Consider the following 130,450-nt stretch of genomic DNA (forward strand, 5'->3'; position numbering starts at 1 on the left):
TGTCCCTGGATTTCTGGTGCTGAGCCCCGGAGGTCCCTCTGTGCATTCACAGATTGACGGCCCAGCCGCGAGGATGCCCCCCTCAGCGTTCACAGTGGCCTTCAGGATCATCTTCAGTGGCATCTCCGGTCCCAGGGGTGCATTTCTCAAATTCACTTGCGCAATGCACCCCTGGGACCGGAGATGCAGCTGAAGATGATCCTGAAGGCCACCGTGAACGCTGAGGGACCATCGAGCAACACCAGGGGACCAGGTAAGTGTGAAAAAAAAAAGACAAAAATCCCAAAAAAAATCCCATATCCAAAATGCTCATGCTCCCGAGTATTTCGAATAAGAGATACTAAACCTGTACTACAATATATTCTGACATAATATACTGTACATGACATTTAGTTGAGAATCCAATGACACAATGGCTGCAGAATCCCAGGTTGCCTGAATGTCCTGTGATATCACAAGGCTAGGTGTCAAAGAATGTCCTGTACCTCATGCCATGTGTACAGTAACTGAATCACGTATACCATATACCAGTGATGAGGTCACTATAAAGACATTAACTTTCTTTATTACACCTTCAGAAGATGACCATAGTTCATAACACCTCTTGTTTGTTTTAAAACAAAGGTGCAATATTCACCTTAATATTTAGCATTTATACTTATTTCTTGGCTGAGACATGCACAGAACACGATTCTTGAATAACAAGTATGACAAGCTTCAATAAAGGAACATATGTTCTTAATAAAAATGATCTTGATTTAAATTAGCAGCAATTAAATCAACTGCAATCAGTAAGTCAGAGGGAATGCAGCACATATCTTATTTTTCTTCTGTGTCAAAAAATGAGTGCCCGGAGGTTCAGGAAATAAACAGTAGTCACCATTTACATTATGCCGGTGGAGTGACTTATGCAAATACAATTCTAATGACACAACAGAAGGATCTCTGTGTGCTCCTGTAAAGTCCTTTTTTTTTGCAAATGAGAACAACAATCATTGTTTACAGTATCAGAACAGTAAAACACCTAGTTTGTAACACACAACGTGAGTCTACCTGTAACTCCACGCATGTAATAATATCACTTAATGCTGTTTTTTTTTATTACTCACTAATGTTTCTTCGGATAGATATTATGTAACCAGTTAGCCGACAAGCAAACAAAGCAATATCCTTAAAGCTGTACTACCATCTAGGAAAAATGATTAATTGAGTGCTGAGGACGCTTTGTTTCCAAGGTTCCGCTGTTACTCTTTGGGGTATATTTATTAAATCTTCTAAGAATTAAAAATAGTCATGTACTGTAGCCCATAGCAACCCGTCAGATTATGTCAATCATTCTCTTAGGTGCAATACAGAAAAAATAGACAGAGGTCCAGATGCACTAAGCTTCAAAAGTGATAAAATGGAGAGTGATAAACAGCCAGCCAATCAGCTTCTACCTGACATTTTTCAAACACAGTCTGTGACATGGTAGGTAGGAGCTGATTGGCTGGCTATTTATCACTCTCCATTTTAATACTTTGAAGCTTAGTGTCTGGTTGGTTGCTATAAGCAACATCACTTTTTTTTATTTTTAGAAGCTTTAATAAATGAACCCCATTATAGTTAAGGCTGAAAACCAGAGGGGATTTAAAATATGCTCAGTCATTGAAAAACAGTGTAAACAGAGACAGCATAGCTAGCAACCCACTTATCGGAAGTTATATCAGTGTGTGAGGAGGTGTAAAAGAGGAACCCCACCTACCCTATTATCAGGGCCGGTAGTTGGGAGCAGGGACCCCCCACAATGTAGGTGAGTGGCTGTCACTCCTCTCCCCCCCGAGCAACTCGGCAGCCCCTGCAGATGGACAGCTGGCGCAGGCTGACCCCAGCATCTCCCCCAGCTGAGCATCTCATTCCCCTGCTTTGTGCCAGGACATTGGCATCAGTCCGACTCGTACAGAATGCAGCACCCAAGCTTCCGCTGTACAGGTTATACACACAGCAACACAACACATCAGTGGTAAGACGTGTAAACTGCCATTTCACTGGATGAGGGCCGCCGCCGCATTGCCCCACCCCCGCCGCGGCGCATCGCACCAGGCAATACCCCCCACCACCCCTGTGGAGTGACCGCGGCCTCACTGCATCACACCCCCCCCCCTGTGCAGCCGCCGCATCGCAAAGTCCCCCCCATGGGGTGGGTAAGCACCAGGGCCCCCCCCCCCCCCCCCCCTGCCTAGGGCGCTCTGGTAGCTTGCACCGGCCCTGTCAAGTAAATTTGCCAGATGTGGGGACTACTACCCTTAAATATTCTTCTGCACTCTCTGCATCTACTCTTTATCTAAGTTTGTTAGATATGCATGACTTTGAATTAGGCACCAACCATCTTCTCCATTTGGATTATACTGTATGTGTGCCAAATAAAAAACTGCAGTAAGCTATGGCATTATGTTTCCTTCCCTTAAAACCTTTCAGGCTCAACAGCTAGTAAACCACTTTAAAATAAGAACATTAACATCGTTCAACATTCAATGCAGACCATTTTTGCTGTGCACGCGTCAGCTCCCCAGAATGGGTATGCTCTCTTAAATTAAAGTGTCACTTAAAATGTCACTCCCGCACAGCCTTTCACTGCATCTTTACACTTGTGGCAGGGGTGAAATTGCGCGCCTCATTGTGAAAAGGGTCAAAATTTGGTATTGCCTCTAGCTATGGTTTATGTACTTTAAGTTGGGTACTTACATTAATACAATATTTTCAGAGTCTTTAATGTAACTTTTCGGTTGATTTAGTTATTTATTGATTTATTTATTTTTCTATCTGTTGGAAACAATTTAAGAAAGCTTAATTGTAATGTTATTTCAAGATCAAATCAATATTATTTTGATCTGCTGTCGCAGGGTCCCTAAAAGGTGCAGGAACCCTGGGCAGTGCTTATTCTGCCTATTCGGTATTCCAGCACTGCCCTTAAGGGTGTGGAGTCGGTACACCGAACCATTGACTGCAACTTTTCTATTATACTACTGTCCAACTCTGACTCTTTCATTATATTATAAATAACTTGAACATAAAAGTGCACAATGGAATGTAAAGTTGTTGCAAAGGTTCAAAGTTGTTTTTAAGGCACCATGAATAGTTCTTTATCAGTTTACAATGGCTGTATAGCATATACATGAGGAAGTCTCAGCTTGTTTATTTGCTGGTTTTACTTTTTTCAGCATGTAAACAAAAGACCAACTAGGTATTGATGACAGAAATATGTCAGCATGTCTCTGTTACCTGACAGCAATGCAGCGGCTTTACAGCAAATCGATGACTATTCAGTTACATTGGGGCAAATTTATTAAGCCTGGTGAAGAGATAAAGTAGGTGATAACCCACCAGCCAATCAACTCCTAACTGTAATTTTTCAAACATAGCCGATTGGCTGGTGCATTTTCACCTTCTACTTTACCTCTTCACCAAGCTTAGTACATCTGCCCCAATGTAATATAAATGCTAAGCCTTTAGTACTACTGTACTGTGTGAACTGTTTATAACTCCTGTTGCTTTTTCTAGCACTATTAAGGATCGAAACCTTGGACTAATTAGGAGTTTTGGTTGTCAGCTTGTCACCATTGTGGTGAGAGCCTGAGAGGAAAACACAGGGAACAAAAGCCAGACAAAGCAATAGTGTTAGGGGAAGTGAAGAAATGGTAGAAAACTAATAAGTTCCCAAACAGAGAAGTAATGAATAATAGATAATATACTGCCTTCAGTCACACAGGGCTGGTGATTAGACACCTCCCGCTGTCATTTGTTATCACAGCCGACACCCTAGAGCGAGAGGCAGGTGAGGCAGGAACTCTGGAGCAGCCAGGTTACCTATAGTAATCCCCGCAGCCAGCAGCGGGCCCCGCCCACTGCACGCAGCACACAGATAAGAGCTCGCACAGCACAGGGCTCCGGGCAAGAGAGACAGAGCGGGAGTCGCCTTATCATTATCACACACATGCAGCAGCCTGGGAGGAGGTGACAGTACAGCTACACTCTGCCGCCACAGCTGCCAGCAGCCACACACTCGGACACAGTCAGTCACCGCATCTGTAAGGCATCGGCAGGCACACACGGGGCACCAATTATGTACGCCAATGGGAAGGTGGCACTGGTCACCGGAGCTGCACAAGGCATTGGAAGAGCCATGGTGGAGGAACTTCTGCAGAAAGGAGCTGCGGTAAGTTTGAGAATTCCTGCATGTGACATGGTTCTGCTTATGCTAGAAGTAAACGCATACATATATGCATACACACAAAGATATATACATACACAAACTCACAAATAGGGGGATATGTACTAAGCATTTACAGAGAGATGAAGTGTTGAGAGATAAAGTACCGGCCAGTCAGCTCCTAACTGTTATGTTACAGGCAGTGCTTGTATAGTAGCGGCATCAGAGCCGGCCTTAGACATAGGCAAACTAGGCAATTGCCTAGGGCATTTGGAATGCCGGGGGCATCAGCAGCTTCTGCTGATTAAAATGATATGCAGCATGCCTATATTCTGTGTGTGAGTGAGGCTGTATCTGCATATGAAATATTGTATTCATGGAAATCACTGTAACATAGCATTCCGTATGCAGGTACAGCCACAGTCGCACACAGAATATAGGCATGCTGCATATCATTTTAATCATCGGAAGCTCCTTGTGTGTGCTGGTCATAACAATGCAAAGAAAACGAATTTTCAGCAAAAAATACACCCAACCTTAGCAGAACTGTCAAGGAGCTGCATGGCCTAGTGAGGCAAGATGTATGAGGAAACATCTGTATCCAAGCAGAGGCAGAGGTCACAGTGTTAGCGGCTGTGCGAGTGCTGTCTGCGGGTGGGTTGGTTGTGCAATAGTGTTCGGCATATGTGTGTCATGTATAAATGCATTAATAATGTACGACATATGTGTAACAGGCATTATGTGTGTCATGTGTATAAGGGCATTAATAATGTGCGACATATGTGTAACAGGCATTATGTGTGTCATGTGTATAAGGGCATTAGTAATGTGCAACATGTGTAATGTGCATTATGTGTCATGTGTATGAAGGGCATTAATAAAGGTTGGCATAATGTGTAAGGGGTATTATGGTTATAAGGACATTAATAATGTGTGTCATGTGTAAGGGGCATTACTGTGTAGTATTTTAGGGGTGCCGAGAGAAAGGGGTAGGGGGTACAAATTACCCAGGCCAAAGTCTGATGGAAGGGCCCAGTGGGGTCCCCGGGCCCCCTCCCCTTAAGTGACAGCAGCAGCTGCAGCTCTTCTCCTCTGCCCAGCACACACTGATTTTTCTCAGGATTTTTTTCAAAGGGTATAATGTGAATAATGTGAGGAGTAATGTATATAAGGTAAAGTGGTACTACTGTGTGATGTAACGTGAATAAAGGACACCATCACATGATATAATGTGAATAAAGTTGCACTGTGTGGCATAATTTTAATTGGGGGTACTATTGGGTGGCCATGCCCCTTCCCAGCAAGAACACACCCCTGCTTGCGCTGAGCACCGAATGTGTGCACTGTTTCTATTTAAAATAATGCGGGTAGGACCACCAAAATGATGACTGCTATGATGAGGGTTGATGGTACTGGGAAAGGGGAGCAGGGTCAGAGGTGGAACTAGTGGCGGTGCTAGGGGGCACCAGCCAAAATCTTGCCTAGGGCGTCATTTAGGCTAGGGCCGGCTCTGAACGGCATGCTTTTATCTGTCCCATATAGAGACCTTACTGTACCTCTAATCTCCATATACTGGGAACTGTCATTACTACAGTGATGAGTGACACCAGAATCCGTAATCCCATAACAAATGTTTTCTAACTCTTTGTTTGATCACATAAATCTGCTTCTCTGTATTAAAGCATATACAGTAATACACAACATTGGGATGCAATACTGCCAAAATAATATATCTTAAAAGGAAAGAATCGTTATGCTATAAAAGAGCTATGGTATATTTCCTTTTGTGAATGTAAAGTACTGACTATGCCCCAGAGTGAGACCTTCTGTCAGCTGTCTGTGGAATGCAGGATGTTGTTGCCCCAGGTGAACACTTGACAGAAGGGCCAGGCTTCGAGTATCTATGCTACTGTGGTTTCTCAGTCACCATGGAATAAACTACTCTTAGGGCATTGATTAACTGGTGGGCCTAGTGCTGTCTGTGGCCCTCCGAGTCTTAATTTACTGTATGACTCTACCCATTTAATAGAGTTAATGTAGGTGTTAAACAATTTTAACATATTTCGAAGAGCAATAAAAGACATTTTGTACTATTAAATCAGAACGATTCTATGAAAGTATCATAACCTACATGGATAACCCTTTGATTAAGTAAAAAACAATCAATACAATTTGATAAAGACTGTAAACTATGCTGCAGATGTGATAAAGTGGAGTGTGATAAAGTACAAATCAACCAGTTCTAACTGCCACTTTTCAAACACAGCCTGTAACATAGTAACTAGGAATTTTTTTGTATACCCACTGGCGAGTTAACACAAGAAAATATATTCACACTTACACAGTAAATACTAATATAATTCATATGTTGATATTTCTTCTAATCTAAAAGAAACTCAAACCCAAATAGACCATAATGCAGCAGCATCTGAATTATGGATACATTTATTGTTAATCCATTCACTCACATTTGAGTAGATTAAATGCGCATATCAAGAATAGACTTTTTCTATCTTCCAGCAAGGTCTCCCCCAAATCATTTCCCAGGGACTCGATTAAAAAGCATATTTATTAACAGTTTCTTTTATAGCGCATATATATTCCGCAGCGCTTTACAGAGCATAGTTGAACACTCACATCACTCCCTGCCCCAGTGGAATTTACAATCTATATTCCCTACCACATGTACACGCGCACAGACATTCTAGGGTTAATTTTTGTTTGGAGCCAATTAGCCTACCTGTATATTTTTGGATTGTGGGAGGAAACCCACGCAAACACGGGGAGAATATACAAACTCCGCACAGTTAGAGCCATGGTGGGTATTGAACCCATGACCTCAGTGCTGTGAGGCAGTAATGCTAACCAATACACCATCCGTACTGCCATATGGTGCAATATTGCTTCTTAAAAGGAATAACCTTTATTAAACACACTCACATGAGATCAGTAAAAACAACCATATAAAAGTAAACAAATTGTGCCTTGTCATATATAGTTTCATTTATGTGGTAGTGTACAATTACTGTATGCTTCAGTCATCCAGGTGTTTTATGATTGGCAGCCATTAGCAGTGGTGTTGCATGTCACTTACCATAAATAATTTGATTTGGTCCCAGACCAAAAATCATCATTGTCTCGTCCGACCCGCTCACGATGTGCACTATGAGCGGGTCCCGATCCGATGGTGACCCACACCCGGGTGTATGGTCGTTTCCAGATCCTACCTGCTGCAGGTAGGATCTGAATAACGACCGACCCGAGGGGTCAGATCGGGATCGGATCAGAACAGGACAGAACAGGTCCCAATCACCACACAATCTACATCCAATCGGTCGGAATTGGATCTAGATCGATGGGATCGGACCCTTGTCGTCCTGGTGTGTTCCCAGCATAAGGACACCGTTTGGGAAGCATCTTTTGGGTCTACCCTGGTAAACCTCCTGTGCTTCTGCAAGAGGTTCATCTCTGGAAGCCTAGCATTGCCAGTAATGAGTCACCGTCATATGCCTGTACACTGTGTGCAGCAATACAGACTGAAGCTTGCCATGCTGGGACTAGAGCTCTCCAAGGGTTCATCCATTGGTAGGATCAGCCAAACAGTAATGGTGAAATGGCCATTCAGCATATAGAAAGCTTAATATGTGACTTGAAGAAAATAAACGTTATCTGTGTAGTACATAGAGATCTCAACTCTCCTTACCTATTGTGTTATGAGCTCCTCCGTGCAGTAATGTATGTAGTAACATCTGTGATGCTGCTCGCAACCCCTAATGCTTAGGTTCCCAAACTCTGTTCTCTGGACCCCAAACAGTTCATGTTTTCCAAGTTTCCGTACAGAGAATCACAAGTAAATTCACTATGCACCTGTTAGGTGACTTGGAAAATGTGACCTGTTTGGGGTTCTGAAGACCCAGTTTAAGAAACCCTGCCTTATAGCGTTGAATGATCCTATGATCATAGTACATAGTACTAGAGGTATTGCTTAGAAACCTCCTTTCTGTGTCTTTTGTGTGCTTCATCATGTCCACTCGGACATGCTTGCTCCTGTTTCCCTACATCTCCTACATCGTCATCTTACTTTTCTGTGGCATGTTCTGTATATGCTCCCCTACACCTGTGACCATCTCCATGCCTGCCTGGATGATCCAAACTGTAATCAGACACATACCAACAATACGTTGCCCATACTATTTGAAAAGAAGAGCAAGACCTACTGTACATGTAGCTTACCCGAAGACTTGGGGATACCATCAGTGGCGGCTCTTACCTTCTTTGGGAAGGGGGCTGCCTCTGGCCGCAGTCGCCATGGGGCACCGTGATACAGGCACCCCCTGTCGCCGCCGCCTCTCTCATCCCGGTCCCCGGCGCCAGTCCTACGATGACAGGCGCCGGGACTGTGCAGTACAAACATATGTACTGCGCATGCGGCCAGCTTCTATGGGCTGCTTCGGCAACAGCCCATAGACGTAATCTTGGTCCCGGCGCCTGTACAATATAAATAACAGGCACCAAGGCCAGCGCATGCGCAGTACCGATATATGTACTGTGAATGCGCAATTGCCAATTTTGCACGGCATCCCGCAGCAAGGCGTCCTGGAGGGAGGGAACACCTTCCAATGGGACTGCCTTGGTGACTGGCAGGTTAGACTTCCAATAGAAAGTTACTGCCAATCACAGTAAAGCCAGTGCAGTCTCACAGACTGCATCTGGCTTCACAACAGTGGTGGATTTTACCTGGGGGGCTGCAGCCCATAGGTAAAAACCGCCACTGGATACCATGATGGCACAAGAGCTGTCATGAGAAGCCACCCAAAGGATACAAGCAAAGGAAGGTTGCTCAATTTACTTGAAAAAAGTTAGACATGCACAAGATTGACATAGAAAATGGTTGACAAAAACAAAAAGGGTTGACATGGAAATAGTCGACACATGAACAGGTCAACATGTATTTTTTATTCTTTTGTGTCAGTTTGTACATTTCATCACGTGGACTCCAAATTAGTATACCGCTTTGCTCACCATACTTTGGGCAAGGTGCCATTCCCAATCATGTCCAATGTAGATGTTTCGACCTGCTGCCAGAAATTATTGTGAGAATCTGATATTGAAGAGGAAATACACAAACATTTAAAGAAATGGGACAAAATACAAACAAAAATAATATCAATGTAAAGGTGGCCATACAATACTGCGATGTATCGCAGCAGTGTATGGGCCATCCGACTCCTCCCCCTGAGCCAGACAGGAGGATTGCATGCAATACATCAGTCCTTTCACATGCGATAGTATGAAACACTAGAAACTATTTTTTATTGTTGCTTTCTCAGGGGTGGAACGCAAACACGTCAAATGCTTAAGATCAACATTTTCAACAGTCTCTATTTTGTTGTGACTGTCCTGATTCTTGGGCTGAGAAAAGGAGCATGAAATATAAGAACGCGGGAGTGGTTAATTGGATGTGAGTGTGTTGAGAGATACTGGCGTGGTTCAGGCTGAACAACGAATGTTGTGGAAGTAGGGATTAATACCACTGTCTGTCAGATATATTGTATGGTATTTCTATGGGTTTGACTGCAGGAAAGAACTAGAAGGTTCATCATTTTTTAGGTCATATGCCTTTTTATCAAAAATAGATTACATTTATTTTGTAGAGTATATAGTCCAGCAGCCACTTGACCAGTACAGTACGCAATCCGTCGGTAGACCCCTTCTACTTAAATGTATCGCCCATACACACTAAAAAAAATAAGTCTAGTGTGTACTATACTCTCAATATAGTTAATGGTACATGGTCCTTTGCATTGTTAACAAACCCTCCCCCCATCGGTTGAACATACAGGTCGTTTTTGCCTATACACTTTCAGCGGACGCGGGTGACGTCACTGAGTGATATCCGTAACCAATATCGTTCAGTGTATACATACCATCTAGTTTGAGCAGCAGCACTGGTGCCCCTAGTTGTCTAATGTGTGTGGGGTTATGTATTCTTGCCACCAAACAGATGCATCATAATTACCCTTTAGTAATCTTATTAACCTTTTATATCATGCGACAGGGGTTCCATAGCGCTTTACAAAATACACGTAATAAGCAGAAACCGTGCAAACATTGTAGAACATGGGATTCAAGCAAAGGAAAAAATATTCAGTAATGTAAATTGGGCTATAAAGTTGATTCAGTTTAGAAACTTAAATCCCCTTCACTGTGGCTACTAGAAGAATGGTAGGGGAAGAGGATAATTAGGCATACCGTACTTTACATTGTAATTTTACTTTGATCTTCGCATAAGCCTTACCATGTTTGGCAAATGTCCAGTTCATTTGCACGAAGAGTTTATGCACCATTCCTTACCTCTTTCATCTTTAAAGTTAAAAAGATTGTTCCCTGGTAATTGTCCCAGACTTTTTTATCTGTTTCCCAGTGATTATTTCCATGAATATCACAGACCATTTTCCTTTTCTTTTTTTTTTTTTTTTTTTTTAAGAAAAGGTCTCCTGGCTACTACCTTATTTTTGGAGATTGCTTAATCAGTTTACATGTTTAGCCTCCTAGAACCACCCATTTTGAAGCAGTCTCCACACTGTATTCACTATACGGACCCTCTGGCCATTGTGTTGTCTGACATGCAGCTAAACATTTCCTACATTCAAATAAGCCAAAGTACTGTAGATTTAACAGTCTGAAGAATGGTTTATTTATGGTGGTTAAACTGAGTCAACAGTCAAGAAAATATGCAATTACAATCTGAATAAATTACACAGGATAAGCAAATTATACAACAAGCAGGATGTATAAGGAACGTACAGGCAAACAAACACGAATGAGCACATGAGAGGATCAAGCTGCAGCAGTTTACAGATGAATGCTAATGTTTTGCTGCACAAATATAAATGCCAAGTTCCGAAGATGCTTGCACTGTAATTTTGCAATAACAGAAGTCTAAACTGGCCAGCAGTGATGTCACAAGGAGTAGAAACACATGCAGACTGCTTTTTTTATCAGGTTTTTTTTTGTTAAAATTAGCTTCCGTTCCTTATACCCAGAATGCACTTGTGTTGCTGCCCTATGGGGCAAATTTACTAACAATTGTCTGAGGGTATTATGGATGACCACTACATGGAGGTCTCCCCCCCCCCCCAACCAAGACATGATGCCGAAGACATGACACTCCTCATCTGGAATTCTCAGAAAATAACAGGGCCATTTTGGATACTAGTCTGAAAAACAACTTGGTCTCACCCTACTTGGAGAACTTGGACCCGATCTTGCAGATCTTCCATTCCTCATTTGGAAGGTAAAGATGTACTACTTGTTGTAGGATTTGGCCAGCAGTACTCACCGCTGCACCTTGTTGCTCTATCCTATCAGAGGTTATGGTCCCCATGGAGAAGTCTCGGCTAAATTACTGCGGGATTCTTGTACCATGCCACACAGGGTGATCAAGGTTCCCGCGACAGTCCCATCTGCTGTGGATGCTGGGTACCGCCATGATGGATCAGGTCACTGACCACCAGCAATGAGAGTCAAGTTTTTATGCAGGGGATTTCCTCTACAAATCCCAGTGCAGCACAAGATATAAAGGTTGCCGCAGAGGCTCCAACTGAACTCTACCTGCCACGTCTCTAGGCTGGGGATCAGACTCTCTGGGGAAATTTAATGGGATGAGCGATTCAGAATGTGAGAGATTTGGTAAGAAATCTCCAGGTTTTTTTAAGTGGCAATCATTTACACTGCAGAACCAATTTAATTCTGAAGTGTAAATGATTGCCGCTTTAAAAAAACTGGAGATTTACCAAATCTCTCACTTTCTGATTCTCTCGTCCTATTAAATTTCACCCTTGTTCTCTGCCCTATTCTCTGGTGTTCCTCTGATTCCTGCTTATTCTTAGTAGCCACCTGTGTTCCAGTCTCCAGTTCTCTGTACCTTTGGAACTATTACACCCAGCCAGCGTAAACTTTCCAATCAGTGCTTTCATGCTTCGCCATCTCAACAGCACTGCAGGTTTCAGTGTAACTAAGGGTTCAGACTATAACACCTGAAGTATTACTAGTTCCAGCTTTGTCAGTACCATCAGCTGGTTCCAGTCTTGCACCTGAAGCATTACCAGATCAATCCTGGAATTCATACCAATTGCCCTTTCCAATTCAGTATCCGTAATCAATTTCAGTCTGGTCCTACTGCCCCCAGTCTTCTCCTAGAATTAACCTATTTCTGAGTAAGAGCTATATCCGGCCACCTCGTTTTCTACACTCCAGCACTCCCAACAAGTATGCATCCAACACCCATTTAGGTATTTCCAAATCCAGAACCCTGACAGTGACATACTTTGACCTCTCAACAAGTGGGATCCTGATCTAGGCAAATAAAGCATCTGTGCTATAGAGCATCTCTCAGAATGTGGTTGTGCTAGAGCATCAGCTCAGACAGTAATATGAACATTGCAGTGCAGATTTGTATTGAGACGCCCCATGGCACATTTGCAAATCTTAGTAGCTGCTTACAAAGACACAGTACGACCCACATGTCAGTCAGCCGTATGGTCATGCAGCTTGGCTACAGGAAGTAAGCTAGGTCCATTGCAGCTACTTACAAAATTGCAGCCGTAGACTGACATATGCCCCTTTTTTGGTGTCTCTCCCTGTAACTGCCCCAAATGGTCCCTGAATAACTTTGTAAATGAATCCCCCCTGTGATCGTCATTGCAAGACTGTTGTAGCACATACGCAGTGCGACTTGGTTGCATGTAGTCTGACACTCCCCTGCACAAAAATCAGGTTTGCATCCATCTCTAAATCAAGCAATAGACAGATTTGCTTTATCTTTTAAGCGGGATATTAAATGTGAGATTCCGACTGTAGGGACGTTACAACAGTCGGAATCACGAGATGTTTTCGGTCAGCTCGCCTACAACTCGACAGACAGAATTTAGTGTTCTGTCTGTCAAGTGGTGAAAAGTGGGCATGTATGTGAGAACGGACGCGGATTGTCGAGAAATGGCCGTGAACTCAACAATCTGTGTCCGTTTCCGATAAAGATCACACTTGTTTTAAAGTTGAATCTGTGTTGTCGAACTCCGCCTTCAATGCTGTCAAAAGGCAACATTGAATATCCCCCTAAATCGGAGTCTCCTTGATAAATTAGAAATACAATTCTTAAAACCCAGAAGCTAGATTCCTCCTCCATAAATAAATCACAATAATTGTGTGGATGTTACTCCTCATTCACACTGGTTAGCTCTGGTAAAATATTGCAATTCTTGTAATGTTTTTTGAGAAAATAAATTTCTGCATATTTGTATCAATTTTTTTTTCTGATAAAAGATCTGTGTAAAAAATTGTAGTCACATAATATGAATATTTACAGCATCGCTCAGGCGTCCTGCTTGCAGCACCAGTTATTTTATTAGAAATATGTGTACTCATGTGTTATAATACATTCCTGAGTCAATATTTATAAGGGAATGCAGGTGTTAGTGGAGGGTTTCCAAGCGCGAAGCCCCCACCCTCCATCCCTTCTCATCATACAATGCCAAACAGACAGATCAGAAATAAACAGTCTGTGTCCATGCAACAAAATAGAACAAAACATATTAGGGCCTCAAGTTGTGCTTGGTACAAATCCTGTTTGATTATGAGGTTTATCTTTGCTCCAAAGAAGTATACATATAAAATAGGAGTAGATAGATAGATAGATAGATAGATAGATAGATAGCTAGATAGATATTTATATTATTATTTTTTTTGATTAACAAAATGCTAAATGAGTGACCAGAATATAAATGTAAATCAAATCAATATTTTTTTGTGATCACCCTTTGCCTTCAATTTAGCATCAGTTCTTCTAGGTACACTTGCACAAGGTCAGGGATTTTGGAACAGTCAAACTATAACAGATATCACTCTTCTTGGAAGGCTGACCACAAGTTTTTAGAGTCAGCAGGAATTTGTGTCCATTCTGTAGAGCATTTATGAGATCAGGCAGTGACATTGGACAAGAAGGCCTGGCTCAAAATCAGGGGTGGATTTAGGGATTCAAGCCGCCTCTATGCACAACTTATTTGCCCCCCCCTTATTAGGCGTGAGGGGGGATGGGGGTAGATAGAGGGAAAGAGAGGAGACAAGAGAAGAGAGAGGTAGGGCAGGTGGAGAAAGCACAGAAGAGAGGAGAGAAATAGAGAAGAGGGCTGGGGAGACAGAAAGGTGAAAGAGTGTGCAGGTGTTTGGAAAACATATTACATATGTTCACCACTACCCCCCCCCCCCCTTCCCCCTTCAGTACAGGCTGCACTGTTCCTCCCCACTCTTCCCCTTCTGTATTGGTGATACTACATGTACCTGAAAGCCATGGCAGCACAGGGTCGCCCGCTCCTTCACTGGCTCCGGAAGCTCAGCTTTTCTCCCTCTCAGCAGTGCTGGCGGGGGAGTACAGTGCTGAAGTGATGACGCTGGAGTACAATGGGACGGTAGCTCCCTCTCACCAGCGCCGGCGGGGGGGGCGTGACTTCAGCTGGAGGAGGGAGAGCGAGACTGAGGAGGTGCCGCTGGGCACTGCCCTGCAGCAGGGTGAGCATGGGACTGGGGCAGTGCTGGAGGGGAGGGGGGGTTGCGGGAGACTCAATATACTGCCCCCGTCTGCTGGGGGTCTTTCTCTCACCAGCCCCAGTGAGTGGAGCATAGGCTGGTGAGAGGGACTGCATCTGCGGTGCTGAAGGAGGGAGCCCGAGACTGCACTGCCGCAGCACTAAATTGAAGAAAAAATAAAAAAACTTTAAAGGGTAAAGGTGAGGGAATACCAGCTGCCGCCCATAACAGGTGCCGCCCCTAGGCCTGTAACTCAAGGGCCTAGTGACAAATCCGGCCCTGCTCACAATCGCTGTTCCAGTTCATCCCAAAGGTGCTCAATGGGGGTTTAGGTCACTGGGGCACAGTCATATTGGAATAGAAAAGGGCCTTTCCCAAACTGTTGCCATAAAGTTGGTAGCATAGCATTGTTTAAAATGCCTTTTGTATGCTGAAGCATTAAGATTTCCCATCACTGGAGATAAGGGGACTAGCACAAACCCTGAAAAACAGCCCCATACCATTATATCTCCACCACCAAACTTTGCAGTTGGCATAATTCAGTCATCCAAGTAACATTCACTCAGCATCTGCCAAACTTAGACTCGCCCATCTGACTGCCAAACCGAGAAGTGTACTTTGTCACTCCACTTATCAACAGTCTAATGACCATGTGCTTTACACCACTCCATCTGCTGCTTAGCTTTGAATTTGATGTGCGGCTTGCGTGCAGCTGCTCCGCTGTGGAAACCCATACCATTAGGCTTCCGTTACAGTTTTGATGCTTACATTAATACCAGTGGAATTTCTGAACCCTTTAGCTATGGAATCAGCTTAGTGTTGATTTTATTTACAAACCATGCGCTTAAGCAGTCGTTCACCCCACTCAAGGATTTTACATGGTTTCCGCTTCGTGGCTGAGTTGGTGTTATTAAATGCTTCCACTGGCAATAACATCCTCTACAGTTGACCATGGAATATCCAGCAGGGATGGAATTTCACAATATATCTTATTGCAAAGGTGGCATCCTATCACATTACCATGCTTAAAGTCATTGAGCTCTTTAGAACGACACATGTTGTGTCACAAATGTCTGCAAATGGAGACTGTATGGCTAGGTGTTGATTTTATACACCTGTGGCAATGGTTGTGATTGAAACACCAGAATTCAATAATTAAAATGTGTGGCCAAATACTTTTATCCATATTGTGTGTGTGTGTATATATTTTTTAATTTAGTTTCTTATATAGCGCAGCATATTCCGTTTCGCTTACATACAGGTTGAGTATCCGTTATTTATTTACAGTTCCTTATATAGCGCAGCAGATTCCGTTGCGCTTTACAATTGTAGACCGTGATCAAACAAACTGGGTAACAACAGACAGACTTGGAGGTATATAAATAAATAAAGGTATATAAATAAATACATTTGTGTCCATTAGTCCCCGAAACACTGCCATCTGCTAGCAGAGTGAAACTTAATCTCTTTATCACACATGCACAAACATAGAAGGTAGTAGACTAGCTTTCAAAGCTTTTGCTTCGAGCAGGCTTACTAATAATGTTAAAATAGAGAACAGGGGGAGCGCTCCATAGTGTATAAACAGTATATAATAAAAACCTGCATAATGTACATGGGTATAGCCAATCTGTGCTCGTACCAGAATTAAAAACACTATGGGCTGGATACCACAAGATTCAATGTTGTAAAGCCAGGCAATCTCCCACCACCATCCGGGGCACTGTTGAGTATCACGAACCCCCGACACTTACAGTCAGTGGAAATAGCACCCAAGAACAGATGCAGGTGGGGAAGCCAAGCACAGCAGGAGCAGATGCCACCAAGCCCTGGCGCAGCAGGAGCAGGCATTGTCCTCTAAGGAAGCTTAATACAAAATGCATTAGGGCGGATGTTGGCGACATCTGCCCTGGCTTCCCCCAGGACACACTGTCCACCCCCCCCCCCTGCCAGCTCTACTGGTCATGCACGCGAGATCTCCAGCACAGCCCAGAGCAAGCAGTAGGTACAGCATTGACCCTGCTGTTGAGAGAGGGCTTTGCCACCCTACATTCGTCCTGCGCATCGGCCTGCTATCATTTAGATAGCAATGCTGATATGGACAGGGGCACATAGAGCCCCTGTTATTTAGCGCTCACCGGCTCCTTCATACATGGGGGAGAAGCTGATACCCCTTCTCCCCCATAACGCACCTTCATACATTTGCCCAAATGTACCAAGCCAAACGTAATTTGTTGCAAGTGAGCAAACTTTCTATAAACCGCAGCTGTAGTTATTTATGCTGGTCTGTGTAGGATGTTATTGCTAACAACTTTATGATATTGAGAGAGAAACAGAGGAAAGAATATTTTTGTTGGGGCACTCTTATATTAACACTTTGCTGTATTAGCATTTGTGTGTTATAGGGTTGTATAAGTCCTGGAATCTAACTCATGATTATTATGCTAGTTTCAGTGCAATTGGGATGGATGATTCCCCTAGTAATTTTTAATAAAACTTAACTTTTATTGACTCCTAGTAAAATAAGTTTGTATAAACTCACACATATAAAGACACACACAGAACAAGACACTTAACAAACTTATTTTACTATGAGCCAATAAAAGAGTGCCCCAACAAAAAGAGTTTTTCCTCTTTCTCTCTCATTGATAGCTTAATCTCAAGGGAGCACCTCCACACTGATCATTTTTATGATATCTCTATCACGTTATTATAATACATGTGGATCCTAAGAAACACATTACTGACTCTCTTGCTTTCCAAAAATCCCCTTTCCCAACAAAATAAACTTTATGATCTTGCCTCTGACAATATGATGCTGTTAAATAAAGATCAAAACATTTAAATTATGCTGGCCATACACTAGACCAACTGTCCTCTAACCATCCAACTAGTTGGTTGAACTAAAAATCTGGTACTGTATGGAAGAAAATGACAATAATTTGCTCACAAACCCAGGATGGCCAAAGACATTCAGTCAAATTGTTTAAATCAAACAGATTCAACTACAGAACCTTGTATGACCGACCGTTTTTGTCCCTTTCCAAATTTTGGGAGCCCTGTTTTGAGACGGCTGTCTCAGGCAAAATGTTTTTATTGGCAGGAAAGTAAAGGAATTTAAATTTAGTTTTCAAGATGCAAAAGTCTTTTATAGTACATTCAAATCAGAAACAAATGTTTATAGCAGTTTGTATTAGGAATGAGAAGGGAACGATTCCAGTCGTTGCTTCACACAGCAGGAAAACGCTTGGCTCAGCAATGACAAATCTTCTAAAATAATAGACCATTCTGCCTGCTTCCAAATAGAAGAAAAACAAAATTTTAGGCTGGTCAAATAAAATATCTATCTCTTATCTATCTTTCCCCGGAAACCCACTGACTCCACTTAAAATTGTTGAATCCGTCTTTTCCAATGCACAGACCGATTTTTCAGGGTGTTTTTGCTGACTTCTAGCCATCTGCAGAGACCCATGCATGGCTTATTCAGTGCTAAACTCTTTTGCTTCCTCTGGGACAGTAAATCATGTTTGCCTAGCTCTAATCCGCATAAATGTATATGGTATTTTAGTGTCTTCAAGAGAAATCCTGACTGAAGAGGATTGGAAATGTGGAGGACAGAATTTAACCATTGTTGAGGACAGATGTACCGAATTATGTTTTTGACTTTTTTTTTTTTTCTTCTACAGCTGGCAATGGTGGACCAAAATTGCATAGCGGGTGAGCAGTGCAAAGCCTCTCTTGATGAGCAATTTGGAAGTCACAGGACCTTGTTTATCCAATGTGATGTCACAGACCAAGAACAACTGAAAGGTACAAATGCGTCTGGGGAGGGAGGATGGCACAGACATCAGTTGTGTCATTTTGATGTTTTATAAACAGCATTTCAAACTGGAAATGTAATAGTGACCAAAAAGGGTTCATTTACAAAGTGTCAGTGTTTCTGATTGTGTCCAATATTTAAAAGGGCAGTGCCACGTCTTTACTGCCTCCATGCTTGGTAAATATGTTATGTCCAATGCAATCAGATAGGGTAAGGAGTGTTAAATCAAACAAATCAAAGTCTGGAGTGAAGAATACCAAGGGTGTGGCTATCATAGGTAGAAGAGTCTGTAAGATGAGAGGCAGAGAGCGGAGATTACAGAGCTCATGGAGGCAGAAAGAACATTTAAATAGAATAGTGAGTTCTCCGTGAGAACACGGGCCCTGACCCCAGTGACCCGGGGCAATAGTGACGTGTGGGGCCACGCATCACTATGTGACCTAGTGAGATCGCTTAGAAAATGCCCGGGGATTGCGCTACGTGTGTAGGCCCCATAAGACATACAGTGGCCATGCATGTTTATAGTTATATTACCATTAAAAATCTTTACGCTGTATTTTAACTGTGTTGGTATCCTGGTGCCAGCGTTCTGGTGTTGATCTACTGCATATTGATATTATGACTATCAATATGCTGACTGCATACACCTGCATTGTGTGACCATGTGCCTGGTAGTGTCAGAACACTGTGGCTCTTTGAGAGATCAATCTAAATGAAAGATTATTTTGGTACAAGCAGAATGTTACATAGTAGTTTAGTCTGAAAAAAGACTTCTGTCCATCAAGTTCAACTTTTGGTTAGAGGGAAAGTTCTGTTTGTTATATCCCTACATACAGTATGATATAATGATATAAGAGTGCATTCAGTAGAGCACAAATGCATTTCCTACTAGAGATGAAGTGCTCAACAGATTTTTCTCATCTGATAAAAACTAAAAATAGTAATATATCCCAAACTGTCAAGAACTTTTTATTTTTTTTTAATGTTTTACTCAAAATGTACTTGGGGTATGATTTATTTTATTAGTAAAACACTCCTATGTGCATAACAGGCAATATTCTTCATGCAGGCATAACAAAACAGATTTGCTTTGGCCATCATTGCCATCGATGGCAAAAGTGCAACTGGCCATCGATAGTGTAGAAATATTCAATGGATGACCATTGATGTTTTTACATATAAGTGGTCATCCATTTTTTTTTTTTATTGATTGGTCTGTGGGCTAATCAAAATGCGGGGGTGGGGCTTCACGGGTGCCGGGGGTGGAGCTATGCTCCGTGTGCCGGCACCTTAAGGAAAAAGCAAAAACGAAACTATTCATTTAAGCTTGACATCGATTGTGGAAAACCATCTGGTTCTCCCCATCAATGGCAAAACTATTCGACATCGGCCATAAACCATTGATTTCTAATCATTGATGGTCGATGGCCATCCCTACTTTGGCATCACTTGTATCTAAACACCATACTTTCTGGTGCAAATTTGCATCCCATAGCCGCACTTTGCTTCTAACCCCAAATGAGACACTGACTGACAAGATGCACACACTTCAAGCATTAAAGGGGGAAATATACTAAATTTACTAACATAGGATGTTGCTACGGGCAACCAATCGGCTACTGTCTACTATCTTATAGAAGGTGCTAAATAAATAAGATTCTGATTGGTTGCCCATAGCAATATACCATGTGAAATAGAAGTCCCATCTTAGTAAATCAGGGTTGCCGACCCTCCCGGAATTTCCGGGAGTCTCCCGAAAATCGGGTACCCCCTCCCGGCCCCCGGAAGGGTGGGCAACCCTCCCGGATTCAGGGGGGACCCCCGGATCGCGGCATTAAAATGCCGCAATCCTCGGGTCTCAGAGGAGGGGGCGGAGCTAAAACGGCAAAATCGCGTCATTTTAGCCCTGCACGGAGATCCGTGAATTCGCTGCTTTAACAACATGGGGGCGGGGCTCAGTGATGTCACTCGTAAGCCCCGCCCCTTGAGCGGCTGCTGAAACTCTCCTCTCCGGGCTTCTCCCGGAGAGGAGAATCTTAAAGTCGGCAACCCTGTAGTAAATTTAAGTAAAGTAAAGTTACAGTAGATGTATATTTGCATGTCATTTACACCATTCCAAAAATTATATGTAAGCCACCTGCCAATCAAAGGGGAACATTTTTTTTTTTCTTTTGAATTTAGATGCATTTCAAAAGACAGTGCGACATTTCGGAAGGTTGGACATACTAGTGAACAATGCTGGAGTAAATAATGAAAAAGACTGGGAGAAAACTATTGAAGTGAACTTGGTAAGTTTTTAGACTTCTGGTGCATTTATTAGACATTGTAGATGTTTTGTGTATTTTTAATATTGAATCCCGCCTGGCGATATGCTGTCGAGCAAAACGAAAATGGGTCAGGGTCACGGCTGTCGGGACGGATTGAATACCCCCTTTAGTATGCTGGACACTGCAAAATGTATGCATAGGCCCCCAACTAGTCCCTTTATTGTGCAAGCTGCTAATCCAAGGCCAGCACTATTTTTTTTCTTTGTTTCTCAGTCCTTAATTAATACGTTAAATATTTATCATCAAACACAAAATGACTTAAGTGTGATGTAACAGTGCAAAATATACTGTAAATATTACAAGCACATTGAGTATACACTTCTACAAGAATATAATTTATCTTAATCAAGTGTACATGTATTTTTGTATATTAATGCTTTCAAACTCATACATTCATACATACATACATACATACATACATACATACATACATCAGGGTTGCCTACTTTTGAAAAATCCTTTCAGGGAGAAAATTAAAAGCCAGGGGGAGGGCCTTGCTTCGCCAGTTTGTCAGCAATTATGAGCAGTTTATAGAAATATGTTGTCCTGCTTTGTGCATTTATAACCATTATCATACAGTTATATATATTCTTTTGCACTTTAAGCAAGTTTTATGATAATTGTTATAAATGCACGAAGCAGGACAACATATTTCCCGCTTGGCGTGCTAAAAACTGCTATCATTATTGAGGTACATGTAACATTTAACAGATTACACAAAAGCCAACTCCTACACTGACAAACAATCTACGGGTTAGGAATGCCCAGTGGATGGGAAGCCTGGCTGAATGATGACCAGGGCAGCGCTCGGAAGGTGAGGTGACTCACTGCCTCAGGTCGGTCTCTGCTGGGGGAGATCGTTCCTAAAATGTGCAGCTGACAGTCTAAATTTGTATACAGTGAACGAGAAGGGGCAGTGCTCGGAAGGTGAGGTGGTGACTGCCTGAGGGGCTGTGAATTTAAGGTCCCCGGGTAGCGTGGGCTTAGTGCTGGAGGTGTGCGGGCTCTGCTGGTTGTGTGCAGCTGTAAAGAAAAAGAGTGCACTGCCATACTTACACACGCACACTGCTCCGAAGTGGACTCCCGCAGCTCAGCTTCACTTCCGCGATGGCTACTGCGCATGCGCTAGATAACGGCGATGACGGTGGCGTCATCAATAATATCTGTGCAGTAGCCATTGCGGAGACACGAAGCAGAGCTGCGGGAGAAAGGGACCCTCTTCCGGGAGTCCATGAGATATCCCAGAATTCCGGGAGTCTCACGGACATTCCAGGAGAGTCGGCAACCCTGACACATACATACACGGAGCAGATGTATTAAGCCTTAACAAGAGATAAATGCAAGGGTGATAAAGAGAGATAAACATCCAGCCAATCACATCAGTGGCGTAACTATAGCACCGCAGCCCCCGTGACCGCGCGGGGGGAGGGGGGGGGGCGGCGCTATGCATGTGCGGGCGCCGGGGGCTGCAGTGCTATAGTTACACCCCGCCGCACCAACCCCCGCAAACCCCCCCATCACCAGTCTTTACCTGTGTTCAGTACGCGCTGGTCCCGGCTCCCTTCTTCTGCTATGAGGACCACCACAAAATGTCCGCCTCCATTTAGCAGACAGTTCTCTGAAACTGTCTGCTGTATGGGGGCGGACATTTTGTGGTGGTCCTCATAGCAGAAGAAGGGAACCGGGACCAGCACGTACTGAACCTAGGTAAGACTGGGGGGGTTTGCGGGGGTTGGTGCGGGGGGCGGGTGAGTGGCTGGGCGCCCTCCCTTTAACGGTGGGGGGGCACCCAAAATGTAGTTACGCCACTGAATCACATCCTAACTGCTATGTTACAGGCAGTGAGGGGTATTCAATGCTGCAGCGAGCGGCCGGCGAGGGGGTTAAACAGCGAGGATTGCTGAAAACCAGCGATCCTCGCTGTTTAACCCCCGCGCCGGCCGCTCGCTCTATTCAACGTTCTGGGGAAATCCTCGCCGTCACAGGACGGCGAGAATTCCCCAAAACAGCGAGACCCGCGGCTGCTGCAGAAAACTCGCAGTTTTTAGCCGCGGGTCTCGCTGCTTCTGGAGCCGCATCCGCTAATTCTCCCTCGCTCCAAAAACGGAGTGAGGGGGAATTGGCGGATGCGGAGGCTGTGTTGAATGCTGTCAGGGTGAGTGGTGACAGCGAGCAGGAAGACCTGCTCGCTGTCACCACTCGCAAACCGCATTGAATATCTGCCTGTGTTTGAAAAAAGTCAGTAAGAAGCTGAATGCTTCTAATCTCCATCTGACTTGTAGCCAGAGTTTGCGTAGTATTTATGCTGAATAAAGTGTAGTGATCACCAGGGCAGTAGCAAAGGGTTTTTGTGACCACTGCCAAGGAAGGTGGCACAGCTCATGTCCTAGCAGCTGTTTCTTCCTCTGAGTCCTGATATAATGCTGGTGGTTGTGCACTCAACAAAGAACCATGCACCTTTATAGTGAAAGTTATCATGTCCTAACTTTCTTACCTCTTTTAAAGCACAAAGCAAAATCCTAGTGTGAGTGAGCCATAACAATGTCCTCCAGTAAATCTGTATGGGGCCATGCTGCAGGGGTTGTTAGGGACCCAAGGGATCATGAATTGACCTTTTGGGTGCAGTATACAATCGCTCAGAAGGGCTAAAATGAACAATATTGCAAATTTTATCACCCAGGGCCAGATTCTCTGAGCTTCAAAAGTGATCAAATGGAGAGTGATAAACAGCCAGCCAATCAGCTCCTGTCTGACATTTTTCAAACAGTCTGACATGGAGGATAGGAGCTGATTGGCTGGCTGTTTATCACTCTCCATCTGCCATGTCAGACTGTTTTAAAATTGTCAGGCAGGAGCTGATTGGCTGGCTGTTTATCACTCTCCATTTGATCACTTTTAAAGCTTAGAGAATCTGGCCCATAGTGCTTAAGAGACTCTGGTGTCTATGTTGACTGTAGATCACAAAATAGATACAGTGGACAGAGATAAAGTACAACCATTCAGCCCCAACTGTCATTTATTAACCCTCTAATGTGCCAGTTAGGAGGTAATTACTTCCACTTTATCTCTCCAATGTTTAGTACATATACCCCTTTATTTGAGTGAGATCTGGGGATCATTGGAGTACTGAACGCTTTGTCATGTGTGGAACCAATTTGCGATAATGTGGGCTTTATGATATAAGGTGATCGGTACTAAGCCTTGAAGAGAGATGCAGTGGTTAGAGATAAAGGGTGTAAATTAATAGGTTGAGAGATTCAGAAAGTGAGAGATTTGGTAAGAAATCTCCAGTTTGTTTTTTTAAAGCAGCAATCATTTACACTGCATAATACAACTGGTTTTGCAGTGTAAATGATTGCCACTTGAAAAAAACCCTGGAGATTTTTTACCAAATCTCTCATCCTATTACATTTCCCCCAATTACCAACCAAACCGCTCCTACCTGTCATGTTAAGGGCTGTATTTGAAACATGGCAGGTGCTGATTGGTTGGTTATGGTACTAGAAGAAGCTATTAGAGGATAAGGTAGGCTGCCACTATATAATGTTCACTTGGCATAAATGTGTTGCACAGTTCCAACATTATTACACAAGCAGCAGCCTGAACTGATAACACAAGGTAGGATGGATCCATGTTTATATGTGCCAAATTCTGACCCACCCCAGCCTCCTGTTCTTACTGGGCTAACTGTAATAACCTTTAAAGGTGATAAAATGGAGATTGATAAACCACTAGCCAATCAGCTCCTAACTGCCATGTCACAGGCTATGGGCCAGATGCACTAAGCTTCAAAAGTGATAATGGAGAGTGATAAACCGCTAACCAATCAGCTCCTGTCTGACATTTTTCAAACAGTCTGTGACATGGCAGGTAGGATTTGATTGGCTGGCTGTTTATCACTCTCCATTTTATCACTTGAAGCTTATTGCATCTGGCCCTGTGTTTGCAAAATGATAGGTAAGAGCTGAATGTTGTGGTTTATCACTCTCCATTTTATCACTTTTCAAGGCTTAGTCCATCTCACCCACTAACAGAAGTGGAACCCGGTGTTCTCCTCTCATGTTGTAGCTCTTCCACTTTATGACTGCAAGATACAACATGCGATGCACTCAGATGCTTTTATGCACACAGTAACATTATCACATAATTATTGGAGTATATACTGCACCTTTTGGAAATCTTGAACCAGTCTTGCTATTATCCCCTGACCTTTCTCATTCACCTGGGTTTTTTAACCACAGACTTTCCACTCAATTGCTGTTTTTTTTGTTTTACAAAGGACTCCATGTAAACTTGTCAATGGACATCAGACTTTTCTAACATACTCAGACATGTCATATCTGCCAAAGCTTTAGCTTTGCGTTTACAGTTTGTAAGCCAATATCCATCAAGCCTTTTATCAGTCCACAATTACTATAAATGTTCCAGTCTCTAAAAATAAACAGAATACATTCCTGTCTGACCAGGATCCTCGCGTGTGAACAGCAATAGTAAATCAAAGTTGTAGCTACTATTAACCCAAGGTATCACTGTTTGTTTTAATGTAAGACACTACAAATTGCACTGTGCATGTCAATAAGTGAAGATTAGAGCAGTGTATAAATACTCAAATCTGTGTTGTACAGAGCGTTAGAATGATTATTAGAAAATAATTAGTTTAATGATACATTAATTATACAGGCACTACATGGATAATTACTGTAATCAACTATGTAATTCAATTCTTTTAAATCTGTTTATTTACTAACCTTCAGCAATAATGTAATGGTGGGCATACATCAACCCGATTTGGACCGATTTCGGCCGATTGCGATCAATCGGTCCGATAAATCGGTTCTTCATGACATGGGGTCGGGTCCGATGCGCGGTCCCGTGCGTATCGGACCCGGACCCAGGGGTCGGACCGGCGGAACATCCGATGTAGGTCAGTCGGGGCGGTGAGGAGCAGTGGGAGCGGGCGGCTGGGGAGGAAGAAGCAGTGGGGCAGCAGCGCGTTACCAGATTGGGGCGGGCGGCGGTGACCATCAGTGACAGTGTCACTCTCCACTGTCCAGCGCTAGCAGGCGGGCAGCCGCGGCTATTACATCTTTAAAATAACGTGTCAAATGACTGCCCGGCTAATGATTGGCTGAGATAGAGCACTCTCAGCCAATCAAAAGCCGGGCAGTCATTTGACACGTTATTTTAAAGATGTAATAGGCGCGGCTGCCCGCTAGCGCTGGACAGTGGAGAGTGACACTGTCACTGATGGTCACCGCCGCCCGCCCCAATCTGGTAACGCGCTGCTGCCCCACTGCTTCTTCCGCCCCCACTGCTCCTCACCGCCCTGCAGCTCCCTGATATTTTTTTTACATGTGATAAATCGCATGCGATTTATCACATGAAAAATGGCACATCAAAGTCCTCATTGTAGGTGAGCCTCCCGGGGAGCTGCCGGGCGACTCGGAGGAGAATAGGGTCCGACTTGTCCTTAGGACAAGTCGGCTCTATGTATGGGGGCCTTAAGGCAGGCAGGGCCGCTGACAGGAGGTGCTGTGGGTACAGCTGTCTTGCACTGGATTTTGAGCCAATCGGAGCTCGTGTACCTTGAATCAAAGCGGCTGCTGGTACACAAGTTCTGATTGGCTCACCAGCCGGTGCTGCATTTTAATTGGTCACCGGCGTCCTGCATTGGAGAAGTCTGCTGGAGTCGGGCAGTAAGTGAAAGGTGGAGGGGGGATATGGGGGGGGCCTGGACTAGAAATCAGTCCTGGGCCCCAAAATTCCTAGTAGCAGGTGATTGTAGAAGGAAAAGAGGCCGATTGCCCTGCCTCCAGTTATCCTGGAGCCTCTAAGCACTTTCAAGGTAGACCACAGAACTGACGTTACTAACTGACTGTAAATTGTTAATAGAGCCATCGCATTCACTTATAAAACTATCTGTCTCTGCCCTGTTTCCTTTATTCACATATTGGTTAAAGAAACTTTCCTCCGCTGACCTCTTCTTTGCTTGAGTTTTTTTCTTCATGTTTTCCAAGTAAAAGATTTCAAAATACAGACTACGTAATATCCAGAGAAATAGACCATTATTTATTGCTTTTAGTGTAGCTTTTAATGGGCCCAGATGTTTTAAGTTGTGTTATCTTTATCCTTTCAACATGTAGCAAATATATAAATGTTACAGCTGTTATTTGCTATTAACTGCTGTGGCTAGAACGCAGCAATGTGAGGAAGCGCAGAATCTGTTTTCAGCGCATGCTGGTATAATTAATAATCTTAGTACATTTTTGGTTTGTAAATTGCCTGGCAGTGGAACCCCCTTGAGCAATAATTAAACCAATCCCAATTTTATTCGGCCAGTCCCATACGTTCCTACATATTGTCAGCATGGATCAGGACATATTAAGGGGATCTGCCCACATTCTCCAGAGGAATGTGGGCCATACATCTGAGCCAAAATTCCTCTCTGCCAATCTGATCAGCCGAACAGTGATCCACTGGGGAAGCTGCAAAAAGCAGGTTATAAAATCCCAGGTTCGGCAATCTGGAACATTTGTTGGCCGTAATCCGCGAACCGAGGATTTGTGACATGTTGAATCTCCCTATTTCCTAGACCCAGTCATCGGCAAAACAGAATTGCCTTGATACAGATGTAAGGGTCCTATTAATTAAAGTGATATTTGATACCGACATATATTGCAATGTCACTATTATAAGGACGGTGTAATGGTCCGCATCACTGCCTCACAGCGCTGAGGTCATGGGTTCAATACCCTCCATGGCCCTAACTGTGTGGCAATTGTATATTCTCCCCATGTTTGCGTGGGTTTACTCCGGTTTCCTCCCACAAGCCAAAAATATACTGGTAGGCTAATTGGCTCCCAACAAAATTAACCCTAGAATGTCCATGTGTTAGTGTACATGTGGTAGGTAATATAGATTGTAAGCTCCACTGGGGCAGGGACTGATGTGAATATTCTCTGTAAAGCGCTGCGGTATGTGTATGCGCTATATAAGAAACTGTTAATAAATCTACCTTTCTGTAATAATTATTATACCTTGTGTTGGTATAAGTTTTACATTTTAGTAGTATTAGAACAGTTTAAAGCAAAGCGTGATAATAAAGAGCAAACATGATGCAGAGATGGACATAAACCGATCTTTCTCAGTTGATTGATTAAAGCCCAACTGATCACGCATCTAAAGGTGGCCATACACCTACAGATTTATCTTCCGATCTGGCTGGTTGGAACAAAAATCTGGTAATATCTGAATGACCATTTGTTAGTTTTCCGGCATTTCCAAGCAAATGGTCAACTGTCATTTTCTCACATCCATAACAATGTGTTGCGATGGTCTTTATGTCGGTGTTGTGAAAATGCTCGCAAGTGATTGACAATCAGGGACCATTTGGGAAGGGTTACCTAGAGTGAGTTGAAAAGGGCATTCGTGTTGCAGCACTTTGCGCAGTGTGTCTGAGCCTACGACTGCAATCCCATATGTCAGGGGTGGGGAACCTTTTTTGTGCCAAGGGCCGTTTGTATGGGGGGAAAAATCCTTCGGGGGCCATATGTAAAAATTTATTTTACAAATTGTCCTGCTGCACCCGTCCCATGCTCCGGCGGCTGCCGCTGAATAGGACTGACAGTCTCTGGCTGCTATTGTTTAAGAGGAATGTCGCAAGAACCACCGACCTCTTGCAAGAATTCCCCTGTACTTGACTCCCGGCAAAGCCGCCGGGTGGGTGGGAGGGCCATTCAGACCGGCTACGCAGTACATATGGCTCTGGCATCTTATGTCCTGTAGCCATTCTGCTATGATAAGGCTTCTCAGTAACTGACTGATCTGCAACTGACATTGCGACTTTGTACACAACAGCTTGGACTCGCAAAACTGCCAGTGGGAGTCTACATTTAAATCCATGCTGCTGCAGCATTTGTATATTTTCAGTCATTGTGACACATTAGCAGATGTGCAGGCAGTAGCATGCAACTCTGAATCAAGAGCTTACAAAACTCTTGTATAACACTCTTACTTGTAGTCATGTGATTGTAGTCATGTGATCCTGGCCCTCTTAGCTTTTTTAATGTTTGTTAATAACTAACTATGTTACAATATTTGTTTCCATTTTCAAAGCACTGCTGAAAAGGTGGGGCATTATAAATAACGTGTTAATTATAGTCCTTTTTACAAAAAAAGAAATCAAGATCATTCAAAAATCACACTTTGGGCCTTATTCTGGTTCACTCTCAGAGGCCAATTCCTTCTCAAATGGACAAAGCCATATGCACTGCAGGTGGGGTAGATGTTACTTGTGCAGAGATAATTAGATTTGGGTGGGGTTTTACTTCAAAGTGAGATCTATATTGCAGTGTAAAAATAAAGAAGTCAGTATTTTCCCTGCACAGAAACAAAATAAGTCACCCAAATCTAATTCTCTCTGCACGTTACATCTGCTCCCCTGTAGTGCACATGGTTTTGTCCATTTGAGAAGAAATTTGCCTCTGAGAGTTAACCAGAATAAGGCCCTTTGTGTGGCCAGCCTCTGTAAAAACTCGTGTTCTGTCATGAGTGTAATATAAATGAACATTGAAAAAAATGAAATCCAAAAAGCATTTTGTTATTCCATGGTCGTCATTGAGTAGCTGAAATACATTATCAACAAAGGGACCACACCAAAACACGTTTTGTTCAGACATGCAAGGAATTACCAATTCTGGGCAAACGTTGACAGGTTCTGACAGACGTTAATGATTTGCAATAACAAGTGTTATGATTTTACACTTTTCTTTTTGGAAAAAAATATATTGCATGTGATCAAATGCCCTTTTTTCTGAAGAGATTGCATTTGATCTTTGGTCAGCTATTGTATAATGAAGTGTATGGTTGCATTTGACACATTGGGGGAAATTTGCTATGGACAACCAATAAGATATTATCTATTATCTTCTAGAAGGTGCTTCTAGAAGATAATAGGTTCTTCTTCTAGAATATTTTTTTGATTGGTTGCCCATAGCAACATCCCAGGTGAAATAGAACTCCCATCTTTCACCCATTGACCTTTACAGAAGTACATTATGAATAAACCCTAAATCAGCATTTTAATACAGAGGGGGATCTTATGCAGTAGTATTCTGCACCCCTTTACTCCAGGTGACTTGGCTATCAGTCATGCGGTCTTCCTGGTAGTTTCTCCAGCAACCTGGTAACCTGTAAGAGTCTGTTCTGGATGCAGTGTGTGAAGCAACACTCCCCACTTGGGGAGTCCATGTGCACCATTATGGCCACCGTTAAAATCATTAAGCATCATTATACAGTGCAGTACGTTACAGTTGGGAATAACTCTGCAATGACAAAAATGGGTATTAACAAACTGAAACCTAGATAAGTACTGTAGCTTAAATCTGTAGGAAAATGCTATATAACAAAGAACAGATAATAAATTATAAATGTTTCTGTATTTTTTTATTTATTTTATTCTATACCACATTATTAAATTATCTAATATATCTATTCCATTGCTTTATTGGGCCTAATTGCAGGATAATTTATTTCCCAAAATGGGAAAAAACATATGCACTGCAGGTGGGGCAGATGTAACGTAACATGTGCAGAGAGAGTTAGATTTGGTTGAGTTATTTTGGTTCTTTTCAGGGTAAATACTGGCTGATTTTTTTTTTTATTATTTTTTTTTACACTGCAAATTAGATTCTAGTTTGAGCACCCCCCCCCCCCCCAATCTAACTCTCTCTGCACCTGTAGCATTTCCCCCGCCTGCAGTGCACGTGATTTTGGCCTCTTTTAGTTCAGATTTGTCCTGGGATCAAGTCTGAATAAGGCCCATACTGTAATTCTGGTCATGAGCAGTAAGATTGGAGTATCAGAAGGCTGTACTCAGTGGCGTAACAGAAAATTTTGCTCCCCCCTGCCGGGACAATATCGCCGCCCTCCCCTTGTTAAAAGACAAGATCCCCCGGGGAGCTGGCAGGGGGGTCCGTGCAGTGCGGGGGTACCTGTGTTCAGGGAGGCGCTGGAAGCGCTGATTATGATGTTGCCGGGTCCCTGCACTCCTGCAGTGAAGTGGATATACTGCGCTACCGCCGTGCGGCCGCACAGCGGTAGCGCAGTATATCCACTTCACTGCAGGAGTGCAGGGACCCCGGCAACATCATAATCAGCGCCGCAGGGACCTCCAGGCTCTCCCTGACCACAGGTACCCCTGCGCCACACTGACCCCCCTGCCAGCTCCCCGCTGCACCCACAAGCAGTGGGGAGCTGGCGAAGAAACAACAACGCCCGCAGACCCCGGCGCCTCCCCGCCACTGCGGGGGCTGCGGCCCTATAGCTACGCCACTGGCTGTACTCTATTCAATCTGTGGATGTTGTTTCCTGAAATCTAGAGGGTATTCTATCTGAAAGGTAATCTGTTGTAGATGTGATAGATGTTATTTTTTCTGTTTCAGATTTCAGTTATTAGAGGAACATATATCGGCTTAGAACTCATGAGCAAAAAGAATGGAGGTCAAGGAGGTGTCATAATTAACATAGCATCGTTGGCAGGTAAGATATTGCTTTTTTAGGAGAAATCAGCATTTATATTTTTCTTCAGTTCTTGGATGGCATCTCTGAAGCTAAAGGTGCCCATACACTGAGGCGATTTGGTCCGATTTTGGGCTATTGCGACCAATCGGACCAAATCGCCTTTCCCTGACATGAAGTCGGGTCCGGCCACCTGTTCTGAGGCGGGTGGGAAGCATGGACGCATGCGATCCACCTTCCCAGCGGCTTGCAGGGGTATCGGGTGTCCGAACACTGCTGCGAGATGTCGCTGGCAGTGTATGGGCACCTTAAGTCAAGTTGTTTTACACTGAGCATTTGTTTATTTTCAGTATGCTGTCTTGCAGGTAAAGGGCAATAGTCATGTATCTTCTCTTTACATAAGGGGCATCGTAAAAAAAAAAATCTACACATGCCCCCTTTAAGTGGGACAGCCCCAATTTGAGGTTTGTCCTTTTTCTCAATCTGTACAGTTTTATCCTGATCTGGGGTGTAGTTCATGAAAAATCTGGGATGTAGTCATGGTACAAGGTCCTGCTTCCTTTATTTGTACCCATGCTGCAGCTTCTGATTCTCCAGCCTGAGGCAGTATGTTTAGAGGAATGAAGCGGACATGCTGTTTTTCAAGTATAACACTAAATGAAAACTAAAAACATCTGGTTTTAGTTAAAGTTTAACAAGAGAAAATAATAAATACCGTCCGGATCTGCCAGGGTCCCCACAAGCTGCACTCCACTCTCCTGTATAGCTTATTCAAATTTATACTCAAACGGTATTGAATATTCTTTCCAATGAGCTTCCATGGTTCTGGCCAGGTTATTGTACACACCTGTGAGAATGCCTCCTTGTTTATAAATCAGTATTAACTAGAAATGTGCAGGTTTGGATTTATCCGGATCATCTTATTGGCTATCCAAAACATGTGACAGTTGATAGCCAATAATGGGGTCCAGATAAATCCAAGTAAATCCAAACCTGCACATCTATAGTATTAACAAGTTGGCAATAAAAGAAGTTAGCAATATGAGATTGCAAAAGTTTCATTGTTTTATTTGGAGAGCAGAATTAGCTTTTAGTAAATGGCTGTTTAAGCCACTGACTAGGATGTATTAGGTACAGTAGCTGCTTTTGTGGGTCATTGGGTTGATCCAATGTAGGTCGACACCCGTAGGTCAACAGGCCATAGGTCAGAAACAATAAAAGGTTGACATGGCTTAGGTCGACATGGTGAAAATATTTTTTTTGTGTGTGTCTAAGTTTACAGCGTCTGCTCGTCATGTTTTGGGTACGGTTCCTCGCTATGCTAAGCACACTAGCTTATTATGCCTCCAAGTGGATGATTTAGTATGACAGACCGCATTTTTTTTAGGAAAAAATCCTTTTAAAATACATGTTGACATTTTTCATGTCAACATTTGGCATGTTGACGTTAAGTCCCTGTCGACATATATTTCATGTTGACCTAAGCCATCTCAACCTAAGGGTGGACCGAATATAGATCGACCCAACTACCATATCCCGGTTTATGGCATAATAATCATTATAGGCTTCCACTTATATGTACACCAATATTTTTTTTTGTTGAACAACCTTTCAGGTCATCATAGGTTCTCTACCCAGGCAGAAACAGGCTGAGCATTCATAACCTTGTTAATAAGTAGAACTGCTTCACTATATTTTCAGTCTGTGCAACTGATGTAGTTCCAACTAAACGGAATGGAGCATAAAAATAATTAATGCCTCAGTCAAATGGATCCAATGTCTATTTTTAAACATTTTATCAAAGATTTATAATGTGTCCCTAGGATTCTGTTTATGGTTTTGTTGAAAGGCATTAAAATGAAGATAGGCATGGGTCTGTTCATCTGCTGGGTGTCTACTTTTTAATAGTGACTGCCACTTCACACGCTCGTGTAAATAATGACACTTTAAAAACACAGCATTCATTAAACATTCACTCACACTTGAAAGTCACCCATTACTTACAAAAGCCTATTCTTCTCTCACTTGCCTGTGCATAATGCAAGCAGTGGCCCAGGTGCTGAGCTTGATATAATTGACGCTTTAAAAAATTGGGCATCTAAGCCTATATCCTGTGATGGGGATGCAGTTAGGATGTCGGGGTTCAGTATACCGACGCCGCCATCCCAACTGCTGCCAGAAGGTCGGTGCCGTAACATTGGATCAGAATGACAATGCTGGAACTTGGGTTAGGCTGTAGGGAGGGTTGGGTTAAGGTGGCATAGTGGGAGGGTTAGGGTGAGGCTGCTGGGGAGGGAGGGTTAGGCTGCTAGAATGTAGGGTTAGAGGGGCAGGGGAAAGGTAAGTATACTTGCCTGACCCGTCAGGGTTCCCTCCATTGTGATGCAGGTGTCGGTCCTCATAAGATCCAAGTGAATAAGCATATACATGTAAATGTGTGTCTAGACAGAGCATGATAGCTACCTTAAGTCATAATCATCATTTTGGTTTTTATTTATTTTTTGTAAATTTTTTGTAAGATTTTGCCCCTGAACCAATATTTCTAGCACTCTCCGCCTAGGCGATTAAATGTAAAAAAAAAATTAGGCTAAACCTCCACAACCCAAAAAGCCATTAATATTACTAGACTATGACCAGTTGGCTTGGCACTGCAAAATTGATGTAGGTCTCCTAACCTAGGAGAAAAGCGCCATCATAGCCAGTTTTTACTCACGGACCCCCCCGCCGAGGGGCGGATCGCGAGGGATTGGGGTTAATGCGGGAGGGTTGCCCCCCTTTCCGGGAGGGGGACCCGATTTCCGGGACCCTCCCCAGCCATTCCGGGAGGGTAGGCAACCCTGCAATATCTAAGTGACAAATCATCTGATAAGATGCGTACACACTGGAGGTTATTCTGCTTTCATCACTCCCTGCGCATTCGCACAGTGGATTTGCACATTTGCAGACGCTTGGTGTGAGCGGGCATGGCGAACTTCGCTGTCCTGTTTGCACCTGGGAATGCTCAGCGTTTAATAGGCTTTCCCATGTTAATGTGCCCATGTCGCAGGTACGGGGGGCGGGAAGCTGACGTAATTTTGACAAATTCACTTGGCACTCAAAGGGTTAATAAAATCTGTGTAACTAACTTGCTTTTGCCAAATTCAATAAAATAAAAGAACTAATCAATTCATAAAAATAAATTTCACAAGATTACAAGAGATAAGCTTTTACCGATGTACCGCTGTATGTTTTACTGTTGATTGGAAACAATAATTAAGGTCAGTGGTTCCCAAACTATGGGCCTTATTTTGGTTCATTCTTTCTGACAAAATCCTTCTTAGATGGGCAAAACCATGTGCACTGCAGGTGGGGCAGGTGTTACTTGTGCAGAGAGAATTAGATTTGGGTGGGGTTTAACTTCAAAGTGAGATCTATATTGCAGTGTAAAAATAAAGCAGTCAGTATTTTCCCTGCACAGAAACAAAATTACTCACCCAAATCTAATTCTCTCTGCACATGTTACATCTGCCCCCCCTGCAGTGCACATGGTTTTGTCCATCTAAGAAGGATTTTGACAGAAAGAATGAACCAAAATAAGGCCCTATGTGCTGTGACACCCTGGGGTGCCTCAGGGCACATGGTAGGGGGCACTTGGATTGGTGGTCCATGACCAAATCAAATTATTTATGGGGTAATAGGTAAAGTCAGTGCTTGTGTCTGCTAGTCATTAAATATGTTGACAAATGCACGTGTCCTGTCCCTCATCAAATAATTGAACCTAAAACACAACATATAAACACAATTTACTTAATCATTTTTTTTTTCTAAATTTCTCAATAAGAAAATTTTAGCCCTGGAAACAATTCTAATACTTTTAGAGCGCTGTGATTAAAACTAAGTTTGGGACCCGCTGCTATATGTTCACAGTACCACTGCTTTGAAAATGATTTTGAAAACAGGATTCTTTATTGAATTACTGATCTACTGCATAGTCCACACCTATCCTCAGTTAAACTTTGAACTAGGAGCTGCACTAGTAGTTCAATGCACTAATATATTGTTTACAGCTTTGGGACCTTTCCAACTGCTAAACTCTGGATGTTCTTGGATTACTCTGTTGTTCAGATTTCAAAGGTCACTCTAAGTCAAATAACATGACAGTGAGTTAATAGTCATCCTAATAACTTGATTAATTGATGTTATCAACTAGAGTTGGCGCAATTTAAATAATATAGTTAACTGATGTCCACTAAGTCATATAGATATGTTTGCATATAAAATGCATATTTAATAATGACACCATTTTACCTGCGTATAAATATGATTTATTGGGACACTTATACATAACACAAATTGGGTGGACATTGTGCAATATGAACTCATTCATGTGAGTTATTGGCTGAAGTCATATTACAATGTTGTATAAAATTCTCACCTCTAAGATTTTACACCACATTTTATATTAAAATACATCTGTTGCATTTACAAAGTCTAAAGTTATCACGAAGGTCACCCATAGTCTATCAAGTGATGGCCATTGTGTACATTAAACTTCATTATCATCTATTTTATTTAATTAATGGAATTTGTCAGGTTTTAGAATTTTGTGTAACAATAAGCATTAGGAAAGCTTTTGTACAAAACATGTTTACTAGCTCACACAATTCAGGTCTAATTCAGGACAAGAGGTCCTTTTGTAGCTGGAAGCTGTTTTAGCGGCCGAACACGCTGTTTCCCCTCGCTCCAAAAACCTAGCAAGGGGGGAATGGCGTGTGCAGGGGGGTCAGTTGAATACTGATCCTGCGAGCCAGTGGCGTAACTATTAATTATGCGCCCCCCCATAGGGTTACCAAACCCCCCAGTAGTGTTAACAAACACTCCCCCCCCCCCCCCCCCCCCCCCCCGTGCGGCCGGTACCTCCTGACGCATCTGTCTTGCGGGTCCCGGCTCCTGCTGCTTGTAAAAAAAAAAGTGACATTCGGAAAATGGCTGCCCCCATACTGCAGACCGTTTTTAAGGTTGCTAGAGGAGGCCGCCATAGCCTTCTCTAGCATCCTCAAAAACTGTCTTTCGTATGGGGGCAGCCATTTTCCGAATGTCACTTTTTTTTTTTTCACTTTTTTCTGCAGACAGTTCTGTTCCTATTTGCTCCACACGGATTAGAATTTTGAACTGTGATTCTCTACTCCTCACTGTCACATATTCATTTAACCAGCGGACAGTAGACATGTAAAATCGCTTGGTTGGACTGGATAAACTATATTGGACAGTCGTTTTAAATTGGACCAAGGTATCAGTCAAACATTTGCCCGTGCCATAGTTGATTGGTTGAAGAAATTGATCGATACTTTGCATTCTTAAGCCCCACACAGGCACATTTTGATACAAAAAGTATCCCACTTGTGAGGGGAAAGTCATTCCGGCCCTCCCTCTTTTGGAAGATATCACGCTCCATTGCTTGCGTTTTCTTCGATACCCCTTTGAGGGGAATATTAGGAGTTTTGGAGTACTGAAGAAATTTCACGCCGGTACAAGCGTTATAATTATAAATATTGTTAAACCCCTGATGAAGTCTTTGTAAAGACGAAACGCGTTGGGTTGTTGACTATTCGTTTCCAAAAGAAATACCATCTCCAGATGTGATACTATATTTTTTAATAAAAAACACACTGGTTTTACAATTACTATTTGTATTGCATTACATTTAACTGCTATTGTTGGAAGTCTGAGCTGGTGGCTCAAGCGCTCTCTAATTCTTGCTTTCTCTATTTCTAATACTGCCTCCCACTAACAGGGGGGGTTTTAGAGTAGCTGCTCACACCACGAGGGCGCACTTGGGGTCATTCTTTTGATATATATATATATATATATATATATATATATATATATATATATATATATATATATATATATATATATATATATATATATATATATATATATATATTCCCCCCCAATTCTTTAGCTATGTGAAAGTTTAAAGCTCATTTCATTAAGCATATTGAAATGTGGAGTAAAACGTAGTAATAAAAATATCCAAATGTATAAACAGCTGCCTTGGGATATTTATTTCCCTATTATCTGTTGTGGCCACCCCACCACGCATCATCAGTGATGGAATGCAGAACATATCTGAGGTAAAGCATTTGAAGAATTTCTAGTATGAAAGATTCTGAAAAGCTGTTTCCATCTTCTGCATAAGAACAGCTGGTTTGTGGAGCTCTCACTGTAATTATACACTGTAATTTATTGTTCAGTGTCACGTAAGACATAAAGGGCAGATGTACTAATCCTTGGAGAGTGATGAAGTGGAGAGAGATGCCAACAATACACTCTTACTGTACCTGTCATTTTTCAAGCACAGCCTGTAAAATGACAGGAGTTGATTGGCTTTATCTCTCGCCACTTTATCACTATCCAAGGCTTGGTAGTACAACTTCCCCATATTTATTTTCAATACCTAAATAAAACTGCTTAAAAATATAATCAATAAAAAAGTTTAACTGTTTTTAAATATTAGAATATATCTGCAAGCTATATATATATATTTTTTTGTATTGTGTCGTGCTTTAGACGACATGGATATCGGTAACGACTCGCGGGAGTTCTCATTGTTAACAATATAGTGGGTACACACAAAAGGCAGCCTACACTCGCTGTCTAGCGAACAGGTAAGTGCTGCCGGCTGCGGCAGCCCTTGTCTGCTCAGTTGTCGGTCCCAGGCGAGTGGCAGCGGCGGGAGCAGGGTAGCTGGCTGCAGGGAGGGAGACAGTCTTCAGTCTCCGTCTCCTGTCTCTGTGTCCCCTGGAGCCGGTCGCTTTCGCCCTCACCGCTTTCAGCTTCAAAAAAGGAGGACAACTTCCACCTAGAGGTTGCTGGGTTACCCGGCGTAGCCAGCCGGGCCAGAGGCTGCAGCTGGCAGAATTAGAGCTGGGGCGCTGGGCTGGACCTGGCTCAGGTGATTGGACAGCGACCATCAAATGATTTCTCTACACTTCAGCAATAAAAAAATTAGTCAAAACTGACTTTTATTTCTGCTGATGGGGCAGGCACTAACACTATGTGATGTCAACCGCCCACCCCAAGCAGGGAACGCTGGGCAGCCGCTCAGCAGCCATCACCTGCCCACTCTCACCCTCCCCTACACTTGTGAGCATGTCGGTGAGGGTGATACTCGCCAAAGACAAATACGTGCATGCGAAGACCCCCCTACCACTTCTGATCAAACCAGAATTAGGTCCATAGTGTGTATCCAGCTTTAGATGGCAAAACCGAGAAGGAATTGGATGCATAACACCTGTTTCTGCTTGATTTGATTTGCAAAAGGTTGGAATTATTTCATGTGTGCTAATTATGTACAACAGTGTATGAAAATTTTGTGAGGACACAACTTAACAGTGATGAGAGAAAATTGTTCCCATATAAAGTGATAAAATGGAGAGTGATAAACAACCAACCAATCAGCTCCTACCTGACATGTCACAGGCTGTGTTTGAAAATTGTCAGGCCTGGCTGTTTATCACTTTCCATTTTATTACTTTTGAAGCTTAGTTCATCTGGCCATATTTAATTGTTTATTTATTAACAGTTTCTTATATATGTAGTGCACACATATTCCGCAGTGCTTTACAGAGAATATTTGAACATTCACATCAGTCCCTGCCCCAGTGGAGCTTACAATCTATATTCCCTACCACATGTACACACAGACATTCTAGGGTTAATTTTTTGGGAACCAATTAACCTACCAGTATAGTTTTGGATTGTGGGAGGAAACTGGAATACCCAGAGGAAACCCACACAAGTACAGGGAGAATATACAAACTCCACACAGTCAGGCTGGTTTCACACACTCCGGCTCCTGCCGGACGGTGAAATCCCGCACGGCCAGGGAGCCGTGCCGCACACATTAGTTGTGAATGGACACTATTGTGTCCATTCACACGGGACGGTCACGGCCCGGCCGCACGGCTGCAGCCGGATCCCACCACTGGAAGGGACGGCTGCCGGGCAGTGGCCATCCCCTCCATGATAAACTAGTGTGTGCTGCACGGCTCCCTGGCCGTACGGGTTTTAGCCGTCCGGCAGGAGCCGGAGTGTGTGAAACCAGCCTCAGGGCCATGGTGGGAATTGAACCCATGACCTTAGTGCTGTGAGGCAGTAATGCTAACCATTACACCTTCCGTATTGGCCATATAATTTTATACTTATCTGAGCTCATTGGGACTTCTTTATAGAGCTTAAATATATAGTAGGGTCTGCATTGGCTTTTATGTTATTTGTGTTTGACATATACATACTGTACATATCTGTTACCTTGTAGTTTTTTCTTCATAAAAATATCATACAGAAATGCTATGTTTATAAATAAATAATGGCTTGTGCTTAATATACACCAATATCAACACAACACACCCAATGTCGCTGGTTAATGTGTTTTCTATTACTGAAACAAATAGTAACTTCCCTTTGATTCAATATTATTGTAATGCAATGTGATATAAGTCATTATGCAGCTTGTGAAAAGCCACAGTTTTCAAACCTGGAATATGTCGCTAATGTGTCTTATCAGCTGGAAACAACACTTCCTACACCAAGCCCTCAGTGCGAGTTTAGACCGCAGTAGCCTTCCTTCCTCCAAATGTTATACAGTAGTCTGGAAATGCACCCATTGCTAGACTGTATTATAAAGATACTATTACCCCAAATTTGCAAATAAAAGTTGAATATATTTTTCCAAAGATTTTAGGGGCCAATTCGGAGAGGCCCGATTCTTCGTCCCTGTCACCGATGATCGGGGTTTGCTCATGTGCGAATAGCACATGTGCAAACCCTGGTATCGTAACGGCTTTGTCGAGCTTTTCACATTCGCCGACCCATTCCCTGCATAGTGGGCAGGTATGGGGTAGTTACAGGGGTACGCCCTGCAGTTCATAGGCATGTCCACAAAAACGGTGAATGCGCCCCTACAAATGCAGACGAGTCGATGCCTGCTTGGGGTGGTCGGCTGACATAACATGACGTTAGCGCCCCCCCCCCCCAGAATTCGGAGGGCCGCATTCAAATTAGATGTAAATCCTGGCTTTCTTTTCATTACTAATGGAGGAAAAATCATTTGAGGGGGAGTTTACACATCCACTCGCATGCAATAAAGAAAAACATTCTGGAAATGTTTTTCTGGAAATGTTTTTCTATATTGTATGTGCATGATGTCTCAAGAAATAAAAATAAAATGATGTACTCTGGTGTGGGCTGCAGGCATTCAAGGTTATCTTAAGAGATAAGGCTATACCAGTAATCCAGTTCTATCACTGTGACCAAAAAGCAAATCTTGGTAAAATGTTATTGATTGAAATTATATTTATTATCTTTATCAAAGGGCTCACACCTGCCGCCTACCAACCGGTATACTCTGCTTCAAAGCATGGGGTAATTGGATTCACAAGATCAATAGCTGTGAGTATAATGTGGTAATAAATTATCATTTGTAACAGTGTGATCACACCTCAATTGTTTTTATGCACTAGCTTTCTTTTTTATTTAGCTCTGGTCTCTGTTCTCTATTCCGGTGTTTGTTATCCTGGCACCCTGCATTATTATTTATCTAAATGTTGTATTTTGTCCCAGCTCACCGGCAGTTGGGTGGTGCAGTACAAAGGTGTTTTTAGAAAGGGCGGTTTGGGGTGGGCTACTAGCACTGCAGAGGTGATATGTGACACAGGCATACCCCACTTTCACAGGAAATTTGACATTTCAGATGTTGAAAGGTTTGCAGTTATTTTTTTCAGTGGCAAAACCAGGATTATTTTGGAATAACTGGGACCCATGGGACCCATATATTGTATCTGTAGTATGAGTATGATTCATGTTTGCTGCTTACTAATGAGGAAAGTGTTCTAACTCTGTCATTGACTCAAATAGTTTTCAGAATTTAGCAAATAATAATCTCTCGTGTTATCTTTTTTTGATATGGGTTATGTAGTAATTGTCATTCAGCGAGCAAACAGAGGGAACAATTTGTGGGAACAATTTGTTCTGTATTTGATTGCTTTGTGCCAAATAAAATGGAACTCTAAAGCACAAGTAAAGATTACATATTTTAAAACCAGAGAGGAGTCATTAGCCCTGGAAACAAGGCTCGGTTCAGAGGAAAGATCTATTCCTTACAAATTACTATAGTCACATCCTGACTGAAAGACAATAACAACCTAAGCACTGTTTATCATAAATCCTTGTTATAAAAGCCATGTGTGAGATTTTGTGCTTTCTCCCATTTCCTATAATAGTAGAGATAGCAATATTCTTAACACTATTCTTTAAGTTTGGTGCATCGCACATTTGGATATAGAATAGTGGTTCCCAACCTGGGGTACTCTGCAGACCAGTTGGGGGTACTTGAAAATAATATTGATAATGGCGGAAGAAGAAGTTTCCAGGATAAGTCTCCCATTGCCATGGAGACAAATCACGTTGCATCACTTCCAGTTCTGTCTGCATCGTCATTAGCGTCTTCTCATGTTTTTGACCGATCAGCAATCCACTGGGAGCTACCTGCGCTGCCACAGGTGGAGGAAGCAGTAGCATTAATCTTACAGGCATTAGCAGGAACCCCGGAGACAGTACATAACCAGCAGCCAGACACAGAGGGACTCCTTTCCTGACCACACACTACTCCTCAGCTACTCCTTAATATAAGGACACACATACCGCTCACTTCCACTCTACTTGTAAGTACTGTGGATAGTTCAAATTGAGAGGAGGGGGTACTTATAAATGACAAGCTTCATCAAGGGGTACGGGAGGGAAAAAAGGTTGGGAACCACTGATATAGAATTTTAAATTGTATTGCTATAAATCAAGATTAATTGTATGTATTACAGCTGCTGAATTTATTATTTTTGCCATACTTTGCTGTGTTAATCCTATTCCCTGCTATTGAAACCACTCATTGCCCCAGCTCTGCTATGCATATGTCAAGCTGGCACAGCCATGGCTGATGGGGCGTGCCACAAGTCAGAGGGTCATTGCCTTGCTGCACTCCGTATGCCGGTGGGCAGGTGAACAGTGAGCTGTGCTGATCACGCAGCAATGTGTGACCGGAATATCCTAACAGGCCAGTGCCGGAACTTGTAAGTGGTTGGCCCAGGTGCAAAAAATATAATTTGGACCCCCCCCCCTCTTTAGTCCAACCCAAGTTCACAGTACTCCACACAGCAGTGGGTAGTTCCTCCTATGCCATCAGCCATTCAGGCATGTGACGGTAGTACCAGATGGCCAGTCCGACACTGCAGCTAATTGTCTGTCACACCTTTGCCTGTCTCTGTAATACAGTCATATATCAGTAGCCTATACGTAATTACCTTAGAAGTTGCAGAATAGGCAGAACATTTCATATGTTATTGAAGTCCATAGATTACATCACTGTGCATACAGAGTATACATTACAGCAGCATGGCCTCTGTTTTAGTAACATGATGCATCCAATGTAGTTTATTTCCCATAAAAATGTTTTCATGTTTCCAATGCTACAAATAAGAAAAGTACAATGCTATGTGTGCATGAGCGCTGGAGAAAGCCTTTGTGTCAGAAATGACATTGTTGATGTCCCGTATCACAATCCAAATAGAACTTTTTGTCCCTGGCAAGGTCCCTAAGGTTTCATTTTGACTAAGTGCACGTGCATTGTTAGCACAACTATTGTTTTAGTTGTTCAATGTACAGTAGTTCACAAATATCTTTTTATGTTTCATGCTGTTTAAAGAAACATGAACCCTTTGCGTGCCAACATTGCTGTAAAAAATCCTCCAAATATCCGCTAAAAATACCAGCATTGCCCACGGCGACTGTTCCTTTTAGTATAAATAAATACAAATGCAGCCAAGTCAATTCATTGACGTTTTATTAAATATTGCACCCAACAAAAGAACAGTCGCTGTCCGTTTTAACTATTGTCTTGAGGCTTTCTCACAGCAAAGTTGGCACTCAAAGGGTAATTAAAAAATGTTTACTTGGCAATTTTCACTCCTATTTTGACAAATTCACTTGGTACTCAAAGGGTTAAACATCAGCAGGAACTTTTTTTTTTCTCATTTTGGGGCAGATGTATGAAGCCTTAACAAGAGATAAATGCAAGTGTGATAAGGAGAGATAAACATCCAGCCAATCACCTGCTAACTGCCATGTCACAGGCTGTGTTTGAAAAAAGTCAGCTAGGAGCTGATTGGCTGGACATTTATCTCTCTTTATCACCCTTGCATTTATCTCTTGTTAAGGCTTAATACATCTGCCCCTTTCATTGGCATCAGAAAATACCACTATATTACCACTATATATGACTGCTAACCTGGATACCATCTTCAGCTGAGTGATCTACTGTACATTATCCTGCTACCAATTGCACAGCTACATTTGTGCTTCTTCTTTAAATCTGTTCTACAGAGTTACGTATTCTGAATAAAAGATGGACATTGCTCTTTCTCAGTAGATGTTGTTGTACTATGTTTTTCCAGCAGGCATTTTCTATAGCTGTGAAAAGATGATAAATAAACCGGGATGCAGTTAAAATCCCTGCGGTCGGGATCCCGGCGTTCAGAACCTCGACGCCGGAATCCCGACCGCCGAAATAACGACACTTTCTCCCTCCGGGGGTGTCCACGACACCCCCGGAGGGAGAATAAATTAGCGTGCCGAGCGTAGCGAGACACCGGGCCCGCTGCGTGGCGAGCGCAGCGAGCCCGCAGGGGGGGGGGGGGGCGATCCACGTCCCCCCCCCCCTTGTCGGGATTTCGGCGGTCGGGATTTTAAATGCTGGGATCCCGACCGCCGGGATTTCATACTGAATCCAATAAACCTACAGTGCAATGTTGCCAGTAAGGTTTAGGTATTCTAGTTGTGGAAATTGACAGCCAGGAGTATTTCAGATGTAATAAGAGTGGTGCCCATCTCTAACAGATATAATAAGTACAGGAGTCAAAAGGAGCCGACTCTTCTCACTGGGAAGGAGCCAGCAATGCAGGCATAAGCCTCCGGTGCAGTCCAGCATTTCAGAGAATGCTGGACACGTACTCAGTGATATAACAGGGGGCTTCCTACCATGCCTTCACCACCTCTGTGAATTCAGCAGGCCACACCTGATAATAAGCAGCCCTATTAGGTATTGAAACATCACTGCTTGTACTTTCCCTTCTCCAAACAAGTTCCCTGGACACAACAAACATTGGGAGGTGTGTGGAAATGTTTTATTATATGCAATATTCAATGCACTTGAATGAGGAGGAGTGGCCATGCTGGGAGACTAGATGGTTGGAGGAGTCTTTATACTTGACCTAGCAGGAGGGGTTACAGATGGCATCTATGGGCCAGAAGGACAGAGCAGTGAGGAACTGGGTAGTAGGAGAATGGAGGGTGGAGATGGGGGGGGGGGGGGGGGGGCAACTAGAATTTGTAAGGAATCGGCAACACAAACAGGAAACAAAAAGCCTTGCTAAGGGAAAGGGAGGCAATAAATTGAAATGCTTACTGGCAAATGCAAGAAGCCTGGCAGGTAAGATGGGTGAGCTTGAAACTTTGACCTCGAGGGACCACTACTACCTAATTGGTATAACAGAGGCTTGGTGCAGTAAGACACACGACTGGGTTTTAAACATGGAGGGATATAATCTTTTCAGAAACGATAGGGAATATAGGAGAATGTGCCTTTATGTAAAATCAAATCTAAAACCATGTTTAAAGGAAATAGCTTCAGGGATAGTTGAGGACATGTGGGCAAAGGTAATTGGAAATAGCAAAAAATCAAACAAATTGCTAACAAGTGAATGCTACAAACCACCTGACATAAAAGAAAGGGATAAATAAGGCACTATTTTTTAGCAAATCCATAAATCAGCAGATACTATTTTGGGGGGATTTTAACTATCCAGACACTGACTGAACTAATGAGACTAGCACTTCAGCTAGAAGTAGAGGATTTGTAAACTTACTGAAGGACCAGTATATTGCACAATCAGTATCAAACTCCAAAGTAATAGAACATCTGAGACTACAACATGGTTTCACTGGAAATTAGCTTCTGTAAACAACAATATAAAGGACTGTCTAAAATACTTAATTTTAGGAGGGATGATTTTGAATGGTTTAGGCCAGGGACTCTTTAAAAGTAATGAAGTGGGATTCTCCTTATAAGAAACGCAGATTCTCCTTATAAGAAACGCAGAGGAAATGTGGGAAACTTTCAAAAAGTTGCTGGATACACCAATAAATACATTTATTCCAAAGGAAAATAAGAGTAATATCAACATAACAAACCCTTTATGGTTGAACAAAATAGTTAGGGAAGCAAACCCTAAGAGGAGAGAATTTAAAATAAACAAGGATAATGGGGATGAGGAGGTGTTGTCTAAGTACAAAAAGTTAAATAGAGTTTGTACAGTAAAATGGAAATGAAAACAGCTAAATGGGAAAATGAAAAGCTGCAGATGGAGCAGCTCATTCTGTCAGCATCCACCAACCTAAGGAAGGGGTTGCACAAGACCCCTGAAGCGAAGAAGGGCAAGGAATCCGCTCCTTACCACCATGCTGATAGGGACAAGAGGCTTTGCAAAGTCAAAACGAATAAATCACCTGGGCCAGATGCGATTCATCCAAGGGTTCTAATGGAACGGATGGAGGAGTTAGCAAATCCTCTGTATAACCTGTTTTGATAAATCATTATTTTCATCTGGTATGGTGCACAAGGACTTGAGAATAGCAGAAATAGTACCAATATTCAAAAAAGGAAAAAAATGACCCAACAAATTCTATACCTGTGAGCTTAATATCAATTGTGGGGAAATTATTTGAGGGAATTTAAAGGTATGGTATCCTAAATTATTTAGAGGGGCACAATATAATCCATAGAAACCAGCATGGGTTTGTAAAAAATCATTCAAATAGTTTTTACGAGGAAGTCAGCAAGAACCTAGATATGGGCATACTGCAGATGTGGTCTACCTGGACTTTGCAAAAGCCTTTTGATACTGTGCCCCATACAGTAAGATGCTGATCAACAAAATGGAGAATTTGGCTCTACGGGTAAAAATGTGTAGCTGGGTAAAACTGGCTGCAGGATAGAGAACAGAGTGGAGGTAAATGGTGCATGGCATGCCACAGGGATTGGTGCTGGGACCCCTTCTTTTTTAACATATTCATTAATAATTATAGAGGAGGGAATACTAAGTAAAGTACCCATGTTTGCAGATGACACAAAACTGTGCAGAGTGATTAGAACAGATAAGAATTTCTCCAAGCTTTAGAGGGATTACATAAACTAGATGAGGGGGCAGAAAAATGTTAAATGAGGTTCACTGTTGATATGTAAAGTTATGCATCTTGGGAGATCTAACCAGTGTGCTAGCTACAATCTAAATGGGGTAGAATTGGGTAAATCAGATTTGGAAAAGGAGTCCAAATTGACAACAAACTGGGGTACAGTGCTCAGTGTCATGTAGCAGCCAATAAGGCCAACAAGATATTGGCCTGTATAAAAAGGGGCAAAAAAGCTCGTCCAAAATAATTATGCCACTGTACAAGGCACTGGTTAGACCTCATCTTCAAATTTAAAATGCAATTCTGGGCTTCTCGCTAAAAGGACATTCTACAACTTGAAAAAGTCCGGAGAAGGGCAACCAAGCTAGTAAAAGGGATGGAGTCATTAAGCTATGAGGACAGATTAGCCGAATTAGGAATGTTTACGCTGGAAGAGACGTTTACGTGGAGAGATGCTTAACATGTACAAATATATCCGGACACTATAAGAAAACTGTCAAACACCCTATTTACTTTAAGGTTGGAAAACAGGACATGTGGACATGAGCTCAGGCTGGAGGAGACCAGAATCCGTACCCTTCAAAGGAAAGGCTTTTTTATGGTCAGGGCAGTAAAAGTATGGAACTCTCTGTTCTAGAAGAAGTGGTGTTGGCAGACACAATAAATACATTTAAATCAAAGTTGGACAGCATTTATTGGATAAAAACAAACAGGGGTACAACCGATTAACATAATTTAGGCCAAAGTGGAATTAAAAAATTCAAAAGGGGATTTAACCTCTAGATAACACCATCTAACGGGGTCTACATAAGTACTATGTTATTATGTTCGTACAACAGGGGACTACTTTACGAATACATAAAGTATTCAAGATTCATTTTTCATTTTTATTCACTTTATATTTTGTTAATTGGCATTTCCTCTTGTGTTTTCCGGTGTTTCTGCAGGCTTTGGCATCTATTGGAAATTATGGGGTGAGGATAAATACAGTGTGTCCGGCATTTGTAGACACACCACTTCTGGAATCCATTGACAAAGAAGAAAATATGGGAGTGTATTATAAGTACAAGGATAACATTAAGGATATGATGAAGTCATTTGGAGTACTAGAGTAAGTATGGACATTTCAAAGCCATGTTCCTGTTTGTGTCCCAACTTCATAAAACCACTTCTTTATTAGATAACATGTTTCGTTCAAGAAGGACATTGGGGCAGATGTATTAAGCCTGGAGAAGAGATAAAGTGGAGATAACTTGGAAGAGATAACGCACCAGCCAATCAGCTGTGTTTGAAATATGACAGTTGGGATCTGATTGGCTGGTGCATTATCTCCTTCCACTTTATCTCCAGTTTATCTCTTCATGAGGCTTAATGCATCTGCCCCATTGTAACTTATTATACTATAAATTGCCATATTATTTCTTACAAAGCCAAAATAAAACTACTACTACTACCCAATCCTGAGAAAGGAATTTTATTTTCATTGTCTGTTTCTCTGGGGGATATTTTCAAAGCTTGGCAAGAGGAAAGTAGCCAATTCGCTTCTAACTAATTTTACCGGAAATGTTTTAAAAATGACAGTTAGGAGCTGACTGGTTTATGCTTTATATCTCTCCAAGCCTTGATAAATATCCCCCAAAGTTAGCAATTCTTAATTATCTATACAGGTATTATAACATGTCTGTAAAAAGACATTACATAGTACATAAAGCTGATCTATAGGGGGATAATTTACTAAGATGGGAGTTCTATTTTACATGGGATGTTGCTATGGGCAACTAATCAAAATTTACTTCTTATTTATCACCTTCTAAAATATAATAGTATCTGTTTGCATGGCCATAGCAATATCCCATCTGAAATAGAACTCCCATTTTAGTAAATTTCCCACATAGGGGTCGATTCTATTAGGTGCGGATGATTCGCACTCTTGAATCATCAAGGCGGAATGAATTAGCTTAAAAGTACTTGCACCTCCATAAGGGTGCAAGCAATTTTAAGCAAATTCGGGCTAGCGACGGGTGCAAGATCGGCTTAATTCGGGTGCCATTTTCAGAGCTTAAACGGCACCCAAACGGCACCCCGCACCCTTCAGCGCTAATAGGATCGACCCCACAGAGTCTATTTACTGCACTAGAAAGTTAATATTTGATTCTTTTGCTGTTAGTCTTGCAGGGTTTCGGATGTGTAAACAAATAGCATATTACACAAAGTACCTATGATTATTGGGGCATTGTGCTGCGATTTAGGTCTGCAGAAGATGTGAACCCTCCAAAATAAACTCATTTAACTGTTGTTTAAGTACTAGAAGGAGTGCAGCATATTAACTAATCGCAGCACTGCAGCTCTCCATGTATTGAGATAAAGGTCTCTCTAGAAAGCAAAGGATTTATATTTCATAACCATTCTAGCTTTGTTATTTATAGTAACCACTTTAGTCATAGCAGTAAGGTACTGTATATTAATCATTGTTTATTGTATACTTACTGTAGCACGTTTACTACTTTAATAGTGTAACTCGTTACATTATTTGGCACATGGAACAATTGGCGTTTCCTCCCATGGGCCTCTTTTAGATTTGATTGGTAGGGGTTGTAAACTTGCAAGTGATTTCATTTTAGAACCCAGACAATTATTGTGGTTTTACTGCGCATATAAAGTGCACATTTAAATGTATCGTTATATAAAAAGTAAAATGCTACTATAAATAAATAAATGCTAGAAATGCCTTTTTTGTTAATGTTTGCTTTAAGATTTTGATGTGGAACTAGCAAGATGTGGAACATTAAGGAATGCCATGTAGGGTTTGGACATGACGGCTTTAGCTAGCCTTATCTCAGCCTTCCTTGAATTATATACACTGGAGGGAATACTATCTTTAATTCTTGACCTTTCATGCTTCTTGGGTATCCTGTAGGATAAAAATAATGCCTTTTACTCACTTCTTGTACAGCCCATTAGGAAGATTTGTCTATAGCTAAAAAGCACTGTCTGCTCATTAACTAAACTGCACATTGAAATGTGTTCTAAGCTTTACATTTCTACCCCATCGGCAAGTGCGTACACACTTTCAATGGGAGGGGGTGGGGGCAGCGGGAGCTGTACTGCAGCTGCAGCATGGCCCTCCATATTGAATTCCTCCCTCGTCTGTACATGCAGGACAAGGTAGGATGTTGTCATCGATGAGCAGGCATTGTTAACAATATTGCGTGTACACACTAGACGGGTAGGAAAGGGCACTTCTGAGCTATATCTTTTACTTTCTTGTCTAGTGTCTATGGGGCTTAAGATGTATCTTGCTGTGATGATATTCTGTTTTAATGAAAACATAACCTAGGACCTACCGTAATTACGAAATGTATGCAAACCCGATATTTACCTACATCCTAGATGTTTTTGGATCTTTACATGTACAGGAGTCACACAGTTCATGTGCAGATATCGGATGTGATGCCGCTCACAGTGCACCAAACACTGCAACATTAATGACCCGTGAATTTTTCCGATGACCAATGATCCAATGCTGCATCTTTGGACGCAGCAGCAGATCAGTGAAGAAGATGCACAAGATGCCTGCTGCAATTTTAGTGTATTATCACACGGCTGCTGCGTCTGTCTGTGAATCAGGCCCATAGTGGCACCATAGTATACAGTAATATGCACCGAATATTTATTATTGACCGCAAACCATGTCCCGGTGGAGCTTACAGCTGAAATTCCTTGCCAATCAAACTATGGTCACCGTAGTTAGCATCCATTTTTGGCCGGTGGCAGGAAATCTGAGCCACCCAAACACAGGTAGAATACGCAGACTCATAGAAATCTAGAATTTGACAGCAGATAGGAACCACTTGGCCCATCTAGTCTGCCCCTTTTTCAAATATGTTACCTCAAACCATATTCGATCCTTATTTTTTTTGTAAGGATATCAATATGCCTGTCCCAAGCATGTTTAAATTGTACTACTGTATTTGCCTCTACCACCTCTGATGGGAGGCTATGCCACTTATCGACTACTCTTTCTGTGAAGTAATTTCTCCTCAAATTTCCCCTGAATCTTCCTCCCTCTAGTCTTCCTCCCTCTAAACTCCACACAGGTAGGGCCTTTGTTGAAATTCAACTCATTACCACTGGCCTCTGCAGCAGCATTGTTTACCTCTGTGAAACCAAACAATAGCAACTAAATAACATACTAGCTACTATATATATATATATATATATGATCATTTTGAGGAACTAACATGTTCTATGAGCTTGATCAAACAAGTGATGATTGTGTTGCTTGATCCTTTTTATTTTTGAATTTGAATATCTGCAATATGTACTGTGAAACCTTTCAGCTCCGGCTTTCCTGTGAAATATTATTTGTCTTTGCTCCATATATAATGATAGCACATGAGATGCATGGAGTGCCACATTTTATTAACGCTAGGCATTCTTGTTTTATGACAGCCCGTCGCTAATTGCCGAAGGCATGGTAAGACTCATAGAAGATGACACCGCTAATGGGGCAGTAATGAAAATCACAACCTCCAGGGGAATTCACTTTGAAGAATTCTCAGCACAGCAGAAGACGAAAGTGTGAAACTTTAATGAAATAACGAAATCAAATTGTCTTTTGTAAACCTGTAGCTAATATATATGTTGCTCGTATATATGGAAAAGAAAAATGTTAAAAAAATTCAATATGCACAAATTTAGAGTGAATGCAGGTATTAAGCCTCAATGGCATATGCATTTCCTTGAGAACTCTTGACACAAGTGTCTGTTTAAAGTGAATATACATGAAGTATAGGCTGTTCATTTGCCTTCCAATGTTTTCCCTGAACTGTGTAGTTTCCAAATGTAACACAGGGACTGCTCTAATAGAACGTGGTAGTGACCTTAAAGATGTGAGAATAACGTATCGTCCATATAATATCCAGACACTGAAAAGGCCTTCACAGTACTGGAAAGCACCGGACTATGCTCAGCACACTGAATAAATCTCAATAGAAACTAAGAAACCCCTGAAATACTTTCAATATTGCTGACATAGAAAACATAAGCAGTTAGATAACTGTTTGTAATTCATTCCTACCACAACAGGAATGGAGTTGTGGCCTCGCTTCTATATTTGTGCATACCTTGTATGTTTCATGACATAGTGACAGAATGTATATGTATTTTTTACTATAGTTCTGTATCAAGTTTGCAAACTCCATGATTGCATGTACTGTTGATCTGTGTGTGAATTTGTATGACCCGGGTATCTTAGTGATACATCATTCCTCTGCTGAAGTTTCCCCAGGAGTATATTATTAGCACCAAATATCAGCAATGAATACCTCTCTGTTCTCGGAACAAAATGACATTCCACAGAACTTTGTGAGTGACACAGGAGAGAATAAAACTATCAATCATACCAAATATAATATTAAATGCATTGGATGGAACATAGAAATTAATGAAATTGTGTGTATTGGAAACATTTGCTATTCACATGTCGAAAATCCATCAGTGTTATGTGGTATTGTGTTCTCCATGTTTGTCCTAATGGAATTGTATACAGACGTGGTGAGACACACCCCTCACCCCTATACCGGAGGTCTCAACCAAGAACACATCCTTCCATATTGCCAGTGATTGTTAGTGTCAAAAACAGGTTTACTGATTCCTTGTACAGTGTGCATGGCGATACCATTTTATGAAATCATTGCTTTGTGTGAAGTATATATTAGGGATCTGATGTCCGCACTGACATCATTATCTCAGATGGGCTATAAGCGCTGGATTAGTGCCTTTACCAATTAACAGCATACTATTGTAGATACTGTTTATAATGTATTATTATGTACAAAAATAATGCATGCCTAGTTCATTACACATGTATATCTTACATATTGGATTTCAGCCGTTATCCTATAGGTTAGGCAAATAGGATTTACATATACTGTGAATACGGATGACTGAAAAACATGTATGCATATCAAAGGGGGGCAAAAATTAAGATATATAGGTTATGTAAACTAGCTGGCTTTATCATGTACTATAGTACATGTATGTGGCAATAATTTGCATTCCATTAATGATTTGCAGCTATATTCATTGTTGAATATTGTAACAAATGTACATAATTAAATTATATTCTTTGACTACAAGCATGGAGTCACACAGGTGCCTTCCATGATCGAGCTTCCAAAGCACTAGTGCCTAATTTGTACAGCATTTTCACTGGCATCTTGAAAAATGCAGCATTAATACGTGCTTGGAACGTTTGGGGCAAGATTCATTCAATTAAGCAGGAAGTTCTGTCAAATCCTTGCACCTAGCGGGTAAATGTAGATGTATTTTTAGAGTGCGAAGCCTCATGGCTAAATGATCACACCGATATGTCACAGAATCTGCTCAAGCAGAATGTAATTCAGTTGGAGAGTATTCTGATTAAATCTATAGACACTTGTCCATAAGCATACTCTCAGTGATTGAGAAACCACTTGGGCAATTAAAGCTTCCGAGTGGTCTGCCGTACATTTTACTTGTAAGATTTCATTTGGAGCAATTAGACATTGCACTCTTAATGTGAAGAAAACAAAAACCGTCATGGGGCACCACCGAAAGGGATACATACGTTGTGATATATGTGATTTTTTTTTTTTTTATGTATTTGATTAATAAATCTTCTAAACTATGTTTTTGTTGTTGTGTATAACTGTGTGCTCTTGTCTGCAAACATCTGAAGTTAGATATCCCTTACCAAAATCTGTTCAAAATATAAAACTGGCAAATAATCTAATATTAGTCTGACGCCAGAATTCTGTCATACATCTAAAAGACCCAACTGACTGCTACCTAATTGTAAGTATTTGGGGGCGGGTTAAGCCAGTAGGGTGTTAGGTACTAAGGAAGAGGGTTTAAAAGTGGGGATTAGGCACTAATGGGGAGGGTTATGGGGGACAGGGAGAAGGTAATACTTAACCAGACACCGTCTGGTCATACGTATGTATTCCATTGTTACATATTCATGCCCCTGACTACATTATCCAAGTTGTTGGGAAATATTGTATTTTGCTGAGATAAAATTAATCCATAGGCAAAATTCTCCATGAATTCAATGGTGTAATAAGAATTTAAAGCAAATGTATTATCTAAAAAGGTTAGTTGCAGACATTGTTAAACTGTGTTCCTGTCAGGGCTCAGGTATCTGGTGTCCCCGGCTGTGGCATCAGTGAGCCAGTGGAAGGGTCAGGGGGGCTTGAGGTATGGACAGTTCATAGAAGTGAGGACACACTAGGTGGGGGAGTTGACAAGACTCTGAACAGAGGCATGGACTCTAACCCCACTGATGGTTTTCACCAGGGACCCCCGCAAGGAGGTTTGGATTTTGCTGCATTCGGTGGACAGGTCACAGCCCTTTGACAGAGTACCCACACCTAACTGGCCAATCATTGAGGAATGGTTAGTGATGGATAGTGCTGGTGAACTTGAGACTGTCAGCCTGGGAGCCGTGGACTGAGTGTTCTTTGGGAACTGTCGATGGTGTTGGCTTGGGAGTTGTGGACTGTGTCAGCCTAGGAGCTGGAGAGATGTCGACGGCCTGGGAGCCGAGATGGACATTGATGGCATGGGAGCAGAGCAGATAACAGCCTGGGAGCCGTGGACAAACTGTGTAGACTTTGAGAGTCGACGCCAATGGTGGTCTCTGCCAGTGGAACCTGGATAAGCTCAGACTTCTTCACCTGGAAGCTATGGATGTTAATAACTGGAAGGGTAACCTGGCAGATGAATGGTTAACCAGAGAGCTCTTGTATAATCAGCAGCAGCAGATCACAGGTAACTATGGGCCAGGAAACTGGAGCCTAGAACGCTGGCTGCTGAGGAGTACTCAGGGATCAGACAAGTTGTTCAAGCCAAGGAAGAAGTGTTAGAGGCCTGACCTATATCCCCCCTGCCTGTCTGTGATTGGCTGCAGCATCAAATATCCCCAGGAAGTACCTGTACACACCTTGATCACATGATCAAGTGCACAGGTCAGAGTAACAGGGAATCATTGGAGGAATCTGAGATGTGACTGCAAGTGTCATGGTGGTGCCCATGCAGTGTGGGAACGGCTTGGGATCAGTGTGGGACACCGACTAGGCCCCAGAGAATAGTCATGCACATGACCAGCAAAGTGGACGGCTTTCCTGCTATGGAAAGTTGTCCACCCTGGTGAAAATCGCTCAGAAGTGCGAAAAACGCTCCGTGTGTATGCACAGAGCATTTTTCAGCCCAGCGAATTTCCCCATCATCGTTATCAATACACACTGGCCAAAAACACCCAGTGTGTATGGATCTTTAGTCTTTCTATTAGCCTGAGAAGTGAAATCCAACAAATCATATACAACCAAAAACTATTTTATGGTCCTTTTCTGCTCAGTGGTCCAGTTCCCTTCCATCTCCAAAGAAAATGTAACCTTGGGAGTCATTCAGACCGGAACACAGCCCTACAATTTCACAATGCATCGATGACCAAGCACATGCACAGTGCCAAACATTGAAAAAATCAGCCTGTTTCAGTCCCACAGGCAGAATATGTTCTGGGTTATGCACAGACTGGGAAAATCATTTCATGGTGATTGAGTTGCGAATGGATTTGCAGCTAATCACCAATGGGGACAATTGCAATTTTTGCCAGCCTTTTGCAGACTTGCACTGCGCAGTTTTTCACTCTGGTGGGATGGTGGTTTTCTGCTCAATTTCCTGACTGCATTCAGGTCTGAGTAACCCTAGGTCTTATGCAGCCTAAGAAACTGACAATGCAGGAAAGATGATGAAATCAAACCAAACACTGGAATTACTCATTGATTTACTGCAGCTACAGTAAAGCAAATACACTTTATTACCTGTTTAAGCATATTCACATAAAGTACAATTTTGAAAAGTGTCTTACAGTAAGTAATTTGTTAAGTTCAGTGACACTTTTAAAGCAGAGAGAAATAGGGTGAAATGTAATAGGGAAAGAAAATCAGAAAGTGAGAGATTTGGTAAGAAATCTCCAGTTATACACGGCAATCATTTAAAATCAAACTGGTTTTGCAGTGTAAATGATTGCGCTTTAAAAAAAACGGAAACATTTCTTACCAAATCACTTTCTGGTTTTCTCACCCTATTACATTTCACCCAGTGAAGCCGGGGACACCTATTCATTTTCAGACCAATTTATTTTAATTCTATGATTACTGCAATGTGTTTACAATTACAACCTAGAATTATTTGTTACTACCAAGCATATTTAAACTTTGCACAGACACAAGAATACTGTAGCATGCCCGCTAGCTTAAACATGTAATAATGTACATACAGTCATCACAAACCACATCACAATTATACAGTATGCCTTTTGACCAACAATTTAGGAACACATGTAGAGCGTAGGTAAACGGGACAGATCCCCACAACTACTTATTGGTGAGACCACACATACAGGTAGTAGGTCGCCCCTTAGATGCCTAGGCAAAAAATAGAATTGTGAGGTCAGGATGTGTGTAAAGTGATGTGCCGCCAGTATTCTCTACAGATTTTCTGCGGACTCTGAGTCATCCAGAAATGCTGCAGTGGACTGAAGATGAGGGGAATCTGGTGTACTGTGGTCAGAATTAAAGCATGGTTATCACTTCTGCTGTTGATGCCCTGTGCGAAGCATGCACAGGGCAGCAGACCACCAGTTAATGATTTTGTGAAAGTACTACACATAAGTTAATTCAGCTGTCTAATCACCTGTACTATTCTTTCCAAAACTCTCTCATTGACAAGACCGGCACTGTGATATCCTGCAATGCAACCATAGTCGTATTTTGATAACGGCTAATACGATTACAAAGTATCCCTAGATTATACTCAAATTGTAGCTAAAGGATATGGTCAATTCTCTTGAAGTAGACTGAAACATTTTGCTACTAATTTGTTACAAGAGTCTTCCGTGCATTAGAGGATTTTCTCTCTCAAATTATACTATCCTAGCTTTAGGTATTGAGTTGAATTGTTAAAAGCTCAAACCATATGAAAAAGCAGGAGCAAAAAAAACACCTTGTGTTAAATATATATATTTTTTTCTCTGTATTACCACCCCAGATCTCCCACATTATTTTAAAATTATATATTTAAAGTTACATTTTAAAGTTAACACATTTTCAAAGAGTGCCCCAGAAAAAGAGTCTACTTTTCTCCTTCATACTTCATGGCAGCCATTACATTGGGTTATCCCTCTCTCCTCTCCAATTAGACAGGTAGTTTTTTCCCCCAGGATCCAGACCCTCCTCTTACTTCTCTATATAACCTGGCACCGCTCTATTAACCATAGTCTTTTTCCTGTCTCCTTCTGTCTGTGACAGGTAGTTAGTTAGTTGTTATCTCTTTTTAAACAAGAGCCCGGTAGGCTAGTTACGCTGCCGGGGGACCTGGGTGGTCAGGCTGGCGGTGCCTTAAAGCCTATGTGTGTCCAGGGCCGGTGGCAAGGACTTGGGAGCCGGCAGCCCACGGCGATTCTCCCCCCCCCTCCCTCTATGGTCTCGGCTGGGTGAGTGGCGTTGTGAGGTGTTTGTTACCTGAGCGTCATGCTGCTACAGGCTTCCCGGCGGCTCCGGTGCTCGGCTCGCGGCGTGTACGCTGGCGTCACTTCCGGCGGATGCACGCGGCGTGCGGGTCACGGCCTCGTGCGTTCCAAATAGCCGGAAGTACGCGCTGGTCAGCGGGACTTTCGGCAGGGGGGAGGAGACGCCTGGCTGCTCGTGCAGCAACCATTTAAAGCGCCTGGTCGGTGTTACAGGTGCTGGGTTGCTTTCCTGTCAGCTTGCAGGAATTGAACATGGAGGATGCCTCTCCAAAAACGGTTACACCGCTGCCCAGGTAAGTCCTCTTTTTTGAGGACAGTTTATATTATTTTTTAGTCAGATAGTTAGTATACTTTTTTTCTCTTTATAGTGTGCCTCCAGTGCCCAGGAAAAAAGTGGCTAAAACGAAGAATACTAAAGTCTGTCCAGGCTGTGATAGAGCCTTTGTTGGAGAGACAGTACTTTGCTTAGACTGTTTGACAAAGAAAGATGTTGGAATGAATATATCAGCGCAGTTAGCAGAAATGAGAGACTGGATGAAAAAGAATTTTATTTCTAGAGATGAATATACTGGGAATAAGAGATCCAGGTCACAGACTAGCCTTGATAAAGATGATGGGGATGAGTCTGTGCATGATTATATGGATAAGGAGGTGTCTGGCGGATCGTCAGCAGAGTCAGGCGAAGTGCTGGAGGATGAACGCCTGTTTAATGTGGAACTAGTGGAGACAGTTCTAAAAAACCTTTATAGAACACTCAATTATAAGCAACCCGTGAAATCTGAATTTGATGCGTTATTTGAAGATCGTTCAAAAAAGGGAAGGTCTTTTCCGGTGCATAAAGTGGTGAAAGACATTCTAACTAAAGAATGGCTTGGTGTGGATAAGAGAGTAGGCTCAATAAAGAGAATTCAGAAAATGTTTCCTATTGAAGACGAAGAATTTATTAAATGGTGTAACATTCCTAAGGTTGATGCGGCAGTGTCGGAAGTGACGACCCGTACTACTATTCCACTTGAGGATGGAGCATCACTTAAGGACGCAATGGACAAAAGGATGGAAAGTGCACTGAAGAGATTGCATATTTCCTCCTCAGTCTCGCTAAAATTGGGAGTAGCCATGGCCTCGCTCTCCCGTGCACTCAGGATCTGGTGTTCGGCCTTACAAGAAGATCTACAAGAAAAAGTCTCCCGTGATCAAATCAGCAAGAGTCTAACCCAGATTCAGCTTGCGGTGGACTATATGTGTGAAGCCTCTTTAGATGGTTTAGATTTTGCGGCAAAATCTCTATCTTCAGGGGTGGTGGCTCGTAGGGCCTTATGGCTTAAATCATGGGCAGCAGATTCCCATTCAAAAAACAAGCTGGCAACGTTGCCTTATGAAGGTGCCTTCCTTTTCGGCAGTCGTTTGGATTAGATGATTCAAAGAATGTCAGGCGGTAAATCGGTAAGATTACCACAAGATAGAAGAGGGAGGTTCTCCTCATTTTCTACAAGACAAGCTTATAGACAAGCCAGGTCATATAGACCGTGTAGGTCGGTCCGGGACAGATACGCTCAAGGGACATCCAGAGCATTTTTTCGACAATACATTAAGAAAAAAGGTGAAAATTCTGGAGCCGCACAGAAACAGTGACGGTGGTCCCGTGGTGGAGCAAGTCCCGGTAGCGGGAAGGCTATTGAGATTTGCTCACATCTGGGAACAAACCATCCGAGACAGATGGGTTCTAGAGGTGGTCGAGACGGGCTATCATCTAGAATTCATGTCAAAGCCAAGAGTAGCAAAATTTTGTGTTTCAGAGCTCCCAGTTTCAAAATTGGAAAGGGAAGCTCTAACTTTAAGTTTAAAGGGGCTCATCACATCAGGAGCAGTGGTGAAAGTCCCAGACGGAGAGAGAGGGTCCGTTTTTTATTCCCGTCTCTTCATCGTCAGCAAAAGTTCTGGGGGTTACAGAACTATATTAGATTTAAGAAAGTTAAATTTGCGCATAAAAAAGAGAAAATTTCATATGGAGACCACAAAGTCTATTCTGATGGGAGTAAGAAAGAACGATTATATGGTCTCCATCGACTTAAGAGACGCCTACTTCCATATTCCCATTTTCCCAGACGACAGAAAATATTTGAGATTCTGCATAGGTCACGATCATTACCAGTTCACGTGTCTGCCCTTCGGCCTCACCTCATCACCACGAGTCTTTACCAAGGTGTTAGTGGTATTGATAGAAGAACTGAGAAAGAAGAAGATCTTGATATGAGCATATCTCGACGATCTGTTGATTGTGGCACAATCAGAGGAAAAAGTGATAGCAGCAAGAGATTACACCATTCAGTTTCTTCAGGAACACGGGTGGCTGGTGAATTGGGAGAAAAGCTGTTTAAAACCAACACAAAATCTTCAGTTTTTAGGTGTACTAGTAGACACCGTTCAGTTTCAAATGTCCCTTTCCGTGAAGAGGTGCGAAAGAATCCAACAATTGATCTCTATGATATACGAAGGAGACCGCATACCGTTAAGATCAGCAATGAGCCTTTTGGGTATGATGGCCTCCACGGTGGACATAGTCCCATGGGCCAGATGGAGGATGAGGCCTCTGCAGTGGTTTCTTCTGGGTTATACAAGAAGATTAGTACCTCTGGAAAGAAGAATAAGAATTTCAGATTCAGTGAAAGATTCTCTGGTATGGTGGGAAGCCAATCAACTAAAGCCAAGAAAGTCTTCACTAGCAAGTCCCCAATACAAGGTGATTACCACAGACGCCAGTGCCGTGGGTTGGGGGGCTCACGGTCTGGGCAAAACTTGTCAAGGTCTGTGGTCTCCCCGCGAGTCAGATTTTTCCTCCAATCACAAGGAATTAAGAGCCGTGTGGAAAGCGATGAAGTTCTTCAACGAAGATATCAAAGGTGCACACCTGCGTATTTTCTCGGACAACGCTACAACCGTCTCTTACGTCAACAGACAAGGAGGTACACGGAGTCATGTGCTTTTAGGAGAAGTGCAAAGCATCATGTGTTGGGCCGAGGAAAATCTGCAGTCAGTGTCAGCGTTACATGTGCCGGGGGAGAACAATCAGCTTGCAGATTATCTGAGCCGCACAAGTATAGTCCCAGGCGAGTGGGAACTGAAGGAGTCAGTTTTCCAAAGGATAGTGGAGCAGTTCGGCCAGCCAGAGGTGGATCTCATGGCTTCAGCAGTCAACAAGAAGCTTCCACAATTTTACTCTCGGTACCCGACTTGGGAGTCAAGTGGAGTGGACGCCCTGTCTCAGAGATGGGAATTTCACCTGGGGTACGTTTTTCCTCCGATTTCTCTCATTCACAGGACATTGTGGAAGATCAGAACGGAGGGGGTCCAAGTCATAGCCGTACTACCCTACTGGCCGAGGAGGGCTTGGTTCCCCATGTTGGAAAGCATGGCGATTGCAGGCCCAGTATTCCTTCCGGTGACTCAGGATTTGCTCAGGCAGGGCCCAGTCAATTGTCAAGAACCTCACAGATTGAATTTAGCGGCCTGGAAATTGAGAGGCGACAGTTGAGAAGCAAAAATTTATCTCCAGAAGTAATCGAGGTACTTCTCCAAGCAAGGAAAAAGGTATCATCAGAGGTTTACTACAGAATATGGCGAGTGTTCGCGACCTGGTCGGGAGGCAAATTCGATTTCCCTAAAGCAAGTATACCCCAAGTTTTACAGTTTCTTTGTGATGGTCTTAATAAAGGGCTTTCGGTGTCTACACTCAAGGTTCAGATCTCGGCGCTGAGTGTGCTACTGGACAAGAAACTGGCAGAACATAGCTTGATAAGAAGATTTTGTCAAGCTATTAAGAAGATTCGGCCTAGGGTTAGGTCAATAGTCCCCCAGTGGGATCTTAATTTAGTCCTAAATGGGCTTATGGAGGCTCCGTTTGAGCCTTTGGACAGAGCTAATTTGAAATTCCTGACGTGGAAAATGTTATTTTTAGTAGCAATAACGTCAGCAAAGAGAGTGGGAGAGATTCATGCACTGTGTATTAAAGAACAGTATTTGAAGATCTTTCCGGATCGGGTGGTACTGAGGACCAGACCGTCCTTCCTACCCAAGGTGGTTTCCTCATTTAATTTAAGTCAAGAAATTTTTTTGCCTTGTTTTTTCCAAAATCCTCTGACAAAGAAAGAGGAAAAATTGCATATGTAGATGTCTTGAGGGCTGTCAAGATATATCTGCACAGAACGGCTGGGTTCAGGAAGTCAAAGGCATTATTCGTAATTCCCCAGGGGGCGAAGAAAGGATTGGCTCCATCGAAGCAATCAATGTCAAGGTGGTTGAGAGAAGTAATTGCATTTACCTACAAGAAAGTTGGTCGTGTAGTTCCAGAAAGTATTAAGGCTCACTCAACAAGGGCAATGGCGGTTTCATGGGCGAGAGAGGCCAAAGTTTCAGCCAAAGAAATTTGTCAAGCGGCCACCTGGTCTTCTTTGCATACCTTCTCCAGGCATTATGCGTTGGATGTCGCAAGCCCTAATTTCAGGAGCGAGATCCTTAAACAAGTCTTGGCTTGAGGTATAGTATAAGCCCACCCTACTGCTTTGGTACATCCCAATGTAATGGCTGCCATGAAGTATGAAGGAGAAAGCAAGGATTATACTCATGATAATACCTTTTCTTCGGAATACTTCATGGCAGCCCAAAAATTTGTTTGCCCTCCCTATTTGTGTTTTTTCCCTAGGATCGGGACAGAACCAGTCAAAGACTATGGTTAATAGGGTGGTGCCAGGTTATATAGAGAAGTAAGAGGAGGGGCTGGATCCTGGGGGAAAAAACTACCTGTCTAATTGGAGAGTAGAGAGGGATGAACCCAATGTAATGGCTGCCATGAAGTATTCCGAAGAAAAGGTATTATCGTGAGTATAATCCTTGCTTTCTCCTCCCTGCTATTTATATTACTTTGGACTAAGAGATAAATACAAGTTTGGACCACTGACAAGTATTGGTACAATATTCTCATAAGGCTATGTTGTATAAAGTACATTTTTCTACGCCAAATAACTTAAAAACTTAAAATCCAGCAGCCCTGTAAGTCGTAATGACATGTTTTTCTGACCTATTCTGCCATCAATGTCATACAACTCACTTACTGTACTGTATATTGCATCAACTCAGAGTTGTAACTAGACTTTTTTTTGCCCTGTGCCAGCAAGAGATTTGATGCCCACCATCATTCTATTTTTCCACTAAGGACATACAGTAAGGTGAATGCCCTTGTGGGGAATGGTATAAAAAAATCAGACCCCAGACAAAGCTCATGCTATGATATCCCTACCCACATTGTGAACTTCAAACAGTCAGAATTATGTAGCTTTCTATGCAGGGTTAGATATCTCATGAATAGAGTTCCTGACTGCAATACCATGGGTGATGGGTTCAAATTCCAGTTATGTTAGCATGCTGTTACTAAAGTTTTCCTTGAAAAATGGCGCAGTATTATATAGTAGTCAACTCTGATCCATATTATTCCTGGGTTGGAGCTGTTTATACCACTTTCAGTTCACACTCTAGACCCGGGTTATTATCGTGTCCTTGTGGCTCCAACACGGGTCCAGGTGAAAGGGTCACCCTGGGTCGAGCAACAGGGGAGTTCAACCCTGGTAATGACCAGGGTTGAACAAAGCTCTGACCCATGTCAAGTGCAGAGTGAACGGGTAGCCTGGGTTGAGTGACCCGGGTCTCGTTCACAGTATAAAGGAAGCAGCGCTGTCAGCTCTAAGCGCAGCTTCCTCCTAAGCCCCCGGTGACGTGCTGCCACTCAGCTCCGCCCCATGTGACGTCACCGACCCGGCAGAAAGCCAGATCATACGCTGAGCTTTTATGCCATGTCGCTCCGGGGATGGGACCTGTGTCCTAATCCCGGGTGCGACCCGGCATTTGCTGTCTGAAAACGGTATTACACTGCACATGCTGCAGTGGTGCCAGGAGCCTCAGGAACAGTATCAACCCCATGACATCACTGGCTCCACCCCCAAATAGTGTCATAGCTGAAGGAAGCAACCTGCAGTGTCTTCATCCTCCCCATGCTGTAAACAACTGCTGGGTTAGATGACCCGGCTTTACCCATTTTCACTGCCTTTTGACCCAGGTCCTTCCAAGGAACAACTCTGCAAACTAACCGGGTTGGATTCCCTGGTCACTGGCGCAGATTGACCCTTTTTCACTGAGCCTTGACATTGGTTATCATGGCAATAACCTACTGTAGATTTTAGCACCAGGCGAAAATGGATATTACGCTCTTCCTGGAAAACTGTACTTTTTATTAAGTTTTTTTGTTTACAGAATTTCAAATTTAAACTAATACAATGGTGCTTAGCTTCACTGGTTAATACATATTACAGTATATTACTGTATGTTTGTAACTTACTGGCTATGAAAGTGCCACTATGTGCAAGCTATAAAGTAATTTGGACACATAAATGAGGGTTGTGCAATAAGTTTATGGATGCACAAAAAGTATTATCTTTGCAAATAAAGTGAACGTTACATTTTTTCAAAGTAAAGAACTTGCGGCAAGCATTAGTTGGTGTACCAGTCCCCAATGATGGTGCACTGTTGCACAAGTGGTATGGTTCGCACCTTATTACATGTGTAAATTTTTGGGAACAAAATCATACATTTGACATGTGCCTTATGATGCGATTTTTTTATTGAGGCTGATGGGGCTTCTAATGTAATGTGAGGTCTATTCATGTATTGTATCAGCAGCTATGTACACTAATCCCTTTACATTAATATCAATTACATATAATAATATAAGGGTTTATTTTAATATATTGTAAGATGTAAATATGGGGTTTCTATTTAATGCTAGGACTAGATGGTGGAAGGATGCCTCTTTAGTAAATGTGAGTGTATTTAAAGATGGCTGCTGTTAACCCACCTGACTGCCTGCGTATTATGTAGGCTGCCTATGTGGTTATGGTATAGTGGGTCAACAATGTCCAGGTTAACAGTCACTAGGCCGACCACTAATGGTCGACAGTGACTAGGTTGACACCTAAAAATGGTCGACCTACTCTAGGCCGACACAGAAGGTGGGCAAAAGCAAGAGTTCAACATTTACACCAGTAAGGTCGACACAAGTTTTTCACTGTTTTTGATGTCTATGTCGACATTTGTCATCATGGACACCATATAAGTGCACTGCATCCCCTTGCATGCCTCGATGCACTCCGCACAGTATTATTATCTAGCGCTATACCCACTTGGATGGTAGAGTATGAACCAAGTTTTTCTGAAAAAACTACATTAAAAACGTGTTGACGTTTTCAGTGTTGACCATGGCAATGTCAACATTTTGCTTGTGTTGACCTTCTGTCAATGTCGACCTAGGGTATGTAGACCATTAGTGGTCGATCTAGACATTGTCGACCCAGGGACGGGATACCGCATATGTATGGAACAGTAATTGCTATAAATCCTATTGCCTTGGGAGTATCTGGTGTGCTTCATAAATGTACAGATAGCAAAGCTGATTGTTCCATACATCAGAGCTCTATTCTGACACAGTCATAGTTGCCTACCCTCCTGCATTCTGCAGGAGACTCCCTGAAATAACAGCAATCTCCTTCTCTCCCTGATTAGTCTAGCAATCTCCCTCATTTCACCTAGCCCACATTACTCTGTTACATTTTGGGGAAAACAGGAATGAGAGATAGATACATTTACATTGAATCATCAGCACCATTTCCCTGCACTTTACCAAGTACAGTAGCTCTTACTAACTGCTTTGTGGCTCATCTACATTTGTATAAGTCATTTTAAAATATTCCCCTCAGATGTAGCAGTACACACCCACGCTTCTAGGTGCCACGTTCACAATCTTTTTTCACAATATCTCCATATATGGAACTAGACACGCCCTTTGGGTGGAGCATGACACGCCCCCTCAATGGGGCCCTGTGCAAATTTCTATTACCAACTATAATCTCCCTGAAACTAGTTTTCAAAAGTAGGCAAGTATGCATACAGTACAGTATCTTGGCAAATGCTGCTATAAACTGTATAGAAGGCAGCGTTGGCTGGGGCATGACTTTGATATTTTAAGCTAAAGAAATGATTTACTGTCAATCCAGCAGAATAATATCCTTCTATAGACGGATACACACATGGTGTTATGGTTCACTTGACGAGTGATCTGTGTTATCAGGAAGTGACCAGTGAATGTGATCCCACCAGTTATATGTGTAACCTTGCTATTTCAGCTACTATAACAATACTATCATCAGTTGCTTCACTTCTGATTTGATTCTGAGCCAGCTCTTTTTGCAGCTTTCTGCATTGCTTGATTAATCTAGTTCTAATGAAATGTAAAGTATGAAATACATGCTGAGTAGACAGAACTCTGACATATAAGAGCACATAGAGACAAGATACAAATATTCTGTATTGTGCTCTACAATACAAACCAGACTTCCATGCTGAGAGAGGTTACTGCAAGTCAACTTAATCATTTTAAGCAGTTTTACAAATTAGCAAAAAGTCATAAGAATAACACATTACTTAGAAAGGATTTTCATGCAAATATTTTGCTGATGGCTTTTGAATATTCGAGCCCTGACTTATGTATTATCTACAATGCAGTGAGAATTGCAGCCCAAATAAGTATGCTACTGAAAATCAGGTGCATCTCAAGATGTATCCAACTCGGGTAGGGTACCAAAGGACTGGAGAACAGCAGAGGTAGTACCAATATTCAAAAAGGAAACTACAGACCTGTGAGCTTAATAGACCATAGTGGGTAAAATATTTGAAGGATTTTTAAGGGATGGTATCCAAAAATATTTATATCTTCATAACATAATTAGTATTAACCAACATGGGTTTGTGAAAAATCGCTCATGCCAAACAAATTTGCTAGGCTTCTATGAGGATGTCAGCAAAAACTTTGATAATGGAAATGCAGTAGATGTGGTCTTCTTGGACTTTGCTAAGGCTTTTGATACAGTGCCACATAAGAAGGTGATAAATAAAATGGAGGAACTTGGACTAGGGGTAAGAATTTGTAGATGGGTATAGAACTGGCAGTGTAATAGAGAACAGAGAGTGGTTGTGAATGGCACAGTATCAAATATGATACCAGTACTAAGTGAAGTGCCACAGGGGTCGGTACTAGGGCTCATTTTATTTAACATATTTATTAACAGTATTGGAGTGGGAATACTCAGCAATGTTTCCATCTTTGCAGATGACACAAAACAGAGCAGAGTAATTAGATTAGATCAGGGGTCCTCAAACTATTTTGCTCTGGGACCCCATCAGACAATAAAAATAAGTACGGGACCCCAGCAAGTTACTGCAGAAGGTCATCATATCAAATGTGTAGTCAGCAGACAGCACATACATGGCAGCATTGTGGAGACACAACATGAAGGGAGGAGTCTGAAATAACAGACAATTCAACAGATCTTTCAGACTCCTTGAATCACTGACTGAGATTAGAAGAGTCATCAGCCTGATGGTCAGCAACATGGAGTCGCGACCCCATGCTGAGAAGGTCGGGACCCACTTTGGGGTCAGGACCCACAGTTTGAGAACCGCTAATCATTAGATGGATGTCTCCGCGCTTTTAAAGCGATCTCAATAAATTAGATGAGTGGGCAAAAAAGTGGAAAATGAGGTTCAATGAGGACAAATGCAAGGTTAGGCATCTTGGGAGACATAACCAATGTGCTAGATATAACCTAAGTGGGGAGGCATTGGGTAACTCAGAAACTGAAAAGGATAATTGATAACAAACTGGGGTGCAGTGCCCAATGTCACATAGCAACTAATAAGGCCAACCGGATACTGGCATGTATAAAAAAGGGCATGGAAACTAGGAAATCGAAAGTAATTATGCCACTGTACTAAGCAATGGTTAGACCGCATCTTGAATATGGAGTACAATTCTGGGCCCCACCCTATAAAAATACATCATAGAACTAGAAAAAATCCAAAGAGCATCAAAGCTAATAAACGTAATGGAGAATTTAAGCTATGAAGACAGGTTGAACAAATTAGGATTGTCTACACTAGAGAAGAGACTCTTATGGAGGGACATGCTTAACATGTACAAATATATCAGGGGCCAATACAAGGAACTGTCAGGCGCCCTTTTTACTGTAAGGAAGGACTCCAGGACACGTGGGCATGAGTTTAGATTAGAGGAAAAAAAGATTTTGTTTCCTTAGAAGGAAACATTTTTTTACGGTCAGGGCAGCAAAACTGTGGAACTCTCTTCTGGGTGAGGTGGTGTGACACAATAAATATGTTTAAAATAAGATTGGACAAACATCTATTGGTTAAAAACATCCAGGGGTACTAACAATAATCATAATCTGTCTTTAAAGACATCAGAATACACTACGTATAACTATGGAATCAGATAATAGATTATATTCACTAAAACCGAGGTTGAACTAGATGGACGCAAGTCTTTATTCAGCCTTAACTACTATGTAACTACTGTATGTAACTAAGTCCTAATGTTTTGTTAATGGTTAGTTATTGGAGCCCTGTTTCCAGGTTGAACAATACCTTCTACTTGACTTTTGGTTTGGAAGGGCGTGTTTTGTGGAAACGGGCATATATTGTTAGTTTATTTTGAATTCAGCCTCTTCTTAGTTAGAAGCCAAAGTCTGTATGAGGTTAAGTTTACCAGCTAAGCAATTATATTTTCTGTGATATTGTTTTTCTATTTTCTCCCCTTTTTTTTTCTTTAAGCCCCTCCCACCATTTTCCTTCAGTGTTGGTTCTGTGGCCCCCTTTTTTCTATTTTTTTTCCATACTGTCCTGCTTTTGACTTTCCTTACTGTGCTACTATGTCTCATCCAAACTTATATCCCCCTGACTTACAAAGGCTGTGAGTCCTCTGTCATTGCCTGCATTATGTGAATAGGAGAGGAGATCCTGTTGTGCCTGCAGGGGAGTGGACTATCACTTTGTCCTGGAACCCCCATATACTCCTCAGCATACATTGCCAGACACTGCCACCTCCCCAGTGCTGTGTCCAGGTTGCTACTTCGTATCTTCTTTCACGTCACAAGCCCTCTATTTTATACAGTAGGCACTAAGATTCAAAAGTGATAAAATGGAGAGTGATAAACAACCAACCAATCAGGGCCGGATTAACAATGGGCCTGATGGAGCTACAGCTCCAGGCCCACTCTCCAGGCCCATTTTGTAGATGAGGACTAGGGCTTTCCAACGAGCCCAGCCCCGTGTCGGCAGGCAAAGCTGGAACATTTTCCCCATAGGATAACACGGGACCCATTAATTCTAACCCTCAACCAGTTCCGACAGCTGCCAGTTCCCCCCTGACATCACAGAAGCTCATCTGAACCCAAATCGCTGGGCCTTCAATCTGATACCAGGCTGGTTCATATGCGTTAATTGGTTCCAGAGCAGTGGCGTAGCTAAGTTTTGGGCCCCCCCGCTGCCGCCCCGCCAGACCCCCCCCCCCCACCTCCCATGCAAACTCCCCCAATCCCCCGCAGCCTTAGCTATCCAGCTGGTCCCGGGGACTGCGTTCTTCTGCTGAGGACCACCACAAAATGGCCGCCCCTGTACAGCAGACAGTTTCAGAGAACAGTGTGCTATATGGGGGCGGCCATTTTGTGGTGGTCCACAGCAGAAGAACGGAGCCGCCGGGACCAGCGAGATAGGTAAGTCTGCGGGGGATTGGGGGGGTGTAACTATAGCACCGCAGCCCCCGGCCCCCCCCACATGCACAGCGCCCCCCCGCGGTGGCGGGGGCTGTGGTACTATAGTTACGCCGCTATTGCGGGTAAACTATTTTTTTTTCTGAAATGTAATTTCATGGCTGTTCATGTTCTTTGAGGGCAGATTTCTCTATAAGCAAATGGCCCAGTTTCATGGGACTAAAATTATTTGAAGCCCACTTCAGAAGTTCTTCAGTATGATACTGGTCTCATGTAAATGGGTCAGTTGGTTCCGAAGGTATAGCCGGTTAAAGGATACAGCCGGTTAAAGGGGGAGGGGGGGTGGTTTTCTCTCCCCTTCACACCAGAAAATGCAGGGACTAGGCTGGTGTAGAAGGGGCCAGCCCGGGAATGTCCCTGCATGATCCTGGGAACATATTTCCGGGGAAGTCCCTGCATTTTCTGGTGTGAATGGGGTTTTATTTCAAATAGCCGGGACCTGCAGTGCTAGGAATACAGCTGGGCAGCCCCCGCTCTCTGCCTGGCTGCAGTGCTAGGAATACAGCTGGGCAGCCCCCGCTCTCTGCCTGGCTGTCACTTCTGCCCGGCGGCGGCTGTCCCCCAGTTACCATGAGCATGCATTCCCCCTTGGCAATGAGCATAGAACCCCTAGCAATGAGCATGGAACCCCTGGCAATGAGCATGTAGGTAACTAGCATTTAGTAGCAAAATGTTTAATTGGCATTATGGTGTTTGGCATAATACATAATGGAAATTAGGGTGTGTGGCTTAACATGTAATGGGCATTATGGTGTAAATTTTTAAAGCGCGCCCTGTTTGTGAAGTATATTGTGAATTTTGTCTCAATCCGTTTGGTATAGTGTGTATTTTGGCTCAATCCATGTGGCAAAATTTGAATTTTGCCTTAATCTTTGTGGCATAACGTGATCTTTGACTCAATCCATGTGCCATAGTGTGAATTTTGGCTCAGTCAGGGTGGATTTTGGCTCATTCCATGTGGCATAATGTGTAAGAGTCAAGTACAGTATAAGGGGGTTACTATTGTGTTGCATGATTTGTATAAGGGGTATATGGTGTGGCAAGATTAGGTGAACACATAAAAGGTGCTGAAATGTTGTCTACCAAGTTTTGGCTTTTAGTATTGTTTTTATGACTGGAGTGCCGCCTCACCCTGCAAGTATCGTAGGACATCAGCGTCCTGCGGGTGCACCTTTGGAGGGCACCTGGCAATATATCTCCCTGCATCTGGGGAGTGTCAGAATTTGTAATATATTATATATATATTTTATATGCATTAAACTGCACCAGCACTTTTCTTAATAAATTTGGAGCCTTATGTGTGCCGCCTACTTTCCTGCGACCATATAGAATTGGGGGTAACCCAGATTTGGGACACCGGAGTGCTGGGAAAGATATTGTGTGTGCGCATGACACTGGTCACGCCCCCCACATTATTAGGTGCTGGTCACAACCCCTATTATTGCGCATAATCCAGGTCCTTGATCATTTTCAGCTCCAGGCCCATTTAGACCTTAATCCGGCACTGCAACCAATCAGTTCCTGCCTGACAGTTTTCAAACACAGCCTGTGACATGAAAGGTAGGAGCTGATTGGTTAGTTGTTTATCACTCTCCATTTTATCACTTTTGATTCTTAGTGCATCTGGCCCTGACACTTTCTCCGGTCCTTCCTTCTATTATCTCTATGATGTTTCTTCACCTGTGCCTACAAGTTTTCCATTACCCTACTGCACCTTGTGATAATAAACTCATCTTCTTTTTCCCCTGTTCCTTTTCCTTTACCAACTTTTCCTCATTTCCATGGTTGCAGATGAGCTCCATGGTTGCAGCCTTACACTGGGCCCATGCTGAGTGTTGCTTCCCATCTCATGGCAACTCTGGCAGCTATCCAGGTACAGCCCCTACATTTCAATCTGTGAAGCCCTTCCCCCATTTAGCCTCATCTATAAGCTCTTTCTATAGTATCTCTTTCTATTGTTCCACCCATTTTTCCATATAACAGTTAACCACCTAGCAGATCTGTCTAATGCACGATCCTTCAGGAGGAGGTTAGTATGCACCTCTTAGGGTGTGTACACATGGTGCGATTTTCACTAGTTGACAAGTTTGAATAAGCAATTTTGACTATATGCACTGACGATTTTGTCTATGTTCATATCTTTTGTCTGTGGAAGGATCATAAGGTGGAAAGATAGTCTGCAATCTACTCAAAATTGCCTTACCTGCACAGTCTATTTTGCTATGCAATACTGACTTAGCATGGCCGCAGAACCGGATCAGTGGTATGTTTAACACCTACGATTTTGGCAAACCTTTCAGGCGATTTTGACTATCTAGTCGACCTTTTGACCCTGTCTGCCTTTTGCATGTGGATCTTTTGGGGTAGACCTTTTGGGGTAAATTTACTAAGGTTGAGAACCACTCTTCTAGAAGATCGTAGATAGAATCTGATTGGTTGCCCATAGCAACAACCCATCTGAAACAGAAATACAATCTTAGTAAATGTTTCCCATTGTCTGTCTATCCAAACCCTGTAGAGCTATCAACCGGAACCAGTTTATTTTATTTTTTTATTGATCTGGCATTTTCAATGATTTTTTTTTTATCTAGATCTGGCCTTTTTCATTATATTTATAATGTGGATCAGGCCTTTTTGTTGTTTTTTATGTGGATTTTTTATTGTACTATACAGATTTATTACGCTCACGGAATATAGTTTTATTTAAAAATGTTGAATTGATATAAATTGACGAGGAAAAGTGTGAAAACCAGAAAATAATGTAAATAAAATGTATTCCTAAAAAATTCTCAAAATACTTTATGATGCAATATACAGTTATTTTTCACATGAAAAATAGTTTTATTTATACATGTCTAATGGAATGTAGCCAAACTTATCTTGGGTGTAATTTGGTAGAGCTATTGTAACAGGATGCATTAGTCTTCCAATTTCTTTAGAAATTCACTGGAATTCACTAAACCACTGGGGAATATATTACAAACAAATGCTGAGTGCTGTCAGTTTCTTGCCATATGCTGCTCAATATTACTCTTTTACTCCAAAGGTATAATTAATAACTGATCTAAATATTCTATGTAATATTTTTCAGGCCAACCAGAAAATTAAATGTTATGGGGACCCCTCCGCAATCAGCAACACCGGCAACATCCAAAAAGGTACAAATGTCTCCTCATACGCATGGCCGTCTTAACAGCATTGTGGGCCCTAGGCAAATCAATGCACTGGGGCACCCACTAAAGTAAAAAAAATTATAACTTTCTGCAGTGTCTCTCCACATGCTATCAGCCATCCAGCAATTTGCATGCCTGCAGACATTGGGCCAGATGTACTAAGCTTCAAAAGTGATAAAATGGAGAGTGATAAACAGCCAGCCAATGTCGCAGACTGTGTTTGAAATATGTCAGACAGGAGCTGATTGGTTGTTTATCACTCTCCATTTTATCACTTTTGAAACTTAGTGCATCTGGCCCATTAACTGTTTGGCTGCAGGCCGGTAGAGAATGTTTCCCAGCAGCTCTGACTTTGTGTAATTCATAATCAAAGCAGCCGGTCAGCAATCTCTACTAGCCTCACAAGAAACTCCTGAGGCACCAGCAAACCCCTGATCCAAGGCCCCTAGAATTGTGGGGCCCTAGGGCACCTGCCCAGTAAACCCATGCATTAAGTTGGCCCTGCTCTTATAGCACCCCCCCCCCCCCCTTTAATGTTCACCTAAGCCGGAGAGGGCTTCAATAATTACCTCACAGACACCTATCCTTTCAATAATAGCATCACAGAACCCTTACTTCATTTATCACCTCACAGCAGTGATTTAAGCACTGCCATGCTGGGACACAAGACCTGCCATCAGCCCGCACGACGGCCGGAGCACCGGCACCAGAATGGATCCCGGTGGTCGGGATCCCAACCGACAGGGTCTATTCTCACTCGTGAAGGTCCAGAATAGAACCTGTGGTGAGCCCGCAAGGGGCTTCGTTGCACTCCTCCCCCTGTTGGGGTACCAGAAGTTGGGATTCCGATGTTGGCCTACTGACTGTCAGAATCCCGACACTCAGTAGTGCTATACCACACACCCTAAGCATGACCAATGCTCGTTCAACAGAGCTCTGTGGTAGGCCTGCTGCTACTGCATAGTTAAATGGCTCTATCAAAGGAGCCCTGCTAACACCTGCAATAAGGGGCTTGGGGCCTCCTGCCTGGCACCCTTCAGCCTGTGCTGCAGCAAGCACTGGCACACCTGCCACTGCTGCTGGACTATGAGATGGGACTCAGTGTTGAACACTGATTCTGAATGCTTGTGAGTCTGACCCTGTCCCATCAGAATCAGTTTATTGCCAGGTGTATCAAAACAAGATGCATAATACACATGGATTTGTTTCCGATAGCTACCGCTCACTGTGACAATACATTACATTACATTACTTACATAGAACATACAATAAGACAATATGCAGCATATCAAACATGACATAGGGAGGGATAGATGACTATGTGGTGGGGGATGTGTGAGGGTACGCTAGTGAGGGATTGACTAGGATGGCTGCTTGGGGGGGGGGGAATTGTTTCTGTGACTAGTCGTCCTTGTAGGCCTTAAACTGTACCGTCTCCGGAACAGGTCATGTGCAGGGTGGGACTGGCTCGTCCCATCGACCATTCTCACACAGCATAGCTGGAGCCCTGTCAAATCTCTGTGAGCTCCAGAACACACACTTAATATTTGTTTTCCTTTTTTTAAGATGGGAAAGGAGGGGGTTACCATACTCCAACTTGCTTACAGGCGATTGGGATGAACTTGCGATTTGAACTTGGTTCTGCATAAGAGTAGAGCCGTCAGAATTCATTTCCCTTGAACACTGAACATACAGTAGGAATATAGTTGAGGAAATTGTTAAAATGGTCACGTATCTGTGATAGATGGAGCGATAATTTGGGAACAACTAGTGGTTTACCAGGAACGAAACTGAACCCCACTGCTGATTCACATATCACACAGAGAAAGAAACACAATTACATTACATATTCTCTACCACTTTTCCAGAACACTAAATAGCATGATACTGTCAGATGTCTTTTCATTTCCGCATTTCAATATTCTGAACCTGGCCCAAGCTCCCAGTTGTACCACTCATCTGCTGCTCGCCCAGTCTCTTTGTAATTGTTTCAGATTCCTGTGCTGCTGCTGTTGCTAACACCGCAGCTATATTTCCATATTGAGAGGACAGTCCCGGGAGATCCTACAAGGCCTTTGATTAACAGTGTGTGCTGCAAGTCAGAAACCTGACAAATTCTCCAGTGCACCGCCCCAGAGCCCATTGCACATGTTACAGTCTGTTTAAGGTAGAGGTAGAGCCTTGCCCTGAACTGCTGAGACAACCTCACCCCTCATCCTTACCACTTAGTAGTAATTAGCGCCTTAGGGACTGCTCCATCCTTTTCACTGTACTTACCTGTGGGTAAGAGCTTAACTACTACAGGTGTGGGGGGGGGGTAGCTGCTATGGGGCTCAGAGCAGGAAGAGGCCCACTATCCCTGTCAGATTTATAGGTATTATATGCATTTTATATCATTGGTTAGAGAGAGGCCTTTATAAATTCTTGCCTTGGGCGCGCAATATATCTGGGATTGCCCCTGCTTCTGCTAATTGTAATATGGTATAAAATGAGCTTGGAGGCATTATAATATTAAATCATTTGAACTGAGGCAAGGCACTGTAACATGGCACAGTATGATGTGGAGACGGGATGCGGTCAATTTCCCGACGCCGGAATCCCGACTGCCGAAATCTTTAAACTTCCTCCCTCCGTGGGTGTCCACGACACCCATAGAGGAAGAATAAATTAGCGCTCCGAGCGTAGCGAGGCACCGGGCTCGCTGTGTGGCGAGCGCAGCTAGCCAGCAAGTGGAAGGCGATCCACGTCCCCCTTGTTGGGATTTCGGTGGTCGGGATTCCGACCGCCGGGATTCCGACCGCCGGGATTCCGACCGCCGGGATTCCATACCGTTGAGACACTGTAATGTGGCATAATATGAAATGGGGGACAGTTATAATGTGTATTGAGGGTATTGTTGTATAATGTGAACTGGCAGCCCTACTACAGTAGGTGCCGTAATGTGAACTAGTACAATACTATACTTTATAAAAGTGAACTACTTGTCATTGCCAAAATGTCGACACAGCTTATGGTCAACATAGGCAAGGTCGACAGTCAAAAGGTCGACGTGAGCTTTCCAGGGTTCTTTTTCTTCCAAAAACATTTTTTTTTTTTTTAAAACAGTTTTTTTTTTATACTTTACAATCCAAGTGGGCACATAATAGTGCGCTGAGTGTAGCGAGCCAAGCGGTACATATATAAGAAGATGGGAAAGGTCACTTATCAGGCGCTTGAGATCCTATGTTCTGCGCTGTTTTCTCCAAACCATTCAGCACATAGAAGTGAATACAAAATGAAACTGAATAGTGAAGTATGTCAATCACCAGTACATATCATTTAATAACACTTAAAAACATTCAATAGGCACAATAAATTCATAGGCACATAAAAAAATATATTAAAAACTTCATCCAGAATAATAAGCACTAGAGAGTAAAGTGCATGTGCATCCGAAACAAGGCAAAGGTTGGAGGATTACCCGATCTTATGGGAACTGTGTTCTCACCAGTTCCACACACGTTTAGATATAGTCTCTCCAAGGCACATCAGCTGGGCGCTTGTGCTGCAAAAAGGTCCTAGTCCAAAAATCACCTTGTCTGCCTCATACACAGTCCACCAACACGTTTCTTCCTCCGTAGAGGACTTTTTCAAGGTGTCCTGCATCACTGTATATGAGCCCTTTAAATAGTCAGTCTCTTCCCGCGTCCTGGCCGGACTCTAATTAATTCATAAGAACTACATGTCCCATAGTCCTTTGCCATAGTCCGCGGGACTTCCTGTTCGCCGCTGCCGGCAAACAGGGTAACCTTAGCAACCCTGACGCTCTGACGCAGCAGAGCGCTGGGTGCATTATCGCATTACTACCGGTCCGGCACAAATTAGGATCCTTATTGTGTGGGGAGCTGTTTTTTGAATTTTGCGTAGTGTCGTAACGTCACTTCCGGTGTATCATAAAGTGACTACAGCTCCCAGGATTTCTTCTGAAATGCCGCGACTTCGAGTAGTATCTTGGTAACTAGGTAACAGGGACGCCATGTCTTATCCCTCCGCTCCGTGTGCTCACATACGTCTACAGATATAAACGGAACATGAGTTACACATCAAAAAGTATTAAAAGACATTTATATTTTAAAAAACACTAATAGATTTTAACGGATTTTAAGAACAAAATTAAGAAAGAGGCACAATTAAAAAGTATCACAAGAACCACTTAATCTCAAAGTCAGAGTTTAGACCTCCGGGCACCAAAGTGTTAAGATCATAAATAGTCTACATCTCCGCACGGGCCAGCTGTCTGGCTAGACCTTTCTGTCTCCAGTTCTCTTTGACTTGTCTCAGTCCACAAAAGCTAGTGCTGTCTTTTGTACTGCAGTTGTGGTGCACTCTGAAATGTTCGGAGAGTGCATGAACCGTTAACCCTTTCCTGATATTCCTGAGGTGTTTGCTTATGCGCACCTTCAGTGGTCTCGAAGTGCGACCGATATACCAGAGGTCAGGGGCGGATTGGGGATTAAAACCAGCCCAGGAAATAAGTTAAAGCAGCCCTAATGGGTCGGGGGGACCTGTTGCGCGGCGGAGGCGCGGACGTTTTTTTTTGGGGGGGGCGGCCTGTTGACTTGGGGGTGTGGCCTATTTCACCAAGGTCACGCCCCATTTTCACAGCTGTGGGGGCATGGCTAGCAGCTCTCGGAGCTGCTGGCTATGTCCCCAGCCCCTCAGGCTGCTGAATAGGTGCATGCGCACCAGCCCTCCCACGGCCATTTAAACTTTGCCAAACTCGAGGCTGGCCGCCAGTGGCAAACGCAGGATTTTAAATGGGGGGTTTCCAAATAGTACAGCCCCTCCCCCCAATAGGCAGTCATTTCATACAACTGAATATGTCTATATGTGACATGTCTGCCTTGGGGGGGGGGGGGGGGAGGCTGTGCTGGAGGGGGATCTGAATATGTGACGTCTGTTGTCAGTCTGCCATAATGCAGACAATTGAAGGAACAAACATGAGGATTGAAGTTGAGAACCACTGATCTAACCAATAGCAAATGACTGGCTGAAGGGAGAGAATACAAAATTTGCATTGGCCATATAACGGTCTAAATTAAAAGTTGGGGTGATATTGGAGGATCCATTTTAAATTAAAGTTTTGTTTTGATAAATAACACCTTGGATTTGAGTGAAGGAGCGAAAGACTAGAAGGACAATGACATTGACCTGCCAGCCACAGCAAGGACAAGCACAAGGTGCTGGCTGTGTGATCGGTACAGTGTATGCAGCAGCTATACTTCTCACAACTATGTAGTAATGGCTCATTAACCAGTTCCCTGCCGGGTGGGGGGGGGGCTTCAATGCTGGCTTACATGTCAGTCAGTACTTTTATGGTGTGAACATCCGACTTCCAGAACATCCAGCTGTGTGAGGAGGGGGTCAGGCATGGTCCCTGCAACAGCCCGTTACTCACAGGTGTCCCGGGCTGCCGACATGTCTCCTGCTCACCCAGGGCCGGCCCAGGTAAATCAGCGGTCTCTCAGAGAGTTTCAGGCGGAGTCCTCCCCTCCCCCCCCTCCGCCGTACAGCAGCATGCATATAATCACTGGGATCGGCTAATACGGCGGCGGCGGCAGCCTGACGTGACGTCCCACTCCAGCAGCAGCCAGCTGAATGGAGTTAGACGGAAGGCTGACACGGCAGCTTCTGCAGCCATCTTTAGTAAGGGCAGTGCCGCGGCCAAGCACGAAGATGCTGCGGCCCATGTTGTTAGGGTGGGCGGCCACTTCTGCTAAAAAAAGTGCCGGCCCACCGGGAAACAGCCCGGTTTCCCGGTGGCCCAATCCGCCCCTGCCAGAGGTTGCACTTGCAACCTATGGCATAAATGACATTGCTACTGTTGCACGTCACGAAATCTTTAATTTTGTATATCTTTTTGTTCATAGAAATTTCATTTATTTTGGACGTTTCTCCCGGGATCCCCCTGCATCCTAGGCATAGCCCACATCTAAAAAACCCTTTAGATTTTATCGTGGTCATTGCCTTGGTTGGAGGGGCTGCACTTTTGACTAGGCTGGTTCTGAGAGTGGGGGCCCTTTTGTAGATGCATTTTGATCTGGACGGTATTAGATTCCCAATTATCGGATCCTTTTGGAGTATCCCCCAATGTTTTTGTAGGGATCTCTCTAGGGCCTTGTACTGACTACTGAATGTAGTCACGAATGCCCACTCAAATTTTTGGATCCGATAATTGGGAATCTAATACCGTCCAAACCAAAATGGGTACTTATGTAGTATCTGGGCTGCCGATTTTTTGATTGTATGCCTTAAGTTAAGGCATACAATTAGATGCGATGCGATATCGCATCGCATGCGACCATCGGATGCGATGACCCGATTTTTCCATAGGAATCAATGTTAAAATGGACTGAGTCCATTTTAACATGGAATTCAATGGGAAAAAGGGGTCCTTTTCATACCCCTACTATCCAAGTGGGCATGGAGTTGGATATAAACCTGTGGCGAGCGTAGCGAGCCACCGAGCCCGAAGTGTGGCGAGCGAAGCGAGCCCCGCGAGGGGACGGTATTCTGTGTCCCCTCGCGGGGCTCGCTACGCTCGCCACGCTTCGGGCTCGCCACAGGTTTATATCCAACTCCATGCCCACTTGGATAGTAGGGGTATGAAAAGGACCCCTTTTTCCCATTGAATTCCATGTTAAAATGGACTCAGTCCATTTTAACATTGATTCCTATGGAAAAATCGGGTCATCGCATCGCATCGCATCGCATCCGATGGTCGCATGCGATGCGATGTACCCTAGTCAAAAGTGCAGCCCCTCCAACCAAGGCAATGACCACGATAAAATCTAAAAGGTTTTTTAGATGTGGGCTATGCCTAGGATGCAGGGGGATCCCGGGAGAAACGTCCAAAATAAATGAATTTTCTATCAACAAAAAGATATACAAAATTAAAGATTTCGTGACGTGCAACAGTAGCAATGTCATTTATGCCATAGGTTGCAAGTGCAACCTCTGGTATATCGGCATAGGCGAATCTAGGGGGTGGTCCGGGGGTGCACAGGACCACCCATTAGCCCATATTGTAGCTGAGGGATGGGGCTTTCCAACGAGCCCAGCCCCGTGTCTCTAGCCCCCTGGAAACCGGAGATACGACCAGGCAAAGCTGGAACGTTTTCCCTATAGGATGGGACCCGCTAATTCCGACCCCCACCCAGTTCAACGGCTGCCAGTTCCCCCTTCGGCATCACTGAAGCTCGAGGTTGATCTCAGTCGAACCCAAATCGCTGGGCCTTCAATCTGATACCCAGGCTGGATCCATATGGGTTAATTGGTTCCAGGGATATTGAGGTTAAACCATTTTTTTTTTCATTTCTTAAATGTAATTTCATGACTGTTTATGTTCTTTGAGGGCAGATTTCTCTGGAACCAAACAGCCCAGTTTCAGGGGGAGCAAAATCATTCGATGCCAACTCAAATGTTCTTCAATATGATACTGGTCTCATGTAAATGGGTCAGTTGGTTCCGAAGATATAGCTGGTTGGTTAAAGGGGGGTAGGGAGAGGGGAGTGGTTGTCTCTCCCCCTCACATCAGAAAATGTATGCTGACGTCACGCACAACAACAGTGCGCACAATATTTCAAATGTTCACTCGGACACCAGAGGGGACACCAGGAGGCGAGTGGGAGCGTGCTCTGCTCCTCTCCCCATAGAAGCAGCTGCACCGCTTTCCATCTCTCCCCGCAGCAGCAGCGAAGGCTCATATAAAAATTTACAGTAAGTGGAACTTTTGGGGGCATTGCTTAAGGGACGCTACAAGTGGCGGTATGTGGGGGCATTATGCATAATGTGTGGCTTAATGTGTAAGGGGCATTACGGTGTGCAGCATCATGTGTAAGCGGCATTATGTGTGCAGCATCATGTGTAAGGGACATTATGTGTGCAGCATTATGTGTAATGGGTACTATGGTGTGCGGCATCATGTGTAATGGGTACTATGGTGTGCGGCATCATGTGTAATGGGTACTATGGTGCCATCAAGCAAGAACCCCCTAGCAATGAGCATGTAGGTAAGCAGCACTTATTTAGCAAATATGTAATGGGCATTAAGGTTTGTTATATAGTATGTAATGGGCATCATGATGTGTGGCACAATGTGTAATGGGCATTATGGTGTGTGGCCTTATGTGTAAGTGGCATTACGGCGTCTAGCTTTATGTGTAATGGGTATTACGGAGTTTGCTAAAATGTGTTATGGGCATTACTGTGTATGGTCTAAAGTGTAACACCAGACCCATTTTTGTGATGCCACGCCTCCTTCCCATGGGGCCACGCCCCTTTTTGCCGCGCGGCTGCGCCGCGCAAAGGTCCCCTACTTTTATGTCTAGATTTGGGACCACCCATTACCATAATTCTAGATTCGCCTTTGTATATCGGTCGCACTTCGAGACCACTGAAGGTGCGCATAAGCAAACACCTCAGGAATATCAGGAAAGGGTTAACGGTTCATGCACTCTCCGAACATTTCAGAGTGCACCACAACTGCAGTACAAAAGACAGCACTAGCATTTGTGGACTGAGACAAGTCAAAGAGAACTGGAGACAGAAAGGTCTAGCCAGACAGCTGGCCCGTGCAGAGATGCAGACTATTTATGATCTTAACACTTTGGTGCCCCGAGGTCTAAACTCTGACTTTGAGATTAAGTGGTTCTTGTGATACTTTTTAATTGTGCCTCTTTCTTAATTTTGTTCTTAAAACCCGTTAAAATCTATTAGTGTTTTTTAAAATATAAATGTCTTTTAATACTTTTTGATGTGTAACTCAGAAGGAAGGAATCCTGGGAGCTGTAGTCACTTTATGATACACCGGAAGTGACGTTACGACACTACGCAAAATTCAAAAAACAGCTCCCCACACAATAAGGATCCTAATGTGTGCCGGACCGGTAGTAATGCGATAATGCACCCAGCGCTCTGCTGCGTCAGAGCGTCAGGGTTGCTAAGGTTAACCTGTAAGCCGGCAGCGGCGAACAGGAAGTCCCGCGGACTCTGGCAAAGGACTATGGGACATGTAGTTCTTATGAATTAATTAGAGTCCGGCCAGGACGCGGGAAGAGACTGACTATTTAAAGGGCTCATATACAGTGATGCAGGACACCTTGAAAAAGTCCTCTACGGAGGAAGAAACGCGTTGGTGGACTGTGTATGAGGCAGACAAGGTGATTGTTGGACTAGGACCTTTTTGCAGCACAAGCGCCCAGCTGATGTGCCTTGGAGAGACTGTATCTAAACGTGTGTGGAACTGGTGAGAACACAGTTCCCATAAGATCGGGTAATCCTCCAACCTTTGCCTTGTTTCGGATGCACATGCACTTTACTCTCTAGTGCTTATTATTCTGGATGAAGTTTTTAATATATTTTTTTATGTGCCTATGAATTTATTGTGCCTATTGAATGTTTTTAAGTGTTATTAAATGATATGTACTGGTGATTGACATACTTCACTATCCAGTTTCATTTTGTATTCACTTCTATGTGCTGAATGGTTTGGAGAAAACAGCGCAGAACATAGGATCTCAAGCGCCTGATATGTGATCTTCTTGTTTTTATGGTGTTTTGGTGAAGGTTTTTTTTTTGAGGAACCTTAGTGGAAAGTGCACTAAATAGGCAGCTTTATGTGCAACAGAGCCGCTCTCTAACCCCTGTTCACAAGCGGTACATATATATCCGGTGTCCATGTTGATGTACATTTACATAGCCACAAAAAAATCATGAAATACTCATCTTGACCTTTTGACTGTTTACCTTGCCTATGTCGACCATTAGCTTGTGTCAACCTAAGGTATGTCTTCCCTATTTTTAGTGTTGACCTAGTCACTGTCGACCATTAGTGGTTGATCTAGTGACTGTCGACCTAGACATTAGCTATCATCTATACCCTGACCGGCAGATGTGATATGATTTTGGTGTGCCTCCCCTATTTACGTTTTGAACTACACTGCAGCCCCACCTCTGGAGGCTCCACTGATAAATATACATGTAGAGATGTATGTAACATATGTGCTGGCTGCAGCGCTTATTTACTATTTGTGACTGCAACTCTTCTTATCATTGTCCCATACAGTTGTCAGTTGCATGTACACTGCTAAGCCATAACAATACAACCACTGACACTGGAATACTTTAGGCAACACGTGAACACTCATTTCTTGAAGAAATTGATGTGTTGGAAGCTGGAAAAACGGGAACGTGTAAGGATCTGAGTAAGTTTGGCAAGATGACTTCATATGGCAGGTCTTGTGGGGTGTTCAAAGAATGTAGTGGTCAAAAGGGGTCCAAGTAAGAACAACTGGTGAAATGGCCATTGTGGGCACCCACAGGTTCATTGAGGCCCATTGGGAGTGAAGGCTAGTCAACCTGATAGCTATTGTAGCACAAATTGCAGGAAAATGTAATGCTGTCTCTGACAGAAATATGTCAGAACACACAATGTCAGCATGCTGTGTAGCCGCAGACTGGTCACCTTGCCCATCCTGACCCCATTCCATAGCCAGCAGCCAAAGCGTGAGAGCACAGACTGAGTACATTGAGGGGCAGCTGTATAAACATACACACCCATGTTCAGGGAAAATAAAACCCAGAGCATTTTTATTCTTTATACTGCTACAGGATTATGGCACCAAAGCACATTATCATTGGGAAATAAAGTCAAGTTTGCTCTGTACAAAAGATAATTTGTGTTTCATAAATAACTGCAAGAGAAATCTAAGAATGTAAAAAAAATGCTTAAATACTTTGTCTGACGTGTCCTTTATAGACAAACAGTTGTTCCCTACATCAATATATTTTATACAAGTGGATACCCAGCTTGGTCATCATGGTATCCTGACAGTTTTGGTTTTTAAGATATCCATGATAGCCTAGATCAGGCATGTCCAACGTTGGCCCTCCAGATGTTGTGAAACTACACATCCCAGCATGCTTTGCCACAGTTTTTCTATTAGAGAATGCTAAAACTATTGCAAAGCATGCTGTGATGTGTAGTTTCACAACATCTGGAGGGCCAACGTTGGACATGCCTGGCCTAGATTACCTAGATACTGTAAGTATCTCAGCCACTTTAATTACTCATCTGTGCGCAGGTGTGTACATTATTGGCTGTCAGGGTGCTTTGAGCCTTAAAGTTTGATAAAGTCGCCATTACTTACTGAAATTGATATCTGGTTCAGGCAGGGTATTAGGTCATTAGCATTTATTAAATAAACATGAATACAGCTGATACATCTTTGGTATGGCTTGTCGGTACTTATGTATTATCTGGGCTCCCATGATAATTGCACCCCATTTTTTCATACCCCTACTATCCAACTACGCATGGAGTTGATTTTATATAGTGTGGCGAGCGCAGCGAGCCACCGTGCCCGAAGCATGGCGAGCGGACGCGGTCTCATAACAAAAACGGGAGCCCAGATATTACATAAGTACCGGCTTGTCTCTATCTACAATACTGCCATCATCTGTGCCAGGTTCCGGACCAGCCTCCTCGCCTATTGTGCCCACAATCCATCCATTCCCATCAAGAAGGGACATTTGTGCTTCAGCCCGAGCGGGGGTCCTGGACCAGCCAGGGAGTGCTATCCTATAAAAGGAACCTCACCAAAGGCGATCGGGACTTATTCCACAACTACAGTATTGGTTTCCATTTGCTGGATAGCACAAAGTTGCTTCTAACATCATCCCTATTCTACGAGGCACTATAGGAACGAACCTATTCCACACAGGACTCAACAATACGGTACCGTATAAACTGGTTCCACTAGTAGCTCCCTCCGTCACATTGTTGAATTTTTAATACATGTTAGATGTCATGTCTTAGTGTTTATGTTTTTCATTAAATGTTGTATTTTTATGCTTTAATTGGCACCATATTATTTAATTTTATTTATTTACTGTTTAGCGCAGGGTACCCATTTTCTTTTTAAAATTTAGGAACCATCTGCATTTGTATCCCAATTGCAGCTTGAATTGATGGGTAGGTCAGCAATATGACCAGGGCACCTGGTTGTGCTAAAAACTGGGGTTTGCACCTCTCCACCTGTCCACATGTCCTGATAAGTCTGTGCTACTGCCCCACCCCTAGGTGTGTTAGGGGTATGTTACCCCACACGGTTTGTTCCCTGATTGTAAGTCATTTGTGTAGCAAGTTTGGTTTAAATAGCTCCAGCCATTCTGTAGTTATGCTGTCTCCTGATATACTCTGTGCTGCTATCCCTAGGGGTGTAATTTTGATTTTGATTTTCTAGTTGCCTCGGCCATGTTTTAATATGCTCGTATGTAAAATTTTACAATCTTCGCTGTGGTTTCGTATAGAAAGACAGAAGGACAAATTTAAAATACAGGATTTGATTTGTTATATTTGTTTTTAAAGCTAGACATAAGGGTTACATTATATTATAATTATTATTATTATTATTATTATTATTATTATTATTATTATTGTTGTTTTCTTAGCCTTCAACTGCAGGACAGTAAATCCTGTAGTTTGAAACTGCTTCCGATGGATGGTATTTTAAACAACGGGTCATATGTAATAGGGTGTGAGAATCAGAAAGTGGGAGTAATAACCCAGGCCAAATACAATAGGGTATGAGAATCAGAAAGTGAGAGATTTTGGGAGAGTTTTCTCATTATTTTTAAAGCGGCAATCATTTACATGGCAAAATCAACTTGAGTGATAATTAAGTGCATTTTATCACACCTTGAGGCCATTTTTGTCTGTGCCAGACACAGTTTACATTAAGCATGAACCAAAGGTCACTATACATTCCTCAATGATTAATGTCATACTACATTCATTTCTAGTTATTTTACATAGTGTAATACTGCCTTCTAAAGGCTAAATATTATTCTGTAACTTGTAATAATATGTATTTAAATGTAAATCAAAAAAGGTAAGTGTTGCACATGGGCAGAATGAATTTCTTTGTATATGCAAATCAAAGTATTATATATATATGGAACACTGCAGCATGGGGATATCCTCTTGCCTACATTCAAGGAGCTAGCGCTGCTGTTCTTCCTGGTTTCTGCTGAACTTGCACTGAACTGGGGGCGGACCTGTTACATCGGGGGGGGGGAGGAGCAAAAATCTGCACTGGGGGAAGGGCTGCTGCTCAGACTCCCAGCGCTATTGCACCTGTGTGCAGTGTAAATGGTTCCAACCCAGGGTCTAAGCTGTGGTGTGAAAGAGGTTTTTGGGTGTTTTTCCTGCTCTGTAAACGTGTTCCAAATCCAAGGTCAGACATGGAATTTAGGTAGAAAAGGGTGATACTGTAAGTGTGCGCTGCTTTCTTCTTTCCTTCATGTGCCAAATTTCTTCAGCACCTCAGAGAGGTTTAGGTCAGCGTTTCTCCATTTTATGAGCAAAGCAGTGTTGTAATAATCAAATAACTGCATATGACCCAAACCAGAGCACTGCAGCTGCTCTTAATCCTTAAGTGCTAATGCTTCAGAATGCTTCAACCAACGCGGCAATTACCGAACGTTGACCAACCTTTAAAAATGCGCACAGCGTCTGTTCAGTGCTGCCCTGCTAAGTAGAACAGCAAGGGACAGAGAATCTCCCAACTGCCCCCCACCACTAGACACTGTCACCAAAATTCCTGACCCGTGAAAAATCGGGACATTTGGGAGGTGTGCTTAATGTGATTGTATTACATTATCTTTCATGTGCTCTCCTCATTATTAACCCAATATTTATTTACGAATGATATCTTTGCTGTATACATCATAGAGCAGATCTCAGCCATAGCTGTGTAATTCTTATAGAAGATCAGAAAGTACACAACAATGCTCTGTGTTCCAATCACACTTGTCTCAATGGGGAGTTCCCTTAAATAAACACAGTGCAGTTGCTTTGTTGAGATTTCCACCCGGGAGATTTCATAAATAACAGAATATATAAACTGCCCTGCTTCCTTTGCTTTGTGAGCATCCATCATTTATTACAGAATGCTTTTCCGCTTTCCTACATTATTAAACTTGCTTTGGAAAGCACAACTCCTGGCTATTAAAAATAAATTAAAATGTAGACAAAAAAGAAATCTATTATTTATTAATCAGATTTATGTAAGGATATAAGCAGTGCTCATTTTTGAAGATTATTTCACTGATTTGAATTTGTTTTTAAAGTGATATTGTCAGTATCATGCTAAGCAGTAACGCACCTCCAAGTTTGAAATGTTTATTTAAGTTAGCACTAACCAAACCACAATGGCATTAGGGCTGGTAAACTATATACACAGTATATAAATAATAACAATATATATATATATATATATGTGTGTAAAAGAAACAGAGGAGCGCACAATAAGTAAACCATAAAAACACCTTTACTGTGATATATAAGCTCACATACATGAAAGTTCGCAGCAGTGAAGATACTATTCAGAGTCACCGGTTCACAGCCAGGATGCGTCCAAAAGTCAGCTCCGCAGCCGAATGGCCTTTGGCTGCTCCTCCATCCTCTGCAGCATATAGAGGGTGGAGGTCCAGCACTTCACAACCTCTTGTTTGAAGTGATGGCAGGGCAGGTTGAGGAGTTTTTGATGCCACTCCAGCCTTCAGGCAGGCAGTGGCAGAATGGCAAAAGTGTCCGGCAATTTTGCGGGCCACCGCAAGCATCTCCTGCACGCTCCTGTCACTTTTTAGGTTGTCTTCCGGCGGCATCTGGGTGTGAGAGCGGCAGCGGCGGGCTCCCGGAATAATATACGGAATATCTTTATCTGCATTACAGTGTCTGTGAATGTGAAACAGTCATGTACGAGTTATCTGTGCTTAACGTACAGTGCTTCCATTAACACTGCAGAATGGCTTCCCAGCGTCGATGTGGATTTTATATAGTGTGGCGAGCGCAGCGAACCAACGAGCTCAAAGCGTGGCGAGGGCAGGGAGCCTCGCGAGGGGACGCTGATTACTTTACATGTATTCCGCGTCCCCTCGCCACGCTTCGGGCTCGGTGGCTCGCCACACTATATAAAACAAACCCCACGCCGACGTGGATTGAGGGGTAATGAAAACGTTTGAGGATGCGTTCCGCTGCCGCTCGCCACGCTTTGGGGTGGCGTGGATAGTGGGGGGCCTAAAACATCATTGTATGTCATACAATGATATTATGGTATAGCTAATGTAATGGCATCGCACACCCTATAAAATCACATGCGATTGCATGCGATTTTGCGGGAGGTGTGATGCGATGCGATCCCCGGGGCATACAGAGCAGTCAATAAATTACAATCGCATCGCATGACCCTTAAAATGGCCCATGCGATGCGATTTCCCTACGCAGAATAATAGGCGCCGTGATAATACACAAGTACCACATATTGTCACGCATCCAATGCACACATTGGATCCGAACTGCGAATGCCACAGAAACTTCAGCTCCTCTTCTACGCCGTGATTGGGGAGTCCATACTGTGCTCCTGGATACAGGTCTGGTACAGCTCTGCCAACAAGCGAGACAGATGCAGGCTCCAAAAGATGGTCAGAACTACAGAAAAGATCATCGGGAAGACCTTCCATTTGTCCAGGTCCTGTACCTATCCAGAGCTAAAAAGCTGGCAACAAAGATCGTAAAGTACCAGGTACATCCTGGCCATGGCATGTTTAACCTGCATGTAATCAGGCAGATGCTACAGAGCCGTACCCACCAGGTCTACCAGATTCTTCAAAAGTTTCTTTCCTCAAGCGGTCCACCTGCTGACGCTTAGGGGTAAATTTACTAAAATGGGAGTTCTTTTGAAAATGGGATGTTGCCCATAGCAACCAATCAGATTATACTTATTATTTATTTAGCACCAACTAGAAGGTAATAGTAGGGTGACCAGCTCATCCCTTTAATCCGGGACACATATTAATTACACAGGTTCTGTGGCAGTTTAAAACCAGGTGAAATGGAGTCTTGAGGTGTGGCAGTTTAAAACCAGGTGAAAGCCAACCACAGAACCTGTGTAATTAATATGTGTCCCGGATTAAAGGGATGAGTTGGTCACCCTAGGTAATAGACAGAATCTGATTGGTTGCTATGGGCAACATCCCATCTTCAGCAGAACTCCCATCTTAAGGTGCGTAGGCACGTACAGATTTTTCTGTCTGATCTGTCTGGTGGGAACAAAAAACAAAGACAGTACTGTATAGAGCGCTTATCAAGGCTGTTCACTCAAACTGAGCTGCTGCAGAGGGGATTAGTCAGATCCCTTTGGAAAATATAGCAAGAGGAGGGTATGCAGCGCTCTTTTAATGATCACAATGGTATGCTGTACTCAGGGGAGCCGAGAGAGGGGGGGAGCAGGTACTAATTACCCGGGCCCAGGCTTGCTGAAGGGGCCCCGCAGGGGCCCTGGTTCGACCCCTCCCTTCCCCCTCCGTCCCTCCCGGGTATCACCAGTAGCACACACTTCTACAGCATGTGCTGTTCAGACAGCAGGCTCAGCATGAGTGTCTCACTGACAGCATGAGAGGTCATGCTGAGCCTGCTGTCAGCACAGCACATGCTGTAGGTGTGTGCTGCGTCTGAGATTACAGTTTTTAGAGTTTTCTTTTACCCACCTCTAAATATTTTGGGGGTGGGGCCTAAGTGTGGGTGGTGCCCACACCACACACACTTAGGCCACACCCCCAAAATTTTACCGGGGCCCGGCATTCCTCTCAGCTGCCCTGGCTGTACTACTGAAACTGATCTGCTGCAGAGGGGATTAGTTAGATCCCTTTGGAAAACATAGCAAGAGGAGGGTATGCAGTGCTCTTTTAATGATCACAATGGTATGCTGTACTACTCAAACTGAGCTGCTGCAGAGGGGATTAGTCAGATCCCTTTGGAAGGAGGGTATGCAGCGCTCTGTTAATGATCTCTCTCCATTTGTGCTGGGACTTTCGAGTGACCAGAGCAGGTTATAAACTTCATTTCTCTATTGGCAGGTCTATATATTGTTTTTATATTGAAACTCAATTGTTATTAAACACTTTTATTGTCGTTTTTTATCTTTATTTTTTATTATTTCAAATAAATATGTATTGTACAGCATACCATTGTGATCATTAAAAGAGCGCTGCATACCCTCCTCTGGTGGGAACAAAAACCTGAAAATGTATGGGAGCAAATGACAATCAAAAAATTGTTCCCAAACGCTTGAAAACAGACAGTGATCAGTCAGACATATTGTTTAAATCATTCTGATATAACAAATTTATCAAAGCATAGATTTTTTTCTGTTTTCCTGCATTTGGGTGGAAATTTTTGATTGTCATATGCTCCCATACATGTCCAGGTTTTTGTTCCTACCAGATAGATCAGACAGAAAAATCTGTATGTGTGTACGTACCTTTAGACTAGACATCCTTGTAATTCACACTAGAGGGCTATATTCTCTAAGCTTCAAAGGTGATAAAATGGAGAGTGATAAACAGCCAGCCAATCAGCTCCCACCTGCCATGTCACAGACTGTGTTTGAAAAATGTCAGACAATAGCTGATTGGCTGGTTGTTTATCACTCCATTTTATCACGTTTGAAGCTTAGAGAATCTGGCCCTGTGTCCCTTATGGTATATCTATCTGTAACGTGTATTTCCTAATAAAAAAATCATTCACTTCATATAGCTCACAAATATAAAAGGAATACAAATAAATGTAATTTCCTTTTTATAATACAGTTGACACAATATTGTCCGCCCTGCCAACAACAGTGCTGCATATTTGTCGTAACAATAAAAATAATAAACTACTTTTCTTTGAATTATTCATTCCGAACAATTTCTTTATTATGACAGTCTGTTTTAGTCAAAAACAGATATTTGCATAGCAGCCGGTTTCTATGGTAATGAATCTACTCACAGTGATTGTTTTGTCCTCTTATACTCACTGCCGCACTACTGAGTGCTGAGTATCCTTTCATTAATGAACGACCTAAGGCGTGAGCAGATGAGCATTGCATGTATATTGCTTATAATGTCTTTACAATTTATGTCTAGAATATTAAAGCCGTCACAAAACATCTACACCCACATAAATACTACAGTAGGACTGAAATTTAAAGTAATAGTACAGCAAATAAGTTATATTTCATAAAATAAACTATTTAAGCATGACAAACTGCTCCTACCTCCAATCTCTTTCTTCACAGCTTCTTCTGCATATCCAGCAAGTCTGCAACATATCATTTTGCTTTCACATTCTGTTAAGGAGTCATTTGGTGCATCAAGTGGCCTCTAGTGGTCACTGGCGGTACTTTAGAGGTGAGGAGTAGTTAGGCTTATATATTAGGAGAGCAGCACCTCTATAGTACCTCGCTGTTAGTAAAGGCACAGGTGGGGAAGAGAGAGAATAGGGGTGCGCTATACTAAAAATACCACTAAGTGGCTGTACATACAATAAATCAATGGAAATTTGTAAAAACAAGTATACATTTATTGGCGGTTAATCCAGCAATAAGGTTTCATTTCACAGTTTCGGATTTTCCAAAAGTGCCACATACAATGCAGATCCGTGACCCGACGCGTTTCGTCCCTTAGGACTTCATCAGGGGCAATGAATCGATCCAATAAGAAGGTTTCTCCTACACAGTTTGTGAATGGAGGTATATCCTCTAACCATAAGAAGGTGGTCTATACGAAACTTTTAAGGCTACCGATTAGGTGAAAAGTGGTCTCTCAAACCAGATAGTGGCAGATAAGTTCATAGATAAAGTGGCAGTATTCAATATGATGTTCTTCTGTCCACAGTGGCAGGTTTATACGGCCTCGATTTAGGTGAAAGTGATTGCACAAACCAGATAATAGCAGACAAATTCACAAATGTGGTTGCAATATTCAATGTGGTTTTCCTCTGTCCCCAATTGTAAGTTTATACAGCCTCAATTGGGTGAGAAATGGTCTCCAAACCCAGATAATAGTAGACAGATTCACAAGTACAGTGGCAATGTTCAATATGGTGTTCCTCTGTCCACAATTGTAGATTTATACAGCCTCTCAATGTAACCTGAACCAAAAATCACGGGGTCTCATGGAGCCAGTGACACTTACTTACATGCTCGTTGCTATGGGTTTCATGCTCAATGCCAGGGGTTTCAATGTTTCATGCTCTCCGCCAGGGGTTGCATGCTCTCTACCAGGGGTCGCATGCTCTCTGCCAGGGGTCGCATGCTCTTGGCCAGGGGTTACATGCTCTGCCAGGGCCCAGGGGTTGCATGTTCTCTGCCAGGGGTTGCATGCTGTATGCCAGGGCCCAGGGGTTGCATGCTCTCTGCAAAGGCCCAGGTGTTGCATGCTCTCTGCCAAGGGTTACATGCTCTGCCAGGGCTTGCATGCAAATGCCAGATAAGGCATGACAGCAGCTTTTAAGGAAGCTAGCTTAGGGCCAGACATCACTGACAGGACATGCTGGGATCTGTAGTTCCACAGGGGACCCTAGGAGATTCCACATCCTGACAGCCTGTCAGGATGTGGAATCTCCTAGGGTCCCCTGTGGAACTACAGATCCCAGCATGTCCCGTCTCTCTCTATAACCCCCCTAAGTAACCGGGCCATTACCTGCTGCAGGGCCTTTCCAGCAGCAGCCGGTGCAGTAGGTCCCTGGTCAGGGACTCCCCGATCAGAGCTCCCCCGTGCAGCACAGCTCCCCCCTTCAGCTTCCTCCACATCCCCCCCTAGAGTGCTGGGTACAGGCTGCTAAGGTCTCGTGGATTGCGGCCTACCTGCTGCCTCCAGGCTGGGGACTCTAGTAGCTCCCGTAGCCGCCGCTGACCTCCGTGAGTGCCCGCGGCCGCAGACGTGAACTGCCCGTGGCCAGAAAACCTCCCCTCTGCTGCTTCTCACCTGCCTGGGACCCCCGCTGTTGGCGCAGCCTTCCGTGGATGGTGAAGACCCCCAGGACCTGGCTCTGGAGCTCTGGCAGCCCAGGCCTACTCACTGCATGACCTCCTGGTGGCTATCTTGGATCCCTCCTTCCCCGACCCCACACAGAGACTGTAGCCACTGGGGAAACCAGCCAGCTGTATGTGCATGCACAGTGAGTGCCGGGTCATTTGTTATGGCGGTACGGGGTACCGGCACCATATGTTTTAGCAGTACACCGTACCACCCCATACCACCATACTTGCACCACTGTGTATATATATATTTATATAGAAATAGAAAGTGGCCCCAACCCGCGCTAATATATAGTACAAAAGGATTCTGAAAGAATCCTTTGTTAGATGGGATTCACAGTTTTAGAAATGGAAAGAAAGTGGGATTCAGAGGGTACTAGTTCTCTTTTCTGACCGAATTTGAGGTGGTCAAGCATATAATAACCCAGACTTGGGGGTATGAAGTCATGTTTTTGACGAAACGCATTGGTTTCAATTTTGATTTGATGATTACATTGCCAAAGTATTAAAGATAAAAGTAAGTATTTATTCATAGTGGTGTAATTAAAAGCCACTATTCCCACGATAGGTGGTAGGATGTTGTGCACCTTGATACATTCCATCATTTATATGGAGCATAATGTCCTCCACTTCCTTTGTGTTTTCATCACACATCTTTTAACAAATGTTAGAGGTGAATAAAGGGATACATGTACTAAGCAGCAGATTCTGTAAAATTAGAATCCACCGGAAACCGTTTTTTGACAATGGTTTCAAAGTGTAATTAAGAGTATTTATCAAGCTGCGCCTTTTGTGTCAACCTGCCATATTGTGTTCTATTTGGCAGTGGTTTCTATTGAATGCACTTTGGAATAAAAACTAAACAATAAAGAAGTACTGCACATCCTCGCACCTCTGATTCTAGGATGGCTTTAGAAAATAGGGGCAAAAAACAGTATGGGGTTCCCCCCTATTTCCCTATAACCAGCTCTGGACTGACAGATGTTATAGCTAAACCTCAGAGACAAATGCCTATTAAAGGGTAAGGACCACCCTGGTTAATGGGGTGCCGGACGGGGTCCCGACAGTTGGGATCCCGATAGTCATTTACCCGACGTCGGGATCACGACTGTTAAAACACAGACAGATGGGTTCCCGACAGCCACCGGCTATTCTCCCTCTTGGGGTCCACGACCCCCATAGAGGGAGAATAGAATAGGTGGCAAGCGTAGCGAGCCACCGTGCCTGCAGCATGACGAGCGCAGCGAGCCCGTAAGGGGCTTTGTTGCACTCGCCATGCTGTCTGAGTCCGGCCAGTCGGGATCCCGACGTTGGGAAAATGACTGTCGGGATCCCGACTGTCGGAACCCTATACCACACCCCTGGTTAACCACTTAGTATTTATATTACACATTTGACCTGAAAAAAAAAAAGATGGGGAAAAGTAATCATTACTATACCCAGGCTAAGCATTTAAAATAATAATAATGTACTATTTTGGTGGAGTACACCTTTAATGATAAAAATCATCTATTAATGAATACAGTGAAAAGCTTTCTCATGATGTTGCACAGTCGCCCTCACATTAAAAAACCTAGTTACAATTTCTGAATCTTAAATCTATGTCATTGTGACATTTTCCTTCTCTGCATTGTATGCCATGTACATTTGCAAATTGTAAAAAGCATTCACTTGCTAAATTCAAATGAGAGAATGTCTATTTGAAATAGCTTTGTGTTTCCAAAGGATTACTGATTAACAAAGATGCTTTAAACAAATGGCATGGGCTTATTTGCATGTAATTTTACATTCTGTATAAAATAGACTATACTGTATTTATCCAAAACTCATGTTAAATCAGCAAATAAGAGTCTTTTATATACTTACAATTTTGACCTATAAGTGTATTTCACAGGTACTTTAGTTTGTAAAGCCAACTGAAAATTAACTAGGTGAAATTCATTAAAATAATAAGTCATCAAATTATAGAATGAAATGACATTATAATATTAATTATTATCATAATTATTATTCTGCAGGAAAATGCACACATTATAAGTATGGAACTGATTATCCCATTTTTTAAGCAATAGCTTGGAAAAACAAGCATAGTAGCACTTGTTTGGAAACCTGTTGGTATTCTCTATTTTATACAATTTAAAATTTCTAGAGTTAATTTCCAAATTGGATAAGATATAATAATAATTTACTTCTGCTTCCGGCTTTAATGGAGAGGGAGCTGCGTCTCTGAGCTCCTCTCCCGCCGCCCACACCACCTCAGTTCCACGGCTCCTGGAGCCTCCACGGACACCAGATTCCCCCGCAATAACCCCCACCAACCGATGGACACCACAGATGGTGTGCTACCTCACCCCAAAAGCCCTGCAGACACCACAGCAGCCGCAGCAGGAATGGAGGCGGGCAGCTGACAATATGGCGATGGATGACTCAGGTGACATCACTGCCACTATGAACCCCTTCTCAACAGGGCAGTGGTTGACATCACCTCCCAACTGAAACAACAAGAGAGTTGCTACCACTGAAAACCAGGTAGGAGCTGTGGCTCACGATATGACAATTGCACAGCAGGACATATTAAAGATCACTAAAGAGAACTACCAACTGTGGAACAGAGTTGAGGAATTGTAAAACAGGTCACGTAGAAGCAACAACAGACTGGTCAGTTTGCCTGAATCTGTTAAGGGCCCTGCCTTGGCCCATTTTGTCCGCAACACCCTCCCCACACTATTAGGCATTGAAGCACTTTGCCAGGACCTAGTTATAGAGAGGGTACACAGGGAGGGACCAACACCGACACCCAACAGACCGCGACCCCAAGTCACTCTATTTAAATGCCTCAACTACTTCCGCAAAGCAGAGATTTGGTCCGCCTCACACAAAGTTAAAAACCTCACTTGGGAGGTCCACAAGCTCTTCATCTTTCAGGACTTCTCTGCGGAGTTGTCAAGAGCCAGAAAGGCATTCTCCACAATCTGCTCCACATTGGCCTCTAATGGCAGGAAATTTGGTCTGCTCTATCCTAAGCTGAGGATATATGAAGGGAACTCCTTTAAAGGTTTACAAGCCCATCCGATGCCACAGCATACTTAAAAGAACTTTCTCGCTCCCAACCAGAAGACATATCCAACAACCCCCCCCCCCCCCTCATGACGTATACATTCCTCAAGACCTCCACTCCGGGGCGATAACATCTTTATAAAGACATGGCAAAATGTGTGCCTAAGAAAGACACCATAACGGCCGCTTGTTCTTCCTTTCCTTAATCAAGACACCACTTGATATTTATGCAGATGCCAGCTAACCATTGTCATTTAAGTCCAATTTGCAGGGTTGAAATGTAACCCAGTACAGTGTATTCATTGTATAATTGAGATAAGCACGGCTTCTCTCAAACTGCTCAGTAAGCTTATATTCTATATATGAGTTGTGTTATACATCTTTTAGTATATTGTTCATACCTTAAAGCACAATGTTTATGGTTACCCTAAATTGCTAATCCTGGGGATTTAGCCCAAGACATAACGATGTCGCCTAGCAATCACTTTGAGTGGCATGCACGGACAGAGCCGGATAGTGCTGTTGGTCTCTCCTTCTTTACACACTGTTATGTTACAAATTTTTCTAGGAAGTCTTTCCCTAGGTTTTGCTACCTATGGGTTAATCTCTGCTTTGCTTCCCCTTCCTCCCCCTTCCTTTCCCTCCCCCTTTCCAGTCACTTATACTCCTCAGATCAGGTATTTGAGTTTATGGTATACTGTATTTTCCTCCTCCATGCAACTATCAACAGAGATGAGAGATGCATCGCAGACGCCGACCTTATATTTTTGTCCATACTTATGGCTCAGCATAACGTACACTTTCACTGGTACACCCCATGATGACTGACATCAAAATAGGTACAGGTGAGCAGCATAAACACACCGATGAAACGCTGGAAATGAATGGTGTATCTAAATAAAATTGAAGTAAATATAGCTTTTCTACAAGAGACACACTTGGTTCCCTCCGAGGTACCCAAATTGCAAATGCTGGGATGGTCAGTAGTCACTTATTCCTCTTTTTCTTCCAGAGCTCGTGGAGTGGTTATACTAGCCCGAAGGTCTCTCGCACTGGAGGTCATTCAAATGCAGGTGGAAGTGGGCAGTAGTTACGTTGTGGCAGTGGTAAAGTATCTGGGCAAATCTTACACATTGGCTAATATATATGCATCCCCCACCCCCTATTATAAGTCCTTCTTTCGTCACATCATTAAGATCCTTTCTCCACATATGGAGGAGAATCGAATCATCGTCGGAGATTTTAATATGATGTCATCATAATTGCTAGACAGGTCCAATAACAGAGGTACCCCCCCGCCCCTTCCGAGAATTGGAGTGAATCGTTTGCTTAAAGCCCTGCGAGTGGTGGATGTCTGGAGAGCTATACACCCTGTTGAAAGGGACTTTACTTGCTTGTCCGCCGCACATGGCACCTTCTCCCGCATTGACTTTCTTCTAACATCCCACTTTATTCTCCCCCACATCACAGACTCTTCAATAGCGCCTGTAGTTATATCTGACCATGCCCTGGTCTCTATCACAATTCAAAAAAACGGGCTTACCTCGACTATGGAGATTCCCCTCCCAATTTTCTAAATCCACAAATTCAAGTCTTTTCTAGAGGCCACTTGGGACAATTTCTATTCAACAAATGGTGAACATTACACTTCAAACCCAATCTTATTCTGGATGACCATGAAAACTGGTGTTAATCTCCTTCACCGCTGCATCCAATAGAGATTACAACAAACTACTCTCTAACTCAATCAAACCAGCAGTAGTTCAACCTCTTAAAATCACTCAGGGTACCCTAACTAAGAACAATGCAGAGATTGCACAAACAATTCAAATATTTTACAAAGGGCTATACTCATCCTCTATCAACCCACCTACAAACCAATCTCACTAATCTATATCACCTACTTCAACTCCCCCCCAGCCACCTCAACACCCCCACAGCACACCCCCTTCCAATAAACACTCACCCACCTGTACTACCTTGGGAATCCCTAGACTTCCCCAAAATCACCCCTGCCATGACTACAACTCTCGCTGCACCAATAACACAGGACGAAGTTATAGCAAGATATTTTGAGGACAATGAGTGCGCTCAGCAGCTCTGAAACACCTCCAAGAAAAAATGCAACAACTCACATTTTACATACAGATACCACGAACAAGAACCTTGGTGTGTCTCTGAGCGCTGAAGTTCTACAGAAGATAGATTTTAAAGTCTGATAATTCTCAAATGGGATAAAAAGAACAAAATATACACAACAATAGTTAAGTACTATTTGGTTTTCAATACAGGTACTTGTTTCCTAGCACAGCACCCCCCATTTTGATTGTATTACATCTTATACAATTGCATGCAATATAGCGGCATGCGATGCGTTGTGATTTTTTATTGTACAAGCACCCTGATGGGTGCTTTTAATGTTAAATGCACCCCCATTGGCAGCGCCACCCCACTATCAACGGCAACCCGAAGCGTGGCGAGCGCAGCGAGCCCTCGAGGGTCTGTGGTACGCGTCCTCCGACCTTTTCATACCCCCACTATCCACGTTGGCGTGGAGTTGACTTTAGATAGTGTGGCGAGCCCCGCGAGGGGACACGGATTACTTTACATGTATTGCTTACTTTACATGTATTGCTTACATGGATTACTTTACATGTATTAAACGCTTCGGGCTCGTATTCCGCGTCCGCTCACCACGCTTCGGGCTTGGTGGCTCGCTGTGCTCACCACACTATATAAAATCAACTCCACGACGTGGATAGTGGGGGTATCAAAAGGTCGGGGGACGTGTACCGCCGCCCCCCGCGGGCTCGCTGTGCTCGCCACGCTTCGTGTTGGCATTGATAGTGGGGGTGGCGTTGACAATGGGGGTGCATTTAACATTGTAAGCACCCATCAGGGTGCTTGTACAATTAAAAATCGCATCGCATCGCATGCCATTTGCTGGCATGCAATGCTATGCGGTATTTCATTGTACAAGAACTCCTGTTAATTTAGCATGAATATCGCATCGCATCGCACGCATCGCATACCACTAAGTATGCTATGCGATGGGCGCCATGCTAGGAAACAAGTACCTCAATACAATATAAAAATTGACAAGGTAGTCAGAACCCGTATGATGTGATTAGTCTACACAAAGTAGACATGCAGCGTATATAGGGAGGAACAATGGTGTCACCACAGACAGTCCACGTTCTCTCTCTAATGCAGTATTAATATGAAAAAGAAAGGCTTGGAAAGGGCAGAAATAAACCCCACATTAAAAAAAACAATCCACAGGGAAATTGCATTAATGCTTTTTCCATGTGCAAAGCGTTTATGTTTCTAGTTTTCTAGTGACCGTTTGTGAACTGTAGGTGAGACATTGTAGGCCCAATGGCTGACATGTTACCTAATTGATATTTAGGGCAGTATTCAATGAGCATTTTGGTGATGTGCAGTGAATCCTGTTTAGGATTCGCTGCACATTCGCCACTGCTCGCTGCGTTCCGGAGCCTCGCCGGCTCCAGTATTCAACGAGTCAGGGGCTCCTGCGGTGATGCCGCAGGGAGCCCGAGGACGGCGGCAGGCAGGGAGATGGAAGTCTCCCTGCCTGCCCCAGAACGTTTGTGGGGGGAGGTGGGCTCCCCGGGTGCCAGGCAGCACAGGCTGCCCCCCGGGGGTGCCAGCAGGGGGGGTATATTCACTACACCTGATCATGCATATGTAATGATCGGGTGCAGTGAATATATGAATATCTAATGAGCGGCTCGGCTCTGGAGCAATGTTCCCTCTAATTTTACGAAGGCTGTGTGCGGCAAAAGATTTTGGCTGTGCAACTTTGGAAGGAAATTAAAAATTTTGCGCGTCACTTATATATAACTGGAAAATGACATTCAGCATTTGTGTTAACTTTACTTCAAAATGATAATAAACATTTAAACATTCAAAACACAGCACACAATTTAGTTAATGGGTGAAACACACATTAATTGAGTCCATAACTGCAAAAAGGGACCACTGCTGCTTTGTGCGCTCTGTTGTAATGTCTGTGCGCACGCTCATCGAGTTGTGTGCGCGCGCACGTGCGCACAGCTTAGAGGGAACACTGCTCTGGACCCCTGCTGGCTGGTCTGTGTAAAAAAAAAAAAAAAAAAATTTTTTTTTTAAATTAAATATATATGCATGTGCTTACAGCACATGAATAAAAATAGCATGCCCCTCCTCAGAATAAAATTCCTGATATTTTTTACACCAAATGTAAAAAACAAAACATTTTATTTTAAAAGTTCACATTCCACTTCACCATAAAAAGATAGCGATTGCTACTCGGTGAATCATGGCGAAAAAAAACCTTGAAATGTATTCGCCATCTGGTCATTGAATAGGGTGATTCACCGTTTTAGTCAAAAATTCGCCTTACAGCACAAAATCGCCATAAAAACATGGCAAATCAGCCTCATTGAATACCGCCCTTAACATGAAGCAAACAATTCAGCAGCTAGAATACCCCTAATTAACATGAGGATCTGCTGATGCGGTCCCAAAATTATTTAAACATGGTGATAGCACTTATCTACAAAGCACATTTTATAATGTGCTTAAAATATATGTGGTTCCTATCTACATACAGTAAGTATAATTGAATGATGTTTGTATGCTTGTGTGTATGGATTTTCCATGATAACTCTTGAATGCTTTAACTTTGCACATTACCTTATCATCTTAAGGGACGATCTAAGTTTGAAGATGGGTTTAATCAGAAGAGCGCTTAAGGTTGCTGTCATAAGGGTCCATGCTATTTCTATTGTTTTCATGCATTGTTATATGTCGTTGGAAAGTTTATAACTTTCTGAATACAACACAATAAACAGACTCCCTTAAGTGGACCCTTAAAGGCCTATAAGGTTCCATTAGATGAAAAACATTTTCACTTTACAAATCCTTTGACAAACTGAAATTAACCCCTTCCCGCCGCAGCCTGTTTTTGCCTTCCTGACAGAGCCCTTTTTTTCAAATCTGACATGTATCACTTAAGTGGGGATAACTTTTTTTTGCTTTTACTTATCCCAGTGATTTTGAGATTGTTTTCTCGTGACACATTGTACTTCAAATTAGTGGTAAATTTGGGTCGATACAGTCTGTGTTTTTTTGTGAAAAATACCAAAATGTCGTAAAAAAATGAAAAATTTAGCAATTTTCAAAATGTTAAATTTTCTGCTTGTGAGACAAATAATCATACCACTCAAAATAGTTAATAACTAACATAGACCATATGTCCACTTTATGTTTCCATCATTATTTCAACCTCCTTTTAATTTTTTTGGACACTAGGAGGCTTAAAATATGAATAGCAAATTCTCAAATTTTCAAGAAAATTTCAAACACTGATTTTTTTAGGGACCAGTTCAGTTCTGATGTGACTTTGAGGGACTTGTATGTGAGACACCCCCATAAATGATGCCATTTCAAAAACTGCACCCCTCACAGTATTCAAAACAGCATTTTGGAAGTTTGTTAACCCTTTAGGTGTTTCACAGGAATTAAAACAAAGTGTAGGTGAAATTTCAAAATTTCATTTTTTTTGCAGATTTTCAATTTTAATACATTTTTCTAAGGAACACAGTAGATTTTACTAGAGAAATGTGACTAAAAATTGATTCCCCCAATTCTTTTGTTTTCATAAATATCCTACATGTGGCCCTAGTGTGCACGTTGACCAAACCACAGGCTTCATAATAGAAGGAGCACCTACTTGATTTTGGAGCCTCCTTTTTATGAGATTATTTTTTAGGCTCCATGTAGGTTTCTAGGCACCATAAGATGCTTAAAGTTAGGAACCCCCACCACAAGTGACCCCATTTTGCAAACTACACCCCTTAAGGGAATTCATCTAGGGGTATAGTGTACATTTAAAACCCCCAGGGGTTTCACCAATTGTGGTACAACTGGGCTGTGAAAATGAAAAATTTAATTTTTTACACAAAAATGCAGTTCTGGCTCAAAATTTTTCATTTTCACAAAGAATGAAGGAGACAAAGCACCCCAAAATCTGTGCCCCAATTTCTCCCGAGTACGGCAATGCCTCACATGTGACCAAAAAATACCATTTGGGTGCATGGCAGGACTCAGAAGGGAAGGAGTGATTTTTAGATTTTGCAGCTCAGATTCTGGTGTAATGTTGGTGGGTGCTATGTCACATTAGCAAGACCCCCGAAGCACCAATACAGTGGAACCTCCCCACAAGTGATCCCATTTTGCAAACTACACCCCTCAGGGAATTCATCTAGGGGTATAGTGTACATTTCAAACCCCCAGGGGTTTCACCAATTGTGGTACAACTGGGCAGTGAAAATGAAAAATTAAATTTTTTACACAAAAATGCAGTTCTGGCTCAAAATTTTTCATTTTCACAAGGAATGAAGGAGACAAAGCACCCCAAAATCTGTGCCCCAATTTCTCCCGAGTACGGCAATGCCTCACATGTGACCAAAAAATAGCATTTGGGTGCATGGCAGGACTCAGAAGGGAAGGAGTGATTTTTGGATTTTGCAGCTCAGATTCTGGTGGAATGAATGGTGGGTGCTATGTGGCATTAGCAAGACCCCCGAAGCACCAATACAGTGGAACCCCCCCACAAGTGATCCCATTTTGCAAACTACACCCCTCAGGGAATTCATCTAGGGGTATAGTGTACATTTCAAACCCCCAGGGGTTTCACCAATTGTGGTACAACTGGGCAGTGAAAATGAAAAATTAAATTTTTTACACAAAAATGCAGTTCTGGCTCAAAATTTTTCATTTTCACAAGGAATGAAGGAGACAAAGCACCCCAAAATCTGTGCCCCAATTTCTCCCAAGTACGGCAATGCCTCATGTGTGACCAAAAAAATGGCAGGACTCAGAAGGGAAGGAGTGATATTTGGATTTTGCAGCACAGATTCTGGTGGAATGTTGGTGGGTGCTATGTCGCATAAGCAAGACCCCCAAAGCACCAATACAGTGGAACCCCCCCACAAGTGACCCCATTTTGCAAACTACACCCCTCAGGGAATTCATCTAGGGGTATAGTGTACATTTCAAACCCCCAGGGGTTTCACCAATTTTGATACAACTGGGCTGTGCAAATGAAAAATTACATTTTTTTACACAAAAATGCAGTTCTGGCTCAAAATTTTTCATTTTCATAAGGTATGAAGGAGAAAAAGCACCCCAAAATCTGTGCCCCAATTTCTCCCGAGTATGGCAATGCCTCATATGTGACCAAAAAATACCAGTTGGGTGCATGGCAGGACTCAGAAGGGAAGGAGTGATTTTTGGATTTTGCAGCTCAGATTCTGGTGGAATGAATGGTGGGTGCTATGTGGCATTAGCAAGACCCCCGAAGCACGGTGAAATGATGAACCTAATAATCCATAGATGTGTGGTATATTTTAAAACACTCCTTTATACATAGGCCGGGTTTGTCGGGGCAAGTTTCACAGTGGAAAATAGTATCCTTTCTTATTCTCTTTTTATTGCAAACTTTGCACCTTTTTTGTGTCCTGCCCTTTTTTGCAGTGGAGGGGATTTCGTTAGGAAAATGCTGCCCTGGTACAATACGGGGGCCAGTACTAGAAGTACTGGGGCCCTCTGCCTGCTGGTTCCCAAATATTAGGCCCTTTATGACTTCCTCTTGAAAGTGCATAAATGTCCCCCTCTGGCTGGTAGAACGGAATAGCACGTAAGCGTTATACAGTGCCATCTGGATGATATACACGGCCAGCTTCTTGTACCAGATTTTTGTTTTCCGCAGGGGACTGTACGGCTTCAGTACCTGATCTGAAAGATCCACTCCGCCCATGTACTTATTGTAATCTAGGATACAATTAGGTTTTGAGGTGTGGGTACTGGTACCTCGTACAGGGACGGAAGTGGTACTGTCTCCATGAATTGTTGTCAGTATAAGGACATCCCTCTTGTCCTTATATTTGACCAACAACATATTTTCGGTGGATTGTGCCCTGCTTTCCCCATTTCTCAGTACTTGGGCAATGTGCGTTTTTGGGAGGCCTCTTTGGTTCTTGCGCACAGTACCGCAAGCTGCTGTACCTCTTGAACCAAGGGCCTTAAACAGGGGGATGCTAGTGTAAAAGTTATCCACATAGAGGTGATAACCTTTATCCAGGAAGGGGTGCACTAATTCCCAGACAATTTTTCCACTAACACCTACGAGGGAGGGGGGGCATTCTGGCGGTTCAATTCTTGAGTCCTTCCCTTCATATACCCTAAACCTGTGGGTGTACCCTGAGGTGCTTTCACACAGCTTATACATTTTTATGCCATACCTTGCCCTCTTATTGGGAAGGTACTGGCGGAATTTAACCCTTCCTTTAAAATGTATAAGGGACTCGTCGATACAAATAAATTTTTCAGGGATGTACATCTCTGCAAATTTGGCACTGAAATGATCAATGACCGGCCTGACTTTGAATAGCCGGTCAAAGGTGGGATCATCTCTGGGTGGGCACTGTGCATTATCGGTGTAATGTAAAAATTTAAGAATTATCTCAAAACGAGTCCGAGTCATGGCCATACGGTAAAGTGGGGTGCTGTACAGAACATCTGTACTCCAATATTGCCTAATTTCTGGCTTTTTTACTATGCCCATATGTAACACCAGACCCCAAAACGTCATCATCTCTACTGCATCTACAGGGGTCCACCTAGCAAATGATGACGTGGGGTTTTGAGCAATAAACTGCTGGGCATATAAATTAGTTTGGTCCACCATTAAATTTATAAAATCATCAGAGAAAAATAATTTGAAAAAGTCAATTTCTCTGAGACCTGTGGAATCAAATTGGATTCCTGGGATGGCCAAAAACTCAGGAACCTGGGGCTCAAAATTGTCTGGTGGTGGGGTCCATACGGGATCAATCATTTGGGGGGGGTCTCAGCTGCTCTACGGGGGCATCTTTGAGGGGGTCCCTCATCACTAGAGGAGGAAGAGGAGCTTAAGACGAATCCTTCAAATTCCCCGCTTGCATCACTGGCTGTGTCAGAGTCAGAGGCAAGCATGGCATATGCCTCCTCCGCTGAATACATTCTTCTGGATGACTGGGATGACATTTGGGATGACATTTGGGATGACATTTTTATTTTTGTGTTTCTGTAAGTGTAATGTTTCAACACGTGTATAGTGTGGGGGGGTACAAATTTTATTTCAACACGGGGGTATGTAGTGTGTAGTGTGTATGTAGTGCAGAAAAAAAAATACTTTATACAGGAATTTGATCCCAATTAAAAAAAAAAAATTGAAGGGGTTAAAAAAAAAAAAAAAAGGTCCTGCGCCAAAAATTGAGCACAGATGTTGGTCAGTAACGTCCGTCACTGAACAGCGCTCAAAGGCAACAGGAATTTGATCCAAAAAAAAAAATAAAATTATATCAACCATGTGCCAAAAATGCTGTTCAGTGATGTACGTCACTGATCAGCGCTCAGCTGCCACAGGACACCCACAAAAGCAACGTGGGTGTAAAAACAATTTAAAAAAAATAAACCACAGCACTCTCCAAAAAAAAAAACAATTAAAAAAAACTGCAGAAAAAAAATTATATCAACCCTGTGCCAAAAATGCTGTTCAGTGATGTACGTCACTGATCAGCGCTCAGCGGCCACAGGACACCCACAAAAGCAACGTGGGTGTAAAAACAAAACCCCACTGCACTCTCCAAAAAAAAAAAATTTTTTAAAAAAATGCAGAAAAAAAATTATATCAACCCTGTGCCAAAAATGCTGTTCAGTGATGTACGTCACTGATCAGCGCTCAGCGGCCACAGGACACCCACAAAAGCAACGTGGGTGTAAAAACAATACCCCACTGCACTCTCCAAAAAAAAAAAAAACTGCAGATCAGTGATGCAGTGATGCAACACTGATTAGCAGTGAGGGGCAGCAGGCACACAACTGTGGGTGCAACCTGACAGGGTATATATAAAAAAAAAAACCTGGACCCCCAAAAAGTTGCTGATCAGTTAATTTATACTGATCAGCACAAAAGGGGGGGCAGCAGGGGGGCAGCAGTCAGTTGCACAGGCAGCACAAGCTTTGGTGCAACTGACAGGTATATATATAAAAAAAATAACCCCTGCACCCCCAAAAAGTTGCTGATCAGCACAGATATACTGATCAGCACAAAAGGGGGTGCAGCAGACACAAAATATAGCACTCTCTATCACTCTCTGTCACTATCTCTCACTATCTCTCACTATCTCTCACTATCTGTCACTCTATGACACTGCAGCAGCAGCACACAGGAAGTGACAAGATCCAGGAAGCATCCAGCTGCTGGCAGCACGCTACCAGCGGTGATCAGGTAAGTATCAGGCAAGGATCAGGCAAGGATCAGGTATGTATATCACGACAGATTGGCCGGTGACCGCTCTGCACGCAATTCCAGACCGGAATGGCGTCTGCAGAGCAGTCACCGTTAGTTCAAATAACGCGCTATGGCTGTGATTGGTCCGTCGGTCCGACGGACCAATCACAGCCTTGGGGGCAGGTGGGGTGAGGTGTGGTCATCACCGGTGACCCCCTCACGCCCCCTCACACCCGGCGGTGATTGACACCTGTGTTACCGAGCGTCATATTCGCCGGTAACACAGGAAAATGCTGCGATTGGCTGTTCACATTGAACAGCCAATCACAGCGATCGCCGACGGGGGGGAGGCATCGCCGCCCCCCCTGGACATGCTGGGACATGTCTGCTGTCAGGGACAGCAGACATGTTTAAACTGTCACCGCGTCTATAGACGCGGGGACAGTTTAAAGTCATGACGTATATATACGTCATGTGTCGGGAAGTACATCCCGGCCATGACGTATATATACGTCAAATGTCGGGAAGGGGTTAATAAGTGACTCATCGGCAGAGTGGTCTGTGAATCAAACACTGTAGATATCATTGTGAAATCCATGTGAGATTGATCCCCAGTCAGTTATTTTTCTCTCTTGATTATGATTGCTTATTAATTGAGGGTTTCCGGGATATTCTGTACCTGCTGCAGCAGCTCCTGCCCTGCTGTGGTTGGCAAAGATAGGTGGATAGTTGGAGACTTGCTCTGCCTGCTGCAGCAGCTCCTGCCCTGCTGTGGTTTGCAAGGGTAGCTGGATAGTTGGAGACTTGCTCTGCCTGCTGCAGCAGCTCCTGCCCTGCAGTGGTTGGCAAGGATGGTGGATAGTTGGAGACTTGCTCTGCCTGCTGCAGCAGCTCCTGCCCTGCAGTGGTTGGCAAGGATGGTGGATAGTTGGAGACTTGCTCTGCCTGCTGCAGCAGCTTCTGCCCTGCTGTTGTTGGGAAGGGAAGGTGGATAGTTGGAGACTTGCTCTGGCTGCTGCAGCAGCTTTTGCCCTGCTGTGATTTGGGAAGGGTATGTGGAATGGAAGTGCAGTTATAGGGGCCAATTCAGGATCGCTGGTCAGCGTTTGCCTATGCGCATTCACACTCGCTGGGCCGTTCACTGTAAGGGAGGCAGGGTCGAGGGCGTGAACGGGGCATCACCAGGGGAACACCCAGTGTTTAATGGGCATCCCCATAAAAAGCTGGGCATTCCCCTAGGAACGCAGGTGGGCAGATTTTTGACCTGTTCATAACCCCACTATCCATAATGCATGGAGTTGATTTTATATAGTGTAGCGAGCGCAGCGAGCCACCGAGCCCAAAGCGTGGCGAGTGAAGCGAGCCCCGTGAGGGGACGCGGATTACTGCGCTCGCCACACTATATAAAATCATTATGAACAGGTCAAAAATCGGTTCGGATCGCATCGATATATCGGGCGATATCGCATCCGATATATCGGCCGATATCGCATCCAATATATCAGGCGCTGTGAAAATACACAAGTACCAAAGTTAGTTTAGACTGACTTTTATTACCAAAGGGGAAAGAAGATATTTGGTGATTGGCCACCGTCTAATGAATTCTCTCCCCTTCGTCTGCATGCGAGTGGATGTGTTTGCGTACATCCCCTCGCATTGTACCAAGGGGATTCAGGGTCAGGGGGAAGCGGGCGTTCATCCGGGCAGCTAAATCAGGCCGATAGTGAAGGGTGATGGAAACAACAATGCAGTGTGACGATAATGCAAAAGTAATGATAAAGCAAGTATAGCATAAAACCAAATTCAGGCACAATTCATCTATTAGAGGAAATGCCAAAACAAACAGGAACTAAAGCGGCACTGTGCAAGCTACAATAGAACAAATGCAGAAGTACTGTATATGCAAATTAAATTCATTTACTATTTACAGAAAGTTATTTTCCTTTGTCACCAATAAATACTCAGATGCCAGAACTTTATATTATGGTTCGATATTCTGCTATTTTTTGTTATTCCATCAACATTTTTGAACATAGAGGGTATGATATTTCTGTTTGCAAAACTGGCATCCATACTTAAAGTTGCATATATCTTTTGCTTTGAACCACTTTTAACTTGGAGTGGTACGGTAGATAATAGGCATACAGACACAGGTAATCCATGGCCCGTAGAGATGCCATTGGTTTTGAACAATGTGGATTTGAAAATATATTAGTTCTGGGTTTTAAATTTGACACCTACAAGTGCAAACTTTGGAGATGATTCTTGTTGTGTCTTGGAGCTGTACAAGCCTAGGTGCCAGATTTAAGGTTGCACATATCTTGACATTCCTCCTAATTAAAATACAGACATGGAAACAGGCATTAAAAGTTTTGAAATTCCAAAGTTCCAAAATTAAGCACATAAGGCAGGTTACAACAAGATTAAATGTAAAACACAGTATTTTCATAATTGAAAACATGTCCAGAATGAAAAACAGAAACAGAAGGGAATGTCACAACTCCCAGTCATAAATATAAATTCTACAGATTTTGCATCATATTTTAAGTCTGTTACATATATATAAGGCTTTGATGTTTCCCTACTTTAATATGCAAAATGTTCGTGTGAAAACCAGAACCCAACCAATTGGCTTTACAGTACTTGTACATTACAGTACACTTTTAAAAAAAAGGTTTGTACCCAGATATGAAAAAAAGTTGCTGAATAATAAAGTGTGACTTGTTTCTTCTTATTATTATTATTATTATTACTACTATTATTATTATTATATTTTATATTTTATTTCGATGAGAAAATTCTGCAGCAAAAAAAATAACAACCAATTTGGAAATATATTGTCCTATGGAAAAAGCTCAATTTGATTAGTTCATAATAGTCTACCCTCCTTTATTCTGCAGGAGACTCCATGAAATAGTAGCAATCTCCCTGAAGCCTCTAGCAATCTCCCCAATTTCACTTAGCCCACATTATACAACTGTTACATTTTGGGGGCAAAAAAAGAAATCAGCGATCTATACATTATCCAATCTACAGTGCCATTTCCCTGCATTGGTTATAATGCACATAAGCACAATGTACATATGGCTACATGCATTTTAACCCTTTGAGTGCCAACTTTGCTGCGAACGATCCTCAAAATATCTGCTACTAATGCCAGCATCGCTCACAGCGACTGTTCTTTTAGTATAAATAAATACAAATACAGCCAAGTCAAGTAATTGAAGATTAGTTAAATATTTCACCCAAAAAGAGAACAGTCGATGTGAGCGGCACTGGCATATTTAACAGGTATTTTGAGGATCTCTTGCAGTAACATAGGCACTCAAAGGGTTAAATACATTTTCTCATGGTCACTTACTTGGAACCACTTATAAAGCACAATACATGGACAAACCCTGACACATAACAGTAGGTCTTACTAATAGCTTTGAGCCTCATCTACATTTGGATGTTAGTCATTTTATGACACGCCTCTCTGATGTAGGAGTACACGTCCGCACTTCTAGGTGTCACCTTCACAGTAAAGGCCCATACACACTAGAAGACATTGGCATCAATATCGCTGATAAAGTAGCTTCTGAGCGATATTGATGCCTTCTTGTATGTTAACAACCGTCTCTATCTGCCGAACATGCAGCTGAATCACCCCAATATCGTTAATATTGTTCGGCACATTGTTATGTGTGTATGCCGTGCTGAATGCTATTAACAGCCATGGTGCATGGTATGACTGGGGGACCTTATGTAAAAAGTGTCCCCGGGCTGTGGTATGACACCACCGGCTGTTGGAGCTTGGTGCTGGTTCCAAAATATGGGGGACCCACAGTTTTTTTGTCGCCCCGTATTTTTGGAACCGGGAACGGTCCAAGAGTCCAGGGCTGGTTTCAGAAATACAGGGGACCCCTATGCTTTTTGTCCCCCATATTTTTTGAACCAGGTCCGGCTCAATAAACCCGAGGCAGGTTATGCTCAGGAGGGGGGACCCCACATCATTTAAAAAAAAATGTTTTACTTTTACTCATTTTTTAAGACAGCACCATGCACATATTTCAATGATCTGTGCATGGTTCTGTCAAATTCACCTGCCAGAACCTGGTCTATTTTTTTGGGGCCATGTTTGGTAATGTTTACCAAAAATCGCACCCTATTAAATTTGCGAGTTGTATACTTTATAATGGGAAAACATCTGGATGCGTATTGAAATGTGAGAAAAATCGACAGGTCAAAAAGTGCGATTATCAAGGTCCTGGCTTGGGTCTGTTGCAATTCAGATGTCGGATTTAAAAAAGGAACTTGGGCTTTGGATTTCATGTTAACATGTCCAAATTACATAATTTTAGCTGTTTTTATAGTTTTCTAGTGAGCTTAAAGGAATCCAAAACTGGACCGAAAACCTAATCTGAACACGTAAGGTTGATTTTGCCAAAACATGATGATGAATTAGAACCAAAATCAAAAAGCAGAGGTCATCAAACATCTCTCTGTAGACCAGTAGCTAGATAATGCCAAAAAGAATGGTGAATTTCCTAATCTTTGAGCAAGAGTGGCATGGGTATCACCTGTCACCCTTAAACATACACACATAAAAATTTTGAGCAGTAGGCGCTATGTGATGACCATCAACGTGTACAAATAAATATAAAAAATGTAAAGAAATAAATAATACATAAAGACATTTTTCAATACTTTCCTTTTTTTGTGTGACAAGTGCCTTTAGGGCAAATAATAGAATGAAGTGTCAGTCTTCCTTTTCTGCAAGGATTATTCCAATGAGGTGTATAAAGTTCTGTAGTACTGTACATGTGAATAAAGTGTTAAAAAATAAAAATGTGTAATAAAGTCACAAAATACAAGTAGCGAAAGTCAATCATCTTCCAGAAGACATGTAGATGTTCTTAAGGGGGAATATGTACCCCCACTCACAGCTCATTATGTTGATGTAAACACGTAAAGGTAACTTTTCCTTTTTCATATGTTATATGAGTGAAGCTTTTTTATAAGTAAGTGCCTAGGTTGGCATACCCAACTAACATTGAATATTTATCGATGTAATACATATATCTTTAAACGGTCCATATAGCACGAGTATCGCGTACCATACTCACGATCAAATGTGGCGTTTCAAATCATATACAGGTTTCTTTTCAGGAATCCTGTTGTATGACGCTGATTCTAGGTAGAAGTTTCCAGTATGTATAGAATGTATGGGAAAAGAGGGAAAAGAACAATATGTAGTATTTTGGTTAACAAATTACAACAAAGTGATTATATACCAGTGTATAAGGATTTGTAATCCTTTAGAGGCATTTTTTGTGTAGCCTCCACCCAAAGGTAACCATGCAATAGCGTACTCTTATTCACATAAGGTATGCTAGTAGATGTATATACACATATAGCCGAGAAATCTTTCTTTATAAGGGTAAAGGTGATGAGTTTTTGTTCCACATAATGTCAGTGAGGAACGTTCTCATAAATGTCTCTTTTATGATGTCAATGTGTTCCCTTTACCAGAGAATAGTGTGTAGTAGCATACCTTAAATCACACAAAGGACCTTATTCTGGTTGATTCGAAAAGCGGTGAATTTGCAGCCTTTTGAGCCCACCAAACGCCGCCCTGCAAATGCCGATAAGCACACACCCACCTTACACACTGTGTTCATTCGCACAGGCTGTGATTGGATGTTTAAAATAAACATCCATTTGCAGGCTGTGGGGGAACACCCACATCATTTGAAGGTCGCTGACCATCGAATGATGTGGAAGGCACACGTACATCTAAGGTTACTCTGAGGGGCAATGCGTGGGCAATGAAAGTGTATAAAGGCATACCACACTCACGACAGAATAGGTGAATCTACTCCCATAACCCCAAAGATACCTTTACCTTCAGGGGCGTAACTAGACATTCGTAGGTCCTATAGCAAAACATTGTAAGGGCCCCCTATTTATCAACTGATCCGGGTCCCATAGCAGCTGCACCCCTTGCACCTATGGTAGTTATGCCCTTGTTTCCCTTTAAGAACATCTAGATGTCTTCTGGAAGATGGTTGATTTTCTCTACATGTATTATGTGAATTTGGCCCTTATTCTGATCGGTGCGGCCAGATCCGAATATGCGGCCAGGACCGTGCGTGCGAAACCCTGCCTTCCATACGGATCGCCAACTCCGTCCGTACGCGGTTAGAAGCTGGCCGAACGGACCGCACGTGTATTTTTCACGGAATACGCCTCCTACATCTAAGGGAACCTCCCCCATCATTCGATGGTCGCAGACCATCGAATGCAGGACCGAGTGCTCCACCAGCTCCCGCAACCTCAGACCACACAGACATTTTTCCGTGCAAAAGCAGGGATCTGGGCGGGCAGCTGACATCCGGCGATGTCATATGTCCGCCCCCTACACGTGCGTCACGGCCGCATTACCATACGTACGCCCAGCGTTTGCATGGGAACGCCCATGAAACGCGGGGCGTATGCATATGGTAATGAGCCCAAATAGCCCTTCACTCCCCTCTCCACCCCCTGTTCGGAGTGTTCACATTTCATGCGGGATTTGGCCGTACGCCCCGCTCGCACATGCGCAGAGACGCCTCTGCACATGCGCAGACACAAAACCTCAGCGGCACGAACGCACGCGGATATTACCGCACCGATCAGAATAAGGGCCTTTATTACACATTGTTCTATTGTAATGCTTCCTTTGCATGTACTACGGAACTATATACTCATCAGAGTAATCCTTGCAGAAAACTAGGAACCACACATTTATTCTACTACGTACTACTAAAGGCACTTGTGAAAAACAAAGGAACATATTGAAAAATGTCCTCACGTTTGTTTATATTTATATTTATATGTACACTTTGATGGTCATCACATAGCACCTATGAGAGCCCATACTGCTCTAAATTTCTATGTATCAATATATATATACACACATACGGTATATATATATTCTGATATGGAGAAGATTATACATTCCTTTTATGAAAAAAGTAGTAACACCATCACAGGTCATGCTATTCTGATATGGAGAAGATTATACATTCTCTGTCACGCGCAGGCTGCCATAAGAACAAATGCTAGAAAGTCAAATTCCCTCTATTCCTTCTTTACAGAATGCAGGATTTCACTCTTCCTTGTAGCACTTATAAGTAAATAGTGCATGCTGGGCTGGAGTTATGTAACTTCCTATGATGAAATGATAACATAGTGTGGTATTATGAACGTACTACTGTATGTAACTACTAGACCGAGCTTGTCCGAGACAGATCATTTATCACAGAGTTAACATATTTATACAGATTATGTGCTGAAGAAAACAGCAATTTATTGCTCAGAGCACTAATATTCTCCTTCTTCTTGAGCAATTTTGCCTCCTTGTCGTCAATCGACAGCTGGAGACTTCCTGCCCGGCATGCTAACTGAGCAAGTAGGGTATGGATCATTGGATAGACATGAACTAGGTCGACACCACTAGGTTGACATGCAGGAAGGTCGACATGACCGAAGAGTGACATGGGTTAGGTCAACAGGGTCATTATGTTGACACAAGCATAAGGTTGACATGGGGAACATGGGGTTTTCCCCCTTTTTGTCCCAAATGTCAACACCGCCGACATGGACACTGAAACATAGCGCCGCATGGCTCACTACCCTACACTACCATGCCCTAGTGGATGGTAGGGCATGAAATACCGCCTGTCGGCACATGTCGGCTCTTCCAGCCAGAGCTGGCAACAGAAATCTTGGGGCCCGGTACACTGATATATCTGGGGGCCCAATCCCTCGCCCCCTTGTGCAGAAAATTTTAGTACACTGCATACTGAACGTGTTTTTTTGTTACAAAAGTAACAATTCATATTCACCAATACCGGAGGGGGGTTCCAGGAAAGTACCCTTACGGAATCCAGGCGGATGCCTTTATAAACCATTGCTAGTTACTGCACTGCCGCAGCCATGCTTACAGCCCCTGAGCCCCTCAGAACCTTGGGGCCCCTCACAAGCTTGGGGCCCGGTACAGGTGTCCCCTTTGACCCCCCCTGTCGCCTGCCCTGCTTCCAGCTGATTGGCTGGCTGTTTATCACTCTCCATTTTATCACTTTTGAAGCTTAGTGCATCTGGCCCACTATCTACTAACTTCTATAATGCTGCTAAATAAATAAGAAATAGTTTCTGATTGGTTGCCCATAGCAACATCACATGTGAAATAGAACTCCCATTTTAGTAAATTTCCCCCTTTAGCTGCAAGCCAAAAATTCTCAGAGCTGTCCTCAAGTGATCTTATCACTGTATTGCTGTACTAATTACAAACCATGGTTATTATTAAGTGTAGATTGTAAAGCTAAGTATCAATAACTGCATATGTGAAACTTAAAATGTAGTCTTCAATGGTATTAAACTACTATAGTGGTGCACCATAATAAGAAATAAACGCTTAAAACTTAATAACTTTTATTAGTAATGCTGGGTAAAAGAAGAGATGGGCTGCGAAATATAACAATACTACATATAACATAAAACAAGGACAGTGAGACGAAGAACTGCGAAGCGTACGCCGGCCTCCATAGCCGTGCGGACGTTCGCTTAGCTCTCCCTACCGCTGTCTGATTGTATTTCCAGTCCTTTTCAGGACTCTAATGTTTAGCGTAAAAACTGTGATTGATATTGTGTTCCTTAGCTTATTGAGTGACCTATCTTGCATCCTGGGCACGCTACCGCTTACAATCCGTGCTGTTGGAGCGGCTTACACATAGCCTAGCTCACACGCCGGATACGGTACTATATTACCCGATATATACCCACATAACCGGCTTATGAGCAATACGAATCTGATACCCGATGCCATATACCGCGGTATAGAGGTAATTTGTGAAGGGTCTCAGTAGTGCTACATAGCCGGGATCTGCGGCACCAGGAGTGCGTGCTACACACTGGGCGATATTTGCCAGCAAATTGATCATAATCTTGGCTAACTGTGGTAGGTTCACAAACAAGTGTCCTATACGCTACACAGTGACCAAGACTTCTATATATGAATGTGTACACCTTTCAGCCATGATATTGGGTGCAGAGTCACCTTTTACTCAATAAGGCAATTGCCAATTAAGGAACTACTGACACAATATCACCACAGTTGAGAAACCTCTAATATAATATTATACACAGACAGGGGAATACTGGTTATTAATACTGTGTACAGATCTGTCCCCTAGGCGTAGTTCAGGCATCATAGCCGACACGCAGGGAAAGACGACATCTGAACAAACAGAACCAACAATTAAAAATTGTAAATTAAGGGAACAAGTGTGCTAAGGGACGCCGCATGAGCCCTAGTTTTTAAATTGCACAATTTTCTCACTGTCCTTGTTTTATGTTATATGTAGTATTGTTATATTTCGCAGCCCATCTCTTCTTTTACCCAGCATTACTAATAAAAGTTATTAAGTTTTAAGCGTTTATTTCTTATTATGGTGCACCACTACTGTGACAATCCTTCCTACTTTTCATAAATATGCAAAACAATATTGTCCAGTGGTAGCACACCCCCAGGGATTCTACAATAAATTTGACTACTACACCCAATGGGGGGCCTCTCTCTAATACTTCCATTACAAGATTTGTCTGTCCTGTGCGTCTGACCAACCCAAACGCTGTATACTATGTATTAAACTACTAGTCTGATTTATGCAAAATCTAAAAAACAAAGAGATAAATCTACTATTAAAGGCAATAGCAGTAGCAGTGCTTCACTGTTGCTAATAGGTTCAGCTGGGGCATACTTGCCTACTTTTGAAAACTAGTTTCAGGGAGATTATAGTTGGTAGTAGAATTTTGCACAGCACCCCATTGAGGTAGCGTTTCATGCTCCACCCAAAGGGCGTGTCTAGTTCCATATAAGGAGAGATTGTGAAAAGAGATTCACAACCTGCCACCTAGAAGCGTGGGTGTGTACAGCTACATCTGAGAGGTGTGGATATTCCCGAATTCTTTCGGTGCGGGCCGCACGCATCGCTGTGCGGCAGCGTGCGGGCATCGTCCGTAGAAACGCCCACGTGTCCTCCGCATTCGGACTCACTCTTTAAGAACAGGGCGTGTGTACGGACGACATACAAACCGTGCGTGTGCGGGGGAAACGTACAGATTCTTGCACGGTCTTCCCGCACAAGCACGGTCTTACCGCGTGAGAACGTACGGAAAGCTGTCCGTACGCCCCGATGCGGAGTATTTACGCACAATCCAACACTTTTGTACTGAGTACACACAGCGATCACATGACCCACTTAGGCTATTAGGCAACCTACTGAAAAAGGGATTGTTAGCAATTTCAATCAATTAAATGCTCATCTATACTGACCCACATTCCTACTACATTCATGACACACATTAACCCTTACAGCATGTGACCCTAACATACATCTATATACACTATGTACATTTTGCTTATTTTAAACATTTTAAACAACTTACACATATACTTTAGCATGTTAGAAAAAAACACTGACAACTTTGAACTTTAAATAACGATTTATTATTAAACAAATGCCAACAAAACAATAATTTAATCCTCCGCATCTATTAGGCGGTCCATTTCCTCCAGCATGAGGCGCATCAGGCCTCGCAGTCTTACGAGGGCCCCACGGCGACCCTCCTCTGCTTGGGCAGGCTCATCTGTGGAGGAAATTCAAAATGAAAAATGACTAATGATATTCCTGCATACATTTAACATAGTCAAACCTACATTTTAAACATGCATTCTAAAAGGTGTGTGTGTGTATATATTATATAGATATATATATATATATATATATATATATATCTAGAAAAAGGCAGAGAGAAGGCGCCTCATGGTGCAGTATCACAAATACAATTTATTGTTCAACAATAAAATCCGAGGTACAGACATGAAGACTCGTACCATAATAAAAAGCACTGTGGGCTGGGTACCACAAGATTTAAAACAATAGCCAGGGGCTAAGCTGCTCACACTCTGCGCAGAAACTGGAGTCCACAGGAACACGCCGCCGTGCTGGCATGCAGGGAAGCGTCCAGGGATGACCAGGATCCAACGTCAGGAGTGAGGTGGGAGGGAGCGTAGTAGGCCACGCCCTGACGCGTTTCGTCGTAAGACTTCGTCAGAGGGCGTGGCTACTACATACGCTCTGGATGTTTAAATAGCAGTGGCGCTGTCAATCAGACTAGCGCTTGGCTATTCAGATTGGCCGCTAGATTAGCGTGGGCGTGGGTAACAGAAGCATCACATTGGCCGCAACAGCCAATGTGTGTGCGGGGGCCAAGGCAGGTAAGAGTGGCTGCAGTATAGACGATATCAGGAGGCGCGTTCAACCTGCTGGTACGTAGCGCCCATAATGTATGACGCGTCAGTGACACAATTATACCGTATATACTGAAAGAAAAGGAGGTATACCATATACATGCATTTAAGAAAAATGCACAACTGTTCGACTTCGAAGAAACTGTTCGTGTCCACTAGTCTTTGAAGAACAATCTTTGGTTTATGTAAAGCGATTCACTGAAAAAGGTTACCCTCTAAGTATCATACAGGGGGCCCTCCGAAGGGCACGTGCCCTGAACCGTGAACAACTGTTTCAACCCAAAAGGGCAGAACAACCTGTTGCCTTGGATACCAATAGTGATGCAATGTTCATCACCCAGTACAGTACCCATGAAAAAGAACTAAGAGGTATCTTCAGGAAACACTGGGGTGTTCTCAAGCTAGACCCCATTCTGAAGGGGCACATCTCTGATGTACCCAAAATGGTGTTTCGAAGGGCCAAAACCATCAAGACCCTTGTGTCAAAGAGTCAACTAGAGAACGTTGAGACAAGAGGCCCCTCTGAAACCTTTCTGAGCTTAAAAGGCTGTTTTCCCTGTACGCACTGCAAAGTGTGTCCACACATGAGAAAAGGGTCGTCCATTGATGGAACAGATTTGAAGGTCAACGATTTTATCAATTGTAACTCTATGTCAGTCATCTACCTTTTAATATGTGGGTGTGGTTTAAAATACATAGGCAAAACTAAGAGGTGCCTTAAGATTAGAATTTTGGAGCACCTCCGGAACATCAGACATGGGGTGCTCAATCACAGTGTGTCGAGGCACTTTAAGGAGGCCCACAACTGTGATCCGAGGTCGCTCACCTTTAAGGGTATTGAGTTGGTACATAGAAACAAAAGGGGTGGGGATCATGAAAAACTGTTATTAAAACGTGAGACAATATGGATTTTGAGACTCAACACTCTGACCCCTGTTGGGCTAAATGAAGGTTACGAGATAACCCCATTTATCAACCAGTAATTTACCTTACTACTCAAAATCCATTTTTTCATGTCCCCCCCCCCCCCCTTTTTCTTATATATATGTGTGTAGAAAATGTGTTTATATGTTTTTATATGCTTGTATTTGTAAAGCCCGGGGCGGAACTGCTCTAACAAAGCGCATTGGGTATTTTTGAGGTCCCCCTAATAATAATGATCTATTATGGTCCTTATCATTATTATTCATTTTGTAAAATACTACTGTTATTTCCATTTTCCTAATTGGCTGTTTTTTTCATAATGTGTTCTTCAATACCTGTGCATTCCATTTTTAATTAGTTTCTTCATTCATTCATTTATTTATTAATTTATTTATTCACTTATTTTGGACATCCTGGTAAGAGTCCATTCCCTGCTCGGCTTATATAACTACTGGTACATGTAATGCCCACGTAAAACTCGTTAGTGCTTATGTTAAGAAAAATTTTTTTTCTCTTACTCTACGTGCCTCTGGTTAATCACTGTACTCTGAGGCTTTTGTGTTATACAGTACACTTGATAATAGCCGGGAACTCCAGCACAGTTGTGCATTTTTCTTAAATGCATGTATATGGTATACCTCCTTTTCTTTCAGTATATACGGTATAATTGTGTCACTGACGCGTCATACGTTATGGGCGCTACGTACCAGCAGGTTGAACGTGCCTCCTGATATCGTCTATACTGCAGCCACTCCCACCTGCCTTGGCCCCCGCACACACATTGGCTGTTGCGGCCAATGTGATGCTTCTGTTACCCACGCCCACGCTAATCTAGCGGCCAATCTGAATAGCCAAGCGCTAGTCTGATTGACAGCGCCACTGCTATTTAAACATCCAGAGCGTATGTAGTAGCCACGCCCTCTGACGAAGTCTTACGACGAAACGCGTCAGGGCGTGGCCTACTACGCTCCCTCCCACCTCACTCCTGACGTTGGATCCTGGTCATCCCTGGACGCTTCCCTGCATGCCAGCACGGCGGCGTGTTCCTGTGGACTCCAGTTTCTGCGCAGAGTGTGAGCAGCTTAGCCCCTGGCTATTGTTTTAAATCTTGTGGTACCCAGCCCACAGTGCTTTTTATTATGGTACGAGTCTTCATGTCTGTACCTCGGATTTTATTGTTGAACAATAAATTGTATTTGTGATACTGCACCATGAGGCGCCTTCTCTCTGCCTTTTTCTAGATACATTTTCCTCTGTGGATTCCAGAGACCTTCACTTCAGTGAGAGAAGCAGCTGCGGGTCTTATATGGACTGTGGTGCTTATTAACCCTATGTGGTCATACTAGGGGAAATCTTACTGTTGAATTTGTCTGATTGACACTTGGCGCAGAGGTTCATGCTCTTTTCCATATATATATATATATATATATATATATATAACTATATATATATACACACATATCTACCTATATATATGAGACATACACCTATACATACATGCATACATACTACATGGAAAGCCTGATTTTGGCCCTCTACCCTTTACTCTGTAGAACACCTCACAGTCATACTGCTCCTTCTCAATCCAAACCCACCCATGACTAAGCTCTGAGAAGCATGCCACGCGCAGCACCAATCACAAATCGGCAAACAAAGTTCAGTGTCTGTTATATGATGGAGCCTGGCAGGGGAGTTACACAACTCTCAGGAATGCTCAGTACATTTGTGCAATCAAGCATGGCTTGGCTGCTGATGGTTTGCTCCAGAAATCATTGTCAGAATGCCAGTTAGGGGAAGCTGCAGCACTAACCCACTCCCATGCTCAAAAGCATTACTAACACCAAATACACACACAATTATGGTGAAAAACATACATGCAGACCGCAGGGGGTGGTTAGCTAGAGGAGGGCCCAGGGGCACTCACCACTTGTTACTCCAGTCTAAGCCACGCCTGGCCATACTCCATTGATGCCATACGGAATCTAGTTTACAAAGATCATTCACCAGTAAACTCTACTCACCTATATGAGCCTACAGATTGTATGCAACCAGCAGGGACATGTAACCCTTACATGAGCAAGTCATCACTTTCTTCCTGGATACAGATTAACTACACAGGTTCAGTGGCACTTCAATTCGACCTGAAAGCCATCCGCACAACCTGTGTCATTAATATGTGTCCAGGATGAAAGGGATGGTTTGGCCACCCTATCTAACCCCAAAGTGTGTCTGTTGCTACCCAATTTGTTGTTTGCCTTTATAGTATTTTCAAACACATTTGAATCAACAGTGCTACATATCAAATAGTGGATGACAAAAGGAAGATCGAATCTTTATGTATACATACCACTTTCGGCCGCCTGCTCCACCACACACGCCTCCTTATCCTCCCCCTCTTCCTGGGCCTCCTCGGCCGCCACGACCTCCTCCTCGGCCACCACGACCTCCTCCTCGGCCACCACGACCTCCTCCTCGGCCACCACGACCTCCTCCTCGGCCGCCACGACCTCCTCCTCGGCCACCACGACCTCCTCCTCGGCTGCCACCTCTGCCTCCACTGGCCACTCAGCCTCCTCCACTCCTTCACTTTCCTCGGCCTCCCCTTCCTCAATATCTTCGTCCTCGGCCATCGCTGGCTCCGCCTCCTCCTGTGCCTGGCCTGCCTCTGCCTCCTCCCGGGCCTGCCTTGCTCGTGCACGTGCTGTGTTTGGGAAAAATGAAAAAAGTGCCAATTAGTGGTAATTTGTATTAAGCCTTATCAACCTATAAATGCAAAGGTTAGAGGTACTGATACTTGTACATGCAAACAGCTCCTCAGTGGCCTTTACAAAACACAGCCTGTAACATGGCAGGTATGCTGTGACATTTGGCCCATTGTAAGCATCACAAGCATTAATCCTCCCCAATAACATATTTTATGACCATTACAGGGTGTCAATCAGGAAGTAGCACTCATATATGGTATGGCATGTTTAACTCATGATCAGGCTGCTGACCTTAGTGGATTAAATAATGTCAGGTAAGCAATCATGTACAAATCCACATTTACTGTTGAAATACTCACATCTAGCAATGCTGGCCCTTATGCTTTGAAGCCTCTCTGGCTCCCTGCGCCGGAGGTCGGACCACCGCCGCTCAAGCTGAGCGATGGTCCGCCGCACATGGGTGCGGGCGTATATCCGCCGGCGGGCCACCGCATAGGCAGAACGTTTCTGCCGATTTGTAATGAACGGGCCAGCACGCCCAAGCCTGGTCTCCATAACGGAGACCAGTGCCCTCAGCTCGGCTGCAGAAAAGGGTGCTGCTCTGCCATAAGCCGCCATTTTAGGAGTGGCACAAATCAAACAATCATGTGCTGTCATTGGTTGATCAGAGTGATATTTGGTATTAACTTTATTGTTCATTTTTACACTAACAGCGTGTATGCGCCCAAACAGACGGCTAACCCATTGCATCGCACACCCATCCTAAACAGTGTAAAATATGATGGAAACATATTATATCTAATCTATAACATTCACCAAACATGGGTATAAGCAACAGGTGAAATAGTGTGCATCTCTAGACACTTACACCTAACTCCACAAGGTACTAAACAGCTAATTTATAATGAAGGCAGACCTTTTCCCAAAATTAGCCCATGCAGCCATGTGTACACTTACCTTCTACTGGCCCCTACTACAGAGGTGTCATGAAAAGTAGCTAGCATCTAACCTGAATGTGGAGTGCTTTCACATGTGATTTGGATGCTAGCACTGATTACTTGTGGCTAAGTGGTGGACTGGATTGACATATGGAATGAGTAGTGTCAGTTGTACTACATAGCAAACAAGTGCACAGTACAGAAGTACATTGAAATATACATTGCATGTCTGACCTCAGTTGTATTTGGTCATTGGTGTTGGAATCTGCATTTATCTAATAAATCACACTTACTGAGTTTGCCAGGTTTTGTGGAAATATTTTTCAACACCAAGGGGCGGCCCGTATGCGCCGCACGGTTGACGCTAGCGTACGGGACGCGGCCGTACGGAACGCAGGTTGCAGCTGATTAACGCCAATTACAGAAATAGTATTTAAAGTTGGCCTAGAAAGGCAAACAGTTGTTGCAAACATGCCAGGCTCAGAGTCAGAGGAAGACCAGGTGGTGCAGAATCTGTTGTCCCGCATGGAAGCCAACACCACCTATGTGCCCCTCAACCCAGAGCCCACAGATGGCCCATCAACATCAGGCCAATCAGCAGCTGGGCCATCCTCAGCATCAGCAGAATCATTGGGAACACAGCAGGTGGCTTCCCAACAGAGTAGCCAGGCCAGCACTTCAAGTAAAGCAACCGGTGGCCGTGGCCGTGGCAGTGCCCGTGGCAGTGGCAGTGCCCGTGGCAGTGCCCGTGGCCGCAGTGGGGCAACAGAGGAACCAGCCACAAGAAACATGGCATTTGAACCGCGGGAGCTTGACATCCTGGTGACCCGGGCACGTGATTTAATAGAGTGCCCAGCGGGGAAGTTGACACACACAAGGAGATGGAAGATCTGGGAGGAGATAACGGCGGAGATTAATGCAGTGGCTCCACAAGTTCGTCAGACGGAGCACGTTAAGAAGAGGCAAGTACATGTGTGTTACATTTGAGTAGTACAAGTCCAGTAATGTTTACATTCAATATTAGATGGAGTTGGCCAATGGGTGTTCACGTTGCTTGGAGGCACATACATGTTGGCCATGACATTGAATTGATAGTTATTGGAGGGTGACTGTTTTTGTATCTTCTAATGGTTGGTTTGAAAAATTAATATAATGTCAGTTTGGTGTCAGTAGCCACATGTTGTATTATGTTTCATATTGCAATGGGTGCTACAGCAAACATGAGTAGTTACATGTATTAATATGTACACTTTGATTGCAGGTGGCACGACTTCAAAGGCAACCTCAAGAAGAAGTTGACCCAGCAGTGGGAACACAGCCAGACCTCTGGGGCTGGCCCCATGCCGTCAAAGCTGGAGCTCACCCCCCTGGAAGAGATGGCCCAGTGCTGTATCGCAGTGGAGGAGGTCCGGGGGGTGAGCACTATAGACAGCGAGTCCCCAGCGGAAGTGATGGCTTCTACGCTTGAAGGTAATTATTTGCCAGGCCATAAGTAGATGTTTTAGATTTGGCATGGAATGTGTGGTAATTGGTAATTTCTCGTTCAACAGCATCCCCACCGCTTGGTCCAGATTCTCTTGAGGAGGTTGTGGAGTCTGTGCCACCTGGCCCCAGTAGCAGGCCCGTGCAGCAGCAGCCGCCGGGATTGTCTGCGGCTGAATTGTCCATGTGGGGCCGTGTGCTGGATAGTATTATGCAGCAGGGAGACTCGGCAACAGAGCGGGTGCGTAGGGCCGAGTAGGTGCTGCAGGGTTTGACCACCAGCCATCAGAGTATTGCTGAGAGCCTGCAGGCTATGAGTGCCACCCAGCAAGCTATGAGTACCAGCCATCAAGCTATTGCTGCTAGCCTGCAGGTGCTGGCTGATCAAGCCCTGCGGCAAAATGACCTCCTCCTCCGCCATAATGAACTTATGGTGGAGCTAGTTAACAGCAATAGGGCCCTAATGTCATCCGCTTCGGGTGCATTACCAACAGCATCACTCCCTGCTGCCAGAGGGGGAAGAACATCCACCCCCTCACCAGCATGTGCTCCACATGAGCCACCATCGGACTCTGGCCATAGACGAGGCCGAAGAGCTGCTGCACGTGGCAAGGAGCCTGCCAGGGGCAAACGTGCCCGCAAATGAACTTGTGTCCCCATTAATCTCCACCGTTATGTCTTCCCAAATCTTCCATTGAGCTGTGTGTGTCAGTATCCTGTGTCCAAATCCGTGCCCAGGGTCACCACTTTTGGCCGCGGTTCAAATGTCATGTTTGGTTAACCTGTTGCCCTGTTTCGGCTACCATTACTGTGTACTGTACTTGAAGTGTTGGTGCTGTACTTTTGTTGTGAACAGGGCCGGCGCTACCCACTCAGCAGCTCCTGCAAAGCAGGGAGGCGCCATGCTGAAAAGGCGCTGTCTCCCTGCCTGCTCTGCTAAAGCTGCCTCAGCCCTACTGTCACTGCCACCTGCACGCCTGTCTGGCGGCAGTATGGAGAGGCTGAGCAGCTCCCTTCACTGCGCACACACTGTCCTCCTCATGCGACCTGCCACCTCTTCTTTCCAGACACTTGCGCTGAGGCATGTAGCGCTGTCTGTGAATGCCTGGATGACATGTCGGGGGAAATTTACTAAAGGGAATTTGTAAAAAATAGGTGTATTTGTATCCAGAAATACACTTATTTTTGACATTTACTATCCCGAAAATACAGCAATTCGTATTTGTATTGATAGTACATCAATATGATTATGAATATGAATTGCCGTATACATGTACTGTACATGCACCCGAGATCCTCCATACAGTAGGATCGCATGTTGCATACACTCCCACAATCGGGCTGCAGCTTGTTGCAATGGCAATGTGAAAGGGCGCAAAATGTATGGTTTGCAGGAGGGCGCAGGACACCCTAGCACCGGCCCTGGTTGTGAAGCCACCTGATGTGTTCCCAATGATTCTGCTGTGGCTATTTATTATATATTATGTAATTTTTGTCCTGGTATGGTACCATTTTTTTTGTTATGGTTTTGAAATTTGTACCAAAGTTGCTTTAATAAATGTTATGTTGGCCCCCCAAATGTCTGTATTAATTGATACATGCAGAAGTGCCATGTGTATTAGTATTATTAATATTAAGCTGTGTGCATTATTTGCAGTGTAAAAGTGTGTGACAAGGGCAGCATGTAAAGTTCCCTTTAAGCAGCAATGCTTGCAATTGTAGCAGTGAGAAGCGTGTAATTAACAAGTAATGGGTAAAGTATGTGATTGTATTGGGTTCAGGTGACATTGGTTGAGGTGCGTCCGCCCTGATTAGGCGTTCCGATTGCCTAGCGCATGACCGAGTGGTGTCCGCAAAGCAAGAGTAACCTTTTGGTCACCGCACATTTCTTCCCTTTTTGTTCGCGTGCATTCGGCATGCTGTCCGAATGCACGCCTACCAAAATATGTGTACTCCCCCGTGTCCGCCCATGTTTCCGCCCAGTTTAGCCCACTTTGAAACTACGCCCCTGTGTCATTCCGCATGACGCCCATAACACACCCATATTGGCCGAATGATTGCGGTGCACATTTCTGTACGGGATTAGTGAGAACAAGTACGGAGACCATGCGTGGCACATGCGCGTAGCGTTCTCCACGCATGCGCAGACGGCTAAAAAACGCCATCCGAAAGAATTCGGGAATATCCGCACCGATCAGAATAAGGGCCTTAATTACAAATGTAGATGATCCCCAAAGCAGTTAGTAAGAGCTACTAAACTTGCTAAAGTGCTGGGAAATAGAGCTGATAATACAATGTAAATGTATCTATCTCTCATTCCTTCCCCCCCCCCCCCTTTTTTTCCCAAAAATGTAACAGTGTAATGTGGGTTAGGTGAAATGAGGGAGATTGGTAGACTAATGAGGGAGAGAGGGAGATTGCTGTTATTTCAGGGAGTCTCCTGCAGAATGCAGGAGGGTAGGCAACTATGAGCTGGGGCAATCCTATTGGCCCCATATGCCGGAGTCCCTTCTGCCTGATACGTGCTATTATTGAATATTATGCTTTCGCTGGGACCCATGATAACACATGGGATCGGGGACTTATCCCTGATCCCATCCAATGTGTTTTCACCCAGTCATGGGTTTATTTTTATCTGCTAAAAATGACTTCTAAACAGTGATAACAACCTTCGTTCATTAATCGCTATAACCAGCTGTTTTTGTGGGGCTAATAGGATATCGGTCAGTTGTGATTTATTATAATCAATAGTACTAAATTATTTCGTTGTATGTATATACCCGTATAGTATGTATATATATGTAATGCTTTGTAAATCTAAATTGTTTAAACTATTTATCATATATGTAAAAAAAAAATTTAAATACAGTGTGGGATAAATATATACTGTATTTTCTTATTTTACATTCCAACAAATTTTCCAGTTTGAATAAACCGTAAATTGTTAGCAGATGCTGACATCATTCCTGCGGAAATAATATCCAATGTGGTTATGAATCATGCTTGTTTGAGTTTGTGCAATTGTCAAACTTTCATTTCATGCTATCCTACTTTCTAACGTGACCCAATTCCCTTCATAATTTGAATTTAAATAAATGAGAGCAGAACATTAAGTACACTACCAGTTGAAACAGATCTATGTGTATGGTATGTGCTATTGCTTACAATTAGTATTTATTAAGTTCCCACACTTTGCCAAAGACCTATTTAGAAATAGCAAAGGGCATTGGTAATGTATTCAAAATTTAAAAGGAGATCCGTAAATAAAACAAACTCTATCACATTTAAGCTGTCCTGTAAAGGTGCTGTGCCAAGTTTGCCTGCATGGTAAATGTAATCTGGCATATATTTGGTCTGTACGTAGACATTTCAAGTTGTAATTACTGAAGGACAATTCCAAACCACAAAATGACTTGCCATGGGTGTGGTACGCACGATGAGCCTAATTCAAACCTGATCGCAAAGCTGCTTTTTTAGCAAATGGCCAAAACCATGTGCACTGCAGGTGGGGCAGATGTAACATGTGCAGAGAAAGTTAGATTCGGGAATGATATGTTCAAAGTGAAATCGAAATTGCAGTGTAATTATAAAGCAGACAGTATTTACTCTGCATAGAAACAATATAACTCCCCCATATCTAACTGTTTCTGCACATGTTACATTTTCTCCACCTGCAGTCACATGGTTTTGTCTATTTGCTTAAAATTTTTATTTACGATCCGGACTGACTTATGCCATTGTATGTATCTGCATGTTAAATAAACCTTCACAATAGTCAGTGGGGTTTGCTGCATCCCTCCACAATCTTTGAAAGATGTATGTAGTATGGGCCGCCATCAAAGGGGGACTGCCAGGACTCCAGGCCCGGACAGGAAGGGGGCCCGGGAGTGGATGAATTAATTGACCACCTCCAGGTGCAGCTTATTTTCCCTCTATTTCAGGAGTGGAATCTATCAAGTATATTTAGTCAATAAAAAAGTTCACATTTCCCTTGAAGCAATGTACAGGCTGAGTAGTGTGGTCAATGTTGCAGACACCGGAGGTCTCATGAGGCTCACCGGGGGTTTCGGAAGAGGAAAGGGTACCCTGCCTATTTTTTGTCAGTGCCGGGCCCCACAATTTCATTTGGCAGCCGTGGGTATGGACAAGACGGATTGCATTTAAACAGATACTTTTATGAGTTTTACAATTATCTCCATTTTACAAGATTGTGGTTTCCAATTCGTCACCCCCACTCACTTTGTGCCACAGGGTGGAATAGCATTCTAAAGTCTGTGTTTTGTTAAATGAGAAAACAAATGACAGACTGTGTGCAATATTGTATATAATTAATTGTATGCACTTATAGCCATAGTCCTATGGATGGCATGCAGTGGTGTGGAGGTCTACTTCTGTCTATGGTAGAGACTCGCGACTAAATATCCTCGGAGCCGCTGATGTCCCCTTAGAGACTATTGAAGATTGCAATGGCCACAGCTTCCAGGCAGCTGGCAGGAAAAGAGAGACCCAGTGGCTGGTGGAGGGGGGATCCTGGGACCCGCCAACATCCCTGGAAGATATGTAAAGATGGCTGCGGCCGCAGAGCCCCGCAGCAGTGAAGACGTCGGGAGCTGCAGGCAGAGAGGGAGACCTGAGGATGGACAGCTGCTGTGAAGACCCCTGCGGCTGAACAGCGGTGGACGTCAGGGAGAAGTGCCACTGAAGACGCAGTCCGCGGAGGGGGAGGCTTGCCAGTAGCCATCTATTGAGAATAAGTAAGCCCCCTGTGTGTGTGTATGGGAGGGGGGGGGTGGCAAATAAGGTGGTGCCTTACTCTGAAACTTAAATCCGGTTCAAATAAAATATAGCAATTTAAATTGAAACATGTTGAAGCCTATTTTTTTTAAAGTTTTTAATTAGCGCATGCATATTTCACAGCACGTTACAAAGAATAATGAAGCCCTTCACATCAGTCCCTGCCCCATATTCCTTATAACATGAATACACATATACACTTGAGTTAATAGAAATATAACTGTGTTCCGTCAGTAATTGGAGGCAAAATGGGTGACGGTAGCAGGGAAAGTGAGTCCCATCACCTCTCCATGACCACTTTAAATTGAGGTGGAACGGGGTGGTGGTGGCAGGGAAAGTGAGTTCCACCACTTCTCCATGACCACTTTAAGTCCTGGCTGCTGCCATTTGATAGTATTTTACAGGGAGACCGCTTCTGGGCTTCTGAGTACATGTAGACAACCTTTACAAAGGCAGTACTGTTTATTCTACTTGTACTGTATGTCAATTATTTATTATATTTTCATAGTCACTGGTTATGAACTTATAGTTCCAAATAATTATATATATTTACTATTGTAAAGCTCAACGGAATCTGCTGCGCTATATAAGAAACTGTAAATAAATAAATATATCTGAGAAGATGCATAATGTTGTCGCTGATCGAAAACATAGGAAGTTCTCCCATTCCTAAATCTTTAGGAGAACTCAGCCGACGCATTGAATGCCTTTTCCGGAGGACATTTTTTGAAGCACATTCGACATGTACTGTAGTGGTCATCTAGATGGCCTTCTCAGTGCACATCTATGTGCACTTCACATGTACTGTAGAATTAAAAACGTGCAAGAAATCTGATTAGTTGCACTGTGTGAAAGTGTGTCACATAAATACCAGTCTTCTGCGCTTTAAGACCACCTCTTTAATTTATACTGCTTTTAGACCAAACTTCAGGGTCTTACTCGCTATTTGGAACACGGACCCAACTATTTAAATGCAGTACCAAATTGTAATATTCCCGGGTTGGCACCGTTCACATTGCAAAAGGGTGACATCATCTTCAAGAATCTGTAAATCCACTGGCTGAGACCACCACGGCACCTATGTCACAGTGGGGGCAAGATCCCAGACTCCGTTTGTGAAGTGAATGGACAGTACACTGCTGTCGGAAGGTATGTGCTCTCCCCTATTGATGTAAATGGGTCCTGAGTCGGATGACCTGGGTTACCCATTTACAGTGCCCCATAACACATGTCTCACCTACAGTACGTTCAACCCACAACATTTCCCGAGTTGAATTGCCGGGTCTTTGGACCTGGGTTATTTTTTAGTGGCCATTTGGAAATGTGGTTTGTGTAAAAGGGGTATTAGTAAAAGATTTAATATTTCCTTAAAAATAAAGGACACAGTTTACTTTGATTCCTGTGTAATATTATCGTGAATCTCAGGGGACATTGGGGCTCTCTAAATACAAGTGGCACTTTTGTGTATGAAGCTTTGTTTTACATTTCCTGAGGAAGCAAGTAGTACCTTATGAAACCCATAGAAGTGAAGTGGTAGCTGAAGTGAGATTCTGGAGCAGCATTCACTTTTCATCCCAATGCTGGTATCTATCTGTGGCATTATACTTTGTTTAAAACATAGAGGTCTAAAACTGCATGATAGTGAAAATCATTATAAGCACCAAATTTTGGTTATTGATAACCTTAATATGAACAGGATATAAACTTTGCTACCTGTTACAATATGAATTGTACTTCTATTAATATAAAGCTGTTTTTCTCACTAGACTGTTTGTATATTCATTTTAAAAAAAGTTATGCTAACACAAAGTACTGTTCTTGTAACCCTCACTTTAGTCTGCTATGGTGCACTGGGAGCGGGCAATACCCGAGAAGGCAGGAGAGGAGCTTGCTGTACTTGAAGGCAGGAGAGGAGCTTGCTGTATTTGAAGGCAGGAGAGGAGCTTGCTGTATTTGAAGGCAGGAGAGGAGCTTGCTGTATTTGAAGGCAGGAGAGGAGCTTGCTGTATTTGAAGGCAGGAGAGGAGCTTGCTGTATTTGAAGGCAGGAGAGGAGCTTGCTGTATTTGAAGGCAGGAGAGGAGCTTGCTGTATTTGAAGGCAGGAGAGGAGCTTGCTGTATTTGATGCTGGGAATCACTGTTCATGTGCGGTTACAGATTGGGGTATAAGGCCAATACCCCAGTCACGAGGTACCATACCTAAAGATACCTAGATGCGTCAGTATAAATGCATTAACCTGTGAGTATGGTACACATCTTATGCCAAATCTTTGAATCTGCACTTGTGGTGAATCCCGCATAGACCTAAAGAAACCTTTATGTACACAATCTTCATAACACCATCGTGAGGGCGGGTACGCTTTTAGATGCCCACCCCTCAGTTTTCATAAAAACATCTTCATATTGATGGGACGTTTATTGATACATGTTTTATATATTCATTGTTTTACATATTACATTCATTTGAGAAAACTAAACGGATGTGCTGACAACTTCTCATCGTCACTGGTGCATTTCTCCCCCAAAAAAATACCAAAGAAGGCTTTATAACAGTATGCAATGGAAAGAGGCATAAACAGTTGAAATCATTGGGACAACAGACCATCTCTTATCAAAATATAAACCTCTACTCCTGCACAAGACTGTAAAGATCAGGAACATGTTTACAGAAAGCTTTTCCTCTCAATCCAACTCAAACACTTGGCATTTCACATGGAATAGACTGTCTTACTAAGATGGGGCCTGATTCAGCTTTCTTAGCAAAGTAAAAGAAGCAC

General features: G+C 43.2%; 1 protein-coding gene across 1 annotated transcript; it reads left to right on the forward strand.

Moving 5' to 3' along the window:
- The first annotated feature begins 3,919 nt into the window (after positions 1–3,919).
- Positions 3,920–53,392, forward strand: HPGD (15-hydroxyprostaglandin dehydrogenase). Its single transcript, XM_083170828.1, has 7 exons — positions 3,920–4,195; positions 18,460–18,583; positions 20,775–20,881; positions 31,363–31,459; positions 40,797–40,873; positions 47,668–47,831; positions 51,173–53,392. The coding sequence occupies exons 1-7, from the start codon at positions 4,103–4,105 to the stop codon at positions 51,303–51,305; spliced, it is 795 nt and encodes a 264-aa protein (XP_083026954.1). The 5' UTR covers positions 3,920–4,102; the 3' UTR covers positions 51,306–53,392.
- Positions 53,393–130,450: the final 77,058 nt, after the last annotated feature.

This window comes from Crinia signifera, chromosome 1, assembly GCF_055691185.1.
Source record: "Crinia signifera chromosome 1, ASM5569118v1, whole genome shotgun sequence".
NCBI lineage: Eukaryota > Metazoa > Chordata > Amphibia > Anura > Myobatrachidae > Crinia > Crinia signifera.

What these genes read in the sequence shown, in the direction of transcription:
- HPGD (XM_083170828.1), top strand. Translation starts at nt 4,103, where the DNA reads ATGTACGCCAATGGGAAGGTGGCACTGGTCACCGGAGCTGCACAAGGC. An exon ending in TTCTGCAGAAAGGAGCTGCG is followed by an intron (nt 4,196 to 18,459) that starts GTAAGTTTGAGA and finishes TTTCTTCTACAG; the next exon opens with CTGGCAATGGTGGACCAAAA. An exon ending in AGACCAAGAACAACTGAAAG is followed by an intron (nt 18,584 to 20,774) that starts GTACAAATGCGT and finishes TTTTGAATTTAG; the next exon opens with ATGCATTTCAAAAGACAGTG.